This window comes from Cetorhinus maximus, chromosome 2 (assembly GCF_964194155.1).
Source record: "Cetorhinus maximus chromosome 2, sCetMax3.hap1.1, whole genome shotgun sequence".
Classification (NCBI taxonomy): domain Eukaryota; kingdom Metazoa; phylum Chordata; class Chondrichthyes; order Lamniformes; family Cetorhinidae; genus Cetorhinus; species Cetorhinus maximus.
Window position 1 is genome coordinate 112,158,967 of NC_135880.1, and position 126,410 is coordinate 112,285,376.

General features: G+C 42.1%; 1 protein-coding gene across 4 annotated transcripts; it reads left to right on the forward strand.

Annotated features, from left to right (window-relative positions):
* The first annotated feature begins 1,060 nt into the window (after nt 1–1,060).
* On the forward strand, nt 1,061–90,079 carry LOC144696762 (spindle assembly abnormal protein 6 homolog). Of its 4 annotated transcripts, none has more exons than XM_078568451.1 (17): nt 1,061–1,364; nt 29,494–29,554; nt 33,353–33,432; nt 38,234–38,338; nt 44,697–44,868; nt 46,064–46,141; nt 54,299–54,418; nt 58,160–58,351; nt 58,637–58,831; nt 74,325–74,414; nt 75,815–75,994; nt 76,141–76,222; nt 77,759–77,889; nt 79,399–79,548; nt 79,955–80,061; nt 82,775–82,881; nt 88,548–90,079. In XM_078568451.1, exons 1-17 carry the CDS (start codon nt 1,300–1,302, stop codon nt 88,640–88,642), a joined length of 2,010 nt encoding a protein of 669 aa, XP_078424577.1. In that variant the 5' UTR covers nt 1,061–1,299; the 3' UTR covers nt 88,643–90,079. The 4 variants fall into 4 exon arrangements, with proteins under 4 accessions (XP_078424577.1, XP_078424587.1, XP_078424606.1 ...); XM_078568471.1 differs by having other exon boundaries at nt 1,065–1,205; XM_078568480.1 differs by lacking the exons at nt 29,494–29,554; nt 33,353–33,432 and having other exon boundaries at nt 1,062–1,364; nt 38,283–38,338.
* Nucleotides 90,080–126,410: the final 36,331 nt, after the last annotated feature.

Below are 126,410 nucleotides of genomic sequence, written 5' to 3' on the forward strand. Positions count from 1 at the left end.
TAAAAATTTTAAAACCTAATTAATAACATGTCCCTGCTCATGTGACAGAGTCACATGTTTCCTTACATTTTTATATTCCTTGCTTTTTAAAATAATTCTTCGTCTCCCTGAGGCAGCTCTGTGCCCTAAGGAGGTTATGAAGCATGCACTCGCGTGCATGCATGAAGGTTGCGCTCGCCCTCCCCCCTTCCCGCACAAGCAGTGCAGAGCGCTGCTGCTCACGTTTCACTCTGGGCGGGCCTTAATTGGCCCACCAACGAAAAATCGCCTTCCAGCTCCAATTGCGGGCAGCAGTCAGCTTCCCGACCGCCCCCGCCGAGCCTGCCCGATAAGGGCAAGATTCTGCCCATAGTGGCAGCAGTGTGTACCATCTACAAATCTCCTTCGACAGCACTTTCAAAACACATGACCTCTAACACCTAGAAGGACAAGGGCAGCAGACACATGGGAATACCACCATCTGCAAGTTCCCTTTCAAGCCACACACCGTCCTGACGAACTATTATCACGCTTCCTTTACTGTTGCTCTATCAAAATCCTGGAACCCCCCTGCCTAACTGCATTTTGGCTGTACCTGAACTGCAGTGGTTCAAGAAGGCAGCTCACTTTCTCAAGGGTATTTAGGGATGGGCAATAAATTTTGGCTTTGCCAGTAACACTCACATCCCAAGAACGAATGTATATATTTTTTTAAAAACAGCCCATGGCCAACAATCTGGTTCCACTGGCAATGGACGATCTCTTTATCATTTTCCTTCTGGTCTTGTTCCTGAAGGTACTGACATAAGCTGAAGCTCTTATCTAAGTGGTCGTTACGCCCCTTTGAGCTGAGTGCTTACAGAATTTTCTATTTTTATTTTCCATTCCCAGCATTCGCAGTATTTTGCTTTAGCTCAATTTTCTAGTCTTTATGACGGCATGAATTCAGCCCGTATTGAGCACGGCGCTGGCACTTTAATTACTTGGGCGACTCATCCCGGAGCAGTGGGGGCAGCAACAAGCTCTCGATGCGAGAAGCGGGAAGGGCGCGTCTCCTCTTGGCCGCCGGGTTGTCGGGCCGGCTCTTTGGCGGAGTGGTGAAGGTGGCGGGAAAGCGGCCGGGAACGGTAACCCCTGGCAACCGAGGGAGTGAGCCGGAGTGGTGGGCCCAGCACAGCCTTCAGCTCGAGTAATAGGGAGCGGGGCTCGGAGAGCGAGCCGTCCAGGTATGTAAGAGACGGAGCCGCTCACTGTCCGTATCTGAGCTTCTCTCGGCGGGTGACCATGAGGTGAAGGCGGCCCCAGGATCCCATCTCCACTATGGCCGAGGAACTGTTCTGTAAAAGCGCCGCCGTCCTCATCAAGTGTAAAGATTGTGAAGACAGGTGAGACCGAGAGAGACTTTTACCCGCATCTATCAGGGTTTAAGGCCGCAGAGTGACTGTTTCTCTTCCCTTTACAATGCTGCGCCTAATTTTAAAGCTGCAGTGGTTTTAATACCATTATTAATGTTTGCTGTTGGACATGATCCTGTTGAGATTTTAAAGTGCTCTTCTCCCGTGCTAACGGCATCCAAGTGCAGGTGCCGCCGGGTTTTAGGCAGCAGCTCCCGGGAGGGTCAATGTCTTTAAGAGGGGAGCCCCACGGTAGTGGTCTCAAGTGTTTATTTGCTCACTGTGCTCTGGGACACACGTTTGGACAGTTCCGTCCTTTTTGTTTTGTTCGATATATCAACCAGTTTTAGAATGGGTTCTGTTTCCAATGACTAAAGGAAAATGTTTGCATTTATAGATTTATAAACTCTGCTTTCCTTGATTAGTTCAGGAAAGAAAATTAGCGTGAAAGAAAATAGCTACGTCGAATAATCCTGTTGAAAGTCAAGTCGTTGCATAAAAATGACAACAAATTTGCCGGTTTTCTTGGGATTGTAGTTCAATGCTAGAGGAGTTCAGTAAAAGGACGAAAGCGACTCGATTTCGTTTTCTTGTATTGCGTGACAGATTACTTAGTATGATAATCAGTTGTACAAATGGTTTGTGTTTGATTTATTTGAATGCCCATATATATAATTTTGATTCATTCTCACGATTGTTTACATTTTATTGAGTTGTGCCTTATCAATTGAATTTGTTTACCCTTTTTATAGTTTGTAATAGAAAATTTTTGACAGCTGGACAGCCTCTTCAGCCTTGATTTAACTGCAAGTCAGGTAAACTTAATGACCTGATTGTAATACTGTCAGGAAGAATGAATGATTCCCGGGGTCCCTGCTCCCCGTTGTTTAATGGCACACTATTGTAAGGTTGGACTTCTTGATCTAAACTCTGCTTGGATTGAATACAAAAATATGGTACTATTGGAAAATGGAGTAAAACATACCATACAATTAATAGGCAGATTGTGGCTTTTGTGATTTGGATCAACACTACCTATGAATTGTGGATGAATATTGAAGGAAAACTGGGAAGGAATATAATTCACGGATTGTTCTGCCTGAGTTTTGTGATGTACTGATATCTTTTTACTGTGATGATTTTGCTGCTAAGGAGTGGTTAGCTTGGCAATCTTAAAATTTAATTTATTTATATAGAATCACAAAATCATAGAATAGTACAACACAAAATGAGGTCATTCGGCCCTCCCATCTGTGCTGGCTCTTTCAAAAGCAATCAAGTTAGTCCCACTCACCAGCTCTTTCCACAGCAATTTTTTTCTCCTTCAGGTATTTATCCAATTTCCTAGCTTTATACTGCAAGTATTATAGTGATAACATTTATCCCTTCCTGCTTTCTCATTCTCCAGCACCCCCCTGCCCCCTCTACTCCACTGATTATTTCTGCCTCCCCCTCTGTTGCTCTCTAATACTGTCTCTTGACCAAAACTACCAAAAAGAGATTTACTGGACATTTAATTTAAAAATTGGCTTCTGTGTTTGCCAACAGTAATTGCATTTCATAAGGATTTCACTAATTGTGAAACTTTGTCCTATACAATAAGGTGCTGTGCAAATGCAAATTCTTTCATAGTTAGTCTGATTTGCATCTGTGATTAACAAAAGTTTTATTTATATAACAATCTCAATCTCTTTAAACTGTTTATGGTTCAGACCAAATTACACAGCATTTACGGCACAGAAACAGGCCATTCGACTCAAATGGATTATGCCAGTGTTTATGTCCCCCATTACTCCTCTTCATCTAACCCTAAGGGCCACTCAGCTCCTCATCTCATTACAGCCTTCATCCAAACATGGACAAAATAGCTGAATCCAAGAGGCAAGGTGAGAATGACTGCCTTTAACATCAAGGCAGTATTTGACTGAATGTGGCATCAAGGAGCTCTAGCAAAACTGGAGTCAATGGGAATCAGGAGGAAAACTCTCCACTGGTTGTAGTCATACGTAGCACAAAGGAAGATGGTTGTTGTTATTGGAGGTCAATCATCTCAGTTCCAGGACATGACTTCAGGAGTTCCTCAGGGTAGTGTCCTAGGCCCAACCATCTTCAGCTGCTTCATCAATGATCTTCCCTCTATCAATGTCATAAGTGGGGATGTTCGCTGATGATTGCATGTTGTTCAGCACCATTCGCAGCTCCACAGAAACTGAAGCAGTCCATGCCCATATGCAGCAAGACCTAGATGACATTCAGGCTTGGGCTGATAAGGGCATGTAACATTCACGCCACACAAGTGCCAGGCAGTGGTCATCTCTAACAAGAGAGAATCCAACCATCTCCACTTGACATTCAGTGGCATTACCATTGCTGAATCCCACACAATCAACATCCTGGGGGGTTACCATTGACCAGAAACAGAACTGGACCAGTCATATAAATACTGTGGCTACAAAAGCAGGTCAGAGGCTGGGAATTCAGCAGACAGTAACACACCTCCTGACTCCCCAAAGCTTGTCCACCATCTAAAAGTCACAAGTCAGGCGTGTGGTGGAAATCTGTCCACTTGCCTGGATGAGTGCAGCTCTAACAACACAAGAAGTTCAATGCCATCCAGGACAAAGCAGCCGCTTGATTGACACCCCATCTACCGCCATCAACATCCACTCCCTCCACCACCGACACAGTGGCAGCAGTGTGTACCATCTACAAGGTGCACTGAAACAACTCACCAGGGCTCCTTCAACAGCACCTCCCAGACCCATGACCTCCAACTTCTAGAAGGGCAAGGGCAGCAGATAATTTGGGAACACCACCACCTGCAAGTTCCAAGCCACACACCATCCTGAGTTGGAACTAATATCACCATTCCTTCACTGTTGCTGGGTCAAAATCCTGGAACTCCATCCCTAACAGCACTGTGGGTGTACCTACATCACATGGACTGCAGCGGTTCAAGAAGGCGGCTCACCACCACCTTCTCGAGGGCAATTGGGATGGGCAATAAAGATTCTGGCCTAGCCAGTGATGCCCACATCCCGTGAAAGAATAAAAATAAATAAACTCTTCTATTTCTTCCACCCTCATGCCTTTATCTAGTTGCCCCTTAAATGCTTAGGACATCAAAGTCCTTGCATTCAGTTTTGATGGGAGTAATGCTATTGGTTTCTTCTCAAAATTTCATGAATTTTGTTTCATAATTATCTTTGTTCCAATTCAATTCTGGTCAGCCCCCCCATCTCCATATTCTATCCTCTGTAAATGTGAGGTCATCCAGAACTTTGCTGCCCAATTCCTTGCTTGCATCAAGTCCTGTTCAGCCAACACTCCTATGCTCGCTGACCTACATTGGCTCCTGGTCAAGCAACCTCGTGATTTTAAAATGTCCTTGTTTTCAAGCCCCTCCATGGCCTCGCCCCTCCCTATCCCTGTAATCTCTTGTCCCACAACCTCCCAAGATTTCTTTGTTCCCTTAATATTGGCTCCTTGAGGTCTCTGATTTTAATCGCTCCATCCTTGGTTGCTGTGCCTTCAGCTGCCTAGGCCCTGGGCTTTGGAATTTGTTTTCTCAACCTCTCCACCTCTCTTCTCCCTTAATGACTCTTTAAGATCTACTCCTTTTGATCAAGTTTTTGGCTATCTGCCCTAATATTGTGGATTAGTTTCAATTTTTCCTTTATAATGCTCCTGTGAAGCGCCTTGAGATGTTTTATCACATTAAAGGTGCAATATAAATACAAGTTGCTGTTCTAATATTTCTGCCACTTTATTGTATGAGATGAACAAGGATTAGCTATTTGTATGTAGTTGATCCTTTGAGCCTTGATATCCTTGGTCTGGAGGGTGTAACATTCAGCCTCACCTTAGTGGCTGTCAGTGCTTCATAGAATCAGTATGCTTGAGTGGATGAATGGGGGAGGTGGTGGCGTAATGGTATTGTCGCTGGACTAGTAACCCAGAGACCAAGGGTAATGCTCTGGGGACCAGGGTTCGAATCCCACCAGATGCTGAAATTTGAATTCAGTAAAAATCTGCTAAAAATCCTAAAAGGAATGGAACCAGACAGACCACCTGGCATGGACCTATGCACCAGAAACTCAGCCCTGTCGACCCTGCTTACTAACATCTGGGGGCTAGTTGGGAAAGTTGTCTCACGGACTAGTCAAGCAATAGCCCGACATGGTCATACTCACGGAAATATACCTTACACACCATGTCTTAGACACTGCAATCACCATCCCTGGGTATGTCCTGTTTCTATGGAAAGACAGAGCCAGCAGAAGTGCGACACAGTGGTATACAGTTGGGAGGGCATTACCCTCGGAGCCCACAATATCAGGTCAAACATGGGCAAGGAAATCTCCTGCTGATTACCATGTACTGTCTCCTCAACTGATGAATCAGTGCTCCTCCATTTTGAACACCACTTGGAGGAAGCACAGGCAAGGGCACAGAATCCACTTCATTACCAAGAGTGGCTTGGTAGCACCACCACAGACTGAGCTGGCTGAGCCCTAAAGGACATAGCTGTTAGACTGGATCTGTGGCAGGTGGTGAGGGAACCAACAAGAGGGAAAAACATGCTTGACCTCATCCTCACCAACCTGCCTGCCACAGATGTATCTGTCCAGTGACCACTGCACAGTCCTTGTGGAGACTTCTTCACATTGAAGATACCCTCCATCGTGTTGTGTGACATTACCACTGTGCTAAGTGGGATAGATTTTGAGCAGATCTAGCATCTCAAGACTGGGTGAACATGCGCTGTGGGCCATCAGCAGCAGCAGCAGAATGTACTCAATCACAATCTGTAACCTCATGGCCCGGCATATCCACCATTCTACCATTACCACCAAGCCAGGAGATCAATCCTGGTTCAATGAAGAGTGCAGGAAGGCATGCCAGGAGCAGCACCAGGCATACCTAAAAATGAGGTGTCAACCTGGTGAGGCTACAACAGAGGACTACTTGCATGCCAAACAGGATATGCAGCAAGTGATAGACGGAGCTAAGCAATTCCACAACCAATGGATCAGATCTAAGCTCTGCAGTCCTGCCACATTCAGTTATGAATGGTGGTGGACAATTAAACAACTCACTGGAGGAGGGGGCTTCACAAATATCTCCATCCTCAATGACGGGGGAGCCCAGCACATCAGTGCAAAAGGTAAGGCTGAAGCATTCGCAGAAATCTTCAGCCAGAAGTGCCAAGTGGATGATCCATCTCGGCCTCCTCCAGCAGTCCCCAGCATCACAGATGTCTTTAGCAAATTTGATTTAATTCACGCGATATCAAGAAGCGGCTGAAGGCACTGGATACTGCAATATTCCCTGATATAATATTCCAGCAATAGTACCGAAGACCTGTGCTGCAGAACTTGCTGCACCCCTCGCCAAGCTGTTCCAGTGCAACTGCAACACTGACATCTACCCGGCAATGTGGAAAATTGCCCAGGTATGTCTGTACACACAAGACAGGACAAATTCAACGTGGCCAATTACCATCCCATCATTCCACTCTCGATCATCAGTAAAGTGATGGAAGGGGTCATCAACAGTGCTATCAAGCGGCACTTGCTTAACAATGACCTGCTCACTGATGCTCAGTTTGGGTTCCACCAGGGCCACTCAGTTCCTGGCCTCATTACAGCCTTGGTTCAAGCATGGACAAAAGCTGAACTCCTGAGGTGAGGTGAGAGTGACTGCCCTAGACATCAAGGCACCATTTCACTGAGTGTGGCATCAAGGCACACTGGCATAACTGGAGTCAATGGGAATCAGGAGGAAAACTTGCCGCTGGCTGGAGTCATACCTAGCACAAAGGAAGATGGTGTGATTATTGGAGATCAATCATCTCAGTTCCAGGATGTCACTCCAGGAGTTCCTCAGGGTACTGCCCTCGGCCCAACTGTCTTCAGCTGCTTCATCAGTGACCTTCCTTCCATCATAAGGTCAGAAGTGGGGGTGCTCCCTGATGATTGCACATTGTTCAGTACCACTTGTGACCCTTCAGATACTGAACCAGTCCATGACTAAATACAGTAAGACCTGGGCAGTATCCAGGCTTGGGCTGACAAGTGACAGGTAACATTCGCACCACACAAGTGCCAGGCAATGACCATCTCCACCAGAGAGAATCTAACTGTTGCCCCTTGACATTCAATGGCACTACCATCGCTGAATCCCTCACTATCAACGTTCTGGGGGTTACCATTTACTAGAAACTGAACTGGACTAGCCATATAAATACTGTGACTACAAGAGCAGGACAGAGGCCAGGAATCCTGCGGTGAATAAGTCACTTCCTGTCTCCCCATAGCCTGTCCACCATCTACAAGGCACAAGCCAGGAGTGTGATGGAATACTCTCCACTTTCTTGGATGAGTGCAATTCCAACAACACTTAAGAAGCTTGACACCATCCAGGACAAAGCAGCCCACTCAATTGGCGCCCCTTCCACAAACATTCACTCCCTCCACCACTGACGCACAGTGGCAGTAATGTGTACCATCTAGAAGATGCACTGCAGGAACTCACTAAGGCTACTTAGACAGCACTTTCCAAAACCACAACCTCTACCATCTCGAAGGACAAGGGCAGCAGATAGATGGGAACACCACCACCTGGAAGTTCCCCTTCAAACCATTGATCATCCTGACTTGGAAATATTTTGCTGTTCCTTCACTGTCGCTGGGTCAAAGTCCTGGAATTCCCTCCCTAACAGCACTGTGGATGTACCTACACCACATGGACTGCAGTGGTTCAAGAAGGCAGCTCACCACCATCATCTCGAGGGCAATTAGTGATGGGCAATAAATGCCTAGCCAGCGAAGCCCACATCCCATGAGTAAATAAAAAAAGACATTACAAAACTTATGATGCACAAATGGTCAGACTTAACTTTTGAATTTAGTATGTAGAAAGAAAAATGTCATTTATTCACCTGCATTAGTTTTCACGTTTCCCAAAAGTAAACTTATTGTAACAATTAAATACAGAGATAAAAACAAAAAACTGCAGATGCTGGAAATCCAAAACAAAAACAGAAACAGAAATACCTGGAAAAACTCAGCAGGTCTGGCAGCATCGGCGGAGAAGAGCACAGTTGACGTTTCGAGTCCTCATGACCCTTCAACAGAACTAAGTAAAAATAGGAAAGGGTGAAATATAAGCTGATTTGGGGTTGGGGGGTGGGGGGCGTTGTTGGGACAAGCAGCCAGTAATAGGAGGAGATAACCAAAAGATGTCACAGACAAAAGAACAAAGAGGTGTTGAAGGTGGTGATATTATCTAAAGGAATGTGCTAATGGAGGAACTGCACCTCATCTTCCGACTAGGCACTTTACAGCCTTCCGGACTGAATATTGAGTTCAACAATTTTAGATCTTGAACTCTCTCCTCCATCCCCACCCCCTTTCCGTTTCTTCCCCCTCCTTTTTGTTTTTTCCAATAATTTATATAGATTTTTCTTTTCCCACCTATTACCATTATTTTTAAATGTATTTCCACCCATCGTTTATCTATACCTTTTATGCCCTTTTAGTCTTATTTCACCCCACCCCCACTAGAGCTATCTGTACCTTGCTTGTCCTGCTCTCCACTCTTAATTAGCACATTCCTTTAGATAATATCACCACCTTCAACACCTCTTTGTTCTTTTGTCTGTGACATCTTTTGGTTATCTTCTCCTATTACTGGTTGCTTGTCCTAACAACCCCACCCCCCCCCCCCCACTTAAACCAGCTTATATTTCACCCCTTTCCTATTTTTACTTAGTTCTGTTGAAGGGTCATGAGGACTCGAAACGTCAACTGTGCTCTTCTCCGCCGATGCTGCCAGACCTGCTGAGTTTTTCCAGGTATTTCAGTTTCTGTTTTTATTGTAACAATTGTTCTGTTACCGACAGGTGCCCACCCAAACAACCTTCCCCTTTTATATTTTCTCTACTTTTCCATCCTCCATGCTATGCACCTTTTTTACTTCCCATTTTTTGTGACTTATATCACAACTGAGCTCAATACTCCTCCTCTGATGGAAATGCTCTCTTCCAGCAAGGGTTACTGAATAGTGATCAAAGGCTGGAAAGCCACAGAAGTTAATTTTAATGACCTCTACATGATCGTGAATTTGGGATCTTCCTGGCCTTTATGTTTCAGCTAAATTTACTGAACTGTTGTATTCTTTATGTTAAGCATGGGGAGCTAGGGGTGAATCTTTTCTCTGCCAGTTCTGTTGTTTCTTTAGTCAGCTGATCAAGAAGTGAGAGGAACCTATATGACATGTCAAGACATAGTAATTAAGATGGGCTGGTACAGTGAATCAATATACAAGCATCTTATAAAGTTTGCATTACTGTGCTTTACTTAATGTTGGCTAGCCTGTTGGAAAGAGAGCTGAACAAAGGTTATGCATTTCGTCACGGAATGAAAGACTATTCTGGCTTCTACCACATGTCTACTACTGGCTAGTTATGAGATATTGGCAGATATTTGGATTTAAATTGCCATTTGTTCTCTTTGGTTTGTCAGTACCTTTTACTATTCCATGTCAATCAATCTTAGGGGGAAAAAAATAAAGTACGTGAAAGTTCAAGTGCCCTATTTGGTAGTAGAAAGCCTTCCTGATGTTTAAAGAATGCTATGGATAATTGCAATTATTGGATTTTTTTCAATGCTTGTACGCTTCGGTAATGGAATAGTTGTAGTTATCCAAAATACTTCCTTCATTTCACAAACAATGAACATTTATATTTTCAAAGGCTTTTGGTTTTAGCTAATGGTTTAATCCCATCACTTAATTTGATCTCAAAATGTTTTCTGTCAAGGGTGTTTGCTTTATATGTATTTGGTGTCTATTTTGAACATTGGCAAAAATGCATTTGGTGGGAGAGAGCTTCAGTGCTATTTTAACAACTAATATGGAAAGTGCACTGGGTGGGAACACAAACTGAAAGTTTATCATGAAGTCAGTCACATAGCCATTCAAATTTTAAAGTTTTAAAATTTTATTTCTCAGGTTGCAGGATTGATATGGAAGAGGAAGGCTATGCAGCCTATCCTAGCTCATCATCCAGACAAAAGCCTATGGTTTCCTCTGGTGAAATCCAGGTTTTTTTTTCTGATTGTAGTGTTTTTGTCTGCATTTGCCTATGCAGAAAGTCCAAACATCTTCCTTGCTCAGCTGCAGTGGTATACGGGGGTCGGTTAACTCAGTTGGCTGAATGGCTGGTTTGTGATGCCAACAGCGCAAGTTCAATTCCCGTACCAGCTGAGGTCATCCTTCTCAACCTCGCCTGAGGTGTGGTGACCCTCAAGTTAAATTCTCCACCAGTTGAGAGAGAGCAGCCTATGGTCCTCTGGGACTATGGCGACTTTCAATTTTTTCAACGGTATACAATCCCCATATGGACCGATTAACTTTTAAAAAGAGATGGTATTTCTCAATGACTTATGCAATGAGTCACATGACAAAATTTCATGTTTTATGACTTTTATTGTAACAAACAAAAAATAACTGACTAAACATAGTGAACAACTAATTGATTAAACTACAGAAAAGATATTTCTTATTAATTTCTTAACGCAATTGAAAACCCCACACCACGTTGATACGTTATGCCCCACTCTCTGCAGATATGTAGGTAGCCTTGTGGATTCAAGTCCAAATTCCTCCTGGAGTTTCAGCAGGCTCCCTTCTCCTTGCCATGTCAGGGGGAGTCTTCCAGTGTCCTCCTTGAAGGTCCCTTCACTCAATCTTCTGAGTATACTCGAACTGCCTTCCAGCTGCAAGGTCCACTTTGGTGACTCCTCGGTTCTTAAATCTCCGAAATCCAGTCAATTCCATTGTCATCTTTCCGAACAAAATAGACTTACTCATCTTGCTCTAACAGCTGTAGCTTCTCCCACCCAGCAGCATCTCCCCCCCTCTCTTTCTCCAGGGTGTCTGAGTCTGACTGATTCTGAGAATCTGGGCAGCTGTCTCCTCCTTTGTGTCCAACCTTGCAAAGAATAAGTTTGAATTTGAATTTTTACTTCCATAACAAGTAGGTCACATGTGCTTGTCTCCAGGCAGACTCAATATGAGGTCACATGAGCTTTTACCTGGTAGAATCCTTAGGAGATCCCATCCTTCTCTCCAAGTTATTCCATTTTACATCGAATGAAAGGAGACAGTTTAAAATGTAACCGTCTTATAAAGTCCAGCATTCATAACAATATACAGAATGCATTTCATAGCAAGCAGCTCTAACTTAGCAAGATTGCATACATGATCAACCCAAACATTACACGGTTTCCAACCATAGCATTTCCTGTTTATTAGAGGATTACCATTCTGTCCACTTTGCATTATCTGGGAATTTTTTTCACTCTTTTTCCAAAAGTTATGGGAACTTAATTAGCCTCTCAATGTGGCTGTCTGAAGCTTTATTTTTTATTTGAATTTTTGGGCTTATCCAGGTGGTCATTCCCTGGAGGAATATATCATGCGCTTTAATAGATTGTGTAAAAGATTGACAGTTCAGTTTGGGAATCCATGAATCAGTACTAGCATTTAAATTGCTGGATTGTGCAAATGTCAGTCCTATGGACAGACTCCCTAGCTCTGACTGGTGTTTGGTTCTTGAAAAATGAGTCCCTGTTGAATCAGATGTCTGCTGGCTTCAAAAAATTCCTGGGAAACAGTAATTTTGTACAGTCTTGGTGGAACAAAGAATAGAGGTGACACAAAGAATAGAGGACTCGATGATTGCCAGAATTTGAAATGGTCCAGATACTGAATGTAGGTGTCAATACAATAGAAGAGTTAAAGATGGACAGAATAAGGATGAAAGCACTTTTTGCATATATGGCTATTATAGCAGAAGACAGAACTACAACAGCAATAATAGGCATGCGAATCCCAGGAATGCCCAAGGAACACCTAATAGGTACTTCAGGTGCGACTAGCAGTAGCATTGTGATGAACTGCCCCACTTAGAAAGGCAGAGTCCTTGAAATGAAACATAACTCAGAATTCTGGGGAAGATGATGAACACAATGATGAATGTGAACAAATTATACTGGTCACAAGATGTTTTAGTCCTGAGATGAATATATTTGTCGCAGACTTGTTTAACTGTGCAGTGCTATAGTGCTTGACAGTACTTAGAACATGTTGTCTAAAATGATTGATTCACTACTTAGTGAATCATCGATGCAAGGTTAAAGAATATAAAAGTACTTCTTACTTTAGGTTTGGTAAAAACTTATGCTGCAGAACTAGTCCTGCCCCTAGTACAACAACAACACTGGCACCTACCTGACGGTGGAAAATTGCCCAGTTATGTCCTGTCCACAAAAACCAGGACAAATCCAGTCTGGCCAATTAATGCTCCAGCAGTCTACTCTCAATCATCTACAAAGTGATGGAAGGTGTCGTTGACAGTGCTAACAGCAATAACCTGCTCACTGATGCTCAATCTGGGTTCTACTAGGACTTTCGGCTCCTGACCTCATTACTGCCTTGGTCTAAATATGGGCAAAAGAGCTGAACTCAGTGATGTGAGACTGACTGCCCTTGATATCAATACAGAATTTGACCGAGTGTGACACCAAGGAGCTTTAGAAAAATTGAAGTTAGTGGGCATCGGGGAAAACTCAGAGGAAGGTAGCTGTGGTTGTTGGAGGCCAATCAGCTTACCCTTGGGACTCACTGCAGGAGTTACTCAGGGTAGTGACCTTGGCCCAACCATCTTTGTTTCGTCAATGACCTCCTGTCCATCGTACGGTCAGAAGTGGGGATGTTCACTGATGATTGCACGGTGTTCAGTACCATTTACGAATCCTCAGATCCTGAAGCAGCGTGTGTCCATATGCAGCAAAACCTGGACAACATTCAGGCTTAGGCTGGTAAGTGACAGCTAACACTCTTGCCACACAATTGCCAGGCATGACCATCCCCAACAAGAGAAAATCTAACCATCTCCCCTTGATGTTTAATGGCATTGCTGAATCCTCTACCATCAACTTCCTAGGGGTTACCATTGGCCAGGAACTGAACTGGACTAGCCATTTAAATACTGTCGCTATGAGCACAGGTCTGAGGCTGGGATTCTGTGGCAAGTAACTCCCCAAAGCCAGCCCATCTTCTATAAGGCACAAGTCAGGATTGTCATGGAATACTCTCCACTTGTCTGGTTGAGTGCTGCTCCAAAAACACTCAAGCTCGGTATAATCCAGGCAACGCAGCCTGCTTGATTGGCACTCGGTCCACTACCTTAAACATTCACTTCCTCCACCACTGCTGCACAGTGGCAGCAGTGTGTCCCATGTACAAGATGCACTCTAGCAACTAATCAATGCTCCTTCAACAGCACCTTCCAAACCTGCAACCTCTGTCACCTAGAAGGACAAGTGCATGTGAGCACCACCACCTGCAAGTTCCTCTCCGAGCCCCACACCATCCTGGTCTGCAACTATATCACCATTCCTTCACTATCGTTGGGTCAAATTGCTTCACTATTGTTGGGTCAAAATCCTAAAAAACACTCCCTAGTAGCATTGCCGGTGTACCTGCACCAGATTTTATTTCTCTTCTTTTATTCTTCCATGGGATGTGGGAGTCACTGCTTATCCCTAATTGTCCTTGAACTGAGTGGCTTTCTAGGCCATTTCAGAGGGTAGTTAAGAGTCAATCACATTGCTGTGGATCTGGAGTCACATGTAGACCAGATCGGGTAAGGATGGCAGATTTCCTTCTGTAAAGGGCCTTATTGAGCCAGATGGGTTTTTACGACAATCAACAATAATTTCATGGTCACCATTACTTTGACTAGCTTTATTAATTGAATTTAAATTCCACCAACTTGGATTTGAACCCACGTCCTCGGAGCCTGGGCTTCTGAATTGCTAGTTCAGTGATATTACCACTACACCCCTGGATAGTAGCGGTTCAAGGAGGCAACTCTCAACCACCTCAAGGGCGATTAATGATGAATAACAAATACTGACCTTGCCAGCAAGTATCACATCCCGTGAAAGAATTAAAAGACACACTCCGGTCACTAAAGAGTGTTGTAATTCCATGTAAAATCGTTGGATAAGCTATTTCGTAAGTACTAATGTAGTTTGTAGGGAGGTCCCTATGCTGCTGAGTAAAAGTTAGAGACAATTTGCTGACCCTACTTGTCAAAGGTTAAAAATACTGCTAAAAGATTCAGGCACAGTTGGTGATTGAGTTTAACCAGGCTAATAGAAGAGATTACTGAGTATGGTGAAACCTTTGAAAAGTATTGGAGGATGCTGCCACATCATGTTGTAAGCCTTCTATTGGTACGTGATTGGTAGTTGTCATGGATCGAAACGTATGGGACAAAGAAATATTTTCACTCTGTTTTCTACACCTGGCGACTGGGTATAGTTGTACAATAACAGTAAGTAAGGGCAGAAGGGTTGTTATAGACAAGATAAGGAACACCAGTGAATTTTCTGTCTGATAATAGAAGGGAATTTATTAATGACGAGTTGAGAGACATGTGAAAATATGAATACCTCAGCAGAAAGTTATTTCAGCAGTGGACTCATTGAAATGACCGTTGCAATGTAGCATAACATTTTAGCTGATCAACCAGACTGTAGTAGACAGCAATCTCAAGAATTCACTTCAGATGGTTGGAGGATATAATCCCTATCAATTAGTCTATGGGCAAAAGCCCAACTTGCCTTATGTGCTGTTCCATTGTCCTCCTGCTCCAGAAGGTACTACAGTTAGTTCAATTGTTTTTCTGCACATTTGAATTCTTTACATGCAGAGAGTCAGGTTTTCATCAAGGCTGAGGACTCAGAAAATTTGGAGCGCTATGAAGCATAATGTAAGACCATTTGAGACAGAATTTAAGAGATTTGGTGTACTATAATAGAGAGTCATAGGCAATGGAAGGGCCTTGTTAAGGTAATAGATCATCATGATGGTAAATCTGTACTTATCAAAAATGGCAGTCAAGCTGTTAAAGTTCAATGCTCATGATTAGTTGGAATGAAATACAAAATCTCGGACTCTGCACATTAAAGATTAGAAGTAACCATGGCATCTTGTACCTCAAGTGCTCATATGTTTTGTGTTGAAGATCCTGAGGAATACTGTACATCAAGGGCTGGATAGTGGTAATGTAAGTGAGCACAAAGTAGAGCTATCCAAAGGCCGGTGCCCAGAGTGGATACTTGAGGAACATATATTCCAGAGGGGTCTAGTGAATGGATGAATGCAACAATTATGGAACATGGAGGAATAGCTACTAACAAGTTTAAATATTGTTTGAATGTTCGGAATGATAGCCAAGAAGCAAGATTCATGGACAAGTAGAAGGACTGAAAGAGCGGAGAGTAAAGAAGCACAGTGAAAGTCATGATTTTTAGCCCAGAAGTGATTCTTGTGTCAAGAAACTATCATGTACTGGAGAAAGATTGGTCAGTAGTGCAGGAGGATGCTGTCATAGTGTAGTCCCTCAAATAGAGGCCGTAGCTTGAACAAATTACACAATGGACTAAAGGTCACAAGTTTTGGAACAGAAATCCTCAGGATCATGAAGTTATGGTGGCTGCCAATAAACTTGAGGATAAATTAATAAGAGAAGTAAAACAAAGGGAATTAATTGGAGAGAGTTTGGTGTGAAGAGTGACTGGGTGGTGCAGATGATAGCGTGGACTCTCCCACAGCTGGAAAAATAATCTTAAAATGTGTTAGCTTTTTTGGCCATGTATTCATGGAGTGTAGATCAATTGACATAAAAGTCACATTTCTGAGAGCAATACTTTTCAGAGAGAAGTGTTTCCGAAACCACCCCAAAGAGGCAGCTGATGCAGAAGGAAAGCTGTAGAAACTGAACAGGTACACCATGGCCTGAATGATGCTTTTAGGGTGTGGTATTTTTTGCTGAGATTCATTTTGCTGAAAATTGTGTGTTGTGTTCAACAAAAGGCAGATCCCTCAATGTCTTATTGATATCAAAAAGGAAAACTTTCAGGCATCTTCATGATGCATGTTGATGATTTCTTATGGGGTGGTACTGCAGAATTTGAGGTATGTGTTATTAATAAGATTGGAGTAAAATTTAAATTGAGAATCAGGGCCGTGGGACTTTTAGTTTTTTTATTGGTAACATCCTTCCAACTACGAGAGATGATGGACACACAGCAAAGAACCTATTTAGGTGGGGTGTCTTCACTTGGTGCACCTTTGCTGATGGCTGCGAAGGCAGCTTCTGCCACAGGCACCACACATGAATCTGCCAAGCAACATTTGTATTTGTCTTTGGTGTTGATGCTTATTGCCAAGCTACTGTCGCCACTGGTTGTGGTGGTACGGCAGCCCACAGGAGGTGTCACCATTTTCTCTTTTGCCAGCTAGTGACTCCTTGGTGCATTAGTTGATGTTTAGGGCCTTCATGTCACACTTGCAAACATCGCTGAAGCGGTGCCTTGTTGCTCCACTGGTTGTCTGACTCCGGCTACCTCAATATTCAGAAGGTCCTTGGGTATCCGACCATATACTGTCCTGCCAACACACTTGGGAGCTCCATCATTGAGAGGACTGCCACATTGCTGATTTTGTCCTGCCAGGATATACCCATTATGTGCCACAGATAGCAAAGATGGAAATTATTGAGCTTCTTTTCTTGATAGCTGTAACTGGCCCATATTTCACAGCCATTCAGCAAGGTGCTGAGAACACAGGCCCTATAAACCATCACCTTGGTCCTAAAGGTCAGCTTGGTGTTATCCCGTGCACGTTTCGTGAGCCAGCCAGCTCCTTTCCCTAAACAAGTGTTGAGCTCTACATCAAGGGACAGATTGTCTGTGTCTGTCACCCTGGACTCTAGGTAGCAGAATTTGCTAACCACTTCCAGTGAGGTGTTATTTTGTGTGATCAGGGTGGCGGGGGGGTCAAGGGGGAGAATGGGAAGAGAGTGAGGCATCACCTTGTCCCATGACCACGGGCTTCTTGATGCTTATAGTGTGGGAAAACAAGTTACAGGCATGGGAGAGACAGTCCATGAGTCTTTGTGGCTGAGTTGCCATGTAGACGACTAGTGCAGCATCTATTTAACACCATCAGCAGAGCACGGCTCTGTGAGATTTTGGGAACAATTGGCTGTACACCAAAGCTCCTCAGTCCCATCTGCTCTTTCCATGACAACATGCACTGCACTGTGCAGTTTGGCTCTACATCTGACAATTTTGGAGCAAAAAATGGAGTGAAACAGGGCTGTGTCCTAGCCCCCACTCTGTTTGGTTTCTTCTTCTCTATGCTCCTGACCTTCATCTTCCTTGCAGATATGGAAGGAGTTTACTTGCACACTAGGCTAGACAGCAAACTCTACAAGCTATCAAGACTGAAAACGAAGGCAAAAACATTGTGTCCTGATCAAGGAACTCAACACTGATTGCTGCGCTAGTTGCCCACGTGGCTTTTAAATGTAAAGGCAAAATACTGCGGATGCTGGAAACCTGAAACAAAAACAAAAAGTGCTGGAAAAACTAAGTAGGTCTAACAGCATCTGTGGAGAGAAAGACAGAGTTAACGTTTCGAGTCCGTATGACCCGAGCCCACTCTGAAGAAGAGTCATACGGACTCAAAACGTTAACTCTGTCTTTCTCTCCACAGATGCTGTTAGACCTGCTGAGTTTTCCAGCATTTTTTGTTTTTGTTTCAACTTCTAAATATATTGGTTTAGATATTAAGCAGAGTAGGTCTGGAATAATTTGAATCAACAATCCTATTTAGAAATTGTCACTCCCATCCTGGTTAATCATACTAGGTCGTCACACATGTTGGGGAGATAGGAAATCTCTAAAATTAACTGGATTGATGTAAGCCTGATTATTTCACAAAAAGAAATGTTTGTACAAAGAAATTGTCAGGGGTCCTAGAGGAGGGGTTTCTCACAATGCTTTGGACCGAATATGGTTTTGATTTGATTTAACTTGTTTTTATTTAGAGAAAGAAAATAATCTGCTAATTGTATTTAAATTGTTTAATTGTATGAAGGTGATGGTCATTAACTGGGGGTTTAGTTGAACCTCATAAATATACAGAGTAAAACTGTGATTGCTAGGTTAGGAGATGTACGTATTCTTGTATTGTGTAACTCTAAAAGTCTGTAACAATTGACTCCAATTCCAACCTTCACCAACTGGCTTTCTGAAATAGAACATCCAGTGTTCATACCAATCTCTGTTAGATTCTGTCTACAACTTTTGTTGCTCTGCTCAAAAAACGTGCTTATCCTCCAACTCGTAAAGAACATCATCTGCTGTGCCATTGTGACTTCCCTTTCCCAGCCACACTGCCTCTTAGATGGAGCTTACCGGTTAAAGGGTTTTAGGGCCATGCCTAGTAGGAACCAGGTTGAGACTGCCCATACCTGCCTCAGATAAGTTCCTTGGGACCAGCAGAAAGAGAAGACTTGAATCCTCAGAAAAAGCGAAAGAACTGCAGATGCTGTAACTCTGAAATAAAAACAGAAAAATGTGCTGGGAGCAGTCAGCAGGACCATTAGCATTTGTGGAATGGAGACGTAAGTTAACATTTTCAGGTGTCATGGACATTTCATCAAATGGAGGACACTTGAATCCCGTTGATCTAGATTGGAATTTAACTCTGTTCTTAGGGGTAAAAGATTGATGTCTAATGTGCTATCCTAATTACTAATTTCAATGATTTTCATAACTTCCCTTTGCTGTTAACTCCGTGATTTGCTCTGTTTTTTTTAAAGTTGCCAACATTGTTGCACCTTAAGACATTTTACCAGGTTAAGGTGCAGTATAAGTGAAAGCTGTTGTTGTATCCTTTTTGCCATAATTAAGCATATCATGTCTGCTTCAAAATACAGTAGAAGCATAATGCTTAATCAGCCAGTTGTACAATTGCCACCTTTGATTCTGTTCATTTTCCTAGAAAACTGAAAAGCATTTTCCTTGCTGATATGGCTCTAAGTTAGTTGATCTGAGCCAAGACAACAACTGGGCTATTGCAGTTGGCCTTGAGTTCCCCTTTGCTGGAAGAAGTATTGCAGTAAGTTAATTGTCACTGATACCATTCTCAGTTGGCTTTTGTTTTTCTAATACAAAGCATGTCAGATTTTCAGTTGATAATAGTCTCATATGTAGGTTTAAAGCTGGTGTGTTTTAAGTTCGCCTTCATTTTTAACAGTAATTTGAACAGAACATAATTTCAGATGTGCTACCGGGATATAATGAAAATGGATTTTCACAACAATGGAAAACAACTTTACAGTACATGCTCTGCTTTCTCCCTTTCCCCTCTCCTCCTTTCCTGAAGGTTGTTATTTTTTGCCTAATTTTTTGTTGTATGCCATTAGGCTATTGAATGTGACAGCAGAACTACATCCCTTGTCCATATATGCATATCATTTGATGGCAATGTGGAATGAAAAGTGGCTAGTTTCACTTACTATACCTGCTGTGATGAGAACTGTTAGCTGCCTTAGCAGAAATCGTCTAACAACACAGTCTGGGTGTCAAACTCTCAGCCATTTGGAAGCTGTATTAGATTCTTTCAAAAATGAATTTTGCTACTGGCAGTATGTTCGGATAAATTTTGATATCAACTACAGCAAATTGTTGATTTGCAAAAATTGCATTTGTTGTAATGGATAGCTGCAATGTTCCAATAATGTAGGTGGGGCATTATTCATGCCTCCCACAATTTCTCATTCTATATTTTTATATATTAGCTGGTAGATCTCTGCTCCATCAGAGGGTTTGTTGTTCCATAATGTTAGATAATATCAGGACTATTGATTTACAGTGACTGAATAAGTTAAATTCCTGTTTTATTAAGTTGCAAGTTGGGATTTTTACTGGTGCTTTAGGAATTGAATTTCATAACTTTATTATTCTGTGATATCTGTAAATTTTTAGACATTTGGAGGTATATGTTGAGTTGGGGTTGATTGAGGTCTAGCTGCACTTGGGGGCAGTACTGTGGTTTAGTAACACAGGGTGATTGTCCTAGGTATTGGCAGAATTGAGTTGGGTGTCCTGGAGCTCGAGTGCTACAGTGGGGCCTTTGATATCTGACTTCACCGTGGAGAGGAAACCTGGGTTTTACACAACTGGAGGTTGAATTTTTGAGTACAGGCAAACTTCCTTAATCCATACGTTTCTAGTCCATGGAGGAAAGTAGTAGTGCTGGATCTAGGGGAATGAAGTAGGGTAAATGAATTGTGTTGCTGTGGGAGAACTTTATGTTATAACCCCAATTAACACAATTAGGTTTAAAACGGTTAAGGAAATGGACAAAGAAAAGTCAATGGTGAAAGTGCCTGACTGGAAGATGGCGAATTTCAGTGATTTGAGACTGGATCTAGCACAAGATTGGCCAGGAAAATAGTAAATGAGTAATGACAGGATTTCTAGGCAGAGATACTTGGGGTACAATCTAAGCCTATTCCTATAAGGAAGAAAGATGGGGTATCCAAAGCTTAGAGTTTCTTGGGTGACAGAGAAATTAGAAGTTAAAATAAAACAGAAAATGGAGGCTTAAAATGTGTGGAAAGCAGAGAATACACACAGTGAGGACTTAAGACATGTGGAAGGTAGAATACACACTAAAGTCAAAAATCTGGCAGAATGGAGAGAGTGCAGGAGGAAATTGATAAGAGAAAGGTGAGAGTATAGAAAAGATCAATGGGTAACAAAAGGGAACCCCAAATTTTTATTGGATTGGGTTTAAAAAATAGGAGGTGCTAAATAAGTTGACATGGCTCAGTTAACATGTCACTTGATCCAGATGGAATCCATTCCAAGTTGCTCAGATAAGCTAGAGTGCAGAAAGCAGAATCTCTAATATATAATTTAATAATGTTTCAGTCTTGCTGGTACAGAGGTGGTTTACCAGGATGGTATCAGGGATGAGGGAATTATGTGGAAAGATTAGGGAAACTGGGATCGTTTTCAGAGAAGGCCATGGAGAAAAATAATAGAGGTATTCAAAATTGAGGGGTTTTGATAAAGCAGGTAGAAACTGTTTCCTCCAAGTGAGTCAGTAACCAAAAGTCATGGCTTTAAAATAATTGGCAAAAGAACTGGAGAGGAGATGAGAGATTTTTCAGAGGGTTGTTAAGATCTGGAATGGATGGTGAAATTAAATTCCTATGGAAACTATCAAAAGACAAATGGATGTGTATTTGGAGAAAACTAGTTAGCAGGGGTTTGCAGAAATTATAGGGTGCGGTACTAAATTGGGTAGTTCTTTCCAAGAGCCAGCAAAGGGATGATGGGTCAAATGGCCGTCGCTTGCTCTCTAAATTGGCATTAATGAGAGGTTTGCCTTGACAATTCTTTGTGTCTGTCTGCAGTGGCAGAGTGTTGGGGGTGTAATTAAGAGAGGAGGACCAGCCCTTTCTTTGTCTCTAGAAAGATAGATATGCGCAAAAAAAATTAATATTCCTAGAACGCAAAACAAAATCTGCAACAGTAATCTGTCAGTCTTTCTCGTGTGCACCTATTTAAAAAAAAAAGTATCCTTGTTTTTCAAAACCAAATATAAATTTTACCTGAATAAACACTTTGAAACTTCTTCTGTAGCTTTGCTTCAAATGATTTTGCGCAGAAGTTGTTTAGATAAAGAAAGATATTCCTCAGATCAGTTAACAATGATACCCAGGATATGATGGTATTCTAGGAGAGCTTTACAGGATTGGATGTGGTACTTTTACTGAGCACCTGGGCAAGGTGTTTTTCATAATCTGTAGGGTGAAGATCCCACTCCCACGGGACCTAAAGCTGTAATAAAAACAAAGGCATGAAGTCAAACTGCAGTAACTCTCAGGGCATCTTGCTTCAATTTATACCTGACCAGATTCTGATTTGGATTCCTTTCAGTCGCCAGCTCCTGAACATAGTGGATGAGAAGCTTCTACAATCACAGGTTTAGGTCTAACTGAGGGACCATGGTCCTTATTGCTGGTCATCTTGAGAAGGACAGGGAGCAAATGAAGACCGATAAATGGCATTTGTTGACTTGACCAAAGCTTTTGACTTCATCGGTCAATCTGGACTTTGAAGATTTATAAGGAAATTTGGTTATCTGGCAAAGTTCTTGCCTGTTCTGAAACAGCTCAGTGTATTGACAGTACTCTATCTGAGTTGTTCCCTATTTCAAACGGTGTGATATAAAGGCAAGCACGGATTCCTGCTCTGTTTGCTCCCTTTAATGCAACTGGCTTGTAACATTAGGCAGATGATGGGCTGTGAACCTGCACCACAGGGCAATTGTTCAGTCTATCAACATTGCAAGCAATGATTGATGTCTAATAATAAATTAAACAAGGACTTTTGCATGACTACACTTTTTTTGAAGAGGATCTTCAGTTGTTAATGGATGGATGTGTAACTTCCACTAGTAGCTATGGGCTTATATAGTCTGTAGGAGATTAACATGTTGCATCAACCAGCTTCTGGGAAGTTACATGTTAGCTATTTGTTGCTGAAAATTGAATTGATTATAGTCAAGGAGTTCACCTATATTGGAAGTGTACTATGTAATGATGCAAGGAAGTGATAGCTTGAATACAGAGAACAAGCTTAGCTTTTGCTAGACTGTCCAGACTTTATTTGGATTCAGGACAAATCATAGTTGTCTAGAAACTGAAGATTTTTATGGCAGTTGACGTTACAGTTTTTGCGTGGTTACAAAACATGGAAAATCTATTAAAGGTGCTCTCAACAGTTGGAAATGAGTCACCAAAGATACATTTTCACCTTCCTTAGTGATCCTGCCCTGCAACCTAATGTAAACAGTGAAAGGATTGGAGCACGCTGATAATATCAGCATTGAAGCTTTGATGAACAATGAGCTGGAAATGTTGGATGGATAATGCACAGTTACTGAAGCAGATGCCTTATGGAGAAGTGATGGATGGTAGAAGAAAGTCGGATTGACAATAAATGCTGCAAAGACACGCTTGAGATTCATCTCAAGCAGTGCAACATGGTCATTAACGCTTGAAAAGTCCTGGTCCCCAACAGATGACTGTGCCATGATGAAGTGAGAGCAGGAGTGAAGGAATTTGAGCTACACTGCCCTGCCAATATGGAGGCAATATGTGGGAAACTGAAGGATCGGCAAAATCTGAGGGATCAACAGAGAATCCTCCAGGAATGTGACTATTTAAAGCTTGTGCTGGCAGACATTAGGCTGCATTGTCATCAATGCACCCATCTACCATGAACTTATACTCCCTTCTTGGTTAGCACCATCATCCTTAAGTACAAGGGACACACTACAGTTTGTGTTTTGGGAGCTGAGACACAATGTCACTGACTGAACTGAAATTACACAAATTCTAATGTTGAGGGTTTCTTCAGATGTTTCGGAACTGCTGTCTTGGCCTTCTGTTAGCTGTAGCACAAGTCGGAAATGCCAGATGAAAGATTGTCTAAACTCTGTTCTGTAATATAGTTGTTCTGTAAAATATATATCTATACTTTGACTGAATTGTTTGATGTGGCTGGTTTAGTAATTAAGTTTTTATCTTTCTTCACTGTAGTTCTTGATCAGCTATTTAATATGGATGTGCAGAAAAGCAAAAAGAGACTACATTAATGCAGCTGTACAAATGGAGACCCAATTTACAATGCTGATGTTAAAATAATTGCCTATGTTGTGATTTGGATAGGCTTAAAACTGTAATAGTGATGTGATAACATCTCTATTTATGTGAGGAATTGCACTGCTTGCTTCTGATTTATGCTAGAACATATCCTTACTGACATGTTATGAAACTACCCAGCCAAGGGAATCAAGTTTCTAGTTATGCTGATTTGCAATTTATAGTTGCATAAGTATCTAACACAAAATCCAATCTATGTAGCAACTTCAATGCAATACTGAGGGACTGCTGCATTTTTGGAAATGTCATCTTTCACTTGAGGCGTTAAACTGAAGTCCTATCTTCTGGTGGATATAAAATACAAAATATCCCATGGCATGTCTTTCAAAGAGCAGCAGCCGGTTCTTCTTGTGACCTGGGCAACATCATCCCTAAACCACCATTAACACAGATCACTGGTCATTTGCATTGCTTGCTCTTGGTAGGACTTTGCTGTGTGCAATTGGTTGTTGTTTTCTTTCAAAATAACTGTATTGGCTATGAATGTTCAGAGAGCTCCAAAGATGTAAAAGGCGCTAGGTAAATGCAAGGTTTTGCTTTAGGGACTAATCACTCCTTTTGCTGTTGTAAACAGTGTTTGGTTAACTTGGTAGAACCTTGGTTGAAATATAACTTTTAGGCAGTTCTACAAGACCATGTTAAGAGTTTAGTGTCAATCAATATTGCTCAAGCTTGTATTCGTGGACTGCTTAGGTACATATGAGAGAGCCGCAGGGCTAAATAAACCCATGGTCCGATTAATTTGCCTAATTTTCAATTGCTAACACCAATAGATGGTGTTCCTCCTTTAAGCCACTCTTTAAAACATACTTCTTTGCGCAAGCTTTTGGTCATCTGACCTAATATCACTTTTTGTGGTTTGGGTCACACTTTGTTTTATAATGCTCCGGTGAAGCACTTGGGGACATTTCATTACATTAAAGACACTATATTTAAATAATTGTTGATTCATCCAAAGGTGAGATAACAATGCTAAAAACACACCCTGTTTATATCTCTAGATCCATATTTGTAAACATTGAGTGAGAAATGTCACCATCAATATATGTGGAGTTGCATGGATTTTGTGGAGCAGATTACCAAGACTTGGAGGGGCAGATAGGGATGGCGCAAGTAGTCCATGATCTATAGTTCGGACTTCACGATACTTTACGACAATATTTTGGAAGAGGAGAAGTGGGAATGTTTTAAAAGTTTAATAAGGGTGCAGAATAATTAAAACAAAAGCAAAATGCTGCACATGTTGGAAATCAGAAATAAAAACAAAAAATGCTGGAAATACGCAATAGGCCTGACAGAATCTGTAGAGAGACAAATAGGAACATGCAGAATTATGTTAAAAGGGTGCTCAGCCAAAAAATGAACCCAGAAAATGTGTAACTTCAGGTGCAAAATATAATCTGCAAGAAAAAATTATTTCAGAAACAAAGGGTAGCCAGAGTTGAAACTATAAAATGCAAACCAAGAATACGCACAAGACAGGTAATATACCAAATAATTACCATACTATACTAGTGTAGAAGTTGACGGCATGACTTTTAGCCTTAAAAACTGAATTTTATATACAGGTATCAAACTGCGCTGTGATTGTTAATTACTTGTTAGTAATTACTATGGCTCATTATCTTCAAGGTACATGGGGAACCTTTTGATTTTAACTCTGCCGATTTTAGCAGCAATCTCCCAGCCAATTGAACAGACTGTGTACCACATGATCTATCATGATGCCTTTGAGAGAGATTAACAAGTATCCAGCTCAATTTAAAATAAATGTTGTAGCATTTGCCTACAACTAGTAATTATGCAGCAGCAGGGGAGTTTAAGGTTTCTGAAAAAAGGATTAGAGACTGGAGAAAGACATCCACTAAGGTTCTGAAGAATAAATGTGCTAGTAGAGGAAAACTGAGCAAGTGACCTCATGGAGAAATAAGTGGCAGAATGGGTTAACGAGCATCGGCAAAATAGTTATATTATCACCCACAGAGTCACTGGACTCTGCACCCTCAGAGAAGCGAAGAAAGATGGTATTTCACAATTCAAGGCCAGTGCCAGATGTTGCACAAGGTTCATTGTTACAATTGGGATGAGAGGAGTGCACAGTTAACTAGCCCCACTACTCCGCGGGTTACACCGTAAGTCTAAAAGTTTAATTCACTCACCAAAATGGCCAATTATTTACCTTCACTATTGTTAGACCCAGAATAAAAGAGACTTTAACCAGGCTTCTTTCAATAAACTCAGAATGATTGATTTATTATAAAACAAAACTTCTTTTTTAAATCAAGTTGCAAGACTGGTTAAGACACAATTGTAATCTGGCAGTATAACTATCTACCCCTTTTAAAATTCCCCAGCATGCGTGCACACAAAGGACAAAGAGATAGGTGTTGAAAGGGATAAAGTTCGTAGGGTTTCAACGCTGTCGATCTGGAATGGCCTCGCGTGAAGACAGATCATTACCTCCAGGCCTCTACTGGGACTAATCACCAACGGAGTTTTGGCGTGGTGGAAAATAGAGCCAGATCAATCCTTCTAGTCTCAGCCTCTCAGGTTTCTAAAGACAGACAAGTTCCATTGTGATGAGGATTCTTAGCTGGATATTGTTGGCCACTCTACTTCAGGCAAGGCAAGGAGAATATGAGATTGTGAGCTGGGTAGCTGTTCACTTTCTCAGTTCAGTCTCAACTAAATTCAAAAAACAAGTTCAAAACTTAAAGCTCAACTGTTATGTGATTTCCAGTCAATCACTAGCCTTTGTCTTTAAACCAGTTTTTCCCCCATTCATTAAGATAATTGTAGTGCAAACAAGCAAACAGCTCTCCCCCATAAAGTACCATGCTGGTCAGGTGAGTTCTTGGCAAAGGCATGTTTGCTCCCAGTCCAAAGGGGAACTTGTGACCGATTTGTAAAATAAAAATCCAGGTCAGCTTCCAATTGCCCACATAATGCGGTGTCTTTCCATATTTTAAAAGAAAATATTGTCCTGAAAGGTATGATTCTAATATCATGATTTAATACTCCGGCAAAGGACAAAAAATTGGCAAAGTCTGCCACATGAACTCAACAATAAAATCATCAGATTCCACTGTTTTGTCATCCAAAATTGGGAGAAAAGTTATCGGTTGGCCTACATTGGAAATATAATGGAACACTGATGAAATTTGATATGTCATCAAACAAGAACTTTTCCAAGATTGGTGGGAAAAAAACTGAACTTGTAAAGTCAATTGGCCATGAGAAGACTCAATTCACAGTGGCTCCATCTTGTATGGCAGATTGCATAAAATTAAAACTGATGGTGTTGTTCAAGCACATAACTCTCCCCAAAGAGAAATTTCAGAAAAGGGGGTGGTGTCCATCTTTTTCAAGACAGACTGGATGGATGAAGGCAGTTAAAAGAAATGGATCAAAGAAGTGTGGAATTTGAAATCAGGAGGATTATGCAAAGAAATAAGTTTGCTTGTCTGGGATATGTTCAACTCCCATCATGTCGACGATGCAGCCCGTAATGTGAGATCAACGAACGTTGATGTGACAGATATTCCTGACAGTCTTACAACTGTTGTTCAACCCTTGGATGTGTGTATAACTAAACCTGTCAAGGAGCATCTGAAAGACGTGGAACAATTGGATTTTGTAGGTTTAAAAAAAACATTCACTAAAGGTGGAAATATTAAGCACTCTCACTAGCAACATTGTGTCATAGATGTGTGGCATGAACATGATCCCAATATTGTCAAAAAAAAATTTCTAAAATGTGGAATATCGAATGTGCCCAATAATACCAAGAATGATTACTTGTGGAATGACAATGCAGAAGTTACCTATACTACCAATGATGATGAAGACACGGAAGATCAATATGATGATGTTTTATAACCAGGCTATTGGGACAAATTGTTCAATGATTCAGATGGTGACTTTAGTGATTTCAAAGGATTTCAACATGGTGTTATCATTAATTTGTATGGTATACATTTATATTGTGTTGGATGAAATGTATATAATTTGTAATGTTATAATAGAAATAAATGTTAGAGAATTAATCTGAATTCTTTGATGTTGGTTTTTACTTTATTCCTTTGCAGTGGTCTTTTTTGCACCCAAATCAAGTAAGCATGTAAACCTCTCAAAGACATCCCCCTGTAAAAGTTCACCCCATGACTTTTGGCCTAAAAAATTGGTTCATAAACTTGACTTTTCTATGAGTATGTTCTCTTTTCTGTCCCTCAATTTCCATCCTGTATGCATCATAATATATTTTTTAAAAAGTTTTGCTGCCTTTTTTCTTCGCTCCAGATTCTTCCTCACTCCTCTTTTACTCTGTTCCTCCTTTTATTTCTTTTTTTTGCCATTTCTTCCTTGTTATACTTCTTTTTGTGTTTTATTTTAACCATCTCTGTTTTCTTTTATTCTTAGAACATAAGACCTAGGAGCAGGATTAGGCAATTCAGCCTCTCGAGCCCGCCCCGCCATTCATTACAATCATGGCTGATCTCATTTCAGCCTCAACTCCAATTTCCCGCCCTCTCCCCATAACCTTTCAACCCATTACTAATTAAAAATCTCTCTATCTCCTCCTTAAATTTATTCAGTGTCCCGGCATCCACTGCATTCTGAGGTAGTGAATTGCACAGATTCATGGCCCTTTGAGAAAAGTAATTCCTCCTCATCTCTGATTTAAATCTACCACCCCTTAGCCTAAAACCATAGCCACTAATTCTTGCATCCTGTCCTCCTCCTGTGTTGTTTTTTGATTCCTTTCTCCTTCCCCCCCCCCCACCCCGCCTCGCTGTTCCAGTGCCTTTTGGCAGCCCATTTCGCTCTACTTGGTGTCTCCCACGTCCTTAACACAGCTAATTTCAGTTTTACCTACTGCTAAGTTTCTTCCTGAGACTGACTGGAGTAGCTTGCAAAGCTTTGTTTTTTCTTAATTGATTAGATTAATGTAACATTCACTCAGAACTTGAAGCTCTAGTCCAAAGAGGAACCAGGAGAACGCGGAACAGAATTGAGCAGAGGCTGGAGAGAGCAAGATTGGGATTTGGCAACTGTTGGTAGACAGGGTTAGAATTGGAGCAAATGATCAGAACTCCATTACATTGATACCTGGCACTAACAGGCAGTCGCACTGCATAAACTGGGCAAACATTCATTAACTAGGCTCTCATTGTGTCGGATGTGTCAGCAAAGGAGAATATTGGGATGATTCTTTTCATTTTCATAGAACATCTTTATAGTTCAGAGATATAACCTCAGGGAATTGTGACATTCCTCTGTTAGTCAGGAGCCCTTGACCAAGTTGCACCCTTCTTTAAAAAAAAACCAAAATAGACTTATGCCCTTGCTGACATCAAATTTTCAAAATAATTTGAGCAATTAAGGACAGTTACAGGAAGTAACTCATTACTCAGTTTGTACTAATTTGTGGACATTTTGTTGCAGGAGGGAAAATGTTCGACTGACTGTAGGATGGCAATCCTCTTCTAATCCAGTTCACAAAAAGGTACAGTAAATGACTTTTTGTAGTCAAATCCCTTTATAGCATAGTTTATATTTTCTTCACCAATTCTGCATAACAACAATAACTCACCTTTACCTGAAACATAGACAATAGCCCAAGGTACTCCAGCAAGATTTGATCAAATAAAAGTGGGCACCAGGTCAAAGACGGGCATATTTAGAGTGGTGACCAAAAGCTTGATCAAAGAGGTGAGTTTGAAGGAGGAGAGCTAGGGTCAGGCGTGGTTTACGAAGGGAGTTTCAAAGCTTGGGTTCCATGCAGTTGAAAGCACAGCCGCTTTGATATTCTCCCACGGGGAAAAGGGAGAGAGCATTTGGGAAAGAGAGATGCAGAAGATGTAGCCAGAGGAACAGAGTAATTTCTGCGGCTGGGGGTTTTGTCATGCTGGAGGAGATGTTAGGCAGAGAGGGTGCATCCATGGATGGATTTAAAGACAAGAGCGAGGATTTTAATTTGCGGGTTTAAGAGAGTCCGAGCTAGTGTTGGCCTGTGAGGACAGGATGATAGTGTAGAAGAGTGAACCAGCATACTTAATTTTTAAAATTCATTTACTGGATGTGGGCATCACTGGCTAGGCCAGCAATTATTGCCCATCCCTAATTTCCCCTTGAGAAGTTGGTGGTGAGCTGCCTTCTTGAACCGCTGCAGTCCCTGTATTGGCTCTGACATCGTGATCATGTTGTTGAAGTCCTGAACTCCAGAACTAGTTATCCACTGACCAAGCTGTTATGACACAGCAGTTGGTAAAGGCTGAGTTGTTTAAATCCTAGAGGGAAACTTGAACAACTGTCATAACCTATATTTTCAATTGGTATGTTTGAGATGCAGCTCTGAATTCAGAAATGAAATCACCAAGCCTCAAGAGGTTAATTATATAAACTAAATTACATATTTATTCATTTAACAAGAAATTAAACACATACACATGTCTACAAATTACTACCATAATAACTTTTAAACAAATCCCCAAATTAATCGCTTCCAGGTAAATCTTCACCAAGGCAACAACAACACATAGACTTTGAACAGACACCAGGCAAAGCACATTTGACCGTACAAATTCAAAATAAGGTTCCTTCCAATTTGGTTCCTTTGCAGACACAGTTGTAGGGCTTACAGGGTGCTTAGATCTTACATGCCTCTGACCTGCACATAAAAAATTCCTTCCTGTTTAGACCTAGCCTTCCCCTTGAATGTAAATTCTCATTGTATCACTCGGTCTTTGAACTCCACCTCTTCTAACAATAAAACCCCTTTTTTAGTACCAATTTTATTAGTAATATAAACACATTGCTTAGTGTCTCCTAGCTAGGTGCAAGATTTTACTCCTTTCTTTTGAATGATTTATTCAACAAATGCAAATGTACTCTTTACCTTCTAGCCTTATGTTTATCTAATTAACATCTCAAACTACTATACATCAAAGCACCCAGACAACTGGCTTTAATCCAATTAAGCCACACACAGACACAGACCCTACTTCAAGTCCAATTTAAAAATAATTTCCAATAACATTATACACAATATCTCTTTATGACAAAGCTGTTTCGATATGGCTATGATACTGACATCTGCCTGAGGATGTATCTGGGCAATTTTCACAAAATTCTCCAGACTCAGCCCTAACCTGAGTGAGGTATTTACTGTACGAGGCTCCTCATGCATCAGTAAAGTGGATGGCCTCATCAATAATAAATTCAAGTGGCTTCTATGCACCAATAATCTGTTCAAAGATGTTTTCTCTTTTTCATAAGGTCAAGGGTTGGATTGTTCACTGATGATTCTGTAGCGTTCACCTTAATTCATAACTCCAACAATAGTAAACTACCCAAATTAGCCCACAGCAGGACGTGAGCATCCAGACTTCGGCTGAAAAATGAGAGGTATCATTTATGCCATTTATTGTCAGGCACTGACCATCTTCAACAAGAAACAAAAATAGCTCAGATACCTCCTGCTGACCTTTCAAAAATACCACTGAGTTTCCCAGCATCAACATCTTGGGTGGGTGGTGCCTCTGAAACTCGTTATTCTGCAACAAGTGTTTCACCATCTGATACCTCAAAATTTAATTATGTACAAAGTACAAATCAGGAGAGTGAATAGTGCACAATATTTCACTGGAGGGATGCAACCACAACACCAAAAAAGAGAAACACCATCCAGAATGGAGCAGTCCCTGGCACTGGACCTGATATTCACACTCTCCACCACTGGTACATACTATCTACCGGATACACTGCATCAAGCTTTGTTTCATAATCCGCACAAGCTTTTAACACTTTGAAGGACAAAGATAGTTAACACTTCATTGGAATACCATCACCCTCCAAGAAACAAACCATTTTCATACTGATACTTTATCAGTATCAATATCCTGAAATTGCCTATGTAACACCATTGTAGAAGCATTACCACAAGCATTACAACAGTTCAAAAATGATAATTCGCTGTTGCCTTCTTGAAGTAATTAAGGATGGCAACAAAGGCTGCCTTGCCAGTTTTACTCCATCCTGAGAGGGAAAAAAATTGATCTTGTAATAAACGTTCATCAAATTGGAAACAGAAAACGTGGGAAACTCCCAGCAGGTCAGGCAGCATCTGTGGACAGAGGACCAGAGTTAATTTTTCAAGTAAATGACCTTTCATCAGAACTGGGGAAATTTAGAAATGCAATAAATTTTAAGGAGGTGAGATGGGAGTGGGTGGAAAAAGAACAAAAGGGTAAGTCAGTGATAGGGTGGAAGACGGGAGACATTAAATGACAAAAGAGTTGGTGAGGCAGAGGCAAAGGGTGTGATAATGAGACAAGTAAAGAAACAAAACGTGTCTAGAGAAGATGTGAATGCAAGACAGTTGTTTCCTGAAAATGAAAACAGATTTCCAGCATCTGCAGTATTTTGCTTTTGTATTCATAAAATTGGGTTTATTTATAATGCTGTCATGTGTTTAGATGGCCATCTTGATTATAAATAAAGCTTGGTTGAGTTATGTAATCTTTGAAGCCCAAGATGGATTGTCTCGTCTCTTTAAAACCCCCTACTTGGATTAAGCCTAGTAACCAGCAATGGCATTGGATCTCTGGAACATAAGCAGGTATGTCACAAGATATCCTGCATATTCCTCTATCACAGTGAAAGCTATATTTTAAACATAGCTGATTAGAAAACTAACATTTAGGACCGGTAGAAGGCATCATTTAGTTGTTGAGGACAAATTCTTATATTTTCAATGTTTGGTATCTACTATGATTGGTTACAAAAGGAGTGTTTGGTGATAAATGTTGCAAAATACACAAGGCAATGGAAGGAGCAATTGAACGTGTATGGTGAGACACATGAAACCTGCCAGTGTCTAGGTGTCAGTCATGCAATAGTTCATGCCAATTTCATGTGCTCCAACTGTATACATCAACTTATGACATTGGCATTGACATCTTGTGGTGCCTTTGAGTGAAACTTAATTGGTGTAAATTATTAATTTTCTTGCAATTAGATTTGCTTCATGAATATATAAACATTTCTGTATTTTTTTACGTTTACCTTTTGAAGATTACAGATTTTCATTTGTATTTAGTTGAAAGTTGCAAAGATTATCTGGCAGTATAACAGTGTAGCATGTCAAGAAACTAACATTGCACCAGAGAACAGTACGTCACAGGTTCAAACGTGTTTATTTTTTGTCTACTTTGCCACTGTTGAATTTCGAAATACAAAGTATTAACATTTGAGGGCAATTTCAAATTATTCTTTCTAAAAGAATTTCTATGCTTTGTTTTAGGATTTAATCGTCCGTTTGACTGATGACACAGATCCCTTCTTCTTGTATAATCTTACAATTGGTGAAGAAGATTTTCAAAGGCAGGTCATAAATTCTACAACCAATATTTGATAGAACAAATATAAACTAACTGAGTCTGTTTTTGAGTTTCATGGTTTGTGATGGTTCAGTTAGAAGCAATCCAAGAAGCATCTTTTAACTTCACTAGTATTGATATCTTTGTTACTTGTAACTATTTATTCCCGTTCTGAAATTTTGCAAGGAAATAATCAAATATTAATTGAAAATTAATCAATAAATAGCAAAACCTGATGAATATTAAACAACCTTTAGTTATTAAGATACATCTAAATCCTAATTATTTAATGATTATTGGTAATGAAAATAAAAATAATCCCAGAAAAATGAGTGATACCTGATATATGCTTAGAAAACACCAGTTGCAAGAGCATGTAACAGTTTTGTGTCACGTGATGAGACTAACTGGAGAAAAAGAAAACAAACTTGAGAATAGTTACCTCAACCTGAATCTCCACAGGAGTTGAAATCTTAAATGACCAGGGAAATGCAGGAAGTTGGCATCACGTCAAAGAAGAGTGTAAAATTATTTTGACAGTTTCTCTCCTATACTAAGAAATATTTTTCATTTTATAAACAATAGCCTACTACTTGCTGCTACAAAGTTCAGATTCATGTACCAAGTTCATTTTGGTAAAATATTGCAAACTTCGTCAGATATGAGATGGAACAAGGAATAATTAAAAAAAACACAAGTTTAAAAATGCTGTGGTTCAGTTTGCATTCTTAGTGACTGTTTCTTTTTTAATTTACCTAGTCAGATTCACACATACTTTTTATTTGTACTAGCTTATGTTAATTGCTGTTTCAGTTGAGTCTTTTTTTTTAATTTGTTAAGCTTTAAGTAAAGGGAATACCTGGCTTTATTTGGGGCATCAAATGTTTAACTACAATAATAATTCTCTTCTAACTCTATTGCAAATTAAATTAAGGATCATTTGAAAGTGGTGGTTATTTTATAAATTTCAGTTTGACATCTCAAACTTGTGAAATATTAATGTGTGTAAGATAACGGCCCAGCTTTTGTGTCAAGGGATGGCACTTGTTCACTATATTCCAACAGCTGCCCAGATTTTTTTGTGGGCTTTCAAGCATAGATTTGCTCTCATTGGAAGTCTGATCCAAGGTGTGCCCTGTACAGGGAATCTGTGGCATCTGTAAGCAGGGCAAGGCACAGCAAGTCTCTTCAACCAATTGGATTGAAGAGTCATGCAAACTGTAAACAAGGAATTATAAATTAGCTTTAAATCTTGTAGAAAAATAAAGATTGAGAATGGAAGATGATATTAACAGAGGGAGATAAAAGAAACAGTCTTTATAAATTAATAAATAAGGAATGAGACTCCACATTTGTAATATTAAGCGATCAGATCCAGAGAGGTTGTTTGACAGTAATTGTGATAGATCGTGCTATTGAAAATTCATTTACACCTGAATGCACCAGCCTTAAACCTTTCTGGCATGTTTAATTGATAACTACTGCAACTTCACATCCTGGTGTTGATAAAGTCCATCGATGAGGTTTTGTTCATAACGCAGTATGTGGAGGAGCAGGATAAGTCAGATGGCAACTTTAGGATTTCTGAATTTAACTGCAAGTGTGGACTCTGGAATCTATACCTAGCACAAAGGAAGAAGGCTGTGGTTGTTGGAGGTCAGTCATCTCAGCTCTAGCACATCATTGCAGGAGCTCCCCAGGGTAGTGTTCCCAGCCCAACCATCTTTAGCTGCTTCATCAATAACCTTCCTTCCATCATAAGGTCAGAAGTAGGCATGTTTGCTGATGATTGCACAATGTTCAGCACCATTAGCGACTCCTCAGATACTGAAGCAGTCCATGTCCAAATGCAGCAAGACCTGGACAATATCCAGGCTTTGGCTGATAAGCGACAAGTAACATTCATGCCACACAAATGCCAGGCAATGACCATCTCCAACAAGAGAGAATCTAACCATCGTCCCTTGACATTCAATGGCACTACCATCGCTGAATGCCCCACTATCAGCATCCTGGAAGTTACCATTGACCAGAAACTGAACTGGACTAGCCATATAAACACTGTGGCTACAAAAGCAGGTCACAGGCTAGGAATCGTGTGATGAGTAACTCACCTCCTTTCTCCCCAAAGCCTGTCCACCATCAAAAAAGCACAAGTCAGGAGTGTGATGGAATGCTCCCTCTTGCCTGGATGAGTGCAGCACCCACAACACTCAAGAAGCTTGATACCATCCAGGACAAAGCAGCTCACTTGATTGGCACCGCATCCATAAACATTCACTCCCTCCACCATGGACGCACGGTAGCATCTACAAGATGGACTGCAGGAATTCATCAAGGTTCCTTAGACAGCACCTTCCAAACCCACAACCACTACCTCCTAGAAGGACAAGGGCAGCAGATAGATGGGAACACTGCCACCTACAAGCTCCCCTCCAAGTCACTCACCATCCTGACTTGGAAATATATCGTCATTCCTTCACTGTTGCTGGGTCAAAATCATGGAACTCCCTTCCTAACAGCACTGTGGGTGCACCTACACCAAATGGACTGCAGCGGTTCAAGAAGGCAGCTCACCACCACCTTCTCGATGGGCAATAAATGCTGACCCAGCCGTGAAGCCCCCACATCCTGTAAATGAATTTTAAAAACTACTGCCTGATTTGATCCATAATAATGACTGCTGGTTGCCTCACCCTTGTTTCCAAAGCAAAATCTAGGTTATTACATGCATAATAGTTACAATTCTGGTGTCTTGAGTTGTCTTGGGCGTTATCTGGCAATCACTGGTGAGAAGGAACTTCATGGCACTTAAAAGTGGGTAGCAACCTTAGTAAATAGTTTCATGGGAAATAATAAGCAACATCTGTTCCAGTTCTAGAGGCAAGCATCAGTATATTTTTTAGTTTTGTTTCAATGATTCTTTCTACTTGCTAGAAGGATAGATTTAAGGGTGGAAGCTGCTATATATGAACTGCCCTTTATTCCCCTAACTTCCATTTGTTCTTGACAACATTGAGGGAGGTTGAGAATCACATGAAATAATAGCTTGTGTAATCTCAACCCAATCCAGTTTTGTGGGTCCATTATAGCTAAACTTGTATAGAACCTTGGCTAAGTCACACTTACTGTGTTCAGTGCTGGCTTCCATATTGCAAAAAGGATCTAAAGACACTGGATAAGGTGTAAAAAAAATAATTTACAGAGATGGTACTAGAAACGAGAGGTTATAACTATTGGGAAAGACTAAACAAAACAGGATTCCTCTTCTAGAAAAAAAAGACCAAGAGATAATCTTAAAGACCTCTCTGAGGCTATGAAAGGTTTGATAGGGTGGACATAGAGATGTTTCCACTTTGGGATTCCAAAACTAGGAGTCAAAATATAAGATTTTCACCAATAAAGCCAATAAAAATTATTTAAGACATTTTTTACTCAATATGGTAAGAATATGGAACTCGCTACTACATGGAGTAGTTGAGGCATATAGCATAGGCGCATCTAAGAGGCAGCTAGATAAGTACTTGAGGGAGAAAGGAAATGGAATATTATACTGATAAGGTGTGTTATGAAATCCATTTTTTCTGTGTCCCCATGTGCTAAGTTAGCAGACTGTGGAGATTATAAGATTTAAAGTACAGGATGTTCCACTGCTTGTTACATTTGGCCCTGCCTCGTAACATGGGTGGGTCCCTCTTAGAGTGTTGTGATAGGTCACCAGATCAGTTCAAGGGTCAATGAGCAGTCAGTTTGGGTCAGTCAGTTTTAGTCTGAAGAGGAGTATCCCAGAGTGAGGAGCAAGGGAGGGAGACAGGGAGAGATCCCAAAAGGAAGTCCCAGGTAAGGGACAAAGACGGGGGACAGAAACAGGCCCTAGTTAAGTTAAGAAAAAGAGAGGAGGAGAGAAACAGGCTCCAAATAAAAAAAGGGATGCGGGGAGCAGATTTTAAGCGAAATGGGCTTGGGAGAAGCCCTGGCAATCAAAGAGGACTAAGATGAAGCCCTTAAGATGCAAGAAGGCTGCCGAGGGTTGGTGACTCCATGCCGTGGGCCAATAAGGTCTAGGCACCCCTTTGGGACAGTAGTGTTCTGCTTGGCGCAGCCAAAGATCTGAAATTGTGCTGGTAGTTTGATGCGTAAGTGGACTCGGGATCACAGGAGAAACAGAATCTCAGAAGGCGAGATCAAAACCCTGTGAGGTTGGTCATCATTGAAGCCGTCCAAGTTGGAGTGACGTTTGGAGAGAATTCCAAAGCAAGATCTTTGCATTTGGAAATTGGAAACCCTTGAGAGAAAGCTGAAGTTTCAGTGAGATTGGTTGGCTCACAGTGTTACTGACCTCTGTGGGTTGTTGCGAAATTCATGGATTCTCTTTTGGTTGCATTTGGCATTTATTGCGTAGTGTGATGTGTTTGAACACAGTTGGCTTGTTAATTCACATGTACCTCACACTAACTCTGAATGATAGAGTATAACTTAGATATTGCAAATTGTTTTGTCTTTCTGAACTTGCATAGTAAAGTTTTTTTTTGTTTTTTCAAAACCCATGGAATCTTGTGGCTATCTTCACTTAGTAAATGTCTTGAATCACAAACTTTGTCCACTTTAAACAAAACATTATTGGTCCCTAACTGGATCTCTCCAACGACTTGGGGTCTGGCCAAAGATCATAACAGGTGAGATGGAGTGAAATGGGAAGAAGTTCGTGTGGAACATCTATATCTGTTTCCGGTGGGCCAGATGGTCTGGTTTTGTGTTTGCAATACTCTGCAACATAACATAAAGCTAACTATTTAATTTTACAGTTTAAAGAATCAGCAAGGACTGCTAGTAGAATTTTCTGCTTTTCCTCAGCGATTCATAGAGCTTTTGGACCAATGTATCCGGGAACAAAGCAAAGAAGTGCCAAGGTGGGTTTGTATATAGATGCTTATTTGAATAGAAGTATGACTTTCTATTGATTTCACTTCTAGGAGTAGTTGCCTCCACTCTTGGATGTATAGTTTTGTGAAATAGTTGAATTTTTTTGACCTTGAATTGTAAAGAGCAAGGGAGCTTCCTACTGTACTAAATACCTACAACATTTCTGATGTGACCCATAATTATGAACAGGATCTGCAGAACTATTGGAGTTGAATCATTCGTCCTGTTATTTCCAGCATAGGGTGCACCACTGTAGTTGAGGTTTCAATTTCTGATCAGGTTGTTGCTTCTTTATTCAATTTTAGGTCAAGCAATGTCTTGTTCTCAAAATTCTTATCCTTGTTTTCAAATCTCCTATAGCTTTTCCCCTCCCTATCTGTTGTCGTCATTTCCACTTGTTGTCATCTCCAGCCCCACAACCCTCCAAAATATCAGTGCTCCTCCAATTCTGGCTAATGGAGCATCCCCAGTTTAAATTTCTCTACTATTGGTGGTTGTGCTTTCAATTGCTTAGGCCCTAAGCTCTGGAATTCCTTCTCTACATCCCTCCATCTCTCTTCCCTCCTTTTAGACACTCCTTGAAACCTGCCTCTTTGACCAAGTTTTTGGTCATCTGACCTAATACCTTCTTATGTGGCTCAGTGTCATATTTTAGTTTCATAATGCTCCTGTGAAGTGCCTTGAGACATTTTATTATGTTAAAGACACTATATAAATATAACTTGTCATTTATTATCAGTTATAGCAAATTCCATGGTGGGGAGGGTGGGGAGAAATATCAAGTTTCATCAGCCCATTCATTTTTTCCACCTATCTACCACGAGGTAACCTAAAACTACAGTGTGCTTGCACACGAACAGGGGAGAGACCTCATCATGAGTGAGACACAGCCAGAGCGAGTGGGTTTTGGCAATTCAGTGCACAGTTGGAATTTGGTGCATAGTGGAAGAAGTGCTCTTTACATTTTTTCTTTGCTATCCAACTTCTTAAATCTTCAGAGAGTGGTCTTGCCCTGTTGCAGCAGTAGAGGCTACAAGGGAAAGGAATGACTAGTAAGTAGTGGGTAAGTATTTACTACTTTTATTGCTTATAGTTTAAGGTCCTTTTGTGGTTTATAGTTTGTATATTCTGTAGAAATGAGGATCAGGAAAGAAGGGCCCTAGAGTAATTGATTTAAAAGGTTTAATTTAAAGGGATAAGTCATGGCAGGAAAGCTCAAAGCCATGGTGTGTTCCTCGTGCTCCATGTGGGAAGCTGGGATCATTTCCAGTGCCCGGAACCAGCATGTGTGCAGGAAGTGTGTCCAGCTGCAGCTCCTGGAAGCTCGTGTTTCAGAGCTGGAACTGTGGCTGGGGACACTGTGGAGCATCCGCAAGTCTGAGAGCATCGTGGATAGCAAGTTTAGAAAGGTGGTCACACCACAGCTGAAGAGACTTGAGGAAGGAAGGGAACGGGTGACCACCAGGCAGTCTAAGAGAAACAGGCAGGTAGTTCAGGAGTCCCCCTGGGGTCCCCTGCGCAAATCGGTATTCCATTTTGGAGGCTGATGAGGGCGCTGGTTCCTCCAGGGAGTGCAGACAGAGCCAAGCTTCTGGCACCACAAGCAGCTTGTCTGTACAGGAGGGGAGGAAGAGCAATAGTGATAGGGGATTCTATAGTCAGGAGAACAGATAGGCGCTACTGTGGCCATCAACGTGACTCAATGATGGTGTGTTGCCTCCCTGGTGCCAGGGTCTGGGATGTCACTAAACGGCTGCTGGGCATTCTGAAGGGGGAGGGTGATACTAAATGAATACTTCTCATCAGTATTCACCAAAGAGAAGGACTTAGCGGTTGATTTGTCTAGGGAAGACTGTGTAGATAGCCTGGATCATGTTGAGATCAAAAAAGAGGAGGTGTTAGGCGTCTTGAAGAATATTAAGGTGGATAAGTCCCCAGGGCCAGATGGGATCTATCCCAGAGTACTGAGGGAGGCAAGGGAGGAGATTGCTGGGGCCTTGACAGAAATCTTTGTATCCTCACTGGCTACGGGTGAGGTCCCAGAGGACTGGAGAATGGCCAATGTTGTTCCATTGTTTAAGAAGGGTAGCAGGGGTAATCCAGGAAATTACAGGCCGGTGAGCCTTACGTCAGTGGTAGGGAAATTATTGGAGAAGATTCTTTGTGACAGGATTGGCGCAGGCTTGGAGGGCCGAAGGGTCTGTTCCTGTCCTGTACTTTTCTTTGTTCTTTGTTCTTTGATAAGGCAGAGGTCATGCTACATGTTGGTACCAATGACATAGGTAGAAAGAGGGATGAGGTTTTGCATCAAGAATTTAGGGAGTTAGGTAGTAGACTAAAAAGCAAGACCTCTCTGGTTGTAATCTCTGGATTACTCCCAGTGCCACGTGATAGCGAGCTCAGAAATAGGAGAATATCGCAGATGAATAAGTGGCTTAAGAGTTGGTGCAGGAGGGAGGGTTTTAGATTCCTGGATCACTGAGACCGTTTCTGGGGAAGGTGGGACCTGTATAAGCGGGACGGTCTATATCTGAACCAGAGCGGGACTAACATCTTTGCGGGTGGGTTTGTTAGTGCTATTGGGAAGAGTTTAAACTAATTCGGCAGGGGCAGGGGGACACATCATAATACAGTAAAACAAGTCAGAGGGAATACAGCTGCATTAAGTTTCAAAGGATTAAGACAAGGCTGGATGGCCTCTACTTTAATGCCAGGAGTATTACAGGTAAAACGGATGAGATAAGGGTGAGGATTGACACGTGGAATTGTAATATAGTAGCCATCACTGAGACATGGTTGAGGGAGGGGCAGGATTGGCAGCTTAACATTCTGGGATATAGAATCTTCAGGCAAGACTGGAGGGGGTAAAAGAGGAGGAGGCACTGTATTATTAGTTAAGGAGTCAGTTATTGCAGTAAGGAGAGAAGATATCTTGGAGGGGACATCGAATGAAGCTTTGTGGGTAGAGTTTAGGAATAAAAAAAGGGCAGCAACATTGTTAGTGGTTTATTATAGACCCCCAGATAGTCAGTGGGAAACTGAGGAGCAAATATGTGCACAATTTGCGGAGGTGTGTAAAAACAATAACAACAGGGTAATTATATTAGGTGATTTCAACTTTCCCAACATTAATTGGGAGAGACGTAGTGTTAACGGCTTGGATGGAGTGGATTTCTTGAAATGTGTACAGGAGAACTTTTTAGGTCAATACGTAGAGGGTCTAACAAGGGACGGCGCAGTACTGGACCTAATTCTGGGGAATGAAGCCAGACAGGTGGCTGAGGTGGTGGTGGGGGAGCATTTCAGTGATAACGACCACTACATTGTACAATTTAAGCTTGTTATGGACAAAGAAATAGACAAGTTGCAAAAAACTGTTTTGCATTGGGGGAGAGCGGATTTTAGTAAAATAAGGCAGGATCTGGCCAAGGTAGACTGGGAACAGCTACTTGTGGGGAAATCTACAGAGGAGCAGTGGGAGACGTTCAAAAAGGAAATGGGGAGGGTACAGGCTCAACATGTTCCCTCTAGGGTGATGGGAAGGAGTAACAAGCCCAGAGAACCATGGATGACTAGAGTTATACAGGATACGATGAGAAGGAAAAGAGAGGCTTTTATCAGGTACAAGGGAAGCAAATCAGCAGAGGCATTATTGGAATACAGAAAGTGCAGGGTGGAGCTTAAGAAAGCAATTAGGAGAGCAAAGTGGGTATATGAGAAAGCTCTGGCTGGTAAAAGTAGGGAAATTCCCAAGATATTCTATAAGTATATCAATGGGAAGGGGATAACCAGGGAAAGAGTAGGGCCCATTAGGGACCAAGGGGGCAATTTATGGGTGGAGCCAGAGGACATCGGTAGAGTGTTGAATAAATACTTCACATCCATCTTCACCCAAGAGAATGAGGATGAAGGTATCGAACTCTGAGAGAGAGACTACGAGGTTCTTGAGCAATTTGATGTAGGGAGTGACAAGGTATTGGAGATGTTGGCAGGCTTAAAAGTGGACAAATCTCCAGGTCCGGATGATTCGTGTCCCAGACTGCTGAGGGAGGCAAGGGAGGAGATCGCAGGGGCTCTGACCCAAATTTTTAATTCCTCTCTGGCCACGGGGGAGGTGCCAGAGGACTGGAGAACAGCTAATGTGGTTCTGCTATTTAAGAAGGGTTGTAGAGATAAGCCAGGAAACTACAGGCCAGTGAGTCTCACGTCAGTGGTAGAGAAACTATTGGAGAAAATTCTGAAGGAGAGAATCTATCTCCACTTGAAGAGGCAAGGTTTGATAAGGGATAGTCAGTATGGCTTTGTCAGAGGGAGGTCATACCTAACAAATTTGATTGAATTTTTTGAGGAGGTGACCAAGTGTGTAGATGAGGCTAGTGCAGTTGATGTCGTTTATATGGATTTCAGCAAAGCCCTTGACAAGGTCCCACATGGGAGACTTATAAGACTTATAAAGAAGGCAAACGCACATGGGATACAGGGTAATTTGATAAGGTGGATTCAAAATTGGCTTCGTTGTAGGAGACAGAGGGTGATGACAGAAGGATGCTTTAGTGACTGGAGGCCAGTGTCCAGTGGCGTACCACAGGGATCTGTGCTCTGTCCCCTATTATTTGTCATTTATATAAATGACATAGATGACTATGTAGAGGGTAGGATTAGTAAGTTTGCAGATGACACAAAGATTGGCTGGGTGGTTAACAGTGAGGTTGAGTGTCTTGGGCTACAGGAAGATATAGATGGGATGGTCAAATGGTCAGATAAGTGGCAGATGGAATTTAACCCTGAAAAGTGAGAGGTGATACATTTTGGAAGGAGTAATTTGACAAGGAAGTATTCAATGAACGGCATGGCACTAGGAAGTTCTGAGGAACAAAGGGACCTTGACGAGTGTGTCCATAGATCTCTGAAGGCGGAGGGGCACGTTAGAAAAAGGCATATGGGACACTTGCCTTTATCAATCGAGGCATAGATTACAAAAGTAGGGAGGTCATGTTGGAGTTGTGTAGAACCTTAGTGAGGCCACAGCTGGAGTACTGTGTGCAGTTCCTGTCGCCGCATTATAGGAAGGATGTGGTTGCACTGGAGGGGGTGCAGAGGAGCTTCACCAGGATGTTGCCTAGGATGAAACATTTAAGTTATGAAGAGAGGTTGGATAGACTTGGATTGTTTTCGTTTGGAGCAGAGAAGACTGAGGGACGACCTGATCGGGGTGTACAAGATTATGAGGGGCATGGACAGTGTGAATAGGGAGCAGCTGTTCCCCTTAGTTGAAGGGTCAGACACAAGGGGACATAAGTTCAAGGTGAGGGGCAGGAGGTTTTGGGGCATGTGAGGAAAAGATTTTTTACCCAGAGGGTGGTGACGGTCTGGAATGCGCTGTCTGGGAGGGTGGTGGAGGCGGGTTGCCTCACATCCTTTAAAAAGTACCTGGATGAGCACTTGGCACGTCATAACATTCAAGGCTATGGGCCAAGTTCTGGGAAATGGAATTAGGTAGGTTGGTCAGATGTTTCTCACGTGTCGGTGCAGGCTCGATGGGCCGAAGGGCCTCTTCTGCACTGCATGATTGTGTGATTTTTGTGAAAACTTGAATTACTAGAGCTTTACCTTAAATTTTGGTTCCTAGCAGTGAAGAGTTCCATCTTGCTTTGTCGTCTTTTCCAGTCTCAGTCACAATTAGGGGCATCTGAAACTTAAGTATCCAGTGACATTTGGGCAATGCATTATCCAGACTGAAATAATTCTTGATTGGGATTAATCACTGAAAAGTCAGCCTTGAGTCATGAATTTCTTTGCAACTCTTTGCTGTTGGAGTCTATAATTGTGAAAGAACTCAATGTAGTAAGGTCTTCATCTGTGCGGATGAAGGTGCGTAGTACTAGAAGACTACAGGAACAGAAATGAGATACAAAATACATGCAACACCTTTCCGGAAAATTGCATATGTGAAACGCATTGTAAAACAAATTCCTACTTTGTTCACATTAAACCAAGGCCCCATCTTTCCCCCCTCAGTGGACATAAAAGATCCCATGGTAAAAGACCAGAGAAGTGTTCTCCTTATCCTAGTCAATACTTACCCCTCAGCCGACATCACTTCAACAGATTATCTGGTCATTGATCTCACTGCTGTTTGTGGGACCTTGCTGTGCACAAATTGCTGTAACGCAGAAAAAAAGTAGCAAACAGTGACTAGACATCAGAAAACCTTAATTGGCGATAAAGTGCTTTGGGGCATCCTGAGGTTGTAGAAGGCACTATATAAATGGAAGTTTGTTTTTTCTAATTGTCTTCTAAAAATTCCTGATTTTAAAATGCTTCCTCTTGTTGATTTTTCCATAGGTTTATGCTTCAGTTGGTAACTCAGTATCCAGCATTGGACCGCATACCTGCAAGCTTAGATATAATAGAAACCAATCCATTCAAGCACCTCATCCACCTCTCCTTAAAGCTGCTTCCTGGAAATGATAGTGATGTCAAGAAATATTTGGCTATCTGTCTTCAAAATGTGAAGGTTAGTTTCTAATGCCCATTTCTTATGAGACTATTAGATATATACTTAAATTTATTCTCGTTAATTACTGTGGTACCGTTTCTCTAAGCTGTGTTGTAATAATCTGATGTGAATTTATTACTGTAGATAATTTTCTCTTGCTATATTGTTTGTAACAAAGGGTAAAAATGCTTTATTTGTATTTCAGTCAAAGTTTCTTTTCTCATTAATGTTTAATTTTATTGAAAAGTTTAGCATTTCATTAGTCAAATATTAATCTAACAACTAAACTTAGCAAAATTCTGACAACCCAGTTACATGCAGATGACAAAGCAAAGAACAATAAAGAATGTTATAGTCTAATTTGACATCAAATTGACCTACGCCTAGAAGAAATGATCTGGCCAGTACTTGCAACCACAGCTGACTACCACTTTTCTTGCATAGCACCACTCCTGTATGATCTTGGAAACTAAGCAAATTTAGGTTTGGTTGCTGCTTGGGTGGGAGACCACCTGGGAATAGACTTTGTCAACTTCCACAGTGCTCCGTGTCCAATGTGTTTTCCTTGGAAGCTAAATACAGCTGGCTTGGTTATTACTTGGGTGAGAGACCACCTCAAAATACAATGCACTTCAGGATTTCAAAATTTCCAACCCTGTTTTTTTCTCTCACTGCTACTGTTCTACAAGTGGATCATTTTAATTGACCCGGCATCACTGTTGTCCTTTTTGCTCTCCTACCCCTATCTCTATACCTGAGCTATCCAATTTACCAAGTATGAAATGGAGTATATTGCAGAGAAACAAGTGTTCAGTTAATTCTCTTTTTTTTGACAGCTGGCTGCTGATCCAGTCCAATTTTATTGGAGGGATCAAAGTAGAATTATTTCCACAGCCATACCATTTCACATCAAACTCAGCTATTCTGAGTGATCTCTGACTAAAATAGTAAGATCATTTAGCAGGAGTGAGAAGAACCCACCTGGGGAGAAAGTAAGATAAAAGATCTGTGTACAAGGTTGCTTAATTCAAATGTCAATACTAACTTTAATGATGTCTTAATATGAGAAAATGACATCCTTCTTAAAGTGTTTTTTAAATGATATTTAAAGTGCAGTGCTATGAGTAATACTGACCATTAACTTAGCAAATTGCAATTAAGAAACCCTTGAATAAGCAAACTAGCTAATTTAAACAGTTATTTCTTTTTTCAGATAGAAAATACTTCACTACAGGAAAGGTTGCACAGAACAGAAGAAGACCTAACAAAAAGACTAAGCATCACTCTACAGGTTCGTAAATAAAAATCTTGATTAAAAATAATGGCAGCATGAACTGTAACACGCATTGCTATGCATCAGTAGAGTGAAGATTAGTTACCCTACTCCTCAACGGAGCTGTCCTACAATTTTCATCTTGAGAAAAAAGTCAGAGTGTGGGGTGAATTTTGCCAGTCAGCCTGAGGCAGGCTAATGGCGGGGAATGCGGGTGCAGTAAAATCAGGGGCAACCATGCCACATAGACACTCCAACTTTGTCCCAGCATCAGTGAATTTTACCAATAGTGGGCCCAACTTTGGACAGGGTTCCTGCCACAAGGAGGCGGGAAGCAAATTCAGATATTCAAATGCTCTCTTCAGGCCCATTGGCATTTTGCTGACAGCGGATCGACCCCAGCTAAATGCAGGTGGCTTGCCAGCAGCAGCCCGGGGTGGTGGGGGAGGTTTTTTTAATTCAAAGAAGGGGTCGTGGACAGGGAAGACAGCCCCAGTGATTACCTCAGAGGGGTTTCTCCTTCATATAATTTTTATGTTTTTCAAAAAAAATATTTTGGCCTACCTAGTGTAGGCTACAGGGACCCTGGCTTCCTCAGCAGTGGCTATTGTTGCTGGTGGCGCTGCTGAGCTGCCAGCCCTCTGGGGCTAGTGAGTGGGCGGCCATCCTGAACAGGACAGCAAACCCAGCAGCAGTTTTTTAATGAGCTGCCACCCGTAAAATTAAGAGGGGGTAATCCCATCAGCCAACTGTGCATGTAGCTGACATTCATTTCTGGCTGATGTCAGCATTCCAACCATATTGGAATAATTTTGCCGCTATTGTCTTTACCAGTGTTATGCTTCAGAACCTCTTGTTGGTCAACCAAGGGATATGATGGAATTCGATTAAGAGTAGACTTTTAATTGCAGGTGCACATGTGGAGCTTTGCCCTCCCCATTTTTTGCAGAAATGTGGACAGACAGTGAAAGCACAGAGTAAACTGACCAACTCCTCTGTGGCTGAGACTCAATATATGCCCCCTTGATTTTCAAAATGTTGACCACCCCATTCTCACCATTGTATCTCCTCAAGCTCATCTCCATGGCATCACTCTTGTGGATTCCTTCCTACTTTCTCAGTACGTATCCTCAAATGATTTCTTTTTGTCCATGTGGTCACCTCTGCTGTGCCATAGGGTTCTATGTTTGGTTTCCTCTTAGTAGTCATGCAACCACGCAGTGATAATAATTGCGAGAAACTGCTTGGCTTCCACATGTATACCATTAGAACCAAACTCTACCTCTTTGCTATGAATTTTAACTGGTACGGCATTACCTGACTGCCTGCCTGACAACAAGTCCTGGATGAGTTTTAACTTCCAATAGTCTATTATTGATTAAATAAAAATTTTGATTTAGTTCTCTGGTTCCATCAGCCTCCATGGATATTTACTTATATGGAATTGGTGGTGTAAAATCTCTACTTCCTATTTGACCCTGAGCTGAGTTTTCAGTGCCACAACTGGTCAATTACCAAATAAAGACAGAAAATCCTTGAAATATTCATTGGATCTGGAAGCATCTATGGAGAGAGAAACAGTTAACATTTCAGGTCTATGACCTTTCATCAGAACTGCAAAAATTTAGAAACATTGTAGAATTATGAACAAGTGAAAGAGGCAAGAATGGGAAAAAGAACAGAAGGGAAGGTTTGTGACAAGGTAGATGGCAGGAAAAATGACCTAAGGTTTTGTGATGCAAGGCCAAAGAGTGATAATGGGACAAGTAAAGAAACAAAAGATGTATGTACAGGAGGTATGAATGGCAGGATCCTGAATAGCTGCCATCCAAAAGCGAAGAAAAGGAAATGAGGGAGAAGCAAGAGGGGGGAAAACAGTAAAGAAAAAGGAAAAAAATGGGGGCAGGTTATGATCTAAAATCACTAAACTTGGTGTTGAGTTGGGATGGCTGTAAAGTGCCCAGTGAAAGAATGAGGTGCTGTTTCTCAAGCTTGCGTTGAGCTTCGTTGGTTTGCTGCAGGAGGCTGAGGACGGAAAGATCAGAGTGGGAGCAAGGGGGATATTTAGAATGAAAGGCGACATGAAGCTTGGGGTCATACTTGCAGACTGAACAGAAGTGTTCCGCAAAGTGGTCAGCAAGCCTGCATTTGGCCCTCCCAAGGTAGAGGGGGACCACATTGTGAGCAGCAATTACAGCTTTGTGAAGTTGTCACACAACTTTCCTAGGTCCTTGTATTATAGTCATATAGATATAAGGGCCTATATTCCATTAGCCTTTTTGTTTTTCTTTTGTACCTGTCCATGACATCTTAATGTATGTACATAGACCCCCAGTTCTCTTTGTACCTCCATTTTTTTCTAGCCTTTCACCATTTGAAAAATACCCTGATCGATCCCTTTTAGGTCCTAAGTGGGTGATCTCACATTGCCTGCATTGAAATTCATTTGCCACAGTTTTGCCAATTCACTTAATATATTGATATCTTTTGTCTGCTTTTTATGTTTCCATCTACACTGCTTACAATGCTGCCTGTCTTTGTCCCGTTGGCAAACTTCGTTATTTGCTCTCTCTCTCATCATCAAGGTCATTAATAAATACAGTGAATAGGCCCAACACACATCTCTGTGGAAGACCACTAGTCACATCCTGCCAATTTACAGTACTTGCCCATTGTACTTTCTTTCTCCTATCTTTCAGCCAATTTCCTAACCAGGTCAATAATTTTCCTTCAATTCCATGAGTTTTAGCTTTAGTTAACTCGTCTCTTATGAGGAACCCAATCAAATGAAATCTGGAAGTCTTAATAAATAATATTCTTAGCCATTTCCCTGCCCATTACTTTAGTCAACTCTCAAAAAATGAAATCAGAGAAACCGTCAGGAGGCATTGATCTGCGTCTTCATTAGCTTTATCCCAATTACTCCAATCTTTGCAAAGGTCCTTTGGCCTCTCTTGTCTGAAAATTGACTTTAAGGGTCTGGTCCTCACCTTCAAATCTCTCCAGAACTACACCCCTCCTACATTCACCATTTCCTCCAACAACAACAACAACAACAGCTTGTATTTACATTGAGCCTTTAACATAACCCCAAGGGGCTTCACAGGAGGGTTGTGAAACAAAATTTGACACCAAGCCACATATTAGGACAGATGACCAAAGCTTAATCATAAGGGTAGGCCTTAAGGAGCATTTTAAAAGAGGAAAGAGAGGCAGAGATTTGATGGAGCAGTTAAAATCGGGGATTCACAAAAGATCATAATTAGTGGAGCATAGATATCTTGGAGGGTTGTAGGGCTTAACCGGGAGCCAGTGTAAATCAACATGACCAGGGGTGATGTCAACACAGAATTTAATGTAACTTAGGACATGGGTAGCAGAGTTTTGAATGACCTCAAGTTTACATGGGAGGCAGGCCAGTCTTATATCAGGGTGGTCAAGTCTAGAGATGATAACGCCATGGATGAGAGTTTCATTAGCAGATAAGCTGAGGCAGGGTCAGAGTCAAGTAAAGTTACCACGGTAGAAATAAGTTGTCTTGGTGTGGATATGTGGTCCGAAGTTCATCTTGGGATGAAATGTGACATCAAGGTTGCAAGTGTTCTGGTTCAGCCTCAGACATTTGCCAGGAAGAGGGTGGAGTCAGTGGTTAGAGAATGGAGTTTGTCACGGGCACTGAAGACGATGGGCAGAATTTTTAGCCCAGTGTGCAGGCACACGCCCAACCCACTGGAGCGTAAAATAGTGCATGATGACGTTGGGCGAGTGTCCTGACTTCATCCTGCGCGTGCAGAAGCCAGAAGTGGCACCTGCTGACAATTAAGAGGGTAATTAAGCCCATTGAAGTTCCAGTTGTCCCCGATTCTTTTGTGGTCCATCCAACCTTATGGTTGACAGATGGGCAAATCTGCCAGGCAGACTTTGCATTTTTGAAGAAACCTCATCCAAGAGCGGGATGGAGTTTCCATTATTAAATTTTTAAAAAATGTATGGATAGAATTTTCACTATATTTTTGTTCAGGTGACTGATTCTGATGCGATTTTTTCCAGATTTTAAAATCTTTATTTATTGCTTTTAAATTCTTCAGCTCCCTGAGGCTGCTCTCTGCCTTAAGGAGCTTTAACTGCGCGCGCCCACGCTTACGTCAGTGCCCGCCCTCCACCCACCTCTACCCCGGCAGCACTGAGTATTTCAGTGGCGTTTCACGCTGGCTGTCCGTTAATTGGCCAGCCAGCGTGAAATCACGGGTGGCGGTCTGTTCCCTGGCCTCTCGGGCCCACCGATCGCGGTCACACGCCGACCTAAAAATCGTACCCAATAACTTTGTTCATCTCAATATTTAGTTGGAGGAAATGTAATGGATATCGGAAGAGCAGTATGATAATTTGGAGACAGTGAAAGTGTTAAGAGGTGGTAAGGTAGAGCTGGGCATTGTCAGTGCACATGTGGAAACTGCTGTGTTTTTGGATAATGTTGCTGAAGGACATTACGTAGATGAGAAATGGTTGGGGCATGGGTAGATGCTTGGCCGATACCAGAGGTTACAGTGCAGAAGCAGGAAGGGAAGTCATTGCAGGTGATTCTCTGGTTCTGATTAGAGAGACAAGAATAGAACCAGGTGAGAGCAGTCTCATTCAGCTGGACGACAGTGGAGAGGGGCTGGAGGAGAATGATGTGGTCAACTGTGTCAAATCCTGTCGACAGGTTGAGAATCACAGTGCAGAAGAGGCCCTTCGGCCCATCGAGTCTGCACCGACACGTGAGAAACACCTGACCTACCTACCTAATCCCATTTACCAGCACTTGGCCCATAGCCTTGAATGTTATGACGTGCCAAGTGCTCATCCAGGTACTTTTTAAAGGATGTGAGGCAACCTGCCTCCACCACCCTCCCAGGCAGTGCATTCCAGACCATCACCACCCTCTGGGTAAAAAAGTTTTTCCTCACATCCCTCCTAAACCTCCTGCCCTCACCTTGAACTTATGCCCCCTTGTGACTGACCCTCCAACTAAGGGGAACAGCTGCTCCCTATTCACACTGTCCATGCTCCTCATAATCTTGCACACCTCGATCAGGTCACCCCTCGGTCTTCTCTGCTCCAATGAAAACAACCCAAGTCTATCCAACCTCTCTTCATAACTTAAATGTTTCATCCCAGGCAACATCCTGGTGAATCTCCTCTGCACCCCCTCCAATGCAATCACATCCTTCCTATAATGCGGCGACCAGAACTGCACACAGTACTCCAGCTGTAGCCTCACTAAGGTTCTATACAACTCCAACATGACCTCCCTACTTTTGTAATCTATGCCTCGATTGATAAAGGCAAGTGTCCCATATGCCTTTTTCTAACGTGCCCCTCCGCCTTCAGAGATCTATGGACACACTCGTCAAGGTCCCTTTGTTCCTCAGAACTTCCTAGTGCCATGCCGTTCATTGACTACTTCCTTGTCAAATTACTCCTTCCAAAATGTATCACCTCTCACTTTTCAGGGTTAAATTCCATCTGCCACTTATCTGCCCATTTGACCATCCCATCTATATCTTCCTGTAGCCCAAGACACTCAACCTCACTGTTAACCACCCGGCCAATCTTTGTGTCATCTGCAAACTTACTAATCCTACCCTCCACATAGTCATCTATATCATTTATATAAATGACAAATAATAGGGGACAGAGCACAGATCCCTGTGGTACGCCACTGGACACTGGCCTCCAGTCACTAAAGCATCCTTCTGTCATCACCCTCTGTCTCCTACAACGAAGCCAATTTTGAATCCACCTTATCAAATTACCCTGTATCCCATGTGCGTTTGCCTTCTTTATAAGTCTCCCATGTGGGACCTTGTCAAAGGCTTTGCTGAAATCCATATAAACGACATCAACTGCACTACCCTCATCTACAAACATGGTCACCTCCTCAAAAAATTCAATCAAATTTGTTAGGTATGACCTCCCTCTGACAAAGCCATGCTGACCATCCCTGATCAAGCCTTGCCTCTTCAAGTGGAGATAGATTCTCTCCTTCAGAATTTTCTCCAATAGTTTCTCTACCACTGACGTGAGACTCACTGGCCTGTAGTTCCCTGGCTTATCTCTACAACCCTTCTTAAATAGCGGAACCACGTCAGCTGTTCTCCAGTCCTCTGGCACCTCCCCCGTGCCAGAGAGGAATTAAAAATTTGGGTCAGAGCCCCTGCGATCTCCTCCCTTGCCTCCCTCAGCAGCCTGGGACACAAATCATCCGGACCTGGAGATTTGTTCACTTTTAAGCCTGCCAACACCTCCAATACCTTGTCACTCCCTATATCAATTTGCTTAAGAACCTTGCAGTCTCTCTCCCTGATCCTCATTTTCATGGGTGAAGACGGACGTGCAGTATTCATTCAACACTCTAGTGATGTCCTCTGGCTCCATCCATAAATTGCCCCCTTGGTCCCTAATGGGCCCTACTCTTTCCCTGGCTATCCTCTTCCCATTGATATACTTATAGAATATCTTGGGATTTTCCCTACTTTTACCAGCCAGAGCTTTCTCATATCCCCTCTTTGCTCTTCTGATTGCTTTCTTAAGCCCCACCCTGCACTGTCTGTGCTCCACTAATGCCTCTGCTGATTTGCTTCCCTTGTACCTGATAAAAAGCCTCTCTTTTCTTTCTCATCGTAACCTGAATATCCCTGGTCATCCATGGTTCTCTGGGCTTTTTACTCCTTCCTATCACCCTAGAGGGAACATGTTGAACCTGTACCCTCCCCATTTCCTTTTTGAACACCCCCCACTGTTCCTCTGTAGATTTCCCCACAAGTAACTGTTCCCAGTCTACCTTGGCCAGATCCTGCCTTATTTTACTAAAATCCACTCTCCCTCAATCTAAAACATTTGTTTGAAACTTGTCGATTTCTTTGTCCATAACAAACTTAAACTGTACCATGTTGTAGTCGCTATCGCTAAAATGCTCCCCCACCACCACCTCAGCCACCTGTCCGGCTTCATTCCCCAGAATTAGGTCCGGCAATGCACCATCCCTTGTTGGACCCTCTACATATTGACCTAAAACGTTCTCCTGTGCACATTTCAAGAAACCCACTCCATCCAAGCCCTTAACACTATGTCTATCCCAATTAATGTTGGGAAAGTTGAAATCACCTAATATAATTACCCTGTTGTTATTGTTTTTACATACCTCCACAAACTGTGCACATATTTGCTCCTCAATTTCCCACTGACTATCTGGGGGTCTATAATAAATACCTAATAATGTTGCTGCCTTTTTTTTATTCCTAAACTCTACCCACAAAGCTTCATTCGATGTCCCCTCCAAGATATAATCTCTCCTTACTGCAGTAACTGACTCCTTAACTAATAATGCAACGCCCCCTCCTCTTTTACCCCCTCCCCTGTCTCGCCTGAAGATTCTATATCCCGGAATGTTGAGCTGCCAATCCTGCCCTTCTCTCAACCACGTCTCAGTGATTGCTACCATATCACAATTCCACGTGTCAATCCTCACCCTTAACTCATCCGTTTTACCTGTAATACTCCTGGCATTAAAGTAGAGGCCATCCAGCCTTGCCTTACTCCCTTGAAGCTTTTGACTTTTGAGAAGGATGAGGAGGGATGGTTTACCTTTGTCACAGTCACATCGGATATAATTTGTGACTTTGATAAAAGTAGTTTCGGTACTTTTGGAAACTTGATTGGAGGAATTCAAACTTGCAATTCCAGAAAAGATGGGCACAGATTTGGGAGGCAACAGCACTTTCAAGGACTTTGGCAAGGAAAAAGAGGTTGGACCTGGGGTGGTAATTTGCAAGGATGGGGCCGGCTGGGGATGTAATCCTGCTTTTAACAATTTTAACCCTCTGCAATCATCCCCTGTCCTTCATGCAGGGTTGATATAAGGGACCTTGTGTTAGTGCTTCTCAATTGTACACCTTTTGTATTCTGTTTTAACTGATGAGTTAAATAGATAGTTAAAGTATGTATTAAGAATGAAAATAATCTTAAATGTATGAATGCTCTATTACCATAGTTACTGTCTACACAGTAAATTTCTACCTTTTTTTCTTTCTTTTTCTACAAAATAATACAACCATATGAGCATTTTATTACTCTAAATTAGGCTTCTTTGTTTTGGAAAATCTGTACTTACTGCTGAATTTTCATGCTTAGACCTTGGCAGAAAAAAGTAAAGAACTGGACAGATTACGAAATGAATGGGCAGCACATACAAGTTTACTAGCAAACAAGCACAGCCAAGAAGTTACCACAGAACGGGAGAAGGCCTTGCAGGTGAGAAAATGCATAAGTTCCTTACAGGATAGTAAAGTTGGAAGTTAAATATAAAACATTTAAAAGTTTAGGTAAAGAAATGATTAGCATTTATATAGTACTTTGTCTAAATCCTCCGCATGTTCCAGAGCAGTTTACAGTCAGTTGATCACTTTTTGAAGTAAAGTCACTGTTAGTCAAACAGAGCAGTGAATGTGCACACACCAAATAAAAGAATGACCAATTTGTTTTTGCTAGCATTAGGCAAGAGAGGAATTTTAGCCAGGATGCGTGCTCTTAAATAGTGTCAGGGGATCTATTATGCTCACCTTAATTAGCTTATCTCATCTAAAGAGTAGCACCTCTTGACAGTGCAGCATTCCTTTAGTACGACACTGGAGTGTTCTAGATTATGTGCTGAAAACCATAGTGATGGTGGAAATTGCAACCTTCCAATTCTGAGGAATGCAACTCGTTGAGCCAAGCTGGCATTTGGATACAAATGGAGCTTGTCATAGAAATGCTAAAGCACAGATTCTGCCGCTGGGAGCTGTCTAGGAATCTGCTATCATACAATCCTGAAAAGATATGCAAATTTATCAATAACATCCTATGTATGTTACACAGTTATGTTTACAGAAGTGGAGTAACCATGGTACAGGGAAGAGGAAGACCTGAACACTGATGATTCCCAAGCTGAGAGTTGCTGACAGTTTTAGAAATGTAGGAAAAAAGTCTAATCCAGTAACAAATAGTAATGAACTGGGGCACCAAAGCCCAGACACCCACTAATATCTCGGCCAGTGTGCATACGTATCTCCATCGTTTGCTTTAGAAAAGTACCACAGTACAAATTAACTCTGCATGAAGTCAAAATCAAACTTCCATCCCTTATTATGTTAACAGGTGCTTGGTTTGTTAATGATTTTTATTCCTAGTATTTTATGCCTGTGGCAGTGTATCGTGAGTGTATTCTGCTGCCTAATTTAGTGCTCCTTCTAGCTGCCCTCCCCATAGGAGGGAACGGGTGGTGGTGGGGAACATGTAGCGGTCGTCTGCTGAATGTTGGTGTTTCCTCAGAGAGAAAACAGCATAAACGTAACTTCTGTTTCTCATCATCCTTATTTATGCTGTTTTGGCTGCCCTCTTTTCAGCTGTGCAAAATGTGAAACAACTACGAGACTTCGTTTCCTCATCTGTCCCTACTACCACGCCCCTGCCGCTGCTGGGCACTCTCTCAGCTTGCCCTGTGGTTTTTTGAAGCTTGATGTTGGAGTACTGTTTAACTGTTTCTCCAGCATGGTGAATCAAGGTCAGAAAGACTCTGATGTTGGAGCATTGGTTGATATGTTTCAACACTGCATGTAGGAGCTCTGTTAGGGAGGGAACGCAACCTTAAAGATTACCCTAGAAGTGTCACATGTTCCAGGGTGGACATATATTCTCTAAAATAGCCAAACACCAGAGCACAAATATAGATAGCAGTCTCATCCATACTAGACAAAGCACTTTGCAGAGGGCTTTGTGCACTTTCAAGTTACTTATGAATTGTTAGTACCTTTTTTATATGCAGGTCATAGATGGTAGCAGTCCAGGAGCTTTCTGGTTTGACTCTTCCTGCTCGTCTACTGCCACCTGCATATACTCTTCATCACTTGTACAGTATGTGCAGGATACCTAATAAGCCATGCAGTGATATCAACAACACAGCTCCAAGACATACGGTGCTACGATGTTTTGCTGTTAAGTTTGATTATTTGTTGGGTTACCTGACTTGTTAAAGTTTAGGGGAAAAAGAAAAGGCAGCAAAATGAGTACTTGCTTAGAGATGTGGGATACCCTTCTGCATGAACCTCTCCAACGGGCTGCACCAATTTGTGCTAGTTGCTTGAAGGGTTCAGTTCAGTTAAGAGCTCAGCCTGTGAACCCCCATCAGTTGCTTGCCTCTTGCTTTTATGAGCTTTTCTTATAGTAACAGGTTCCTGAAAAGTCTCAATTTTCAATACACCCGATGATGTTGTACAAACAAATGTCCTTCCTTGTGGAACATGCATTAGTAAGCATACAGAATGCATGTAGCTGTTTCTAATAACATTATTGAACAAATATTGTGAGATTATTGGAAGGTTTCCTTAGAAGGTAGAAGTTGTGCAGTAATGAATATGGGTGGTCTTACAGTTATACAAGGAAGCCTTAAAGGCATTCAAATCATCATGCGTACCAAAGGGCAGCTGCAGCTGGTTGAGATGAAGCTGTGTTTTGCAATCATGCCATTGTGTTACATTTGAAGCAGCTACATTTAGGATACTTGTCAGAAAACTTTCTCAGTGTGTTGAAGGTCTTTTGCATCTGTGCTAGTGACTTTTCATGCAACATGGTGTCCCCTTCTTCTCTGACAGAACAGAAAGCAGACTTCTGAGGACGGTGTGGCATTTAAGCCAAACAATAACCCATTACTTGCTGCATATTCTAAGCATCACCACTTGATTGATCTCAATTAAAAATTGCAGTCCTCCAACCTCTGGCCAGTGGCAGTACTCTCAGTTATCTTTTGAAGGCGTTTATAATTTTGCTTGCTGCTAACTTGCCCTCTTGGAATCATTGTTGTCTTTTCAAAATGCAGCAGCAACTCCAGATATGTGGATACCCTGCACATGTGGCCAGAACACTCCCAACAAATGGCTTAATTTGTACTATAAGTTCTACATAATTATTTAAATAAACCTGCAAAATCCCACCATGTGCACCATTTTCCTCCCACTCCATGTCACCCACCATCCTGAGTTGGAGATAATTGCCATTCCTTCATCGTTATTGGGTCAAAACCCTGGAACTCCCCACCTAACAGCACTGAGGGTATACCTACAGCTGTTTAGGATGGGGATGGGCAATGATTGCTGATGTTGCCAGCAAATCCCACACCCAATTAATAAACATATTTTTAAAAATCCAAGGCAAGCTGCACTCATGTTCTTCTTGGTGGCCATCATGCATCCAAAGCAGAAAATCAACTTTTATCCTTTCTCTGGAGCTAATCTGGCTTCCAAAGATGCCATAGAATGTATTTAAAAATACACGACATTACTAAATAAATTGACTATGTTCTTTTGCCTAGAAAATAGGGAAGAGAGGTTTCCAGTTGTATCACGTAAGGCACATAATCAACTGGATTTGTTAAAAAAAAACTTCTGTGGATGTAACTGGGTTGAACAGTAAAAATATGACGGATTAATCTGAAGTTTAGTTTGATTAGGCTTGGGATCAGGGTACATCAATATAGAATTTTCAATAGGGCATTTATTGGATAGGATACATGATAGGTTAAAGTGTATCAGGTCTGTGGAAGGGCTGAATAGAGGGGGAATGTATTGAGTGGGCTGTCTTAGGTTGGTGTTGCTATTGCCTCTCATTATCCATTGGAAACTTTTCTCTTTATTTACTCTTCCCCATCGATCCCCTAATTACATTCTACCGAGGTCTAATTGCAGATTGCTGTTGTTGACGGGGAATGTTGAGTTCTGAGTTTTTTTGATCTATTGTGAAAGTAGAGGTAATTTGGATTTGTGTCCTACACAGTGCCCCTTTTCTGTTGGGAACTGAAGGGAGAGTAACGATGGATGGATAAAGTGTTGATTATTCACAAAATTGTATACATAATTTAATAAACTCGTATTTGTCTTTGTGATTTATAAATATAAATTGTCTTGTGCTATTCTCCCCACACCCAGCCCTAACTGATGCTGACTTTATCTCTCCTCCTAGGCTCAGACACAGTACCACCACCAGCTGGAGCAGCAGAAGAAGGAGACAGAGGCAGCACATAATCAAACAGTACAGCAATTGGAAAGCAGGCTAGCTGAAATGGAAGCTATGAACAAGGATCTCACTGAGAGGAAATACAAATCTGAATCTTCAATACGAGAGTTGAAAGCCAAAATGTCTAGCATGGAAGAGGTTGAAAAACTTTTTTAATAGCTAAATTTTATACGTGAATGTGTTCTCAATGTTTACATTTTTTAAGAAAAATACAGTAACACAATTACTTGACAAAATTATTGCTGTTAAGACCAGGGTCCATTAATAGTTAAGTAAAGCAGATCACCCAATGGTTCTGCAATGTAATACTGAGTCATACAGAGATATATTTATTTATTTATATTGTATATTTTTAAATTTGATATATTTTCTGTTCAAAATGTAAGTTTTATTTTATACGCCCCTTTGTTGGATGGTATTTAGGAGTGTCAAAGGTCAAAACAGGAAGTTCATTCACTGAGGAAAGAAAACACCACACTAGATGCAGAATGTCATGAAAAAGAGAAACTACTGAATCAGCTGCGGACAAGGACTGCTGTCCTGGAACAAGAAGTCAAGGATAAAGAGCAAGTGGTTGCAAGGACAACAGAAATCTTTGAAAGTACGCAGGAGCACAAGGTAATTCAAAGTCACATGAAATGCTTGATCAAGTAGGGCATAGGTACACAGTTAAGCTATAATAGGACCTATTGCACAATACTTCAAGGCCTACTTATTTTCCTTAGCCTTCTGTATTCCAACACTTTTGAAATGTAACTCTGAGGTGCACAAGTGTAATCTGACCTCAGATGAAGATTTAGTTCTGCACAATGACAGTCAATGATTATTTCTATATTTGCACTACACGTTCCCATATACTTCTCCAGTAACGTGCTGGTTAAAGCAGTAAGTAGTTGAGAGCCATTTATACCAATAATGTCCCAGGTTTGATACCCAAGCCATGTTGGGTTCAGACAATATCAGTTGGAATGGCGACGGTGCGCTATAGCTAGCTTCAGCATCCATAGATTAGGAGTGTGAGTATCAATCGGGGTTCTTGTTCCTCATCACACTCCAATAATTCCAGCTAGAAAACTGTGCGTCTGTGTGTGCGTCATATAGAGACAGGAAGAGGTTCACCTCTGTGTCGCCTTCCACATTGAATAGCTTGCTGTTATTCACTGTTCAGATTCACGCATGAAGAATAAGGAATAGTTACTTGCTTGAGGTGCGGAAGATAACCTGTACCTGTTGAACCGCATCCCGGAAAGGATTCAATGTCTGCACAAAGGAGAGGAAAAAAATAGTAATAAAGGGCAATAGAGGAAAAAAGCTGTGCAGGTACTTTCTGGCACAGATAGAATTATCAAGCAATGTAGAAATAATGAAGCCATCCTTGGGCCTTCTCTTTTTAGGTTATTTTCCCAAATTTAGGTCAAAGCCATATGTTATGCTTTCTCAGAGGAAAATTAAACTGAATGTTTGTAACAGAAAATATTGGATTAAATTCAGGTTTAATTAACCAAACATTTGGTAGAGGCAAAGGAATGCTTGGAGTAATAAATGCTGACGCTCACTATGCAAATTATAATGCCAAAAGAAATAGTTGAACATTGTGGTGCCTCTTCCATGAACATCATTTGGCTGTCTGCCTATGACACGAATCCTAGAATTATAGGATTCGGCCCATCAAGTCTGTGGTGGCTCTTCGAAGTGCAACCCAGACGTCCTGATCCCTCACTTTATCATTTATGTTTTTGGCAGTTTTTTTTTAAAGCAGCTGTAGCCAATGTTTCCTGCAAGCTGCTTGGCTGTGCAGCAATCTGAAAGTCTCCTCAAAAGCCATGCACAAGTTGACCCTTTAAAATCATCACACGTGCATGGCCGCTCATAGATAATTGGGGTCACTCACTTAAACAAATCGCCTGCATGTTCCAAAAATAAGGGAACGTTGGCTGTATCTAAATATCCATTGTAGAACCTGTTTATGTGACATCCACAGTAGCTGATTCATCTCCTTCCTTGATGTTTTGGGTTTAGATAACCTATGTTCTGTTTTAACACCAGCTTGACCATACCTTTTGAGAACAGTTCCAGGAAGGTAGTCCTGGCCAGAGTATCGCTGATTTTTTAGTCTTTCAGAGATGGTTGAAGGTGGAATGAGTTTGTAGTATCTCTCAACGGTTTATTAAATGTGGCTTTGTCAAACAAGATCAATTATCCAGCTTGTCTCTTACTTCTCCTGTTGACCATTTCTTCTTGGCCTTGCCTCCAGTCTTGTTTACTCAATCTTTATTGTTTTTGTTCCCTTGGCTCCATCTTTCTCGCTGAGTTTCTGTGCTGATGCTACTTGTCTGTTGAGAAAATTAAGTGCTTCCTGTGTCAAATGAAAGGTGTCTGGGTGTCACACAAAAACTGCTGGATGTTAATTAAATTTTTTTAATTCATTTATGGGATGTGGGCATTACTGGCTAGGCCAGCATTTATTGCCCATCCTTAATTTCCCTCGAGAAGGTGGTGGCGGTGAGCTGCCTTCTTGAGCCACTGCAGTTCCTGTGGTGTAGGTACACCCACAGTGCTGTTAGGGAGGGAGTTCCAGGATTTTGACCTAGCGACAGTGAAGGACTGGCGATATATTTCCAGGTCAAGATCGTGAGTGGCTTAGAGGGGAACTTCCAGGTGGTGGTGTTCCCTTGTATCTGCTACCCTTGTCCTCCTAGATGGCAATGGTCATGGGTTTGGAAAGTGCTGCCTAAGGAACCTTGGTGAGTTTCTGTAGTGCATCTTGTAGATGGTACACACTGCTGCCACTGTTCGTCGGTGCTGGAGGGAATGAATGTTTGTGGAAGGGGTGCCAATTAAATGGGCTGGTTTGCCCTGGATGGTGTCAAGCTTCTTGATTGCCTTGTAGATGGTGGACAGGCTTTGGGGAATCAGGAAGTAAGTTACTCGTCACAGGATTCCTAGCCTCTGACCTGCTCTTGTGGCCACAGTATTTATATGGCTAGTCCGGTTCAGTTTCTGGCCAATGGTAACACTCAGGATGTTGATAATGGGGGATTCAGCGATGCTAATGCCATTAAATGTCAAGAGGCGATGGTTAGATTCTCTCTTGTTGGAAATGGTCATGTCTGGCACATGTGTGGCATGAATGTTACTTGTCACTTGTCTGCCCAAGCCTGGATATTGTCCAGGTCTTGCTACATTGGGACATGGACTGCTTTAGTATCTGAGGAGTTACAAATGGTATTGAACAATGTGCAATCATCAGGCAGCATCCCCACTCCTGACCTTATGATGGAAGGAAGATCATTGATGAAGCAGCTGAAGATGGTTGGGCCTAGGACACTACCCTGAGGAACTGGATGTTAATGAATTTTTTTTTCTTCTTATTCATTTACAGGGTGTGGGCGTTGCTGGCTAGGCCAGCATTTATTGCCCATCCCTAATTGCCCATGAGAATGTGGTGATGAGCTGCCTCCTTGAACCACTGCAGTCCCTATATTTTGTTGACTTTAACCCTAAAATCAAAATTTTTGGGTATTTTGCCATTCTTGTTGTTTTCTCCTTGAATTTAAAATGCGCTGTTTTTAGACCTCATAGCTTTTATTGTGTCTCACATTTAAATTTAAACAATAGTAAAGGAAGTGAGCATCACTAGCAAGGCCAGCATTTGTTGCCCATCCCTAATTGTCCTTGGAAATTGCCTTCTTGAACTGTTGTAGTTCATCTGGTGCAGGTACAGCAACAGTGCCGTTAGGAAAGGAATTCCAGTATTTTGATCCCACAACAGTGAAGGACAGCGATATAGTTCCAAGTTAGGATGGATCTGTGGCTTGGAGAGGAACTTGTACGTGGTGCTGTTTCTGTGTGTCTGCTGCCCTTATCCTTCGAGATGGTAGAGGTTATGGTTTTGGAAGGTGCCGTCGAAGGAGCCTTGGTGAGTTGCTGCAGTGTATTTTATATATAGTAAACACTGCTGCCACTGTGTGTTGGTTGTGGAGGGAGTCAGTGTTTAAGTTAGTGGATAGGATGCTGATCAAGCAGGCTGCTTTGTCTTCGATGGTGTTGAGCCTGTTGAGTGTTGTTGGAGCTGCACTTATCCAGGCAGTTGGAGAGCATTCCATTACACTCCTGACATGTGTCTTGGGGAGTCAGGAGGTGAGTTACTCACCTCCAAATTCCTAGCCTCTGACCTGCTCTTGTAGCCACAGTATTTATATGGCTAGTCCATCTGGTCAATGGTAACCCCCAGGATGTTGATTTGTGGGAGATTCAGCAATGGTAATGCTACTGAATGTCAAGAGAAGATGTTGGAGGTGGTCATTGCCCAGTATTTGTGTGGCATGAATGTTACTTGCTGCTTTTTGGCCCAAGCCTGCTGTTTTCCAGGACTTGTTGCATATTGGCATGGACTCCTTCAGTATTTGAGGAATTGCGAATGGCATTAAACATTGCAATCATCAGCGAACATCCTCACTTCTGACCTTATGATGGAAGCAAGGTCATTGATGAAGCAGCTGAAAATGGTTAGGCCTAGGTCACTGCCCTGAGAAACTCTGCATGAATGTTCTGGGACTGAGATGTTTGGATTCCAACAACCACAACCATCTTCCTTTCTGCTAGGTATGACTCCAACCAGTGGAGAGTTTTCCCCACGATTCCCATTGACTTCCATTTTGCCAGGGCCCCTTGATACCACACTTGGTCAAATACTGCCTTGGTGTCAAAGGCAGTCACTCCCACCTCACCTCTAGAGTTCAACTCTTTTGTCCAAGCCTGGACAAAGGCTATAATGAGGTCAGGAGCTGAGTGGCCCTGGCGAAACTCAAGTGGAGCATCAGTAAGCAGATTATTGCCAAGGAAGTGCTGCTTGATAGAACTGTTGATGACACCGTCTCTCATTTCTCTATTGATTATGATATTTGGCTGGGTTGGATTTGTCCTGCTTTTTATGGACAGCACACACCCTTGGAAATATTCCACATTGTTGGGTAGATGCCAGTGTTGTAGCTGTACTGGAACAGCTTAGCTCAGGGCATGGCCTCGTTTTGAAGCGCAAGTCTTCAGTATAATTTCAAGGATGTTGTCAAGGTCATTAGCTTTTGTATTACGCAATAGAAACATAGAAAATAGGGGCAAGAGTAGGCGATTCGAGCCTGCGCTGCCATTCATTATGATCATGGCTGATCATCCAACTCAATAGCCTGCTCCCGCTTTCTCCCCATATCCTTTGATCCCTTTCGCCCCAAGAGCTATATCTAACTCCTTCTTGAAAACATACAATATTTTGGCCTCAACTACTTTCTCTGGTGGTGAATTCCACAGGCTCACCACTTTGGGTGAAGAAATTTCTTCTCATCTCAGTCCTAAATGGTCCACCCCATATCCTCAGACTGTGACCCCTGGTTCTGGACTCCCCCACCATCGGGAACATCCTTCCTCCATCCACCCTGTCTAGTCCTATATGTCAGTCCCACCATCCCAGGAGTCAGTCTGGTAAACCTTCGCTGCACTCCCTCTATAGCAAGAACATCCTTCCTCAGATAAGGAGACCAAATCTGCACACGCTATTCCAGGTGTGGTCTCATCAAGGCCCTGTATAATTGCAGCAAGACATCCCTGCTCCTGTACTCGAATCCTCTCACTATGAAAGCCAACATACCATTTGCCTTCTTTACCACCTGCTGCATCTGCACGCTTACCTTCAGCGACTGACTAGTGTACGAGGACACCCAGGTCTCATTGCACATTCCCCTCTCTTAATTTATAGCCATTCAGATAATAATCTGCCTTCCTGTTTTTGCCAGCAAAGTGGATAACCTCACATTTATCCACATTATGCTGCATCTGCCATGCATTTGCCCACTCACTCAACTTGTCCAAATCACACCGAAGCATCTCTGCATCCTCCTCACAGCTCACCCTCCCACCCAGCTTTGTGTCATTTGCAAATTTGGAGATATTACATTTGGCTCCCTCATCTAAATCATTAATATATATTGTGAATAGCTGGGGTCCCAGCACCGATTCCCTGCTGTACCCCATTAGTCACTACCTGCCATTCGGAAAAAGACCCGTTTATTCCTACTCTTTGTTTCCTGTCTGCCAACTAGTTTTCTATCCATCTCAATACACTACCCCCAATCCCATGTGCTTTAAATTTACACACCATTCTCTTATGTGGGACTTTGTCAAAAGCCTTCTGAAAGTCCAAATAAACCACAACCACTGGCTCCCCCTTATCAACTGTACTAGTTACATCTTCAAAAAATTCCAGTAGATTTGTCAAGCATGATTTCCCTTTCGTAAATCCATGCTGACTCTGTCCGATTCTGCCACTGTTTTCCAAGTGCTCAAGTTATTAAATCTTTTATAATGGACTCTAGAATTTTCCCCAGTAACGACATCAGGCTGACTGGTCTATAATTCCCTGTTTCCTCTCTACCTCCCTTTTTAAATAGTGGGGTTACATTAGCTACCCTCCAATCTGTAGGAACTGTTTCAGAGTCTATAGAATCTCAGAAGATGACCACCAATGCATTCACTATTTTTAGGGCCACTTCCTTAAGTACTCTGGGATGTAGATTATCAGGCCCTAGGGATTTATCGGCCTTCAATCCCATCAATTTCCCCAACACCATTTCCCTACTAATACTGATTTCTTTCAGTTCCTCCCCCTCACTATAGCCTGTGTTCCCCAACATTTCTGGTATGTTATTTGTGTTCTCCTTTTGTGAAGACAGAACCAAAGTATGTATTTAGTTGGTCAGCCATTTCTTTGTTCCCCATTATAAATTCCCCTGTTTCTGACTTTTAAGGGACCTACATTTGTCTTCACTAATCTTTTTCTCTTCACATGCCTATAAAAACTTTTACAGTCAGTTTTTATGTTCCCTGCAAGCTTACTCTCGTACTCTATTTTCCCCTTCTTAATCAATTCCTTGGTCCTCCTTTGCTGAATTCTAAACTGCTCCCAATCCTCAGGTCTGTTTTTTCTGGCCCTTCTTCCTTGGATCTAATACTGTCTCTAATTTCCCTTGTAAGCCATGGTTTGACCACCTTTCTTATTTCACTTCTGCGCCAGACAGGAGTAAACAATTGTTACAGTTCATCCATGCGCTCTTTGAATGTTTGCCATTGCCTATCCATCGTCATCCCTTTAAGTAACGTTTCCCAATCCATCTTAGCCAACTCGTACCTCATACCATCGTAGTTTCCTTTATTAGGATTCAAGACCCTCGTCTCAGAATCAACTACGTCACTCTCCGTCTTGATGAAGAATTCTATCATATTATGGTCGCTCATCCTCAAGGGACCTCACACATCTAGATTGCCAATTATTCCTTTCTCATTACACAATAGCCAGTCTAGGATGGCCTGTTCTCTCGTTGGTTCCTCAACGTATTGGTCCAGAAAACTATCCCGTATACACTCCAGGAAGTCCTCCTCTTAGGTATTGTTACTAATTTGATTTGCTCAATCTATATGCAGATTAAAGTCACTCATAATTACAGATGTTCCTTTATTGCATGCGTCTCTAATTTCCTGTTTAATGCCATTCCCAACATCACCACTACAGCTTGGGGGTCTATATACAACCCCTACTAATATTTTTCACCCCTTAGTGTTTGTCAGCTATACCCATACAGGTTCCACATCATCGGAGCTAATATCTTTCCTTACTATTGCGTTAATTTCCTCTTTAACCAGCAATGCAACTCCACCACCTTTTCCTTTTTGTCTGTCATTCCTAAATACTGAATACCCCTGAATGTTCAGTTCCCATCCCTGGTCACCCTGCAGCCATGTCTCCGTAATCCCGACTATATCATACCTGTTTACGTCTATTTGCAAATTCATCCACTTTATTGCGAGTGCTCCTCACCTTAAGGCACAAAGCCTTAAGGCTTGTCTTTTTAACATCACTTGTCCCGTTCCCACTATTTTTCACTGAGGCCCTGTTTGATTCTTGCCTTTGATTTCTCTGCCTATCACTTTTCTTATTCCCCTTTCTGTCTTTTGTTCTTGTCCTTGATTCCCCCTCTTCTGACTCCTTGCATAGGTTCGCATCCCCCTGCTATTTTATTTTAAACCCTCCCCAACCACTCTGGCAAATATTCCCCCTAGGACATCAGTCCCGGTCCTGCCCAGGTGTAACCCGTCCAGTTTGTATTGGTCCCACCTCCCCCAGAACCGGTGCCAATGTCCCAGGAATCTGAAACCCTCCCCCTCACACCATCTCTTCAGCCACATATTCATCCGATATACCCTGCTATTTCTACTCCAACTAGCACTTGGCACTGGTAGTAATCCTGAGATCACTACCTTTGAGGTCCTACTTTTCAACTTACTTCCTAATTCCCTATATTCTTCTTTTAGGACCTCATCCCTTTTGTTTTTATCTATGTCGTTTGTACCAATGTGTACTACGACCACTGGCTGTTCACCCTCCCTTTTCAGAATGTCCTGTAGCCGCTCTGAGACATCCTTGACCCTAGCACCAGGGAGGCAACATACCATCCTGGTGTCTCGTTTGCGGCCACAGAAACGTCTATCTATTCCCCTTATAATTGAATCCCCTATAACTATTGCATTCCCACACTTTTTACTCCTCCCCTGTGGAGCAGAGTCAACCGTGATGCAACGAATTTGGCTGTTGCTGCTTTCCCCTGAAAGGCCATTCCCCTCAACAGTATCCAAAGCGGTATATCTGTTTTGCCACAGAAGACTCCTGCACTGCCTGCCTAGTCCTCTTGCTCTGCCTGGTGGACACCCATTCCCTTCCTGCCAGTGGACTCTTAGCCTACGGTGTGACCACCTTTCTGTACGTGCTATCCACGATACTCGCCACCTCACAGTGTCCCCAGCCGCCTCTCCAGCTCCAAAACCCAGGCTTCCAGGAGCTGCAACTGGAGACACTTCCTGCACACATGCTGGCTCTGGGCACTGGAAATGTTCCCAGCTTCCCACATAGAGCAGGAGGAGTACACCACGGCTTTGAGCTCTCCTGCCATGACTTACTCCTTTAAATTAAATTAAACCTTTTGGAAGATACTTAATATCAAATAATATCAATTACTCTAGGACCCTTCTTCCCTGCTCCTCGTTGTTCCAGAATAAAGCCCTTACAAACGATGAACCACAAAATAAGACCTTAAAAACTATAAACGTTAATAGTAGTAAATACTTACCCGGTCGTACTCAAAGGATCACCGTGTTCCCTCCTCACCGAACTCCCTTAGTCACCAAACTCCAACTTAAGCACTCTACTGCAGCCCAAAGCAGCACTCCAGTGCAAAGTTAACACTGTAAGATGGCCTGTTTTTATACTCTCTGAAAACCTGTTTAAGCCAGTTATTTAATTAACTAGTTGTAACTGCAAGCAGAGCCTGTATACACCCTGTTTTAAAGCTGGCCTAAAACTCACCTCCTTTCAACACAAACAGCAACTTTTAGTTAATTACTAACTTAAAGAAAGACTAGACTTTAGGTAGAAATTAACCCTTAAATTCCTTCTGTCACCAAACTCCAACTTAAGCACTCTACTGCAGCCCAAAGCAGCACTCCAGGGCAGACCAATGCTTTCAGGCGTTTCTTGATGTTATGTGGAGTGAATCGAATCGGCTGAAGATTGGCAACTGTGATGCTGGGGACCACAAGAAAGAGCTGAGACTGATCATCCATTCGGCACTTCTGGTTGAAGATGGTCGCAAATGCTTCAGCCATGCGTTTTGCACTGATGTGCTGGGTTTCCCTCAGGATTGAGGATAGTCCTATTTGTGGAGCCTCCCTCTCCAGTGAGTTGTTTAATTGTCTGCCGCCATTCACGACTGGATGTGGCATGACTGCAGAGCTTTGATCTGATCTGTTGCTCGTCAGCTAACTTAGCTGTCTATTGCATGTTGCTTCGGCTGTTTGGCGTATAAGTGTTGTAGCTTCATCAGGCTGACGTCTCATTTTTAGGTATGCCTGGTGCTGCTTCTGGCATGCACTTCTGCACTCTTCATTGAACCAGGCTTGGTCCCTTGGCTTGATGGTAATGGTAGGCTGGGGGATATGCCAGGCCGTGATGTTACAGATTGTAGTTGAATACAATTATGTTGTTGCTGATGGCTCACAGGGCCTCATGGATGCCCAGTTTTGAGCTTCTCTATTCTGAATCTATCCTGTTTAGCACGGTGGCAGTGCCACACAACACGATGGAGAGTATGCTAAGTGTGATGACAGGACTCTCCTCACAAGGACTGTGTGGGGATGTTGGATCCAATGCCCATGGTTTGTTGGGGCTAAAGGATCTGGGTTGCACGCTTTGTTCGGGGTGACTGAGTCAGTACAGAGACAGAGAACATCAGGAGATCGTTTTTAGAATAAACACATGCTATTTATTTACAAACTAAACTCTGCAACTATACTTGTGCGCTCACAACATAAAACTCTGTCTTCACTCGTCAGTGACTAACTCAAGACACTCACATAGAGGTAGCCTACGCTACTTTGCTATTAGACATTAATATCATGTGACCTTACATGACAGTACTTGTCTTAAAGGTATATTACATCTCAGATTACTACATCCCTCCCCCTTTACTGAAAAATACATTTTACAATTTTTCAATACATCAAGTTATTTACACAATTCAATTATTTACAAAACCAGTCTTGCTAGGGGTTTCCTTATGCGTGTAGAATGTCTCTTCTGAAGTTTGCTTTGGAATCACTCTTATTGAAGTCGCCTGAGCATTAGGTCCTACAGCAGGTATCTGTAAATTTGATTCTTCGACTCTTTCAGGTATAGTCGGCCCTTCAGATACATTTGTACTTTGTTGAGTTCTTTCAACAGGAAATGTTGATTCAGTCTCGAACGCTGGTGGAATCACTTCTGGATTATTTGGCTTCTCCACTTCGTATGTGATCCACATATCTTCTTATTATTCGATCTTCGACTTTCATATGGTAGGAAAGAGATTCCGTTACAGCACTTATTTCACTGAACAGCCATGCTGGTCCTTCTCTAAAATTTTTCACAAATACCTTCTCTCCTACATTAAGTGTTCTGTCACGACTGTGACAATTACGTCCCATTTTCTGATTTTCCCTGCCTTTTTTCTACCTCTCTCTCTCTCTTCCCCCCCCCCCCGCCCCACCCCCAACCCCCAAGTTTGGCATAATTAGGCTCAGTCTCGATCGGAGACAGTGTTTCATCAACAGTTCCGTCAACAGTTCAGCAGGTCTGACACCTGTTGTCGAATGAGGGGTAATTCGATAGTGGAATAGAAACCGTGCTAATTTAGTCGCTAATGAATCTCCAGACAATTTCTTCATACCAGATTTGAACGTCTGAATTGCTCTTTCGGCAAGTCCATTTGAAGAAGGATGGTGTGGAGATGTTTTAACATGAACAATACCATTGAGGCTTGTAAATCAGTTAAATTCAGCACTTGTGAATACTGTTCCATTATCTGATACTAGCACTTCAGGTAATCCATTTATAGCGAAGCTTTGTCGTAGCTTGTCTATTGTCGCTGAAGATGTGGGTGACCTTACTTTGTATAAATCCATCCATATCCGTCTATGATAAGGACAAACATTGTTCCCATAAAAGGTCCCACATACTCTGTGTACTCGTATCCATGGTCTTCCTGGCCATTCCCAGGGGTGTAATGGAGCTGTTGCAGGTAATTTTTGTACTTGTTGACACTGCATGTAGCTTCTTACTAGGTTTTCTATTTCTCCATCCATTCCCGGCCACTATATTTAGCTAAGTGCTATTGCCTTCATTTTAGAAATTCCGGGATGCGGACTGTGAAGTTCAGATAACAATGGTTTCCGTCCTTTTGGAGGAACAATTACACAAGCTCGCCACAGTAAAATACCTTCTTGGTTGGTTATCTCATACCTTCTCTGGAAATACAGTTTCATTTCATCAGACTCTTGTGTTTGTGACCAACCAGGAAGAACTTGATTTCTCACTTTGGATAAAACCAAGTCTCGGTTCATCCAATCTTTTAATTTGTTTAGCATATATCGGCGATGAGTCCAGGAACTTCAATAACAAGACGTATTCCTGAGGAATTGGAACATCCTTATCTTTTACCTACAAGGGAAAATGGCTGAGTGCATCTGCATTTGCAATTTGACTTCGGGGTCTATGAATAAAAGTATACCCATATGCTGCCAAGATCAACGCCCATCCTTGTACTCTTGCTGAGGCTAAAGGGGGTATAGCCTTATCTTCACCGAAAAGTCCTAATAATGGCTTGTAGTCCGTTATGATAGTAAAGTGACGACCTTGCACGTATTGATGAAACTTTTTAATGCCGAAAATGATTGCCAGGCCTCCTTTTTCAATTTGAGTACTTTTTCTCTGCAGCACTAAGTGTTCTCGACACACAACCTATCGTTCTGATAGGTCGTTCTGATTCATCATCTATTCAATGGGAAAGCACTGCTCCCACTCCATAAGCTGATACATCACACGTTAATATCAATTCTTTCTTTAGGTCAAAATGTACTAGAAGTGTAGATGACTGTAACAACTTTTTCACTTTTGTGAAAGCTTCTTGTGGTGTTTGCCATGACCATCTCTGGTTTTTTTTGAGCAAACCATACAATGGTGTCAGTTCTGTCGATTAAATTAGGCAACAAGCGTCCATAGTAATTAATCATCCCCCAGAGTGATTTCAATTTGGATGTATTCTTTGGCACTGGGGCTTTAATTGCTTTCACTTATTCTCCAGTTGGATGTCGGCCTTGAGCCTACCTTGTGACCTAGGTAAGTTACCTCTTTTGCCTGGAATGTGCATTTATCCTTTCTCAATCTCATTCCAAGCTGCGAAAAGCGTTTCAGAACTTCTTCCAAGTTCATCAAATGTTCCTTTTCTGTGAGTCCAATCACGAGAATGTCATCCAAATAAACTACAATATGGGACAATCCGTGTAACAAACTTTCCATAGTTCTTTGGAATATGGCGCAAGTAGAAGATATGCCAAATGGTAAACAGGCGTATTGATACAATCACTTACGTGTATTTATAGTGACAAAATTTCAGGATGCCTGCTCTAATTCCAATTGCTGGTAGGCATGACTCAAATCTAATGTCGTGTAAGCCTTTCCACCTGCCAGTTTAGTGTATAAACCTTCAATTTTAGGTATGGGGTGTCTATCCAATTTTGCCACTTTATTAACTGTTAATTTATAGACCCTGCATATTCGAATGCTTTGGTCAGGTTTGAGAACAGGTTGCCCACTCTGAAAATTGTACTGGTTGTATCACTCCCAGCTTTTCTAATCTGTCCAATTCGGCATCTACCTAATCCCGCATTGCATAAGATACTGGTCCTGCCTTCATGAATTTTGGTGTTGCCTCTGGATCTACATGAATTTTTGCTTGCAGCCCTTCAATTTTTCCAAGTTCTTCCTTGAAAACTGAGGCATTGTTTTGTAGTAGCTGTGAAAGTCCATTAGTTCTTAGTTGGAAGATTTCATTCCATTCCAATTTAATTTCTTTCAGCCAGTTTTGTCCGAGGAGACTAGGTCCCTCGCCTGCTACTACCATCAAGGGCAATTTCACTGTTTGACCTTCATAGTTTACTGTGACTTTACGCCCTTGACTTGTACATCTTCTCCTGTGTAAGTCTGTAATTTTTCAACAGTTTCTTCTAAATTCAGTTTATGTTCTCCATGATTCAGTTATTGAAAAGTATGCTCTCCGATCACCGTAGTAGCTGTACCAGTATCTACCTCCAGTCTGATAGGCTTCTCATTCACACTCAAGGTTATATAGATAGGGTCCATTCTTATTACCTTTAAATTATATAGCGAGTAGATAGCAACTATTACTTCAGGCATTTCAACACTATTTATCTCATTGGGCTTTTGCCTTTGTCTGACAGTCTGCTTGATTCTATCTTTACAATTTCACATGAGGTGTCCATATCGATCGCAGAAAAAAACATGCAATCATTTTTAAATTGGGTTTCATTACAGGAATGTCTACTTCCATCTCTGTTATTATGATGCCATGCTTTTGCTGCTGAGTTTTCCTTTTTAATTTGTCTGCTAGTGGTGGCTGCTTCCCGCTTCGGAACAAAGCTCCGCACTTTAGCGTTTTTTTTGGTTGAATCTCCCCACCCAACATGGAGGACAGTGCCATTTTGCGCTCCTCGAATGGCTTCTGAGTCTCGCACTGCACCTTCCATTGCAAAAGCAATTTCTAACGCCTTCGGAAAATCTAGATTTGTTTCAGCCAATAATCTCCTCTGAATCGCATTTTCGTTTATACCACACACCAAATGATCTCTAAGCATATCATTGGTAGAAGCACCAAACTCTCAGTATTCAGTTAATTGCTTCAGACTTGCAACATAAGCAACTGTCTGCTCCTCACAGCTCTCACTCTTGAGTTGAATTTAAACCTTTGTATGGTCACCGATGGCTTGGGCTGGTCATGATTCCTTATGTGGCTCACTAAATCATCAAACTTTTGGAGTCTGGGGCACTGGGTGCCAACAGATTTCGAATTAATCCGTATGTCTTGCTCCCACACGTGGACAGAAGGATCGCACGTCTCTTCTCCCCCGCAATGTCGTTCGCCTGGAAGAAGAACACGAGGCGTTCAACATAGTGAGACTAGTCATCCGAGGTTGGATCGAATGGCCCTACTCTTCCATATTGCGGCGTGCTCTTAGGGAATTATTTTGACGGTCAGAAGGAAATTTTCTTTTACTTGCAACTACTGTGCGAGGTACGGCCCGAATTTGGTTCTTCTGGTTTCCTTTTCTCACTTTTTACCTAATTTTTTCCATGATTTTTCGTGCTTTTACTCTCATTGCCAGTTTGTTGGATCCAATGCCCTTGGTTTGTTGGGGCTAAAAGATCTGGGTTGCACGCTTTGTTCGGGGTGACGGAGTCGAGACAGAGATAAAGACCATCAGGAGATCGTTGTTAGAATAAATAAATGCTGTTCATTTACAAACTAAACTCTGCAACTATACTTGTGTGCTCACAACATAAAACTCTGTCTTCACTTATCAGTGACTAACTCACGACTCACATTGAGGTAGCCTGCACTACTCTACTATTGGACATTAAGATTATGTGACCTTACATTACAATATTTGCCTTAAAGATATATTACATTTCAGATGACTACATTCCTACCTATATTGTTATGACAGATGCATCTGCGACAGGCAAGGACAAGGTCTTGTGGGTTTTTTGTCTTGTTGGTTCCCTCACCACATTCTGTACCATTTTCGCCCTCAGTGCTTCCTCTAAGTGATGCTCAGCATGGAGGAGTACTGATTTATCTGCCAAGGGAGGGCTGTATGTGGTAATCAGCAGGAGGTTTTCTTACCCATGTTTGGGGTGCCTTGAGACTTCATAGAGTCTGGAGCCTATGTTGAGGACTCCCAGGACAACTCCCTCCTGACTGTATACCACTGTGCAGCCACCTCTAGTAGGTCTGTGCTGCTGGTGGGACAGGACATACCCAGGGATGGTGATGGTGTCAGGGACATTGGCTGTAGGGTATGATTCAATAAGTGTGACTATGTCAGCCTGTTGCTTGACTAGTCTGTGAGACAGCTCTCTCAATTTTGGCTCAAGCCCCCAGACGTTCGTAAGGAGGACTTTGCAGGATCAACAGGACTGGGTATACCATTGTTGTTTCGGGTGCCTAAGTCAATATCAGGTGGTCCATCCAATTTTATTCCTTTTTGACTTCTCTGTAGTGGCATGATGCAACTCAGGCCATTTCAGAGGGCAGTTAAGAGTCAGCTATGTTGTGGGATTCAAGTCACATGTAGGTCAGACCAGGTAAGGATGGCAGATTTCCTTCCCAAAAGGCAATCATGAACCAGATGGATTTTTAGACAATTGATAGTTTTGTGGCACCATTACTGAGACTAGCTTTCAATTCTAGATATTTTTCTATCAATCAATTGAACTTAAATTCCATCAGCTGCCATGGTCATTAGCCTGGACCTCTGGATTACTGTTCTATTGACATTACCACTATGCCACTGTCTCTCCCTAAAATAATTTTTAAGAGCAGAACAGAGTGGGAGATTTTACAAGATGCTGCAGGAGTTATTTTCTTTATACAACTGATTCACCATTTATTTGCAGAAAAATCTCGAAGAGAGCCTGGAACAAAAACAACAGCAGATGGGAAAGCTGGAAGCTACTGTGAAGTCTCTTTCAGAAGAATTATTAAAGGTAGCCATTTAGACTTTTTGTTATGCTAGCAATTGCAATCTGGCTGCACTTGCCTTAAATCCATATTGGATAAATTTATGTATTTAAACAAAAAACTAAATATTTTTGGACTGAAGTAGATTTAAAAAGCTTTAGTTCATTTCAGAATATTTCATCTTCCTCCCCTGCCCCAAATTTATTTATCTCTTCTCAAAGCACCAAAATAGTGGCATGGCCAGAACTGTTGGTATAAAATCTCCTGATAGGTGAAAACAGGGAAAAAAATATGTATAGGTTCATAAATAGCCTCAAAATCTTTCTTTTTCACTCTTTAAATGTACTTCCCTTAAACAGTTCATCCTGATAGCCCTGGATGTCTATTTTAGTTGGGTGGGAAAATAACATTATAAAAACATTAGCAGTATAGGTCATATGGCCCCTTGAGCCTGATTTGAACCATTTGATAAGAACATAGCTGAATCATGTTAGCTCCATTCTGCTGCCCTGTTTTCATAAACTTTGATTCCCTTAGTGGCCAAAAATCTATCAGTCTCAGTCTTGAATGTTCTTATCTGACCATCCACAGAAGTGCTGAGAGATTGCATTGACCTCTAATTAACATGAATGAGGCTTAATTTTAGCAACAGATTAGTAGTTGTTTCTGGCAGCTGTACAGAATCCAGCTGGAAAACTGGATGGGATGCACAATGAGAGAAATGTGGTATAACGGATTTCCTCCCATTTTTTCCAACTTTATGATCATAATTGGCTATAACTGGACATTTACCCAAGTAAACAATATGAAGACAGACCTCGTGGATTTCATTTAATCCACATTTTTGTGAATTCAGAACTGCTGTCATTATAATTGTTTGCTATCCACACTTGAATGTTTGAAGATGAATTATGATGTCTACAAGCCCTTTCGCTTTTGACATTCGTCATTACAATGGCATGTGCACTGTGTAAGGCTGCTTTTTAAACTGTGCCAAGATATGCCTGTTGACCAACTAAGAACATAAGAAATAGGAGTAGTAGTAGGCTGTATGCCCCTTCAATCCTCCTGCACCATTTAATAAGATCATGGTTGACCTTCACTTTCAGCTCCCCATAAAAAATAGGAAAAATGAGCTGATGCAAACACTGGTTTTGAACCCACGCACTGCAACCTTAACCCAGTGCCGTAGACAGGTCAACCAGGACCAAAACCTAAAATTGGAGCCCTGATGTTCTTTGCAGTACTCCAGCTTCATTACTTTTTTGCCACAGGTTTGAAGTAAAACAAAAAATTATTGCAAGTTCAACTTAGTAAAAATGCAAATCTTCACTATTAGCAAGCTGCTCACTTAAGATTTATTAAAATTCATTTTAATCTTGAGAGACTATTGAAATTTAATTAACGTGATTGTGTTTCGGTGTAGGCCAATGAAATCATCAAAAAACTGCAGGGAGACATGAAAAAATTGATGGAAAAAATTAGACTGAAAAATACTGTTACAATGCAACAAGAAAAGCTTATAGGAGAAAAGACACACATGCTCCAGAAGGAGCAACAAGAACTAAAAGAAGCTCAACAGTCTCTGAGACAAAAGGAAGAGGAGGTAATGAGTCACAATTTGTTATCACCAATATAATAAAATTCTAAGTTTAGAAGAGCTGGGAAAGGGGAAGAATGAGAGATTATTTGAAAATGAGCTTTGTTTTTAAAAATAAACAGCTGCTTTATTTTCTTTAAAAATCTTTTTAGGTGCGTAAATTTCAAGAGCAGCTTGATGCCACAGTCGGAAAACTGGAAGAAAGCAAGCAGCTTCTAAAGACAAATGAAAATGGTTAGTGCTTGAAACAAGAATGTTATATAACAGCATGCATGTAAATAGTATCTTTAACCTGATAAAAATACAACCCAATGCACCTCTCAGCAGCACTATTGGACAAAGCTTAACACCGTGCCAATGTAAAGAAGCATTGGGACCGTCGACAAAAAGTTTCGTGAAGGAGCTGACATTTTTTGCATGCATGTAGAAATGAGACCTTGTGGTTGGTTTTGTGAGGCTGCCCTCCAAGCACACACAACCTCACATTGAAGGACTGGAGGGCAGTGGGGGCTTAGCATTCTACAATTATATAGCCTTCATTAAGACATGTATGCAAAAACTATTACCAATGAAGGAAAAAAATAAAAGAATGTATAAACTGAAATAGATAAAAGAATCAAAGTATGCAGTTGTGTTTACTGATGTGAAAATATAGTAGAGCCTGTTTCAAAGGTGACGATGATAGACAATATGGATAGAAATCCCAGGATGACCAACTGTCCCAGATTTTCTGGGATTGTCCTGGAATTAGGTTTCTTGTCCCTGATGCAGAGAACCCTAGCCTATAACCATTATTTCCTCAAGTATTTGGATGTGACTTGGAAAATGCTGGCATTCCTGGGAAGCTTCATTTTCAAAAGAATTATTAAAAGCTGTTGTTAAACATGCTAGTGTGACATGCTGTGTTTTGTGCACTGATGCACTTTACCAGTTAATACTGAAACTAGTCCCATGCACGGGCTTCCTGGAATGCCGTTTGTCCCGGATTCCTCTGAAGAGCGACTGAGGAGACTGCGCAAGGTCTCCTCTTGGTGCTGCCTGAGCATTTTTAGTGTCTGCGCTTGCATACTGTGCTGCTACGCATGCGCAATCCAAAGCCAGCACAGTGTACGTGCACAGACACAAGTACGTGCAGTCACAAGGGAGCAGAGGCAGTAGGAGCACTGGCTGGCATCCTCCTCTGAGAGTTGTCCAGCTTTGGCTGAGATTAGTGGGTCTGGGGAGTGCATTTCCATTCACCACCCCCACCCCTCTGGTCTCATCAGGTGCCACCCTGCTCCTCCAGCAAAGTGTCCCTTAAAATTTTTCCCCCCAGAGCTGGTTACCAGTGGTCACTCTTGAGAAACCCTCTTCAGTAACTTTTCAGAATGGATGCACTGAGAGGTTAGTTGACAACCAGCAATTAATGAGGAATGAAATAATGCAGAGAACCCTAGCGTAAAATCATTAGTTTTCAAGTATTTGGATGTGACCCTGAAAAAGCTGGCATTCCTGGAAAGCTTTATTTTAAAAAGAATCAATAGAAGCCATTGGCAGACATGCTAATGTGACATTGTGTAACAGTGTTTTGTGTACTTGTGCACTTTACCAGTTAATACTGAAACAAGTACCATTGTATTAATAACTGAAAAGCACAGGACTGTAAGCTCATCTTGATTGAAGGTGTTTTTACTATTCAGACCTTTTGAGAGGATGAGGGAAGAGGAGCAAGCTTCATTATTTAACTCTTTTAAAAAACGCTAATGGTATGCTACTATTTATCTTGCGCAGTAATATCCTGGTTGAATAAACAATTGAATGAAAATAAATTAGCAGCACTGCAAGAGACTCCATGCTCTTTTGACCCATCAACAATATCCAGTAGCAATATGTCCAGGCCTGGGGCTATGCAAAACAGTCTGGTAAGTAAACTATTAACAATGTGACCAGAATAATATATATAGTACAAATTAATTCAGATTTTTAAATAATTTTTAGTGAGTACGTTTGCAGGTGTAGATAAGATGGGTAGTGAAGATATTGGATGGAGAATAGTGCTATTTTTAAAATTGTTTATTGAAATGTTAGTACTTTTTACTTTACCTGCATTTTCATTGAGACATCTTGTGCAATGCAAGATTTTTAATTCCAGCTATTAAAAAAGTGTCATTTGGTTCAGTGGGAGCATTCTCACCTCTGAATCAAGATGTTTATTCAGTGACCACACAACAGAGGATGCTAGGACTGTTCACCCCTTTATTTGCCTGCTGATGTCCAGTGCTGCTTCATGGATGGGTTATTGCACCTGTAATAAGCACAGGCACTTAAATAGGCAGGAGGAGGTATTTCCAATCCTCTCATCTCATTTTCCTATTGGTCACTGCAGGGGTGAGGAGATTAATTGCTTTGTAGGGTGTCCAGAAGATGCGGTCTGAACCAGCCCCTCTCTGATGGGAGGTGGGCTGACAGCCAGCACTCCAGCCCAAAGGACACCACTCTCCACCCACCCTGTCCCCCCACTCTCCGCATACACAGCCGATTGACCAGGTAATAACACTGGATGCTTTCTGAGGTTCTAAGACAGCAGCCAGAAAGATATGATGTCAGCCATTGCTGCTCTTTCAGGCCTGCAGCAATAGCTGACTTTACTCTTCACCACTGGTGCTAGATCCTTTTAGAAGGTGGATCTGTGCCAGGGAGCATGTAGGAAATTTAACTATAGAGCTCAACAGCTCATTGGACATGTTAACCAGTTCATTGCTTGTCTGTTTAAAGTATCTGTGGGCAGTGTAGTGCTCAGCTGATTAGCTTGTGAGAACAAATCAGTGGCTATGTAAAAACCTTGCTAGTAGGTTTGATCTTCAGTGGAGTCTGCACACTCAGACACCCATTGTCATCAATTCCAGCACAGAACCTGTTAATGTAATGAGGGATAATCGTCTTGGTGATGGAACCTGTGACAGAGGGCAGTCTGAGTGCGTATTCACATAGAGCAAAGTTCACATTTAACAAAACTTGCCAAAGAGTTTAGCTGTGAATGTCATTGAATTGATTCCAATTAACTAGGACTTATGTTTTCTTTTCAATTTACCCCAGCAGAAAACTCCCAGGTCTTTGAAAGCCCATTATAGAACTGCACTTGATATTTTTGCCGAAGTTTTTGAATTTAATTAGTTGCCATTTTACTGGGGAGAGATGGGTTGCGGAGGTGGGGGGGGGGGCGCTCAGTAAAGGAGGAATGACACAGAGCAAAACGAGACAGTGGTTTCAGATTATTTTTTCAGTTTTCTGCATGTTATACAACAGTGGAGGATAGATCTGTTTTTGGATTGCATAAAATGCCTGTTTGCCATGTTAACATAATTAGTGCTGACTTTTCAAATAAAGTTCCTTGAAATTCTAATATTATGCTGTTGCTTTTCCTTTTGCAGCAAACTTTGTTGCACCCTCCTTTTTCTGCCTTGATGCCACAGCCTGCCTCTTCTACTTCACCTTCAGATATTTACTCTAAGAGCTCTGTTTCTACTGTACGAATGAATTCTCCATCCCTGAGGCCTGGTGTATCAGGACATGGTCTTCAGGCAGGCTTGATTTAAAATATATTGTTTGCACTTTATAATTTTGAGCAAAATTAAATGTTTTGGAATTTGCTAAATTTTTAAAGTCTGACTGGAAAGGTTTTTAAAGTAGCTTGCACATTTAAGTTCAGGACCTTCGATGTAAATCACATCGAACTGTTTTGCTGGTTACAAGGAGGGCAGTTGTAATGGTTACACACTTAAATATCAAATACCTTAAAATGTTGTTTGTATGTTTTTAACAGTAATTTTTTTCTGCATGTTTGAAATTATTTGCTAGATGCCAGTTCATTTGGAGTTCTAATTGTCTATTAATAGTGATGCAGTTATATTAAAAACTGAACCAAAGTCACTTTATTATTCAGAAAAACTTGATTTATGACGAGAGAATGTTGCATAACTCTCCTAGGTGCACTTCAGTCCTTTGCAACTAAACCCTAGCAGCATTCCTGCAACTGAATCTAAATCGGGTCCTTCAGCTTCAACGCCAACAGTAATGGCTGCCTCTTCTAAAAGGTATGCATTAGTTCCAGCAGCCTTAGCAATGTAGCAGAATTAATGCACTGTATACTGGTCTAATTTTCAAATGCCACAACCAGTTTTAAATATTCCCTGTTACATGCTGCTTAGATTTAGCTTCTGAGAGAGATTAGGGGTTGCCATCCAATTAATGCAAACTATATTTTTGAGATTTTGCAAATTTGAGGTTTGAGTTTGTGATATTGAAATCCACTAGTGCTAAAACAGTAACTAGCTTAGGATGCAGTTCTTAAATACTGGGAAACTTGATTGCAGGGAAGGCGAGTAAGGACCACAATGCAAGACATCTCAGATTCTTTATATTCCTTGAAATGTATTGTCAGAATTTTTTTTCTACATGAAGTTGAAGTTAATTCCTTCCCAGAGCTGCTATAGCAGCTTTTCCCATTTCTTCAGATCCTAAAGGCAATTTCAATGCCAGCTGTAATCTGCAATCCTCCCTCCCTTGTAATGTAATGGTAAGCAACTACCTAGTCTTTCACTTCTGTCTCCTGACACTGTAGCCAAAAACATTGTGCAGAGTTAAGGGTGTGGATGTACAATCCATGGCAATGTTATCTGTTATCTTTTTAAAAGGAAACGTTTGTCAGAACTAAATATGGGTCACCTTTTAGGATATTCCGAAATAAGTTCCAAATGGTGCAAATGTGACTTAGACTTCGAGGCTTCATTAGCAGCTTTTGGTCATCGACCCTTACTTCCTTCCATCATCTCTCCAGGCTGCTTTCTTCCCATCTCAGTTATCCCACCTATTGCCCCACAGATCTAAAAAGGAATTCGGTGGGGGGGAAGATGAAATGGGGAGTAAAGCAGGAGGAGTGGGGGGACATAAAAGCAGAATGGTAAGGGAGAGAAAAACAAAAGGGAACACCAAAACTTAAGAGAGTAGTGGGAAGCAAACCATAAAAAAAAAGTGAGGGAAAGCTAATGACCTGAAAAGGATAGAAAGTGAGCCCAAAAAGAATGCTACAGAAGGGAAGATGAGAAGACATAGAAGTGAAAGTGCAGAGGGGATGGTTTACAAAGAGAGTGCGTCAGGAGGGAAGTTAGAGAGATGTGCAAAGGAGGAGAGACTATTGTCTTTTATAAATTGTGTTTCATTTTATTTTGATAGTATTTTATTTTGTAAACTGGAGAAACAATTCTGCTTTTATTTTAAAATCGCTTCACCATAACCCTGTTCTCTTTGTCTTGGCCCAGAAGCCCTGACACTCCTAAAAGGCTTTGAGTTTTAGAACCTTTGTTGACTGAAACCGGTTTTTCTATAAATGCGCACATTGACCCTATTTATTTCAATGTAATTATCTAAGTTTGTTGCTAGGTGGTAACGCCAAGAAATTTGGCTGACCTCCACATGTAACCTTAGCCTTCTGTAGATGTGATGAAGCCTGAAAATATACCTGTTTATGGACTTATCTAGGTAGTGCATGCTGGAGCAGTTACACTTATATTTTAAAGTTGAGGTGCAAGTTCACTGATAGCAAGCTCCCACCACTGTAACTTATTCTGCTCAGACTACTGAATTTTCTTTGCTGTTAAAATTAAGCAAGTTTGGTCTTTCATAATTATATAGCTTAAAGGGTAAGAATACGCTTAATTGCAATGCAATGCTGGAAGATCCACAATTTAGCATTTAAAAGAGAACTGAATCTAGGAGTTTCTTGAAAGTGTAGTGGGAAAATGCAACTCAGTATTGAACATACAGGCTTCTCAGGGCCATTATTCAAATTCCGTGTTATGCTGAATAAGCTGCTCATGGCTGTTGCAACATATTAACTCTTTCTTGGCCTCAGCACTGCTGGAGCTTGTCACTGTCCGGTGACTACTACTCTAAAATGCATGTATGTTGATGTCAGATGACAAGATGAGGCTCAACTACAATAACCCCACAATCAATGTACTAAAGCCTAGACTCTTGAGGTACAGGGTGCTGCAAGATAGCATCTTAAGAGAGAATGGAACAAAATTTGGAGAGAGAAAAGTATATAACTGTATCCTAATATCAATTGATAAAAGGGTGAAAAAGAACAATGTCTTAGCTACTCCTATGTCCCAGTGGAATGCATAAATAAGCAAAGCCCTGATGGAGAGGCATATAAGGTAGATCTTAATAGATATTCATCTTACTGAGGTTTTGACTTCTGTGTAACTTTTGGCTACAACCAAAGAACATGTTTGTGAACTAACTTCAACAATGAAATATGGTCAGTGTGTTCTGGGTGACTGGGTACAAAATTTGAAAATTAATTATGCAGATTGATCTGTGTTTTGTTCATGGTTATTTAAGTTAAGCTGTTGAAATTGAGCAATTTGATTGAATTGTTATTGTAAAACAGATGAGAAAATTATTGACATTGGTTTTGAGCTTGACAGACTCATTGTAAAATTCCGTACTCCAGAACTGATGTGAGCTTGTTTGATGAAATGAATATCACTGTATAACTGGCTGAAATAGAGGAAAGAGTTTATATTTAGCTAGTCAGTTCAACTTGGAATTGTTCCATTTTCAGCAAGTCAAAGGTTGTAATCTCTGCTTCCTCCAATCTAATTAATTGGTTGTAATGTAATTTGTAAAATAGAAGTTTTAAAAACGTAAATGTTTTAATCTCTTGTGTTAACCCTTCAGTATGTCTGTGCTTTGAACAATTCTGTCAGCCGTTTAATTAGAAATACTTCTTATTCACTGTAGTGAATCAGTTGGCTTGGACCTGAAATACTTACAGAAGAGGGAAGGTGGTAAACCAATTTTATCTCGAGGGATACCACTACAGAAGGCATCATGTCCATCTAGTGCAGGTAGTAAAATAGTTGGACAGGGTCAAATGTCTGTATACATTATAGAGTTTTTCCTGCCTGTATATGAAGAATATCACAATAGTTTGAAGATATGTGATTTATATCCACTCTTAATTTTTACTTTTTAAAAAAAAAAGCCTTAAGAAAATCATACAGTACATTTTTAATGTTATTTAATACAAATTATTGGATAAAAAACATTGAATTATTAGAAGTAGATTGTAAACGATGGATATAATCCAACCAACCTTTGACTTGCTTTCTTACGCTGTTAAATTGCTCAGTGTTGGACACAAAGTTATAATGTGCATTATGGTGTCCATGCAATATGTAAAATGCCTGCAAAGGCCTAAAAGTAAGAGACATAAACAGAAAATGTTGGAAATACTCAGCCGGATGAATGCAGCTCCAAAAACACTCAAGAAACTTGACACCATCCACAACAAAGCAGCCCACTTGATCCACTCCATCCACCGCTCTGAGCATTCACTCCCTTTGTGACTGCACACCATGGATGCAGTGTGTACCATCTACAAGATGCAGTGCAACTTGCCAAAGCTCCTTTAACAGCACCTCCCAAACCTGTGACCCCCCACCATCTCAAACAACAAGGGCAGCAGGTCTGTGCGAACACCACCACCTGCAATTCTCCTCCAAGTCACACACCATCCTGACTTGGTATTATATCACCATTCCTTTACTTGCTGCATTAAAATCCTGGAACTGCCTTACAAACAGTACTTTGCGTGTAGATACCTACACATATATAGTGCAGCAGTTCAAGAAGGCCTGTAACCCTTCTCAAGGGCAATTAGGGATGGACAATAAATGCTGGCCTTGTCAGTGATGCCCAGATCCCATGGACAAATTTTTTAAAAAGCAGCTGTGGAGAGAGAATCAGAGCTCTGCATAGATGCTGCCTGACATACTGAATATTTCCAGCATTCACTTTCCTGTTTCAGATTTTCAACATCCACAGTTTTTTACCTACAAATAAGAGCCTGCAGTATATCCATCTATGCATCAAGAGCTAAATGCAAGAGCAATTCTATATAGGATGTGAAAGCAGGTTGACATGGTGATCCCTTCAATTTTCTCTCCCTGTGGGGATACACGCATCCGTTGCTCAGTGCCAACTCCTATCAGCTTGGCTGACATTAGCAAAAACCAATCTCATAATGTTCCATGGCACAGTGCATTAGGGTACCAGAGCTCAAAGTTACCTTCCTTCAGTGTCTGCCTTTATTTCTCTGCTTCACCTACCCCTACAGGGAAAAAAAATGTACAACATTTTCCTAGCTCATTTACAATAAATAAGCCACTTAACAAAATCATAGATCCATAAGTGAATCAAGCTGAAATGTTGGTTACTTTGGAAAAAAACAAGTGGCTCTAGCCAGCCAATTAAGCGCTCAAGCGTAAGAGAAAGGTTCATAATTGTGTTTTTCTTATCTTCCTGTCCTTGATATCTACATTTGTACAGCATCCCCCCAGTGCTTTACATTAAAATCTTTGTCCTCAGCTTTAAATCTTCCAAGGTATCATGCCTTTCAATCTATGCAAACGTAACCAATCAGACTCTGGCACTTTAGCGCATTACCCCTTCTCTCATCCCACTATTGGCAGAAGGAGTTTCAACTACATGAGTCTCTGTCCCCATTCACATTTTGTATCTTTTGGATCAAGCATTTGGTCATCCATCTTACTTGCCCGTCCTAGTTATTTATGAAATACCTGCAACAGATCGACTTGGGTAAGTCGTTCAGTTGTGGAGGGGAGTGGGCCAGCAATTTCCCACTACCACCTGGCATGCCAGTTTGCTGGCATGTTCCCTTTGGGGCATTTTGGAGCAGGCTGCATTGGGGGAGGAGTTGATGGCTACTCGCTTGCAAGCAGAGGGTAGCCATTTTTGGCTAATTAAAGGGTCCATTAAGGTCACTCATCTGATGCTGTAATATAAGGGGTTAACATGGTGTCCCAATACATGCAAGATTGGATCCAGGCACCAGTCGACCCAGTCGACCTAGATGCACAGACATTATCTACTGAAGGGAGTCGGAGCCGCACTGTCAGTTATTGTGAAGGAAGAAAAACAAGTATCATAAACAAACTACCAAGAGTCCTTGAAACAAAGTTAGGAGGTCTGTTATCAGCGCATGAGACAGGCTCTAGTCACGCTATCTGTTGTCTGTTCAGATGACTAATCGCCAGATGGGCTACTCAAGGTTTTTGCGTAATTACTCGGCGAGTAGCACATATATAAGCCTGGAAAGTCCCCAGTTTGATGAGTCTGCTCCGGGTCGAGTTGATCGCCGAGCGTGGGTCACAGGTGACGTTGCCGCGGGACTGACGGCTCCCAGTCCTGATAATTCGCGGAACACGACCATAGTTAAGCACACCAGACCCGTTGTGAGTTCGGACCTGGTCTCTTCCTCTTTTAATCTCAATAAATGATATATTAGTAAGCTAGTCTCTTGTACTTTGTTTCTGCATCAAACTACCCGCCTGCGAACCTGATCCGTGAAATTTCTTGGAACATTTTGGCGTAGTCGGCAGGATCAATCGCAATTGAGGAGGGATTTTGATGCGAAACAATGTTTGGGAAGAGGAATAAGAAACCAGAAGGGCAGGCCGAGGCGGTTGCGGTCCCAGGATGGCAAGGGCCGTGGCATAGTGTAGCGGCCTGTTTGCGGAATGGTGGGGGGCGACCGGAAAACTGGGAGGCCGAAGGCGTAGGAACCACCCCAGGGTCGCTGCTGTCCACCCTGGAGAAAATCCCGGTCCCCTCAAGGAAACCCTTGCCAGGGATCCAGAGGCGGATGTGGGCTTGTGCGGCGGCTTGTAAGCAGCAGTCTGACAGGCGTCAGAAGTTGGAGGCTGAAATAGCAACCCTTAAGCATGAGCAGGGGCTCAGTAACGGGGATGCCTCCGTGTTAAGACAAGAAATTATAAAACTAAAGGCAGAAATAACTGCACTAACGGAATTAGCAGGGCGGGCGATCACATATTTGTCGTCTAGTAAGCGGAAGAGTGAGCGAAAGCGCCCGCGATCCGTGAACCCCACTCAAATAAGGGCGTTTGTGGCGCAGCTAAATAATGGGGCCGGCTGGGATATTGACCACTGGGACGGGAATATATGGGAAAATTCGGATGATAAGAGAGGCAGAGGCGCTAAACGCCGGTGCCGGGCCCCGTCAGGGGAAGATGAGCGAAAAGACCAGTAGGGAATTGGGCCGAGCCCCGAAGTAGACCTACCATGATGACAAAATAGAAGGAGGGATTGAAGTGGAAGGGTATGTGCAAGTGACGAAGGCCCCGGGAGGGGGGGAAGTAGAGTGCGACATGACTAGGTGGTCCAAAAATTGTAATAAATCCGGCCGGGGCACTACGTGTACGGTAGTGGCCCCCAACTGTGCGCTAACTATTTATGCCCAGGTGACTATGTGTTATTGGAACAGAGCCGTGAAACGGTGTAATGTGGAGAATGGTACTAAATGGACTACTACTACCACAGATGGAGAAATGTGGATTGTTAATGGGACAACAATCACTGGGAGAGGCCAAATGGCTTGGTTGGTCAAGGGGTGGCCTGGCGTTGCGCCTCCCCGGACAACTGTCCCTGACATACGCCACACCCACTTGGCCCCCATAGCATCGACTTGTCAGACAATGGCCAGCACTGCCGCACGAACCAATGTACATTGGCAAGTCCGACTGCCAGTCATACCCGAATGTAACCCTAAACGACGACGACGAGCATGGTACGATACATTGTTAGGAGGGGCAGGGACAGTAATGGGGATATCCAATGCTATAGACTCTGAAGTAACCCGTACTAAATTATCCAATGCGGGGCAAGCAACTGCACAAGGCCTGTACACTATTGGCCGATGGATGCCGTCGGCCATGATGACACAGAATAGTCACTTCACCTAATGCTCAGGCCTGGCGAGAGGTGTGGAACGTATCTGAGAGATTATGGATGAACACCTATCCGGACAAAACATGGTGTAATGCAACGCTGTGTAAAGGACATTTTGTAACCTTGAATGTAACTGATTTTGTGACTGTGTGCCGATATTATGTATTGCCGGTCATTACCTCTAATGGCAAAACAAAAGGGGATTGGTTCAGTCCGGACACCAATCTTGCAGTGGCAGGTATTGCTGCACCCTTGGAGTATTTCGCTAGAGCGTTTTAAACAGGCCCTCGATCGCTCGGAAGAGCTAAAGCAGATATTGCAACAACATCAAATCAATGTTACCCGGGTGACTGTGTCCACCTTTATACATGGCCAAAGGGTAATACACGCTGCTCGTGTAGTAGAGGTGGAATCCGCCCATCACTGGTGGGATCTGCTCAATGGGCTGTCAACTACGGCACGACGTTCTCTATTTCCTCCGTTGTTCGGTATAATTGGAATTTTAGTGATTCTGACCTGTTGTAATATATTGACCTGTATGTATGTTTGCCATGTACGGCGGCAACTGGAACAAAACATGTACATGTTATAACAATGTATTGCTTATTATTATGTATTTGTATAATCGTTACATGTATTGGGCCAATCAGTGGAATGTAATATAAGGGGTTAACATGGTGTCCCAATACATGCAAGATTGGATCCAGGCACCAGTCGACCCAGTCGACCTAGATGCACAGACATTATCTACTGAAGGGAGTCGGAGCCGCACTGTCAGTTATTGTGAAGGAAGAAAAACAAGTATCATAAACAAACTACCAAGAGTCCTTGAAACAAAGTTAGGAGGTCTGTTATCAGCGCATGAGACAGGCTCTAGTCACGCTATCTGTTGTCTGTTCAGATGACTAATCGCCAGATGGGCTACTCAAGGTTTTTGCGTAATTACTCGGCGAGTAGCACATATATAAGCCTGGAAAGTCCCCAGTTTGATGAGTCTGCTCCGGGTCGAGTTGATCGCCGAGCGTGGGTCACAGGTGACGTTGCCGCGGGACTGACGGCTCCCAGTCCTGATAATTCGCGGAACACGACCATAGTTAAGCACACCAGACCCGTTGTGAGTTCGGACCTGGTCTCTTCCTCTTTTAATCTCAATAAATGATATATTAGTAAGCTAGTCTCTTGTACTTTGTTTCTGCATCAAACTACCCGCCTGCGAACCTGATCCGTGAAATTTCTTGGAACAGATGCCTACTGGACTTTTTCAGCTGACTGTTGAGGCCGTAACCCAACTGATGAATGGAGGCAGCCTCCCATTGTGGAGGGGTGCCCACTACAATGACTGGCAACTGTGGCCACTTTTAATTGTTTTGAAGATTGAGAGTGCCTCTTGCAACCAGCTACATCGCCCACTTCTGCTAATGGAGCTTCCGATCCTTCAGTGTTACAGGGTCTGCCATTGGCCCTCCAGCCTTGGGAGTCTGCTTTCCATCCTTAATTGGATGGAGTTAAGTGGTCACCTCCTCAAAAATGGCCTTCTGGATCCTGACAACAACATTTCTGGGCACCTGACCCCCATTTCCTCCCAATGTCAGGATTAGGACCTAAGGATGAAAATGTAGCCCCATGTGTTAATAATTCTTCAGACAGGCTTTGGGAATGAGCAGTTGATCATTTTTAACCAGCGAGTATAATTACTTTCTTATCTCTTTGTCTCCAACACCATCATTTTCTGATGTTTATTTAGTGCCAATACGTCCACCTGTGCCAAAGCAAGGAAATCCACCAACAGTGATGTCTGCCTACTTCCCCGGACAACAGCCTAGACTCCCTGCATCATGAAGAAAGAGCAGTAACAAAACTTCTCAACCTGGATCATAATCATGAAAGGAGAAAGGAATTTCTTTCCCGTTAATAAAAAGAGGGACCTCCAGAACACATCACTGCAAGTATTGCAGTGATAAATTTGGACCTGTTTGTCTTTTGTAAGAAATGACTGAACTGGGCAGTGATAATTAGCATAAACCCAGGTGCTCATTCAAACTGCCAGCATACATTCTATTGCCATTTTCAGAATATTAACTTTCATACAAATACAATCTTCATTTGAGGGAAGGTCTTCTACACAGATTGCAGCAGTATACCAAAGTACATGTGATAGGGCCAGGAGTCTATATTTTGTGCCTTACAGATTACTAGAATGGTGTGAATGATAGATAATTTGGAACAATAAGGATATGTGTATCAGGGCATAAATCTCGGGCATTTGTTAACAGTGAAGATCATTGGCTACCTTCTACATGAAGAAACTGGGGCTTTCTTCCTTCTGATCCCTCCTCCCCCAACACATTCTTGAATATGTCCTGCTTTTTAAAATGTGTTTCTGTAACTGCAAACCTTTAGGAGGTAAAAGTTTCAGCATACTTTTTCTAAGTTGATATACACTGTTTTTCTATTATGTTGTCAGCATTAGTAATATCTGTGGCACCAATCTTGTCTTGGTTTTGTTTTGCTCTGCTCAACCTATGCTATCTCATAGAATTTTATCTTTACCTGGGATCGCATGTATGGTACCTGTTGATTCTTAACAGAAGAAAGCTGTTTCTGTATGTTCAGCTATCTTAAGCTAGTTGCAAGTGCACTGTTGCCTTTTTAGACATAAGATTTAAGACAATTATCTACTAACTGAAATCAGTTTTGAGTTCAGTTTTCTTCAAACACACTTATTATTGGAACCTTACTGTAATTCAGTATATACAGTCAGTATTACAATACAGGAATGGGTCGGCCCTGCCAAACACTGCAGGGAATACAGAATTGTTGATGATTAGCACTGGAGGGGTAAAGGAGCAAGTTCTGTTTTATTATTAGGACAGTAGTTATGTACTTTTTGTATCTGCAAAATAAATTTGATAGTTGCATAATAAGGAAATTAGAATCTATTTTGTTTGATGAAAAGGCACCAGAGAAATATTAAGTGCCATTATTTATTATGCCCTATCAAATTATTTGCCTGAAAGCATGAACTACTGCAACTTATCTGTGTAGTTCTGAAACCTATTACTTCAATAAGGTGACTAATATAATTGCATCAGGGACTTTAAAGCATAGCAGATGTACAGAACTGGCGTTATGTTCCCTATTGTGCTGTAACTAGTAATTTATGACTCTGTTGTACTGAATATATGTCCATGTAAAAATTTAAAGTATTTTGTATTTAAAGTGAGTGTTGCATACATATTTTGACTGAATAAAATATATGTACTTTTGCAGAAGAAATTGTGATCCTTTATATTTTTTAAATAAAGTTTGTTCAGATCTGCCACCAACAAGCATAGCTGGAATATGAGGTGGGGAAGAAGATATTAAGGTTATTTTAAAATAAAATCACATACCAGAATAGGGATGCACAATGAGACAAGTGGCCTTTGTCATCCCTGGCTTTTCTTGTGTTTTTGTGTTCTTCTTTCCTGAGATCTCACCCTTTCTGATTGTGGCTCTGTAGGCAAGAGCAATGCTCCAGAACATTGCAGCCAATTGCCATTTTTCGTAGAGAATTAGTGTCGGAAAATTATATCAGAAAGAATGCAAAATGTGTTGCAGACTAGTCCAGTCCTGACCTCACCCAACACCTGTATGCACTTTCCAACAGGAGACCACTGGATATGACAGAAATGAGAATCCAACCTGATCTTTTTCCCTTCCTAGACTTGCAGGACTGATGCAAATTTTAGTGAGCAAACTGCTTTTCTTAAAAAAGTGTTCATTGTTTAACAATTTGAAGCAATAAAGTACACCTCATCTTAAATCACCAAATCTGTTTGCTATGAGTAATTTCAATACTTTACATTCAACAATAATAAAGCTGGGAAAATTTCCCAATGTACTCCCAAGAATTACACAGGTCTTCTGCCAAACCCCTTGTTTTCCATATTGATGGGCATTAACCAGGTTGGTAAATCACGTTAAATATTAGCTCAACTGTTTTACAAATATGTGGCTATTCCTTTGTAGTCACAATGACTTGCAGTAAATCACCTGGATTGTTTATATGTTTTAACTAGCCCAAGGCTATCAGTCACCATTTAGTTTTCAATTAATGCAAGAAAAAGACATAAAAAGCGACTGCATTTAAATAATTGAATGAAAACTTGACTTCTAATGATTGTTGTGTTTAGAATTTTGACATTTCGGAAGGACAGGAAGCTAGGAAAAGGTGGAGGGGTAGCTCTGCTAATTAGGAATGGCATTAGTACATTAGAGAGGGATGACCTTAGTTCTAAAGTTCAAGATGTGGAATCAGTTTGGGTAGAGATAAGAAATAAAGGTAGGAAGTCACTTGTGGAAGTAGTTTATAGGCTCCCTAACAGTAACTTCACCGTAGGACAGGGTATACAGGAAGAAATAATGGGGGCTTGTGACACAAGTACAGCCGTAATCATGGCAGATTTTAATTTAAATGTGTATTGGATGAATCAGATTGGCAAAGATAGCCTGGAAGATGAGCTCATTTGAATGTTTTCAGGACAATTTCTTAGAGCAGCATATTCTATAGCCAGCCAGAGAACAGGCTATTCTAGATCTGGTAATGTGCAATGAGACAGGATTAATTAATGACCTCATAATAGAGGAGCCCCTAGGTAGCAGTGCTCATAAGGTAGTTGAATTTTGCATTCAGTTTGAGGGAGAGAAGAGTGGGTCTAAGACTAGTATTTTAAACTTAAATAAGGGCATTTATGAGGGTATAAAGACAGCTGGCTAAAGTGAACTGGGAAATTAGATTAAGGGATAGGTCAGTAGGGATGCAGTGGCAATTTAAGGAGATATTTCATGACACTCAGTGAGAGACTCTGGGGAAAGGACATACTAGCCATGGCTAACTAAGGAAGTTAAAGATAGTATCAGTTTGAAAGAAAAAGTGTACAATTCCATGAGGATTAGTGGCAGATTAGAAGATTGAATAGAACAGCAAAGAATGACTAGAAGAATAAAGAGGGAGAAATTAGAGTACAAGAGAAAGCTAGCTAGAAATATCAGAAGTTTCTGCAGGTATCTAAAAAGGGAAAAAGTAAAGTAGGCATTGGTCCCCTAGAGAGTGAGTCGGGGAAATTAATAATGGAAGATAAGGAAATGACATGATTTGAATAGATATTTTGCATGTCTTCACTGTAGAGGATACATATAACATCCCAGAAATAATTGTGAATCAAGAGGTGAAAGAGAGGGAGGAACTTAAAACGATTACAATCACCAGGGAAAGGGTACTGAGAAAATTATTAGAACTAAAAATTGACAAGTTGTGAGATCCTGGCTGACTTCATCCTAGGGTCTTAAAAGTGGCTGCTGAGATAGTAGTTGCATTGGTTTTAATTTTCTAAAATTCTCTAGATTCTGGAAAGGTCCCATCAGTTTGGAAAATAGCAAATATAACCTCTATTCAAGAAAGGAGGGAGACAGGAAGCAGGAAACTACAGGCCAAATACCTTAACATCCGTCAGAGGGAAAATGCTGGGGCAGAATTTTACGACAGCGGGATTTTATGTTCCCGCTGAAGTCAATGGGATTTATAATGGCTCGCTGCATTTTACGGCCCATCCCCACCAAAACGGGGTGTAAAATTCTGCCCCTGGAATCTATTAAGGAGGTTATAGCTGGGCACTTAGTAAATATCAAAGCAATTAGACAGTCAACATGGTTTTGTGAAAGGGAAATTGTGTGAGACTAATTTAATAGAGTTCTTTGAGGAAGTAACTAGCAATGTGGATAAAGGGGAAACTGAATGTGGTGAACTCAGATTTCAAGAAGGCATTTGAAAAGGTGCCACACAAAGGTTACTACACAATCTAAGTGCTCATGGTGTAGGGGGTAACATATTAGCATGAATAGAGGATTGGTTAGCTGAAAGGAAACAGAGTAGACATAAATGGGTAATTTTTGGGTTGGCAAGATGTAACAAGTGGAGTGCTACAGGGATCAGTGTTGGGGCCTCAAATATTTACGACCTACATCGATAATTTTGTTGAAGGAACTGAATATATGGTTGCTAAATTCACAGATGACACAAAGATAGGTAGGAAAGTAAGTTGTGAAGAGCAAAAGGGTATAGATAGGTTAAGTGAGAGGACAAAAATTTGGCAGATGACGTATATGGGAAAATGCGAACTTGTCCACTGGCGGGAAGAACTGATAAGCAGCATATTATTAAATGGAGAGATTGCTCCAGAGAGAGCTCTGAAGTACAGGGATCTGGTACATGAATTACATAAAGTTAGTATGCAGGTACAGCAAGTGATTAGGAAGACAAATGGAATGTTGTTTATTGCAAGACTAATGGAATATAGAAGTAGGAATGTTTTGCTGCAGTTGTACAAGGCATTGGTGAGACCACATCTAGAGTACTGAGTACAGTTTTGGTGGTCTCATTTAAAAAAGGACATAATTGCATTAGAAGTAGTTCAGAGGAGGTTCAAGTGACTGATTACTGGGATGAGTGGGTTATTTTGAGGAAAGGTTGAACAGGTCGGGCCTGTATCCATTGGAGTTTAGAAGAATGGGAAGTGACTTTATTTAAACATATAAGATCCTGAGGGGGCTTGACAAAGTAGATACTGAAAGGATGTTTCCCCTTGTAGGAGAGACCAGAACCAGAGGGCACCAGATTAAAACTAAGGGGTCTTCCAGTTAAGAATGAGATGAGGAGAATTTTTTTCTCTAAGGGTTGAGAGTCTGTGGAACTCCCCTAGGGAACAGTAGAGGCAGGGTCATTGAATATTTTTTTGAGACATATGTAGATAAATTCTTGACTACCAAGGGAATCAAAGGGTATTGGGGGTAGGTAGGATAGTGGCTTTGGGGTCATGATCAGATCAGCCATGATCTTACAGAATGGCAGAGCAGGCTCAAGGAGCTGAATGGTCTACTCCTCCTAATTCATATGTAATTTTCCTAGTTATTTGATTTAGCAATAAATGTTAAGATGCATACGAATTTCATCACCGCAACTGCATTTTGAAGATGGAACAGGACAGTACATGAACAGTCACAATGAGCAATGTTTGAATATGTTTCACTGTTCAAGTATATTTCAATGTTCAGCTATATGGCTATATGGTTTAATTTTCTGTTTGATGTTTTGACATACTAAAGTAATTGATCTAACTTAGCCATTTACTTTATGTCCCAGTTCTTTTTAAAACAGAATATTCTTTTAAGTAAGTCTCTAACATTTAGTTCATGGAAATTATGCTGTTACATTTGTAAAGGCAGCTTGATGTCACTGTAGCAACAAACAGTAAACATTTGAATTTATTCCTGCCAGCATGACCCTCTCTTGGGTCATTAAAGGCAGTTGAAGTGTATAAATCAATCTCTTTGTTTGCTAGATGTTAAAACATTTTAACTTGTGCTGTAGTAACGACAATCAGATTTCAGGTAATATTTTTGGAAAACATTTGTGACCAGATTGATCAGCTATTATAATACATGCATGTTTTGTCAGCATTTTCAGCCAATGACTTCCATACAAGTAGCAGGTGGGCTACCAGATTTCAGCCCATGTGGTGCCATTGCTCAACTCTCACCAACCACAGCTCGTGTGTGACTTGGACCCATTGTTAGCCAGGCTGCTTCCTAGAACTCACTATAGGAGGTGAACTCTTGCCACAAAGGGATCATTGTTGATAGAGCTGACCAGTCCACCCCACTGCAAGCATGCCTTTTATTTGACTTTGGGTACATTTACTTTCCTTGATGAGTAAAGTATTTCATTAGCCACCAGACCATTAAATGTAATATTTGTTTTTCCTTGGAGCTGGTGAGGGTGAAGTGGTAGTGTGGATGGCGATCCTGAATGGGGGACCATTTCTTCCCCTTAGAAGAATGCCTATTTGATTTTAATGGTTTTGAGTCCAATACTTTATGTTGAGGTAGATGGCTGTGTGCTGACTGCCACTCATTCTAGGAAAAGTTGATTAACCCATTTTCAATTGCTTTGGTGTCATACGTTTCAGAGCAAGGTATGAAGATTTTAGAGGGACCAGTTTCCTTGGGTCAGGTGTACAGCTGGGCGCTAAAATAAACTGATTTAACAGAACAAATGCAGAGAAAGGTGAATTGAATAAGAGCTAAAAGATCGTATAAAAGTAAATTTGTACCACTGTACACCATGGCCAATACTCCCTTTGAACTATGAAGAGGTAATGCTGCTGAACTATATTGCCACTTTTGCATCACTGGCACATTCTTTGCATGTTTATGCTTACACATGGTTGCAGATCTCCATTCACTGGAATGTAAAAACACTATCTCTTGATATTAAGAAAAATCTGACAGGTTAAGTGACCTTAACACTCAAGTTTTTTTCTTAAGGTTTGCAGGCAATCCAGACTCGTATCTTGCTGAAATTTGGTTTAATCCAGTTGCAATTTTTTGTCAGAATTCAATTCAGGACTAACTTTTGCCTCAATGCATAAAAGTAAAAATGTAAGAATTTGAGTGGGTGTATTAAATTATTTAAACCCAATTGCAAAAAACCCAATTCACCAGTGATTCATTCAGATCTGAAGAAGACTTTTGAGATAAGACAGGACTCTCCAGGCAGTAAATTAAAAGAAGTTTATTCAAAAAGAATGCTTATCGCCACAGTTAAAATATAGAATTACTTAAATCTAAATGTATGAGAGGTTCATTGGGTAAGCCCTCTTAATCAAACATACACAATGCAGATCTGATATTTAAATCAATTCACTACTTCCTTTCTGAACTAGACACAGAAATCTGACTCATTCAATACAGAAGGGAAAAGGTGCAAAAAGGTATACTTATCAATCTTCTGGCAGTTGATCAGGCTGCAGAAGTGACACCAGGTGCTGGTGAGAAGTGACTGAAGCATTCTGGGAGAAGTCACCACAGCCACCGCGACTCAGGAGGGAATCGAGGAGGACCCACTGTCAAAGAACGGAATAGCCCCAAACATTACATTGCTGTAGTGTTTCCATCCCTCCCTCCCTCCTCAAACCTAAAAAAAGAGAGGAAGAGGCAGTGCCTTCAGGAGTGCACCAGACCTGTGAGGGACACTCTTCTGAAAGTGGATTTTAAAGAAAAAGCAGCTGATTGGTGAGTAAATCCTGGGAGCAGACTCGGAGGGAGGAGCACCGGAGTGGTGAGTATAAATCTAGCTTACCTCGGGATTCGCGGCCTTGTCTCCAGGGAGCAGACTCAGAGGGAGGAGCACCGGAGTGGTGAGTATAAATCTAGCTTACCTTGGGATTTGCGGCCTTGTCTCCAGGGAGCAGACTCGGAGGGAGGAGCACCGGAGCGGTGACCTAGAGGCACAGAGTAACTGAAGCCAAAACTGAAAAAGTTACATCACAGGAAAGCTGTAACCTGATTGGTTGGTAGGAAATCTGCACCAAATTTGAAAAAAAAAACACTGCAAAGCTAATTAATAAATTAATTATATAAGTCGAGTTGGCTGGGCAGGTGATGTGCTGTAGCTGTATGATATGGGAGCTGGCAGATCCCATTGCGAGCCGCAGTGACCACATCTGCAGCAAGTGTTGGTTGCTGGAGGAACTCCGGCTCAGAATTGATGAGCTGGAGTCCGAACTCCGGACGCTGCGGCACATCCGGGAGCGGGAGAGTTACCTGGATGCTTTGTATCAGGAGGCGGTCACACCCAGTAGATTAAGTACCTCAAGTCCGGTCAGTGATCAGGGTCAGCAGGGTGTGACTGCAAGTGAGGCAGGTAGAGGGATCCTGTGTTCAGGAACAGAGGAGCCTCAGCTCCTGACCTTGTCCAACAGGTACGAGGTACTTGCTCCCTGTGTGGATGAGGAACAGGGCTGTAGGGAGGATGAGCCAGCTGACCACGGCACCGTGGCACAGGAGGCCATTCAAGAGGGGGAGCAAAAAGACAAGTGGTAGTTGCAGGGGATTCTACAATTAGGGGAATTGATAGCATCCTTTGTAAGCAGGATCGAGAGTCCCGCATGGTATGTTGCTTGCCCGGTGCCAAGGTGAGGGACATCTCTGACCAGCTTGAAAGGATATTGGAGAGGGAGGGGGAGGATCCAGTTGTTGTGGTCCACGTCGGGACAAATAACATAGGTAAGACTAGGAAAGAGGACCTGTTTGGGGATTATCAGGAACTAGGAACTAAATTAAAGAACAGGTCCTCAAGGGTTATAATCTCCAGATTACTACCCGAGCCATGTGCAAATTGGCTTAGGGACGCGAGAATAAGGGAAGTAAACACGTGGCTAAAGGAGTGGTGCGGGAAAGAGGGGTTCCATTTCGTGGGGCACTGGCATCAGTATTGGAACAGGAGGGATCTGTACCGTTGGGATGGTCTCCACCTGAACCGATCTGGGACCAATGTTCTAGCGAAAAGGGTAAATAGGTTGGTCAACAGGACTTTAAACTAGAAAGTCAGGGGGAGGGAAGGGTAAAACTCCAAGAAGTATGGCTAATGGGAAACAAAGCAGCAGGTTAGCGTGTGGGGGGATTTAACTTCATGGAAAATTTTGAAAAAACTGAAAAGAAAGGAGAGCCCAGGAGAGGCTATTAAAGTCTCCAGAACACAAAATAGGACAGAGTGTTTGGAAAGGGCTAGGAATCTAACTTCAAGCACATCAGATAAAGGGATGACAATGAGAAAGGGGACGGGAAATACAGGACCGAAGGTGTATCTGAAAGTAGATGAAATAAGGTAAATGAGCTTGTGGCGCAGATTAAAATTGGCAGGAACCGCAAAGGTAAAAAAATGATAGAATTTACCCTGCAATTTGAGAGGAAAAAGCTGGAATCAGATGTAACGGTATTACAGTTGAATAAAGGCAGCTACAGAGGCATGAGGGAGGAGCTGGCCAGAATTGACTGGGAAATGAGTCTAGCAGGAAAGACAGTGGAACAGCAATGGCAGGAGTTTCTGGGAGTAATTTGGGAGACACAGCAAAAATTCATCCCTAGGAAGAAGAAGCATACTAAAGAGAGGATGAGGAAACCATGGCTGACAAGGGAAGTCAGGGACACCATAAAAGCTAAAGAGAAAGCATACAATGTGGCGAAGAGCAGTGGGAGACCAGGGGATTGGGAAGCCTACAAAGACCAACAGAGGACAACTAAAAAAGAAATAAGGAGGGAGAAGATTAAATATGAGGGTAAACCAGCCAGTAATATAAAAGAAGATTGCAAGAGTTTTTTAGATATATAAAGGGTAAGAGAGAGGCAAAAGTGGACATTGGGCTGCTGGAAAATGACGCTGGAGAAGTAGTAGTGGGGAACAAAGAAATGGCGGAGGAACTGAATAGGTACTTTGCGTCAGTCTTCACGGTTGAAGACACGAGTAACATCCCCAAAGTTCAAGAGAGTCGGGGGGGCAGAGGTGAGTATGGTGGCCATAACCAAGGAGAGGGTGCTAGGAAAACTGAAAGGTCTGAAGGTGGATAAATCACCTGGGCCAGATGGATTACACCCCAGAGTTCTGAAGGAGATAGCTGAAGAGATAGTGGAGGCGTTAGTGGTGATCTTTCAGGAATCACTGGAGTCAGGGAGGGTCCCAGAGGACTGGAAAATCGCTAATGTAACTCCCCTGTTTAAGAAGGGAGTGAGGCAAATTTACAGGCCGATTAGCCTGACCTCGGTCGTTGGTAAGATTTTAGAGTCCATTATTAAGGATGAGATTTCAGAATACTTGGAAGTACATAGTAAAATAGGGCAAAGTTAGCATGGTTTCATCAAGGGGAGGTCGTGCCTGACAAATCTGTTAGAATTCTTTGAGGAGGTAACAAGTAGGTTAGACAAAGGAGAGCCAATGGATGTTATCTACTTGGACTTCCAGAAGGCCTTTGACAAGGTGCCGCACAGGAGGCTGCTCAATAAGATAAGAGCCCATGGTGTTAGAGGCAAGGTACTAGCATGGATAGAAGATTGGGTGTCTGGCAGAGAGTTGGGATAAGGGGGTCCTTCTCAGGATGGCGGCCGGTGACTAGTGGAGTTCTGCAGGGGTCAGTGTTGGGACCACAACTTTTCACTTTATACATTAATGATCTAGATGAAAGAACCGAGGGCATCGTGGCTAAGTTTGCAGATGTTACAAAGATAGGTGGAGGGACAGGTAGTATTGAGGAGGCGGGGAGGCTGCAGAAGGATTTGGATAGGTTAGGAGAATGGGCAAAGAAGTGGCAGATGGAATACAATGTGGGCAAGTGTGAGGTCATGCACTTTGGTAGGAAGAATAGAGGCATAGACTATTTTCTAAATGGGGAGAGAATTCAGAAATCCGGAGTGCAAAGGGACTTGGGAGTCCTAGTCCAGGATTCTCTTAAGGTTAACTTGCAGGTTGAGTCGGTAGTTAGGAAGGCAAATGCAATGCTGGCATTTATTTCGAGAGGACTAGAATATAAAAGCAGGGATGTGCTGCTGAGGCTTTATAAGGCTCTGGTCAGACCACATTTAGAATATTGTGAGCAATTTTGGGCCCCGTATCTCAGGAAAGAATTTCTGGCCCTGGAGAGGGTCCAGAGGAGGTTCACGAGAACAATCCCAGGAATGAAATATGAGGAACGTTTGAGGACTCTTGGTCTATACTCGATGGAGTTTAGAAGGATGAGGGGGGATCTGATTGAAACTTGCAGAATACTGAAAGGCCTGGATAGAGTGGATGTGGGGAAGATGTTTCCATTAGTAGGAGAGACTAGGACCCGAGGGCACAGCCTCAGACTAAAGGGAAGACCTTTTAGAACAGAGATGAGGAGAAACTTCTTTAGCCAGAGAGTGGTGAATCTATGGAATTCATTGCCACAGAAGGCTGTGGAGGCCAGGTCATTGAGTGTATTTAAGACCGAGATAGATAGGTTCTTGATTGGAAAGGGGATCAAAGGTTACGGGGAGAAGGCGGGAAATGGGGTTGAGAAACTTATCAGCCATGATTGAATGGTGGAGCAGACACGATGGGCCAAATGGCCTAATTTCTGCTCCTATGTCTTATGGTCTTACCTCAGTACCTCTTCTTCGACAACAGTTCTGGACCAGAATCTTGTCGCCATGGGTACTTCCAGTACAAAGACAGCAATGGGCCTATCTCAACCTTGGGTTTTTACCTCTTTTAGTGAACATCACGCTTATTGATTGGTTCTAGCTGTTGTTAGGTTAATTTAATTGGTCTTTAGTTAACATAGTTCAAAAGGAAAGTTAATGGAAGACAACTTCTTATTTACTAATCTTGATCAGATTGTGAACAATGAGCCTTATTCTTGAGCCACACCTTGGCAGACCATGATGTTCTGTGGCTTAGCAAAAGTTTAAAAATATTACTTTGAGTGGTTTCTGCTAGCGCTGTATCTTTTAGAAACATTTAGGCTTATATTATTAATTTGAAATAAAAATCCAGTCTTCCCAATATATCTATCAATTACCTTGATTCACTGTGATTTAATCAAAGTACATTTCTTCAAAAGATCATGTGTTTCATGACGGACTTTAAATACAAAATCAATATAGTAGTTCATTAAAAAAGTACAGAATGTGAAATGGCTGCAAGAAGCCATATATTAGACTTAAAATGGCTTCCTTGACTTTGTTAGTTTACTTCATTAAATATAAAGTGAAACTAGTGTGAAAATGGTTAAATTTTACTTAAAATCAATATTCAAACCCACTTACAAAAGTCAATCTTTATATCAAATCTTGACTCATTGAAATTTAAACATAATAACGTTGAAAATATTCAGTGAAGACTTAAAAAAAAACACAGATCTGTAATTGATTTATAAATGAACTAGAAGTGGATAAGCTGCAAGAAGTTTCCAGGCATCTAATGTTTGGAATTTTTTAGTTCCACATAAGAATACTATAACTAGTTGACTACCAATTTAGAAAACGTAAATACTGTGGTCTTATTCGTTTGTAGTATTTAACTACCACAGTGTTAACTCCAAGAAGACACTTGCTTTTAAGTACATTGGTCTGCATTTTGTGGTCGTATGACCGGCAAGGACAGAATGGCTTGAATGTCCTTCTTCTGTGCTGCAAATTCTCTATGATTTTAATAATGATGGTGAAACTGTCAGCTTTGCAATCACTACTTCTCTGAAACTAGCAGTGGCTCCTAGGGCAGAATTTTATGTCCCAAGGGCAGGCGCACACTCAACCCAATCGGACGTAAAATAGCGTGTAATGGCGCTGGGTGAGCGTCCCAACGTCATCGCGCATTCGTGATATTTCATTCAGTGGGCGTGAGCGGGTGCCAGACCTGGGCCCGCTATTAATTAACAAGCCACTTAAGGCCATTAACAGTCCAATTGACGGCAAGTTTTCATTGCCTGTGCAATTTCGCGCACGTCACACGGGCAAAATGGACGGACAGACAGCCAGCCAACATATTCAAAAACCTCGACCAAGGGTGGGATAAAACAGGTCAGCAGGATTGCCAGTGTGAGTAATGAGGAGTTTGGTAGATTGTTAACTGCTCGTGACTTATTGGTTCTTGGCAGTTTCTCTGTTAGGGGCTTCATTCTTAGCATTTCCAGGCTTAATTTCAGGACTCATTGGTATCAGCAAGGCCCCCAGAGGATTCAAACTGTGTGGAACCTTCCAGGTACCCTGGTAATGGGGATTGTGGTCTCCGCTGGTGGCATCTGCTCTGAGGAGGAAGAGAGGGGCAGAAGGGAGAGGGGGCCAGGTGTCCCAATGCAGCTTCCAGGGGAGGGACCTGTGGGAGGAGAGGTGCAGGCACAAGCGGGCAAATCCAACAGGAAGTCCAAGGCAGAAGGAGCAGCAGAAGATGCCCCTATCCTGCTGCCAGGGTTTACAGGCGGCGATGCAGCTCCCTCAATATGTCCAAGGTGCAATGTTGAAGGAGGATCCACCTCTCAAGGGAGACCGTGACCTCCATTTGTCAGATGATTGAGTCTGAGATCAGCTCTGACTGTGTAGGTGGACACCCCATGCCAGTGGCTCTGAAGGTCCTCAGCTTCTATGCCTCCAGCTCTTTCTAGGGCTCAGTGGGGGATCTTTGTGGAGTCTCCCAATCAGCTGGCCACAGTTGTGTCAAACTGGTGACAGAAGCTTTGTTCAGGTGGGTACTGACCTTTATTCTTTACCATACAGATGAGGCCAGCCAGGCTGAGTGAGACAGAGGCTTTGCAGCAATTGCTGGGTTCCCCCGCCTCCAGGGTGCCATCGACTGCACACATGTGGCCATCAAGGTGCCAGCGGGTCAGCCGGGTGCCTTTGTCAACAAGAAGCGCTTTCACTCCATGAACGTGCAGATAGTGTGTAACCACAGGATGCAGATTCTGCAAGTCTGTGCAAGGTAACCAGGCAGCTCTCATGACATGTACATCCTGAGACACTCCCAGGTGCCGAGGCTCTTCAGTGCAAGTTCAACTGGATGGATGGCTATTGTGTGACATAGGCTATCCGTTGGAGAGGTGACTCATGACACCTCTCTGCCACCCAAGAACAGAGACATGCCTCCACAAGGGCGGTGATAGATAGGATCATAGGTCTTCTCAGATGCGCTTCCGATGCTGTACCATTCAGGGAGAGCAATACACTACCCCACAGAGTGGGTGTCACTGATAGTGGTTGCATGCTGCGCTCTCCACAATCTGGCACTAGCAAGGGGGGGACCCACTGGAGGAAGAGGATCTTGACGCAGCTCCCCAGGCCACAGATGATGAATCCAGTAGTGGACCAGAAGAGGAGAAGGGTGAGGAGAATGCTGAGGGCATGGAGCCAGACCTCCTCCAGGGAGGTTGCGACACCAGGGACGCCTTGATCCAACGCTCCTTCAGCTAGGCTACCAAAGATCAACTTCAACCTCATGCCAGGGCTGCCGCCTCCATCCCAGATGTCTGAAAGGACTCTTTCCTTTGTACACAAAGAACACTCAGTGCCTGTGCAATAAAGTTCAGAGCCCCTTACATCCAGCATTACATACTGGCGTACCCTGCACTGATAAAATAAAAAGGTGAAGCATACTCAGGCCCTGATGACAAAAACAAAATTTATCTCATTTTGACAATTCCAAGCTATTTACATAAACTTCTCTGGTCTTCATTCCCAGACCAATTTCAATAAAATGAATATAAATGAACATAAAATCACCTGTGAACTGTCCCTCTTGTGCTCAAGGTGCCTTTAACTTACATTTGCAACTGCTCCATCTTGGTGTGACACAGGTGCAACAGAAGCTTGGTGGTCCTTCGGCCTCAGGGATGGCCCTTTGGGGTCCACAAAGCAAACGCCTGCTGGCGAACCTAAAAGGGAGAAGAAGGACATGTCATTAGTTAAAGTCATCACGTTGTCACTGCGCATGCCAGGCACCCTGATGAGACAATGGAGAGCTGCATCATGGTGCCATCGTCTTTTAATGATCAATGGGGTCTCCAGGTTTGAGGCTCCCATCAATGAAAGACTACACGAGAATGGTTGCACCATCTGAAACTCTCACCTCTGTGCACTGCACTCTTACCTTCGTCTGGCACCCTCGCCTCTCCACGCATGGTCGCACGTGGAGCATGCCGGCTCTCCAGCTCGAGAGCGACTTGCTCGAACCTGCTGAGCAGCGGGAGATTGGGTGGGCCTCCGCCTGTACGTGCCCCCTCTGCGTGGTTATGGCTCGTCTTCTCCTGAAAGGACAGAGGAGCATTGATTAGCCCGCTCTCTACCTGTAGCGCCATTGCAGCCTGGCCAACCCCACTTTAGGAACACCTTGCAGGGCACATCCGAGTGGTGTCCCTTGAGCCACAAGGCACTCAGTCCAAGTAGCCAGGGCTCAGCCCCTTGGCCAGCTCCAGCGTCACCGACAGTTGGCACTCAGACTCTAGCACCCCTGAGTCCATGGGAGCGGGGGAGGTGGGGCAGCAGCCATGCCTTAACACTTCTGCACACTGTCCCACGCCAGCACGGTACTCACTCTCCCTGAGCGCAGCAGGTCATTGAACCTCTTCCGGTACTGCACCCATGTGCGCTGTGCCACATCATGGCTGCTCACCAATGCTGCCACCTCCTCCCATACCTTCTTGTTAAGGTGCAGTAGCCTCCTCCTCCCATCTCTGGGGACAAAAGCGTCCCTCCTGGCAGCCACCTCCTCCAGGAGGACAGCGAGGTACTCGTCGGAAAAGCAGGAGGGCTGAGTGCCCACCCGGCCTGCCCTCCGACCTGCCGTGTCCAGCTGCACTCTACTCCATTGGGAATGCTGAACACACGTCCTTCCATAGCAGCCTTCCAAAATGCCTGGGCTGTTTTTAAATCGTCACCATTAGACCATTGGTCAGACCACATTTAGAATATTGTGAGCAATTTTGGGCCCCGTACCTCAGGAAGGATGTTCTGGCCCTGGAGAGGGTCCAGAGGAGGTTCACGAGAATGATCCCAGGAATGAAAGGCTTAACATATGAGGAACGTTTGTGGACTCTGGGCCTATACTCGATGGAGTTTAGAAGGATGAGGGGGGATCTGATTGAAACTTGCAGAATACTGAAAGGCCTGGATAGAGTGGACGTGGGGAAGATGTTTCCATTAGTAGCAGAGACTAGGACCTGAGGGCACAGCCTCAGAGTAAAGGGAAGACCTTTTAGAACAGAGATGAGGAGAAACTTCTTTAGCCAGAGAGTGGTGAATCTATGGAATTCATTGCCACAGAAGGCTGTAGAGGCCAGGTCGTTGAGTGTATTTAAGACCGAGATAGATAGGTTCTTGATTGGTAAGGGGATCAAAGGTTACAGGGCGAAGGCGGGAGAATGGGGTTGAGAAACTTATCAGCCATGGCTGAATGGCGGAGCAGACTCAATGGGCCGAATGGCCTAATTTCTGCTCCTATGTCTTATGGTCTTATGGACCCAGCAGCCAACAGGCCCCCGCCCCTACCTGCCACTTCCCTGGCCAGTGCAGAGCCGCGTTTCATGCTGGGCGAGCCTTAATTGGTCTGCCAGCATGAAATTGCGGTCAGGGGCCGATCGCGGGTGCCAGACCATTTCCCGGCCACTCCCGGGCCTGCCTGACTCACCCACCTGCCCGACAACGTCAAAATCCTGCCCCTCGAGTCTGCACACATGAAATTAATCGTGGAAATCCAAAAATTGGTGTGTGTGGGTCAATGCTTCCCCATAAGGGTGCGCTGTTGAAATACCACCCCTTCCACTAACTGCAATCAAATAGAAATCATTAGACCAAGGAAAATTTTCACCTTTAACCTTACTGTAAAAGCTGTTGAAAGGGTAATACCTTCTTAAATGAGGTGTAACAGGGGTTTATAACAATGTACTAAGTTTCTAGTTACTCCTGAGAAACACCTCAGACCCTGGAAAACAAATCTTATGTTTGTGGAATGCCAAATTTCTCCATTAAAATAAATTTTACATTTTTTAAATAAAAAAGTTTGTTTATATTTCAGCTTCTACCTTAATCCTGTGTATATGTTCCAATCATTTATTTTGTGCCCTGTGAAATATAAGTAAAAGCGAAGGGTAATCAGTGCATTTTACTTCCTGGTTTATTGTATGAGAGAATATTTTCAATGTGATTGGCTGCTTTATCATGCATGACGACTTTACTGTTGTTGGACACTTCAAGATCCCGTTGACTTGGTGCCAGATTCAAACTGGCACCAGGAAAGGGGAAGTCCACCCTGCAGAGGCTATTAGATCATCAGGGGCAGTTTTCTTTGAAACCAGGGGCAAGTGCCATCTCTTTACCACTAACTGCATAATCTGGGCTATCATGAAATATTTCTCGAGTGAGTGCTTGACTCAGTTGGTACCACGTGAGTCAGGAGGTTGTGGATTTGAGCTCCTTATCAGGTGTTTGACAAGGGCAATATTGAGGAAGTGCTGCATTTTTTGAAGTGCAGTCTTTTTTGCATTTCATTTGGATGTGAAAGATCTGCAAGATCAATTGAAGAAATATAAGGAATTCAGCCAATGTCCTGGCTAACATTCTGCCCCCAGAAACTACCACTAAAATCAGATTAACTGGTCATTCGTTTCATTGCTATTTGTGGGATCTTGCTATGTGATGCACTTATGAGGTGTTTCTTGTGCTTAATAAATGGTTTGTTTTCTGGTGGCATTTTAGGTTTATTCCTTACTACTCCTGTGTTATCTCAAGCTCTAACTTGTTTCTTTGCTAAGCTGCCTTGATCCTTTTGTCACATCCTAGGTGAGAGAAATAAATCTTATTGTGGCATTAGCACCTGCTTTAATGTCTAAACATACAATTAAATCAAGGAGAGGCAATTGGTACCTTGAAAGGTTAAATGAGCGTATGCCATTGCTTTTCTCCACACATGCCACTTTCTTGGTCTCAAATTTGTGACACCCTATAAAGCAATAGGAACAATCTTATTTTTGTCATAACTTTGTAATTTTGATAAGTTCCATCAGGTCACCCCTTAACCCTTTTAGTCCTATGGAAAAAGCCCCAACACCTTGAGACTCTTCGTCCCTGTCATCTCTCATCCTAGTCAATCTACACTGCACATTTGCTGCTATTTTATATCCTTTCTGTAATTGTTCTCCACCGGCAGAACAACTAAGGTCTTGTTTGCACAAACCTAGCATTGTCTTCTCCTTTTTGGATCCTACATCTCTACCTACAAAACCAAGAGTTCAATGTGCCCTTTTGAAGGTATTAATTACTTGATTGACATCCTGAATGATTGCACACCAAGTGTTTCACCTTGAAATGGAAAGACTGCTTCTGTTCATGAGAAAGTGGGTGAGGGAGTGTAACTCAAAAGGATTACTAAATAGACCAGATTTAAATTTTAAAAAAACATCCACTTTAAAACATATTAATATGCATTTCTACAAGCTGCTATACTTTGGATTGACAATTACCCACTATTTATAGAAGATATAGTTTAGCATTAAATGAATTGAGATACACAGTAATATTTATCAGAGTGTATTTCTCCAACATTTTACATTTTGACTTCACAAGTAATTGCACACAATTTGATCTCCAATGAGGAATCATAACTTCAGAATCAAACATTCAAGATTATGCAGGAGATATGATTCTCAGATGGGTATATTATCTTTTAAGGACTTAAGCGTGACTCACTGGCAGAGGTAATTATACAAAGATTAAAATACCCATTGAGCATAAACTGGTGATTTTAAGAGACTTTACAACCTTTCACATTCATTCCTTCATGAAGAGTAAATGACATGAAAGTTACTAGGAGTAAATTTCTGAGAAAATGTCATCTCTGCTTTTGAAGTTGTGGTCCAAATAAGTAAATAGTGTTGTGAAAAGATCACAATTTACATCGCACACAGGAAAGCAGCAGAACTAATCTAAATTAGAACTAATATAAAACATGTACCTTAAATGGAAAATCTGGAGTTGATACACACCAAAATTCATTGAAAATTTATGTGCAAAGATCAAGAAACTTGCACATTTGCTTATTCAGCCTGTAGTGGCCTGCTGCCCCCTGTTGATACTTTCACATAACAACAGAATTGATGGCATACAGCAGGCTTGTCTAACCCCCAGCCTGTGGGCCAGATTGGCCTGACAAGTTTCTGTATCAAGGCCTGCAGACCTGGTGTTCAAAATGCCAGTAAGTGGGTGGAAGGTTCTGCAAGGATCTAGTGAGCCTATCAGTAGCAAATGTGGAAGAGAAACCATCTCTAATTGGAGGAACATTGGACTTAAGGAATAGGCCATTTGGCCCATTGAGCCTGCTCCGCCATTCAATATGATCACGGCTGATATGGGTGTGGTCTCAGCTCCACCTTCCTATCTGCCCGCCATAACCTTGTCTCTAAAAATGTATCTAACTCAACCTCGAATAAATTTAAAGACCCAGTCTCTACTGCTTTCTGGGGAAGAAAATTCCACAGACTAATGGCCCTCTGAAAGAAAACAATTCTCCTCATCTCTGTCTTAAAATGGAGACCTCTTAGTCTTAAACTATATCCCCTAGTTTTAGTCTCCTCCACAAAAGAAAACATCTTCTGGGTATCCACCCTATCAGGTTTCCTCAAGATCTTATATGTTTCAATAAGATCACCTCTCATTCTTCTAAATTCCAATGGATATATGCCCAACCTGTTCCACCTTTCTTCATAAAATAAGCCCTTATATCCCAGGAATGAGTCACATGAACCTTCTCTGATCTACTAATGCAACTCTATCCTTTTTCAAATAAGGAGACCAAAACTGTACATAGTACTCCAGATGTGGTCTCACCAAGGCCCTGTACAACTGCAATAAAACTTCCCTATTTTTATATTCCATTCCTCTTTCAATAAATTCCAACATTCCATTTACCTTCCTAATCACCTGCTGTACCTGCAGACTAACTTTGTGTGATCCAGGTACCAGGACACTCAGATCCCTCTGCACCACCGAGTTCTGCAATCTTTCTCCATTTAAATAGTATACTGCTTTTCTATCCTTCCCGCCAAAGTGAAGAAGTTCACATTTATCCATTTGTCCACTCACTTAACCTGTCTATATCCCTTTGCAGATTCATTACCTCCTCTTGACAACTTACTTTCCTTTTTATCTTAAGCAAATTTAGCTATCATGCATTCAGTCCCTTCATCCAAGTCATTGATATAGATTGTAAATAGTTGATGACCCAGCACTAATCCCTATGGCACTCTACTAGTTACAGCTGGCCAATCTGAAAAATATCCATTTATCCCTACTCTCTGCTTCCTATTAGCTAACCAATCTTTCATCCATGCTAACACGTCACCCCTACACCATGTGCTCTTATCTTGTGTAGTAACCTTTGATCTGGTACCTTATCAAATGCCTTTGGAAAGCGAAGTATACCATATCTACCGGTTTCCCTTACTCAACCTTGAATGTTACTTCATCAAAATACTCTAATATATTAGTTAAACATGATTTCCTTTTCATAAAGCCATGTTGGTTCTGCCCGCTCATATTGTGATTTTCAAATGGCAGAATTTTTCGTTCAGCGAGCGGGCACCCGCCCGACCTGCTCAAGTGTGAAATGATGCACGTTGACGTCGGCCAAGTGTGCAGACATCAATGCGCAGTCATGTGATAGTTCAGTTGGCGGGCACACTCCAGAGCCAGCAGCACGCCCGCCAACAATTAAATGGCCTCTTAAGGCCATTAATATACCATTTAAATTAAATTTTATGCTGCCTGTCCAACCTAACGGTTGGCTGGCAAGTGAAAAGACCAAGTGTGGAAACCTCATCCATTGGTGGGATGAGGTATCCAAAAGCAAATAAAAATAAAATAAAAACTTTAATTTTTCATTAATAACATGTCCCTGCTTGTGTCATATGAGGGGACATGTCTCATTACATTTTTATTTAAAATTTCTTTGTTTTCATATCCCTTCACCTCCGAGGCACGGAGCTGCCTCAGGGAGATTATGAAACACTCACTTGAGCACATGTACAAAGTTCACACTCGGCTCGCCTGCCCTCCTCCACCGTCCCCCCGCACAGGCAGCGCTGAGCGCTGCCACTCGCGCTTCACGCTGGGCGGTCCTTAATTGGCCCACCAGCGTAAAATTGCAGTCCGGTGCCAATCACAGGCAGCGGGCAGCTTCCAAGCACCCCCGCCAAGGGCAAAATTCTGCCCTAAGTATCCTGCTATAACCGCCTTAATAATGGATTCCAGCAGTTTCCCTGTGACAGATGTTAGGCTAACCGACCTGTAGTTTCCTGCTTCCTATCTCCCTCCTTTTTTTGAATAAAGGTGTTACATCTGTTACTTTCCAATCCACTGGGACAGTTCCCAGAATCTAAGGAATTTTGGAAGATTATAACCAATGCCATTTACTATCTGTGCAGCCACTTCTTTTAAGAGTCGAGGATACAGGCGAACTGCTCCTGGCCATTTGTCAGCCTTTCGGTCTAATAGTTTTCCTGGCACATTCTCCCTGGTGATCCTGACTGTTTTAAGTTCCTCCTTCCCCATCACCTCTTGATTTTTAAGTATCTTTGGGGAGTTTTCTAAGTTTTCTACAGTAAAGACAGACACAAAATACCCATTCAACACTGCCGCCATTTCCTTGTTTCCATTATCATTTCTCAAGACTCATTATCTAGAAGACCAAAAATAGCTTTAGTTACTCTTTTCCTAATTAAATACTTGTAGAAACTCTTACTATCTTTTTATATTATATTACTAGCTAGCTTACTCTCATACCCTTCTTTCTGCTTCTTTTTGGACTTGTAGCAGCAAACAATGTGCCACATTCAGCCTGAGGCCTAAATACCAACAAGGGTGGCAGTTAGTCAGCTGGTGGGGTAGAGAGGCAGGGACTGTCTGCTGGGTGGGGGGTAGTGGGGGTGGGGGGAAGAGAGAGACAGAGAGGGCAGGGCAGGGAGAACGGGCTGCTGGTAGGTGAGTGTGTGTGAGAGAGAGAGAGAGAGAGACTGTATGTGTGTGTGAGAGAGAGGCTGTGTGTGTGTGTGAGAGAGAGGCTGCGTGTGTGTGAGGGAGAGGGAGAGGCTGTGTGTGTGAGGGAGAGGGAGAGTGTGCGTGCGTGAGAGAGAGTGTGTGTGTGTGCGCGCGTGAAAGAGAGCGAGTGAGTGTGTGTGTGTGAGAGTGAGAGGAGTGTGTTTGTGTGTGTGAGGGTGAGAGTGTGTGTGTGTGAGAGAGAGAGAGAGACAGGGAGTGTGTGTGTGTGTGCGCATGTGAGAGAGAGTGTGTGTGTGTGAAAGAGTAAGTGTGTGTGTATGTGAGAGAGTGAGAGTCTGCGAGTGTGACTGAGAGAGAGGGGGGTAGAGAGAGTGAGGGGGAGAGAGAGAGTGAGGGAGAATAAGGGAGAGAGAGAACGAGAAAGCGAGAGAGTGACAGCAGTCCTGGACTGGGAGCACAGAGGTGTGCACGTGGCTGCACTTTAAATGTGGCACCCAGCGTGACGAAGCAGTGAGGTGATGGCGTGGCGGGTGAATGAGAGCATACCCACCATCAAAATGGTGTGTTTACCAGGAATGCATAATTAATGCAGCGGGTTTGGGACTAATCGGCATGATAAGACACCATTGCAGCTGGAGTGTAAAATGTCATTTTTCCCACCCGCTGCTGCATTTAGTGCTAATATGGGATGATTCGCCCTGTGTGTGTGAGAGAGTATGACTGAGAGGGTGTGTGTGACCGAGAGAGAGAGTCTGTGTGTGTGTGTGTGTGTGTGTGAATGAATGTGGAGAGTGAGAGTATGTGTGTGTGTGCGTGTGCGTGTGCATGCGTGTGCATGTGCATCTGTCTGTCTGTCTGTCTCACTCCCAGTCTCAGGCTTCTAACGCAACTTCAGCCCCACACACCAACACATTCTCTCACCCAGTCACACTGTGGGTGACGGTGAATGAGTAAGCACCCTGAAGTGAGAGTGAGCCGGACACAAACACACTCACCCTCTCATGCTCATCTTTATTAATAACTCATTTTAAAAAATTTTCAAATTATGCTTTCATTTTGCTCAGCAAGTTGACCCTTTTCTTCCTGCCTCAGTATTTTTTTGAAATTCATGTTTAATGTTGTGCCAAGCTTTATTTTTCTGAAACTTGCTCATTAGCCCCTTGAGTGAGAAAACAACTGAGATGCGGCCCCTCACGTGAGGAGGTTGGACAAGCCTGACATACAGTTTCACAGTAAGCAGAGTTCTTCTTCGTTACAGCATCTTCCATGTACTAATTCAAACTACCAAAGGACAAAATCATGTCAGATTTGGCTAGACTTTCTGTAGGATCTCCCACTATAAGATCAGAGACATATGTAAGCTTTTTCTGAGGTTTTTGCCAAGGTTATGGCAAATCATCAGGAGGACACCCCAGAAGTTCCTAGTGCTTGCATTTTGCCTTTGTCCTTTCTTTCCCATAAGCAAATATCCCACCCATTCCTATAAACACTTTGAATACAACAGTATTTTTGACCTGATTTTTTTCTCTGGGTAAACAGGCCCTTGCACTTTTTTAAAAAATGTGTTTGCTGATGGATTTATCAAAACCATTCAGCTTTCCTCAGCTGTTTGTGTAAATGTCTGAACCCATGTGTTACCTCAATGTTTTACAAGAAAAATTGCATTTTTCACTAGGATTGTAGCCAGTATGAATCAGGTGCTTTGTTCACCTGTGTGTTTTTGAGGGAGATGAGCTCTTAGTTTGAGTTAGAGGCACAGGTATTGTGTTCATCTAGAAAACACAATACTACTAACTAGTTCTTAACTATTCAAAAGAATTTTCTGGGTATACTAAGCTGTTTCCTGACATAAGGATTTATTTTCTTTAAGATTGGTTACAACCGCTTTTGTTCAAGATGAGGAGGATGATAAATGGGTTAATTTCCTAATTGTTATATGTTATTAACTGTCTTTATTTAAGCACTCCAGTCCGTACGCTTGTGGAATTGTTATGCTTTGGGAACAAAATGGTGAGTGGGGTTGGAGTGGTAACAAGTGTTACTTATTTTTTAAAAAATGAGAACTCTTGTATTTAGGATTTTCACTATTACTGTGACCCATGACAGACTTGACTTGTTCAGAAGTGCATCATCAATTTTTCCCTCTCCCCCTCCCCCACACCAAAACTTGTTTTAAATATTTGTTTCCACGTGATGGTGGAGTAACCAAGAGACAGCCTCAGCAATCCATATTAAAGTAGTCAACATCCACCAGGAATGTGAGATGTGACATTAATAATGAACGGTGGCTCGCTTTTTGCCTGGTGCAGACACGATGGGCCAAGTGGCCTCTTCCTGTGTCGTAAACTTTCTATGATTCCATGGTATTAATGGCAAACTCCAACCTCAAGTGGTATGGAGAGCGCAAACCTTCAGCCCCACTACATTTGTTTCTGCAAACCTGATTTGTTTTACACATCATATAATATCGTGTAATTGTAAAGAAAAGCTTTAATTTATACTGTGCCTTTCAAGTGCTTTACAACCAATTAACTGCTTTTGAAATATAGTCACTGGTGGAATGTAAGAAACATGGCAACCAATGGGTGCACACCAGGTCCACAAACAGTAGTATGATAATGATCAGATAATCTCTTTTTGTGATACTGATTGAGGAATAAATATTGGCTTGGATATTGGGGATAACTCCCTTGCTCTTGAACAGTGCTACATTAGAGTTTCAACTTTGATTATTATGGGATGGGCAAGAATTGCCTCAGTATGTCCTGTCCACAAAAAGCAGGACGAATTCAATCTTGTCAGTTACCACACAATCAGTCAACTCTTGGTCACCAGAAAAGTGATGGAAGATGTCATGGACAGTGCTCTCAAGTGGCACTTGCTCAGTAAGGACCTGCTCACTGACGCTCAGTTTGGGTTCCGCCTGGGCTACTCAAATCCAGGCCTCGTTACAGCCTTGGTCCAAACATGGATAAAAGAACTGAATTCTAGAAGTGAGGTGGGAGTGATATGCCCTTGATGTCAAGGCAGCTTTTGACCGAATGTGGCATCAAGCAGCCCTAGCAAAACTGAAGTCAACGAGAATCAAGGAGAAACTCGCCACTGGTTGGAGTCACTCACACAAGGAAAATGGCTGTGGTTTTTGAGAGCCACTGGTTGGAGTCACTAGCACAAGGAAAACGGTTGTGGTTGTTGGAAGCCAAACATCTCAGCCCCAGGAGTGCCATGAAGCTATTAATATATATAATATTATTCAAAAATATTTTTCTTTTGAAGTAGAGGTTTAGTCTGTGGGTGTGTCTTAATTGGATTAAAGCCAGCTAGTCTGGGTGCTTTGATGTGTACTAGTTTTGATATGTAAAAGAGATAGAGTGCATTTGCATTTTTTTTGAATAGAGCACTCAAGAAGTGGGGTGAATTCTGGCACCTAGCGAGCAGAGACCAAGCAATATGTTTATATTGCTAATAAAATTGGTACTGTGAAACGGGTTTTATGGTTAGAAGAGGCTGGTGATACAATGAGATTTTACATTCAATGGGCTGTGCTAGGTATAACAAGACAATCGTTTTGTGTGTGTAGAGCAGAGGCAATGTGAGATCAAAAGCAGCTGCAAGCCTCCAACTGTCTCCACAGGAACCAGAGTGAAAAGAATATCATTTTGAATTCGTAAGGTGAAAATCTTTGCCTGGTGTTTGGTTAAGTCTATGGGTTGCCTTAATGGAGATTAGTTTGGGAATTTGTTTTAAAGTTATGATAGTAGTACTTTGAAGCCATGTATCAGTGTTTAATGTGTTGTAACTTAATAAAATGTTTCATCTAGTTTAATATAAAACCTCTCAAGAACTGGTGGTATGATTCCTGAATTTAGAATTGCATCTCAAACTTGACACTTAAAATTATAGGTTATGACAGTTGTTTAAAGTTTCCCTCTGGGATTTTTATAAATAACTCCGCTTTGCCAACTGCTCGGACATAACAAAGAGTTCCTCAGAGTAGTGTCCTAGGTCTAACCATCTTTAGCTGCTTTATCAATGACCTTTCCTCCAACATAAAGTCAGAAATGGGGATGTTCACTTGTGATTGCAGTGTTCAATACCATTCACAATTCCTCAGCTACTGAAGCAGTTCACACCTGCATGCATCAAAATCAGGACAACGTTCAGGTTTGGAATGTTAAATGGCAAGTTACATTCATGCCACACAAGTGCCAGGTGATGACCATCTTCAACAAAAGAGAATCCAACCAACTCCCCTTGGTACTCAATCGTACTACTATAGCCAAATACCCCATCAACATCCTGGAGGTCACCATTGACCAGAAATGCAACTGGACCAACCATATAAATACTGTGACTACAAGAACAGGTCAGAGGTTGGGAATTCTGTGGCGAGTAACTCACCTCCTGACTCCTCAAAGCCTGTCCACCATCTACAAAGTACAAGTCAGGAATGTGATGGAATACTCTCCACTTGCCTGGATGAGTGCAGCTCCAACAACACTCGATAAGCTTGACACCATCCAGGACAAATCAACCCGCTTGATTGGCACCCTATCCACCACCTTCAACATCCACTCTCTCCATCACCGAAGCAGAGTGTGTATCATCTACAAGATTCACTGCAGCAACTTGCAAAGGCTCCTTCAACAGCACTTTTCAAACCTGTGACTTGTACCACAGAAGGACAAGGGCATTGTACCCATGGGAACACCACCACCTACAAACTCCCCTCCAAGTTACACTGGAACTTTATAGCCATTCATTGTTGCTGGGTCAAAATCCTGGAGCTCCCTTCCTAACAGCACTGTGGTTGTACCTGCACCATATGGACTACAGAGGTTTGAGAAGGCAGCTCATCAGGAACTCAAGGGTAGCAATGGGCAAAAATGCTGGCCTTGCCAGCGATGCTCACATCCCAAGAGTGAGTCCGGCTCAGTGGAGTACTTCTTCTACAGCTGACTTAACCTAAGAATTTGGCTCAGCGAAGGAAGAGGTCCTGTTCTCGTTTTTAACAAAATAAGGAGTGGTCTGAGAGAGGGAGAGAGAGACAGTGAGACCTGATACCTGAGATCTAGAGGCATTAATTAGATGACCAAGTAGATGAGTTTCATGGGGTTTTTTTTTCACTAAACTAAGTCAGTAGCATAAACTAGGACCGGGGAAATATAAGCACTGCATTAAATTTATATCTTAACTAGTTAAACTACTTAATATAACTACAAATAATCATTATCATTTCAAAACTTGAAAACCTAATTCATAAAATAAAATATTTAGCAGGGCAGGTGATGTGTTGCAGCTGTAGCATGTGGTAGCTAGAGGACAGCAGTGTAATCCACAGCAACCACATGCACAGTAAGTGTTTACAGCTCAAGGGAATTGAGCTCAAGAGTTCATGAGTTGGAGTCCAAGCTTCAGACACTGATTCATCAGGAAGTGAGGGAGGTACTTGGACACTTTGCTCTGGAAGGCAGCCACACCCCTTCCAGAAAGTACTTCAGATTTGGTCTGTGGTCAGGGACAGGAGGATGATACAACTGAGGCAGGTATGCAGATCCAGAAGATAGCATTGGATGAACCTCAGCCCTTGCCCTTGTCCAACAGGTGGAAGATTCTTCTGCCTGTCTGGACGAGAGGAGGGACTGCAGGGAAGATGAGCAAATTGATCACAATATCATAGTTGAGGGGGGCATTCAAGTTGGGGGAATAAAAAGGAATATAGTAGTGTTAGGGAGAGTTAGGGGTTCAATACTGTTCTCTGGAGCTGATAGCCCAAATCCTGAAGACTGTATTGATTGCCCCATTAATGGGTTAAGGACCTCTCCTTAGTGGTGGAGAGGGTCTTGGAGTAGGAGGGAAAGGATCCAGTTGTCATTGGCCATGTGGGTACTAATGACATTGCTAGAACTAAGAGCTGGATTTTTGCTCTGAGGAGGGTAGCTCAAGTCATGAATGGGTAGGGGGTAGAGTCGGACCTACCTTCTCTGGAAGCTGATTGGAGGTATCCACAGGGATGGCCAGGACCTACCTCGACTCTCTGGGATTTTGGCCCAGTTGATTTGGCAAATTTTAGACCCTCATCCCACCACTCCATCCATTCCTCATGCCAAATCCATGCCATCATACCCCTCATGCCAACTCTTACCCTCCACCCACCCCTATGGCCCCTTATAGCCCCCATGCCAAATTAATGCCAACACACTCAACCAAGCCCCCCCACCCCCCCGGGTCCCATGCCAACTTAATGCCAACCCATGCCACCCACCCACCTCCCTTTGCCCTTCCTGCATGCCAACTCACCCAGTATCCACCATGGGCAGGAGCCATGTTGAGATTAAATAAAATGAAGGTCTAAATAAATATTAAAGCCTTCACTATATTTAAAAACACATTCAAAGCTAACCTTAAGTGGTTAATCTCTTATAAAGACAAAGAGTAGTAGTAGACCAAATGGGGCCTTGAGCCTGCCCTGCCATTCAGTATGATCCTGGTTGATCTTCAGCTTTAGCCTCACTTTCCCACCAGCTCCCATAACACTTAATTCCCCGAGAGATCAAAAATCAGTCTCTCTCAGCCTTGGATATACAGAATGTTGCAGCATTCACAGCCCTCTGAGTGAAGAAATTGTCTCCTCATCTCAGGCCTAAATGATCAACCCGTCATCCTGAGACTGTGTCCCCATTTTTTTAGATTTCTCAGTCAGGCGAAACAACCTCTCAGTGTCTATCCTGTCAAGCTTCTTGAGGATCTTTTATGTTTCAATAAGATTACATGTCATTCTTTCATTCAGAGTATAGGCTCATTTTACTTATCACAGTACAGCCCTCTCATCCCAGGAACCAATCTAGTACAACTTTACTGTGCCTCCTCCAAACATAAACTGAAGGTAGAGCTCCAAACTCATGTGCTTAAATTGTTAAATGCATACTTTTACCATTTATTGAACACCTTGTTTGTATAGAGGTGAAAATATTTGTTGAACTGTGTTTTTGTTTCCTAGGTCACCTCTTTAAGAAATTGTAGTAAATTATATTCCTGTGTGTATAAATTGGAGAACTTAGAAATGACGGTTTCATTAATGTTGATCATAACTAAACAATGCCAAGTACAGTAAAAAACACACTTTAATCACTGGGATATTTAAAAGTGACTACATTTGGTCAGTTTAACAGGGAGACCAGAATTGTGCATAATCCTCCAAGTGTAGTGTCACCAATGCCCTATACAATTGTAGTAAGACTTCCTTGTTCGTGTACTTCAGTCACCTTGCAATAAAGGCCAACATGCCGCTTTCCTTCATAATTGCTTGCTGTACCAGCATGCTACCTTTTGGTGTTCCTTGTACAAATACACCAAAGTTTCTCTGAACATTAACATTTAAAAGTTTCACGTCTTTGAAAAAATATTCTGTTTTTCTATTCTTACTACTAAAGTGAATAACCCTGCACTTTCCCACGTTATGCTCCATCTGCCACCTTGTTGTCCACTCACTTATGTAGATCTCTTTGCAACATCTTTTCTCCTCTCAAATTACATTCCTACCTAGCTTTGTATTGTCAGCAAACATATTACACTCAGTGTCTGGTATATTCTTCAGTCTGCCATTACCATCAAAGCAGGAAGCCAAACTTAGTTCAATGAGGGTAGAAGAGCAAGCTAGGAGCAGCACCTGGTGTACCGAAAAAGGCTATATCCTCTTGATAAATCTACAACGCATACTGTATGCACGCTATAGACAGAGCTAAGTGATTTCACAACCAATGGATCAGATCAAAGGGAAAATTTACCTTAATTCTTTATTTTATATTGACCAGAAATAAAACTGCACCAGCCAAATAAATACTGTGGCTACAAGAATGTGGGAATTCTGCAGCGTGTAACTCACCTCCTGACTGCCCAAATTCTGTCCACCATCTACAAGGCAACAAGCCAGGAGTGTGATAGAATGCTCTCCACTTGCTTGGATGAGTGCAGCTCCAACACTCAAGAAGCTCGACACCTACAGGAAAAACAGCTCACTTGATTGGCACCCCACCCACCACCTTCAACATCCACTCCTCCACCACTGAGGCATCGTGACAGCAGTGTGTACCATCTACAAGGTGCACTGCGACAACTCACCAAGGTTTCTTCAAAAGCACCTTCCAAACCCGTGACCTCTACCACCTAGAAGGACAAGGGGAGCAGACACATGGGAACACCACCACCTGCAAGTTCCCCTCCAAGCCACCCACCATCCTGACTTGGAAATATATCGCCATTCCTTAACTGTTGCTAGATCAAAATCCTGGAATTCCCTCCCTAACAGCACTGTGGGTGTACCTACACCACATGGACTACAGCAGTTGAAGGCGGCAGCTCACCACTACCTTCTCAAGGGCAGTTAGGGATGGACAGAGCAGTGGGAGGCATTCAAGGAGGAAATAGCGAGAGTATAGGGCAAATATGTTCCTGTAAAGACAAAGGGGGGGGACCAAGTCCGGAGAACCCTGGATGTCAAGGGACCTAAGGTTAGGATTAAGAAAAAAAGAGAAGCTTATGGCAGATACCGAGGGCTCAATACAGCAGAGTCCTTGGAGGAGTATAAAAAGTGCAGGGAGCATCTTAAAACTGAAATTAGGAAAGCTAAGGGACTGCATAAGAAAGCATTAGTGGTTAGAATAAAGGAAAACACAAAGAGTTTTAAAAAAATATATAAAGAGCAAGAGAATAACTAGGGAAAGAGTAGGGTCAATTAGGGACCATAGAGGTAATATGCGTGGGGACCCAGAAGTCATGGGTACAGTCCTCAATGAATACATTGCATCGGTCCTCACAATGGAAAAGGACGACGCAGATATAGACATCAGGGTGGAGCACTGTGAAATATTAGAGGAAATTAATGTAGAGAGAGAGGAGGTACCAGCGTGTTTAGCGGCCTTAAAAGTGGATAAATCCACAGGCCCGGATAAGATATATCCCAGGCTGTCGAGGGAGGCAAGGGAAGAGGTATCAGGGACTCTGGCAGTAATTTTCAAATCCTCTCTGGCCACAGGTGTGGTGCCAGAGGACTGCTAATGTTGTCCCATTATTAAAAAAGGGAGGAAGGGATAGATCAGGAAATTACAGGCCAGTCAGTCTAATCTTGGTTGTGGGGAAGTTACTAGAAAGAATTCTGAGGGACAGAATATATCTGCACTTGGAGAGACAAAGGTTAATCAGGTACAGTCAGCATGGATTTGTTAAGGAAAGTTCATGTTTGACAAATTTGATCGAATTTTTTGAGGCTATAACCAAGAGTGTTGATGAAGGTAATGCATTTGATGTGGTCTACATGGACTTTAGTGAGGCTTTTGATAAGATTCCTCATGGTAGACTGGTCAAGAACGTAAGAGCTCATGGGATCCAAGGCAAAGTGGCACGTTGGATCCAAAATTGGCTGAGAGGCAGGAATCAAGGGGTGATGGTAGAGGGATGTTCCATGACTGGAAGTCTGTTTCCAATGGGGTTCTGCAAGGCTTTGTGCTGGGGCCCTCGCTGTTTGTGGTATACATAAATGATTTCGGGGGTATGATCAAGAGGTTTGCGGATGACACGAAAATTGGTAGGGTGGTAAGTGGTAAGGAGGATAGCCGTAAACTGCAGGAGGATATTAGTGGGCTAGTCAGGTGGGAGAGCAGTGGCAAATGGAATTCAGTCGGGAAAAGTGTGAGGTAATGCACTTGGGGAGGGCTAACAAGGCAAGGGATTACACTTTGTATGGTAGGACCCTGGAAAGTATTGAAGATCAGAGGGACCTTGGTGTGCATATCCACAGTTCCGAGAGGGTAGCAGGGCAGGTAGATGAGGTGGTTAAGGCATATGGGATCCTTGCCTTTATCAGCTGAGGCACAGAATACAAGAGCAGGGAGGTTTTGCTGGAACTGTATAAAATGCTGGTTAGGCCACAAATGGAGTACTGCGTGCAGTTCTGGTCACCATATTATGGGAAGGATATGATTGCACTGGAGAGGGTGCAGAGGAGATTCACCAGGATGCTGCCTAGGCTGGAGGGTCTGAGCTATGAGGAAAGATTGCATAGGCTGGGGTTATTTTCCTTGGAGCAGTGAAGGTTGAAAGGGGACCTGGGAGAGGTGTATAAGATTATGAGGGGCATAGATAGGGTGGATAGGAAGGCACTTTTTGCCATTAGTTGAGGGGTCAGTAACTAGGGGGCATAGATTTAAGGTAAGAGGTAGAAGGAGAGGGAGTTGAAGAGAAACTTTTTCACCCAGAGGGTGGTGGGAGTCTGGATAACTGCCTGAAAGCATGGTTGAGTCTGAAACTCTCGTAACATTCAAGAAGTATTAGATATTCACTTGTGTTACCAAAGCCTCTAGGGCTATGGACCAAGCGCCAGAAAATGGGATTAGTGTAGTCAGATCTTTGTTGACCGGTGTGGACACAATGGGCCGAATGGCCTCCTTGTGTGCTGTAAACGACTATGAGAGTCTATGAATCTATGGGCAATAAAAATGCTAGCCAGCGATGCTCATGTCCTGTGGCAGAATAAAAAGTTTAAGGGGATAATCACATTTTCATTAAAAAAAAACGTGATGGAAAAGAAAAACGGTCTAAGTGGTTCCAGGGTATCAAAAAATGGAAGGTTTCTTTTAGGGAGAAATAAAATTAAACACTGACAAAATCCATTTGACCAACAACACAACTATTTGAATTTGGGGTCATTTTGAAATGATAAAATGTCAGATGCTTTATAATGGGTTAAAATGAAGAACAAACAAAATGTTTAACTGGGACCACACGGGAATGTTTGATTTCTATTTAAAATCAATGAGAGCATTGTATTGGACAGTTAAATTTCTCCAGGGTTCATGAGATAGGACAGTAATTATTTGGGTGTGTAAAATTGAATGAGGAAGTGACTGAGCAAAGGAGATGGAGACAGAAAAATGCAACAGCAATTGGGAATTTGAATTACTCACCCTGGGTGTAAGAACATATCAATCTGGTGTTCATGGTCATTTTAACAATCAAGAAAATATAGGTGAGACTAATAAATTAATAGCTTTCTCTTGGAGCTGTTTGTATCATTGCCTATGAACTTTTAAAAGGATTTACATTTGATAGTCTGGCCTACTACCCGAGACATCGGGACCTGCAGGGGGAAGATGAGCAAATGAGACACCCCACCCATCTGAAAGTCCAAGAATGATGGATATCAGATGGCATGCATGGCATGATATTGGGATAAAAGCAAAATACGGCGGATGCTGGAAATCTGAAATAAAAACAGAAAATGCTGGAAAAACTCAGCAGGTCTGACAGCATCTGTGGAGAGAGAAACAGAGTTAATGTTTCGAGTCCGTATGACCCTTCTTCAGAGCTAACGAGAAGTAGAAATGATATGGGGATACTGGTGTAAGTATGCAGATGTGATTTGTTATGTATAACGTAACTAACCTGCAGAAACGCATGGTGAAGCTGCACTGATAAACGGCATGATTAGCTACTTGACAACAGAATAACAAAGTGATTAATGTGGCCAGTAGAATAAGACATCATTTTAAATCACCAAGGCATTTGCACTTATTCCACAGAGAAACTGACTTTAAATCAATCGGGATAGAATTAAACACACTAGTGCCTATCAGAGTGAGTAAAATTAAAGTGAAGAGGGATATAGAATCTGGAATTATAAAATACCCCAAAAGGTGGATGGCAGCTAAACAGAGTGCTGGAGAATTTTTAAAGTCCATGCATGAACATTTGTTTGAATCTTCTGTACTTACGTTGTGCCAATAATTTAGAATTTTGTGAGATGTTCTGCAGGTTCAGGAGCGTGAATCTTAGTCGATAATGATATTTTACTGGAAAAGGTTTTTACATTTATTCTTGGCGGCAGCTCAAGGGCTTGTGTTGATGTTTCTGATAATTCTGGTAGCTTTAGTATGCCGCCTATGGTTTGTAATCAAGCAATTAGGGAAGTGAGCTTATGGCTTAGAAATATCTAAGGTTAGTCAAAAATCAGTTGAGCAGTCAGTTAGGATACTCCCTTCTCAAGGTGGGGAAATCTGAAAAATATTACTGTCTAATAATCTTGAAGAAATTGATTATTATAGAAATAGCTCTTTCTCTCTTAAAAAGAAAGCTTCCATAGCAGTTTGCTGGCTGACAAACATAGATAATGACTTAGAAGAAAGGGATGCAGCTATCAGCAAGACAAAAATAGAATCCATATGGGTAGAGATAAAAGGTAATAAGGGATCAATCGCAATAATTAGTGCAGTCTACAAACTACCTAATTGTGGAAGGGAGATGGACAGAAGGGGATAAAGGAATGGAATTTCCCTACTTTTAACTCTTTTATCCAATCTGGCTCATTCCCCATCAATAAATCCGATAGCAATTCTTCCCTTGTTGGGCTTTTTACATATTGGGTTAGAAAGGAGTCCTGTACACAATGTAGAACTCCATTCCTTTATTCCTTCCAGTCCAATTAATATCAGGGTAGTTGAAATCCTCATGATTATTAATTTTTTTACTCAATTCCTTTCTCCATTATCTTAACCTTAATAGTACAGCTACTCCACCTCCCCCTTTTCCCTCTCTACTTTTTAAATATGTTATATTCTGTTTAGTTCCCAGTCCTACTTTTCTGTAGCCATGTCTCAGGCTTCTCCATGCTCCTTGAAATTGCACACAGACTTTCCAGCTCTGCCAATGCACCAAGCATTTCATTGAGCGTAGCACACAAGCCTTCTTGTGTACCCTGCCCCGTCAAAGTATTCATCTGTGTGTTCTATAGCAGAGCTCATGCGCAAGCTTGTCCTCCAGGGAGCTTACAGTGTCATTATCTGAGGTGTTTGCTGCAAATGAGATGAATGTTTTTCATCAACACTCTCCTGTCACCACAGAATGAGATGGGGAAAGAGGGGAAGGGCACTAGGCATTCGGCCTTATTCATGCAATGGGTTCAGGGAGCAATTCTCCTGCCTGAACAAAGAGCAAAAATGTGCAAGGTGTCAGCACTTCATTAAGGACGTCCTCACTAATATCTGCCACCTACTTCAGCCAGAACTGCAACCTCAGAGCAGGACACCCACAAAGCAACATGCATTCAGTTAATGGCTCCCAATACCATGTGCTCACTCTGCTTGTTGTTCCCTGGCAAGAGAGGATGAAATATACTCCGTTATCTTTGATTAGAACGCATCAATGAATGGCAAACTGCAAGATGTTGCAAATATTTCTAGCTGCAGCCTGGAAGGAGCATAATGCATAAAAAGGCATGATCACAGTCACCTCCACAGCAAGTGACCATGCCAGTCAGGTTACCATTCTTGGGTATCTGAAAAGGTAGGGTTGTACTGAGGGGAAGCAAGAGGTGCATGCTTACACCATCTGCAGATTTAAAATTAGAAGATATTGTGGGATGATGGGAATGAGGATACTATTATTTACTCACGCCAGCCATGGCCATGGCCTATTAGCACCTGCTGCCTCTGGTTACACACCACATTGACCTTTAAGGGACACAAAATGTGTTAGTTGAGTGTGGTGCAACATATTTGGTTGATGTGCCTATCATGGTTGAACAGATGTCAGTGCATGAAAACTGAGATGTGGGTGTGAGGCTTGTAGCAGTGCTAAATGTGAGAGAGAGGTGAAGCTATGAATGTTAAGTATGAGTCGTGATTGACAGTGTTCATTAATGTGAGTAATGGGGTGTGGGGCACTGAGCAGTATTTGAGGCTAATGGTGTAGTTAGTAGAAATTGGTATTTCAAGATGCATTCACTGAACTTAACCACTCATGGGAGCTCATTGAACTTTTTGTGGTGCTGCATCCAGGTCCTTGTGGCTTGATCCCTGGTATTGAGTGCCACAACTATCTGACCCCAATGCCTTCTGAGAGTTTCATCTGGAGGGTCACCTGTCGATAGAGCACATACCTCCACCTCTGCAGCTTTTCAGCCAAAGCCTTCAGTGCAGCGTCAAAAAATGTTGTAGATGACTGTGAGGATGGATGTTTTTTTAAAAATTATTTTGGGGGAATATGATGTTATTTTGTGAAGAAGGTTGTGTGCCTGTATGTATAAGTGATTTGATTAAGCTGGGGAAAAGTTACTAGAGACAGGTTGTCTGGGTGATAAGATATGAAAGGATAGAATTTGTAGTGAGATATTATGGTGGCTTTGAGGTACACGTAAATAGGTTGGATCTAATATTTGTATTTTTTGATATTCAAATGAACTCAACTTAAAATCTAAGGGAAGTCAGAAGTGACGAGAAACATTTTTGCATCTTACAGGAGCTCCATGGGTAAACAGGAGGGCATTACATTTTATTAACCCGTAAGCAGAGACGAAATAGAAACATGAAAGATTTGAGTTTCAATGAGGTGTGAGAACAATGGAACCAGAGATGAAAGGGGGAGGGGAAGGTATTTTAGAATTATTGTAAAGAGCTTAAGGGCTGTTGGCTGTGAGGAAGATCTGGAAACAGCTCTAGGCTGGGATAAGATGCAGTTTAAATCAGCCATCCAGTCAAGCCAGGAAAGTCTTGGGCTGCAAATGCAGTCCTGTTGTGAAGTCTTTGATTTCCGTGGCAGTGTGGAAGAGAATTTAATAAGTTATGTGGTATGCCTTAATTAAAGCTACAGCAGTTTTCATTGGGTAATATTACTGGATTTTTATAGTTAAACATCTAAGGGGGTGTTGCCTGGATGATGTTTATTTGTGGGTCTGACCAAGTAGGGAGCTTTTTTAGGGGAATGTTTGATAAGACTAATTTTTAACTGTGTAACTGTAACCTTGTGTGCCTAAGTTTTCTTTTCTTCTCATTAATAAAACTTCTCCTTTGAATTTTTAAAGTCCCAAAAGTGTCTATGGACTTATTGCTGCTAAGATCAGCACGTTTTCTTCTCGTTCTCAGCATACAAAGAAAAAGGGTATGGCCCGTAAGCCAAGTTTCCCCCTGGGATTTGGTTTGCTCAGCAATTAGCATCTGCTGTGGTCATAGCACCTACTCTGTCCCACGTTATGCCATTGTCTTTCCCAGGGCAGAATCAGTTGTAAAATTATTTCAAGCAACTAGTCCAGCTGCAATGCACCACCTCTAAGAGGTACAGGCCAACTTAAATTGTGCAGGCTAGCTTTAACCTCTCATGCTTTTGGGGCCTCTGCTGAACCTTGCAGCTATTAGGCCAATTTTCAGGGACCATCTAGTTTAGCTCCCCAAAAGTCAAAAATACATTTTTTCCTATCTCTAAAAAAATTGTGCAGCTAATTTATATTTTGCTTACATATTTTGGCCTTTGAATTAATAATATTTTCCCATTTTCACCTTTGTGGTGACCTTCCCAATCATCTCTGAAACCAGACAGTGGACTCCATCACAAACATTTTTGGGCCTCGTGCTCCAGCTCCAAACACTGTGGCAAAGAAAACACAGGTGCAAGGGAGAAACAGAGGTGAAGAAATGGGAGAGACAGACAAATAACCAGATGCATAAATCAGTAAATCAGAGACATCAGCCACAATAAAAATAAGTTATTTTACACAGAGAAAGGCCATGAAAGAAAAAGCTAGCCAGCCACACAATGATCCAACAGGAGAAAGATTAGCAGACAGACATCAAAGGGGTGCTGACCATGAAACATGTCCTTAGAAATACAAAAATCACAAAGTGACGTGGGCTGGTTAAGAAGAAAATGCAGAAAGCGTCAAGAAACAGGTCAGGGTGACCGAATTGGAGGCAACATAAGTGAGGAAGGGAAGAGAAGGGTTACAATGTGAACAATGCCATAGGAGATCAGCTAGTAATTTATATTCTTTTACATCTACAAACATCCTGCAACAACATGAACTTTGAATTCACCATCCCATCTGTTTGTTCTGAAGAAGGAAATTCTAGTACTGTGTCTCATAAGAATTATTTGGAACTCCTCTCTGGAGAAGCACTAGATTTTAAAAGGCCTAGTTGTTGCAGTTCAGAATACCTGATGCAAACTAAATATGGAAGAGGCCAGCACCATTATGTACTTCAAAACACTGGCAATGTGTTACCACTAGAAGTCACTATTATTTTATTATGTGGGTGAAAATAACAAATGAGCTAACAGTACACGTTCTGAACTGCAAAATAAAAGGTTGATGAGAAGTGATATTTTTCTGAAGGATTCTGATTCATGGAAGGTTCAGTAATTTGAGAATAGGAAAACCCACATCTTTGCCAAAATATAGCATAGTTTCTCA

Bases quoted from the DNA above. Each gene is read 5' to 3' on its own strand.
- LOC144696762 (XM_078568451.1), top strand. From the start codon at position 1,300: ATGGCCGAGGAACTGTTCTGTAAAAGCGCCGCCGTCCTCATCAAGTGT. The intron at 76,223-77,758 runs GTTAGTGCTTGA...TATCTTGCGCAG, and splicing joins TCTAAAGACAAATGAAAATG to TAATATCCTGGTTGAATAAA. The intron at 82,882-88,547 runs GTAGTAAAATAG...ATGTTTATTTAG, and splicing joins ATCATGTCCATCTAGTGCAG to TGCCAATACGTCCACCTGTG.